Genomic DNA, 121,896 nt, shown 5'->3' on the forward strand with positions numbered 1-121,896 from the left:
TAAGTGTTTGCATTGGAAAGGGTATAAGATAGGGATGTAGACTTAAGCTCTTGCTGTTCAATCTGTACATAGGCCAGTCGCTGTGGCCAGGCGGTTCTAGGTGCTTCAGTCTGGAACCGCACTGCTGCTATGGTCGCAGGTTCGAATCCTGCCACTGGCGTGGATGTGTGTGATGTCCTTAGGTTAGTTAGGTTTAAGTAGTTCTAGGTCTGGGGGACTGATAGCCTCAGATTTTAAGTCCCATAGTGCTTAGAGGCATTTTTTGCTAATCCTAGTGGATTATGTGAAATTATTAATTATTAAGTTAATCAGTTAATACTATATGTCACTGTGCATGGAAAAATTCAGCTAACAAAAGCAAATAGTCTGGAATCTAACATTGGTTTTGATGAAATCTGTGGTGGAAAATGGTACTGGTCCAGAAATTCAAGTTAAATTATTTTGGAAGGTAATGGAGTTTTAGGTAATTTTCAAATACTACACAAGAAGATGGGAATGCTTAACTTTCAAACGGTGTTGGTCACTTTTCCCAAATATTTAAACTTTGCTCCATATTTAGTGGTATATGAGCAAGGGGATAAGCAGCAGGATAGGGACTAGTACTAGTCTCTGTCATTCACTCCCATATCCCCTTCCCCGCCCTCGCCCCAGTGCTATGCAGCCTTCTATTCCACCAACACACCCACTAGTCTTTTTACCCTCCGCTACTTCTTTCCTTTTTACTCTTCCCCCTTTACTCCTCACCACAGTTCCCCCCCCCCCCCCCTGCCCCCCCCCCCTCACTGTCCTTGCCCTAAATCTGCAAGCTGCATGTGGCAGCCCCACCCTGTAACAGAAGAAATACTTCAGTTGATTGATGAAAGGAGGAAGTACAAACATGTTCCAGGAAAATCAGGAATACAGAAATACAAGTCGCTGAGGAATGAAATAAATAGGAAGTGCAGGGAAGCTAAGACGAAATGGCTGCAGGAAAAATGTGAGGACATCGAAAAACATATGATTGTTGGAAGGACAGACTCAGCATACAGGAAAGCCAAAACAACCTTTGGTAACATTAAAAGCAATGGTGGTAACATTAAGAGTGCAACGGGAATTCCACTGTTAAATGCAGAGGAGAGAGCAGATAGGTGGAAAGAATACATTGAAATCCTCTATGAGGGTAAAGATTTGTCTGATGTGATAGAAGAAGAAACAGGAGTCGATTTAGAAGAGATAGGGGATCCATTATTAGAATCGGAATTTAAAAGAGCTTTGGAGGACTTACGGTCAAATAAGGCAGAAGGGATAGAAAACATTCCATCAGAATTTCTAAAATCATTGGGGGAAGTGGCAACAAAACGACTATTCACGTTGGTGTGTAGAATATATGAGTCTGGCGGTATACCATCTGACTTTCGGAAAAGCATCATCCACACAATTCTGAAGATGGCAAGAGCTGACAAGTGCGAGAATTATCGCACAATCAGCTTAACAGCTCATGCATCGAAGCTGCTTACAAGAATATTATACAGAAGAATGGAAAAGAAAATTGAGAATGCATTAGGTGATGATCAGTTTGGCTTTAAGAAAAGTAAAGGGACGATAGAGGCAATTCTGATGTTTCAGCTAATAATGGAAGCAAGGCTAAAGAAAAATCAAGACACTTTCGTAGGATTTGTCGACCTGGAAAAAGCGTTTGACAATATAAAATGGTGCAAGCTGTTCGAGATTCTGAAAAAGTAGGGGTAAGCTATAGGGAGAGACGGGTCATATACAATATGTACAACGACCAAGAGGGAACAATAAGAGTGGACGACCAAGAACGAAGTGCTCATATTAAGAAGGGTTTAAGACAAGGCTGTAGCCTTTCGCCCCTACTCTTCAATCTGTACATCGAGGAAGCAATGATGGAAATAAAAGAAAGGTTCAGGAGTGGAATTAAAATACAAGGTGAAAGGATATCAATGATACCATTCGCTGATGACATTGCTATCCTGAGTGAAAGTGAAGAAGAATTAAATGATCTACTGAATGGAATGAACAGTCTAATGAGTACACAGTATGGTTTGAGAGTAAATCGGAGAAAGACGAAGGTAATGAGAAGTAGTAGAAATGAGAACAGCGAGAAACTTAACATCAGGATTTATGGTCATGAAGTCAATGAAGTTAAGTTAGGCAGTAAAATAACCAATGACGGACGGAGCAAAGAGGACATCAAAAGCAGACTCGCTATGGCAAAAAAGGCATTTCTGGCCAAGAGAAGTCTACTAGTATCAAATACCGGCCTTAATTCGAGGAAGAAATTTCTGAGGATGTACGCCTGGAGTACAGCATTGTATGGTAGTGAAACATGTACTGTGGGAAAACCGGAACAGAAGAGAATCGAAGCATTTGAGATGTGGTGCTATAGACGAATGTTGAAAATTAGGTGGACTGATAAGGTAAGGAATGAGGAGGTTCTACGCAGAATCGGAGAGTAAAGGAATATGTGGAAAACACTGATAAGGAGAAGAGATAGGATGATAGGACATCTGCTAAGACATGAGGGAATGACTTCCATGGTACTAGAGGGAGCTGTAGAGGGTAAAAACTGTAGAGGAAGACAGAGATTGGAATATGTCAAGCAAATAATTGAGGACGTAGGTTGCAAGTGCTGCTCTGAGATGAGGAGGTTAGCACAGGAAAGGAATTTGTGGTGGGCCGCATCAAACCAGTCAGTAGACTGATGAAAAAAAAGAAAAAAAACTAATGTGAGATTTTTTCAGTGTGTCAGTTCGATGAATCCTCCAAGGTGTCAGTTTTCTCAAATGAAATTAGTGAACCTACTTTTTTCACATGTTCTTTGGGTATTTCCAGCTGTTTGACTGCAATTAGTACTGCCCGATCATCAGCAAATGCAAGATATGGTATGTGGAGGTTGATTTTGGAAATGCCCAGTCAGACTGGATTCCACAGCCAACATTTCTTGAGTTCTTTCTCCCATTCTTCCATAACTTTGTGTAGAACTACATTGAACACAATAGGAGACAGTTCCTCTGATCTCACACCTGTTTGAATGTCGAAAGGTTCTGAGATCTCCCCCACAAATTTTACTTTGGATTGTGTGCTAATTAGTGTTTGTTTTATGATTTCACGTGTTTTGGTATCTAATCCCCTCTCTTCTAAAATTTGGAATAGTGAGGGCCTGTCTATTGAATAGTATGTTATTTTGAAATCTTAAAATGTGCATACTACTGATTTTTGTCTGAGAGCTCTCAGTTTGAGTATGATTTTGGGGTTGAAAATTTTCTCCGGACACAATCTGTTCAGTCTGAATCGTGCTTGATATTCTGATATTCTGGGTTCTAATTGTTTTTGTGTACAGTAATATTTATTATTATTGTTTTCAATGGTTTTGAATTTACATTCTCAGTCAGTTGTTGTCTTTGATTTAATGCTGACATTGACCTCCCAGATGTCGACAGCTTGTAGTCTCAATTTATGGTGTTATCTCTAACCTGAATTTAGGTCTTATACTAATTCTACATCTGTAAATATTTCATTGTCTTTGTCATTACGCCAGCTTTGTTTGTTGTTGACTGCATCACGTGTTTGATTAAGTTTCTGAGCTGAGCCATGAGCTGGCCCATATTGATTTGTTTTGATCTTATCATTAGCTGTGTGTTAAGTTGGCAACAGACACACTTTTGGGTGGCTGTTCGTAATCTCAGTCACTTTTACAGTTTGCTAATCATAGTGATGTCTTGTGTTGTACTCTGTGACTGGACAAGGCAATCTGTAGTCCTACAGAATAACCCGCCCCCTATTGGAAACTTCTTAATTGTGTTTGTGTGAACCTAGGCGGAGCTTCAGGTCCTTTATTCAGAGTGACAGTGTAGTTTGGACACACAGTGATTGGATGCATGTCTCAGCCTGACAAACTGCGCAGTGGGCAGAACATGTTGTGTATTTTGGAAGCATTTATGAGAATGAAAAGATGATGCTTTATCTATCAAGCAACTTGTTTTCTGCATAATCAATATATTCAGATCTTAAATGTAAAAATTCAGGAGCCAGAGGCTTGCAAGTGAACAGTTGTGTACAATCAAACTTTGACTAGTTACTCCGATCTGAGGAGCAACGTGCATCGATAGGCAGGCATCATATTTGTCTTGGGCATAAAATGTTGAGAATTTAAAATGTTGTTGGTTTAAGCTGAGATGAATCCACATGGACATCTACATGCCTACTTTGCAAGCCACTATATAGTGCATGGTAGAGAATACCCAGTACCACTACTAGTTGCTACATTTCCTCTTCCATTTGCAGATGGAAACAGGATAAAAGGCTGTGTATATGCCTCTATATGAGCCCTAATGTCTCTTATCTAGTCTATGTGGTCCTTACACAAAATGTAATTTGGTGGGAGTTGAATCGTTCTGAAGTCATCTGCAAATGCCAGTTATCTAATTTTTCCCGATAGCATTTTGCAGAAAGAACATCGTATTTCCTCCAGGGACCTCCATTTGAGTTCATGGATGACCTCTTTAATACCGGTACCTATTCTGTTGATTGGACCTACCAGTAGCTAACCTAGCAGCAAGCTGCTGAATTGCTTTGATGTCTTCTTTTAATCTGGCTGGTGGGTATCCCAAAAACTCAAGCAGTACTCATGATTGGGTCACACCATTGTACTATAAATGGCCTACTTTATAGATGAGCTAAACTTTCTTGAAATCCTCCCAGTAAATCTAAGTCTACCATTTGCTTCACTACTACCAACCTTACATACATGATCCATTTCATAATGCTTTGTAATTTTATGCCTAGTTATGAAATCTCTGTCTCAGGCTGATACTGATCTTCGGCCGGACATGGCTGCTTGTCCTGTTCCAGAGGTTGCCGCTCAGTCTGCAAGATCCGGGTGGTCGCAGAGGGTTGGCTTACTGATAGTTGGGAGCTCCAACGTCAGGCGCGTAATGGGGACTCCTAGGGATATGGCAGCAAGAGAGAGGAAGAAAACCAATGTGCACTCCGTGTGCATACCGGGGGGAGTCATTCCAGATGTGGAAAGGGTCCTTCCGGGTGCCATGAAGGGTACAGGGTGCACCCATCTGCAGGTGGTCGCTCATGTCGGCACCAATGATGTGTGTCGCTATGGATTGGAGGAAATCCTCTCTGGCTTCCGGCGGCTATCTGATTTGGTGAAGACTGCCAGTCTCGCTAGCGGGATGAAAGCAGAGCTCACCATCAGCAGCATCGTCGACAGGACTGACTGCGGACGTTTGGTACAGAGTCGAGTGGAGGGTCTGAATCAGAGGCTGAGACGGTTCTGCGACTGTGTGGGCTGCAGATTCCTTGACTTGCGCCATAGGGTGGTAGGTTTTCAGGTTCCGCTGGATAGGACGGGAGTCCACTACACGCAGCAAGCTGCTACACGGGTAGCAGGGGTTGTGTGGCGTGGACTGGGCGGTTTTTTAGATTAGATGGCCTCGGGCAAGTACAGAAAGGGCAGCAGCCTCAAAGGGTGTGGAGCAAAGTCAGAACATGCAGGGGCCAAGCAGCAATCGGTATTGTAATTGTAAACTGTCAAAGCTGCATTGGTAAAGTACCGGAACTTCAAGCGCTGATAGAAAGCACTGAAGCTGAAATCGTTATAGGTACAGAAAGCTGGCTGAAGCCAGAGATAAATTCTGCCGAAATTTTTATAAAGGCACAGACGGTGTTTATAAAGGATAGATTGCATGCAACCGGTGGTGGCGTGTTTGTCGCTGTTAGTAGTAGTTTATCCTGTAATGAAGTAGAAGTGGATAGTTCCTGTGAATTATTATGGGTGGAGGTTACACTCAACAACCGAGCTAGGTTAATAGTTGGCTCCTTTTACCGACCTCCCGACTCAGCAGCATTCGTGGCAGAACAACTGAGAGATAATTTGGAATACATTTCACATATATTTTCTCAGCATGTTATAGTCTTAGGTGGAGATTTCAATTTACCAGATATAGACTGGGACACTCAGATGTTTAGGATGGGTGGTAGGGACAGAGCATCGAGTGACATTATACTGAGTGCACTATCCGAAAATTACCTCGAGCAATTAAACAGAGAACCGACTAGTGGAGATAACATCTTGGACCTACTGATAACAAACAGGCCCGAACTTTTCGACTCTGTAAGTGCAGAACAGGGAATCAGTGATCATAAGGACGTTGCAGCATCCCTGAATATGGAAGTTAATAGGAATATAAAAAAAGGGAGGAAGGTTTATCTGTTTAGCAAGAGTAATAGAAGGCAGATTTCAGACTACCTAACAGATCAAAACTAAAATTTCTGTTCCGACACTGACAATGTTGAGTGTTTATGGAAAAAGTTCAGTGCAATCGTAAAATGCGTTTTAGACAGGTACATGCATAGTACAACTGTGAAGGATGGGAAAAACCCACGGTGGTTCAACAACAAAGTTAGGAAACTACTGCGAAAGCAAAGAGAGCTTCACTCCAAGTGTAAACGCAGCCAAAATCTCTCAGACAAACAGAAGCTAAACAATGTCAAAGTTAGCGCAAGGAGGGCTATGCGCGAAGCGTTCAGTGAATTCGAAACTAAAATTCTATGTACAGACTTGACAGAAAATCCTAGGAAGTTCTGGTCTTACATTAAATCAGTAAGTGGCTCGAAACAGCATATCCAGACACTCCGGGATGATGAAGGCATTGAAACAGAGGATGACACGCGTAAAGCTGAAATACTAAACACCTTTTTCCAAAGCTGTTTCACAGAGGAAGACCGCACTGCAGTTCCTTATCTAAATCCTCGCACAAACGAAAAAATGGCTGACATCGAAATAAGTGTCCAAGGAATAGAAAAGCAACTGGAATCACCCAGCAGAGGAAAGTCCACTGGACCTGAAGGGACACCAATTCGATTCTACACAGAGTACGCGAAAGAACTTGCCCCCCTTCTAACAGCCGTGTACCGCAAGTCTCTAGAGGAACGGAAGGTTCAAAATGATTGGAAAAGAGCACAGGTAGTCCCAGTCTTCAAGAAGGGTCGTCGAGCAGATGCGCAAAACTATAGACCTATATCTCTGACGTCGATCTGTTGTAGAATTTTAGAACATGTTTTTTGCTCGAGTATCATGTCGTTTTTGGAAACCCAGAATCTACTATGTAGGAATTAACATGGATTCCGGAAACAGCGATCGTGTGAGACCCAACTCGCTTTATTTGTTCATGAGACCCAGAAAATATTAGATACAGGCTCCCAGGTAGATGCTATTTTCCTTGACTTCCGGAAGGCGTTCGATACAGTTCCGCACTGTCGCCTGATAAACAAAGTAAGAGCCTACGGAATATCCAGCTGTGTGGCTGAATTGAAGAGTTTTTAGCAAACAGAACACAGCATGTTGTTATCAAGGGAGAGACGTCTACAGACGTTAAAGTAACCTCTGGCGTGCCACAGGGGAGTGTTATGGGACCATTGCTTTTCACAATATATATAAATGACCTAGTAGATAGTGTCGGAAGTTCCATGCGGCTTTTCGCAGATGATGCTGTAGTATACAGAAACGTTGCAGCATTAGAAAATTGTAGCGAAATGCAGGAAGATCTGCAGCGGATAGGCACTTGGTGCAGGGAGTGGCAACTGACCATTAACATAGACAAATGTAATGTATTGCGAATACATAGAAAGAAGGATCCTTTATTGTAAGATTATATGATAGCGGAACAAACAGTGGTAGCAGTTACTCCTGTAAAATATGTGGGAGTATGCGTGCGGAACGATTTAAAGTGGAATGATCATATAAAATTAATTGTTGGTAAGGCAGGTACCAGGTTGAGATTCATGGGAGAGTCCTTAGAAAATGTAGTCCATCAACAAAGGAGGTGGCTTACAAAACACACGTTCGACCTATACTTGAGTATTGCTCATCAGTGTGGGATCCGTACCAGATCGGGTAGACGGAGGAGATAGAGAAGATCCAAAGAAGAGCGGCGCGTTTCGTCACAGGGTTATTTGGTAACCGTGATAGCGTTACGGAGATGTTTAGCAAACTCAAGTGGCAGACTCTGCAAGAGAGGCGCTCTGCATCGCGGTGTAGTTTGCTTGCCAGGTTTCGAGAGGGTGCGTTTCTGGCTGAGGTATCGAATATATTGCTTCCCCCTACTTATACCTCCCGAGATCACGAATGTAAAATTAGAGAGATTCGAGAGCGCACGGAGGCGACTGGAACAGAAAATGGAGGTAATGACAGTGGCACATAAAGTGCACTCCGCCACACACCGTTGGGTGGGTTGCGGAGTATAGATGTGGACGCAGATGTAGAAATCGATGTGACTGTGTCAAGCAGCAGTCCACCAATACTGTTTTTAAACACTGAAAGTTTTTCTCTACTACTCTGCATTAACTTATGTGTTTTTTATTTAAAATTGGTAATTTTTAATACAGAAAGTTGTGGATTGCTGTGTTATAGAGGTTAAATTACGTGTTTATATTGGTAGCACTGTCAAAAACAGTATTGTACCTTTTCATAGTACAAACACGCGTTGTATGTCGAAGTGATAACGTTTCTCCGAGGAAAAGTGACGAATAGATTGGTAAATGTCTCAAAAAGTAAAGTATGACGCCAAAACGAAGTGTTTTTAAGAAACGTGGGTTTCATGGTAGGCTAATAGATTTTCGAATAAAGGGAAACATTGCGTTCAACATGTGGCGTGTGAAGTTACAGACAATGAAATACTAGCAAACTCGTCAGTATGTAGGGAAGTATCCATTAGTGCTTTGAAGATTAAAACATTATGATACACAGTTTTCTCAAAACGAAAGTGATGCAAATAGTAGGTCAGGTTATACTCTGATAGATTTACACATCCTAACAAGGGTGCTATGCGAATGTGTGTGTGTGTGTGTGTGTGTGTGTGTGTGTGTGTGTGTGTGTGTTGTAAAATATGTGGAGGGCCAGTTAGTTTACATGATGACAGTGAGGTGTTTAAAGATAATTATTTTGAAGTAAATTTTAGGTAATTTTATGGATTGAGAGCTATTGGCAAAGGACACAATGCAGCAGAAACAATGTGTCTGACACCCACCTTTTAAAAATGAGAAGTATGCAGGAATTATTGGAGCTTCTGTGGAATCTGTTGCATGTGAGCGAATGAAGGCCAGCGAATGGCATCGCAGCCTTACAGCACAGAATTACTGATGTCAGAACATCCATCCTTCATGAAATACTGACCAATATTTTGATAGAATTGGACTATCACTTGGGTATCCTTTGGCCAATGAAAGGAAACATTTCTGAATTTATTAATTCTGTGTCTTTACACAAAAACTTGAATATCTGATCTTTCCTTCAAGATAAAAGATATGTGTCATATTTTCTGTATTATGCATGTTCATAATCAGGGAAAAAATTCTGGGATAAAGGTAAAGAAGTGCTTGCATAAGGGTAAGAACACATAGAAGGATGGGACAAGTGCATAGAGATGATGGGGGTTACCTGGAGAATAGACAAAAAATTGCACATATCTAGTAAACCATTTTTGCTGTACAGCTCCTTTTCTGTTTAGTTTTTGAATGATCCTTGTGAAAGTGTGATATCCGCTGAATAAATGTTTCATGTCACAATTTGCTTCAATCATGACATATAAATATTTGGGGACAGCAGTGTACAGAGATATGCAGGGAAACGATCACACAGGCTCAGTTATAGATAAGGCATATGCCAGGCAAACGTAGATTGGTGTACTGTAGAGTGTTATAGCAAATCAGTGTTTTTTATTGTCAACGATCAGATCATTTTGAGTTTATAGCAGAACTTATACCTTTGACATAAAATAACATCTGCTTATAAAAGTTTGCTTATCTTATAATTTGAAAAGAAATGAGATACGATAAGACTACTTCCTGTCATCTTTTGCCTCAGACTGTCATTATGTACAGACAGGTTATTTTGTTGTATATAAATTGATTACAAATAATAGTATCATTTCAACTTACTATTGTTTTATTTATTGTGGGAGTGCTGCAAACGTTGCTGTTGAAATAAATGATGGTATGACTGACATACCAGTAGCTTTTGATGGCACTTGGCAGAAGTGAGGCTACAGTTCTACAAATCCTGTTGCTACAGTGACCAGTGTGGATACTGGAAATGTAACAGATTTTCAGATTTTAACCAAACATTCTTATAAGTGTAAATCAGGGAATGAAGAAGGTCATATCTGTGATAGAAATTATGAAGGAATAAGTGATGGTATGGAGGCCTCTTCACCCACTGAAATTTTTATTTGATCCATGAACGAAAGGGGAGTGTGTTACACTAAGTTCTTAGGTGATGGAGACTCAGAAGCATATAACAGTGTAGTAACCAATCAACCTTATTGTGAGAAGATTATCACAAAACTGGAATGTGTTGGCTATGTCCAAAAGAGGATGGGCACCAGGTTGAGGAAGTTGAAACAAAGTTTGAGAGACAAGACACTTTATGATGGTAAAACTATAAGAGGCAGCCTGACAGACAAAATGATTGATGAACTACAGCAGTATTATGGGATAGCCATTAGAAATAATACTTAGGATTTGTTGAAAATGAAGCAGGCAGTATGGGCTACCTTCTTCCACGGACTGTCAACTAATGAAAAACCAGTACACCACCTTTGCCCTCCTGGAACTGATTCATGGTGCAATTAACGCAATGCGCAGTACTCAAACAGTTCACACCTCCATAAACATTCCATCCCAGCACCAGTCATGGAAAATACTGAATCACTGAAGATTGCATGTGCAATCCAAGGAACCCTGTGTGAACTGAAGGTACCCCACGATAATGGCCAATCCCATTCTGCGTCTGCACTCAGCTAGATTGACAACAAACACTATACAGGAGCTGGGTTGAGAAGTCATTCTGAGCCCAAATTATTCACCTGATCTCATGCTCTCAGATTTTCACCTCACCACCCTCTGTTCTACTACCTTCAAGGAACTTCCTCCCTTTGATGGTAAAAATGCACATCGAACGTGGCTCGATGAGTTCATCTCAAGATCACGTGATTTCTACAGCCGCAGAATCGCAGAATCGAGAAGTTAACCCAGCATTAGCAGGTTGCTGTAAATAGTGAAGCAGAATATATTATTGATGACTAAAATTTCTTCTGTGTATCAGAACTTACGCACCAACCTGGTACATCGAGAACAGCATTCCTTGGGGATGCATCTAGAAACTTCTGTTAATGAAATTGATAAATCGTGTAAATTCTGCTCTTAATAATAGAGACAAATTTAAATTAATTATTTATTTGTGGATGCAAAATTCTAAAAATGTAATAGAAACAGGTGATATTTGCATAGTTAAGAAAATAAATTAACTAATTATGACTATATACCAAGCCACAAGGTTTGTTAACATTTAACTCTTACATTAACGTAAGTTATTTCTGAAGAAGTTAACTATAACACTGGAATATAAGAATAATTCTTTGTTTAGTGAGAAATAAGGTTTTGTTTTACATCATATAAATTAAATGTGGAAAATAATCACACACAAGTGGCATTTTTTATGAATGATATTAAGAAAAAATTAAAACCAAAATGTGTTTCATGTATGTACACACTTTATTTTAAATCTAGCTCACTATAAAGGGAAATAAAATTAGTAGAATAGCTAATATCATAACACAACATTATCACACAGAAACATGCTAAATGTTGCTACATAATAGACAATTTTTGACAGATATAGAATTTCGTAAATGAGTCAGTGTATTGTGAAATTATGAGAGAAAAATGACTCTCATACCTTGCAGCCGAAAATCGGAATAAACATTCCTGAAAATAATGTGGTATCGCAAATTCTGGTTGCCTCGAGAAGTTACCATAAATCTTGGATTCTTACAAGTACAATGCACACAATATTCATACAACCATGCGAAACTGTCAGAAAAGTCTATCTTTGGGATGATGTTCAACTGACACATCACACTGGTCTGAATATCGGTTGTACTGTCGAAGTGTTGACCCTTCATCTGAATTTATGCACTTCAGTTTTGTGGCAAATTGATGTTGATGACACCTAGTCTTGTCAACCGAGATGATATTCTCCAGGAAAGAGTTGTCTGCATTTTGCATTTCAGTCAAGTCATAGCAAGTGCCCACGAGTCATCTTTTTTGTTTATGAGTCAAAGTCTGCGAAACAAACTTTGCACTCACTGTTCTTTTCTTGAAACCATTCTGGAGAATGTGTTGAACATTTGATTTAGGTAGGCCTATGTTGCTCCACTGCTATTTGTGACCACAAAGGTAAAAAGAAGAAAGGAGATGGCACCATCGAGGAAAAAAAAGGGCAGGCGGCAATATATACCACAGTCTAACATTAGACTGTGGTTGTACCACAGTCTAATATATACAGTCGCGACACTCACTGCTGTGAAAGTTGTTACCATTTGACAGTTCTGGTGACACTAGCGCCCCTAGCGGCCAGAAAGCTCGCCTTCCTCTGACGATAGATGCGACGTAAAAATAATGTTTGTTTTTAATTCGTTTTGTACGTAATTTACAAAATAGTTAGTATATTTTTGCGTCACAAGTGTTAGGAGAACAGCGACAGACATAAATTATCGTGAAATATAAGTAAACAGAGCACGAACTATTGAATGAAGTGACGTAAGCTGCAACATATTCTTGAAGAAATACTTAAGAAGTAGCATACAATCGCACTTATTCCACTGTAAGTAAGAGAATACACACTGTATACCCCACATATGAAGTATATAGATGCCCTTCCCTGTTTAAAAATGAAGCAACACATCACTTTTTATTACGTTCTGCTTTGCAGGAAGCCTGCTTCCAAAAATATAATTTCCATCTTACTCTTTGTGCTATTAGGTTATCTCAATAAAAAGCATGACTGTTTTAAAACTTTATTATATCCCATTGATATATTTACCGAAAATAAAATCAAACGAATATCAGTCCAAACCAATCTCTGTGAGGTTTTTGACAACTTCAAAAAATATGCGCGTCAGATGGGTGGCTCCTAATGGTCCTTTGAAGAATTAATATACTAATGGCTGTTTAAAATTTGAGAAGATGCTGTTAAACATTATAACTAATGCAGTATTGGCAACTACAGACGTACGTATGAAACCCTTGTCTTCAAATCCAATAACACAATCCCTAGAGCTGTCATATATCAAATTTTCCATTAGTGACATCTCATCCATAGACAAATTAACAATTACATCAGCTTCTGGTAACTGCTGCACTTTCTGCTTTAAAAGATGAAATATATTATTATTTAGCCCATAGTTTAATTGTATATCTTCGACATACCTTTGTAAGGTACGTACTGATGGAAGGCTAAAGCAGTGTGATAAAATACTGTATGCCTGAGTACTACAATAAAACAAATTAAGTGCAAATAATTTAGTTTCATCTTTCCATCTCGCACCACGTTTTCCATTCAATGGTAGGTGAAGGTGGGGGAATTAGACGCATGTGGGTAATCCCACGCAGGCTGATTTATGCAATTTGAATATCACAAGCTGTTCCCAGTTGGTGCTACACCCTGCCGGCAGGAGTAACAACTACTATGCAGCTTGCGCCAGCCATTTTCCAGTGCCATTGTTGGAGCAGTGAAGTATTGTTTATTTTCGGCATGTTTGATGTAATTTTGGTCAGCTGTATTTTGCAAGGTAAGTGCTACTATAAGTTGCTTTAATGTAATTCTTGCGTATCAACTACTAACCCTAGATGAAACCTTTAATTATATCTTAGATTTGTCCCGCTATTTGAATTAGGTGCCGAGTTATGCTTAGGTTAGTCATCGAACTTACGGTGGGGTAATGCCACGCAGCTGTTGAAGTGCGTGGTATTCCCCCTTCCAGGTTATATTTTCAATACTAACAAGGTTTTTTTTTAATTTCAGATGGGTAGATATTATAAAAGAAAAACCCAGAAAGCAAAATGGACGCAAGAGGAACTTTGTAAGGCTCTTGACGCCATCAAATCTGGAAGAAAAATAAGAGAAGTATCAAGAGCTTTCGGGATTCATGAAGCTACACTGCAAACGAGAATGAAGGTTAAAAATACCGACGGTCCAAAACTTGGAAGAAACCCAACATTTTCGACAGAACAGGAAATTGAGATTAGGGATCATATTATTACAATGGCCAAGCTGTTCTATGGCATTACATGCATCCAGCTGCGAAAGATTGCATGTGAGTATGCAGAGGCTAACAACATTGCAAACAATTTTGATAAGTCATCTAGGCTAGCTGGAAAGGATTGGCTAGCTCTATTTTTAAAAAGAAACCCAAGTATTAGCATGAGAAAACCTGAAGCAACTAGCATTAACAGAATACAGGCATTTAATGAAGAAGAGGTTAATGCATATTTTAAAAATTTAGAACGTGTCTTTGAAAAATGTAAATTCAAAGAGGGGCGAGTGTTCAACGTCGATGAAACGGGCATAAATACTGTACAAAACCCTGACAGAATTTTAGCTCCTAAAGGTGTTAAACAAATAGGTGGGGCCGCGTCTTGGGAAAGGGGGAAAAACGTGACTGTGATATGTTGTTTCAGTGCTGCTGGTACCTACATCCCCCCTATGTTTATCTTCCCCAGGAAGAGGATGTCAAATCTCTTAAGTAAAGGTGGACCAGTTGGAGCAATACATGGTTGTTCCGTCAATGGCTGGTCCAATGAGTCATTGTTTTTCAAATGGATCCAACATTTTCAGAACAATGTAAAATCAACTATTGATGACCCTGTGCTGCTGATTTTAGATAATCACAGCAGCCACATTCCACTTGATATTTTTGAATTTTGTAAAAAAACATTCTATTGTCATGGTAACCATACCTCCACACACTACTCACAAGCTTCAACCACTAGATGTAACATTCTTTTCCTCTTTGAAATCAGCCTTCAATCGTGAATGTGACATGTATATGAAGTCACAGGTGTATCAAAAAATTACACCATATGAGTTAGCAGAACTTTTTAATAAGGCATATATTAAGGTCGCTACCATGGACAAAGGGCAGTCAGGGTTTAAGGCATGTGGGATTTGCCCTTACAATCCAAACAAATTTCAGCATGACGACTTACAACAATGTGAGATCTTCAGAGATGTTGTCCTTGAAGATGAAGATGTTCCGAATGCAACAAATGGAAATGAAGTGATTGCATCTACAAACGAGCCGCATATCCCCAAAAGGAGTCAAGAACAGATTCCTGGATCTTCAGCAGAAGATGTTCCACTTCTAGTAGGCCTAGAAGAGGTCACAACAACATCAACTAAAAGTGCATGTGTCAAGCACGTTAGTGTATTTGACATATCTCCTGTTCCAAAACAAAAACAAGTTCTTCCTAAGACGAAACAAGCCAAGGGAAAGCCGAAGGGAAAGTCAGTTATCCTTACAGCAACTCCAGAGAAGAATAAACTGCTAACAGAGTTATCAATAAAGAACCGAAAAGAAGCCATGAAAAAGTAAGCTGAAGGAAACAAAAAAAGAAATCTTAAGGATAAAGCAGATAAGTGCAGAAATCTGCAACTTAAAAAAGTCTCAAAGAAGAAACAGACATTGTATAAGAAGAAACACCACCAAGAAAGTGAAAGTAGCAGCAAGGATGACCTAAATCTGGACTTGCAGAACGTTTGTGATGACGATGAAATGGATGATATTGATCCATTGGCGGTTTCAGAAGATGTCTGTTTAGTTTTCGGAGAGTTTGGGAAAGATGGAGAACTATGGTACCGATGTATTTATTGTAGCAGATGGAGTCATGAAGAATGTAGTGGCTGGAACACTCCAAAAGGTTACAAGTGCGATCTTTGCTGTATGAGAAAATGAACTCTTTTCACATCAATAAAAATGTAAAAAACGAAAATTATAAGAGATGTTTGTAGAATTACATTATTTCGTTCTTAAATATACTGTTTACTATTTGTAGTAACTAATAAGCAAATAAAAATAGCAATTATTGTACATTTTTATGGTCAGTTTGTTTTACGTGTTATTAGCAGTACTTTGCCTGTCATTACCCTCAGGTGTGGGGAATACCACGGATTTGCACTTTTTTTATTTTAATGTTCAAAATTAAGGTACTGTATATAACAATTTACAGACGATTGGAATATGTGGAGAAATGTCCAGTGTATGGTACGTACTTATTTTCGTAGGTTTTAATGACGTAACGAATGGTTCACATCGATTTTTCCTTGGGTGCGTGTGTTTCTCCCACTCACCCCTATACTGATTTGGCTTAGGCCTATCAATAAATCGAGAGCATCTTTTTTCAAGTACTTGGAACCAATACGTTTTAAAATGACCTTGTCCTTTTGTACTTGTGTCCTGTGACGTTGTGGTTGCAGTTTCCTTGTACGATGGATACTTTCCTCGTCACATAGCAATTTTGTACGAAGTCTAATGATTTGCACGTTATTACATTTCACACGATTTTCCAACACGCGAATAATTTCATGTAATCTAAGCATTTCATCTTCATAAGATGTCTGTGTTGCAGATTCCTTTGGTAGGGATTTTATATATGTCTCTCGTGTAGGAACACTTGTGGTAGCTGTTTCTTCTGTGTCAGGAGACAGTTTTATTGTTTTTTGCAGTAACAGTTTCACGTTTGTATGGCAATTTTCTCTTCATCGTCACTAGTTGTGGCTTATTTGGAACGTCAAATAACGTAGGAACTGCATTCCATACCAATCTCTTCTTTTCCGCGCTCATGAACTGGTTTGGCACGAAATATAACGCACAAAACTTCACGTTATTGTGCAAATAAAGGGCATCTTTTTGCAGCAGGTCCTGTCTTCTACTATTTATTAACCATTTTTCCTCCTAAAACAGAAAAACAAATTCAGTAATTCAATACAGTTTATAAAAAAATCGTAAATAAATAGCGCTCTAATGTGATGTTTCGTACCTCTCAGGGTCCTTAGGAAACCTGAAGAATGACAAATGTGGTGTCTTCTTCCTATTATTACTGCAACTGATTGCGCTACACACGCTGCCTTTCGTAATAACCATGTTAAAAATGAATATAAACGATACTGCTTACATTTACTGAATACCGTATTCAGCAGCATAGCTGTTGTCGCGGTGTATAACAAAAATCATCGAGAGTGTCGCGACTGTATATATTAGATTGTTGTTGTACGTTGTTTTGAAGCCAGTGTGTGTGTGTGTGGCCTGTCACCATCTTAAATAGCCCCAAACACTAGCAGACTACCTTTTACGATTGCTTCCTGTTCATTATTTCTTTCGTTTGCAGGCAACAGATGTCTTAACTACAAAAAATTACAGTGCTTAAATGAATAACACAGCGTCAGTAAAGCAATTTCGTATGTTTTTCTCTTCTTAAAAGCGTATTTGCTCTATCAATACGACACATTTCGGCTCGTTAACGTAACTATTTTTGTGTTGACATATTTCGAATAACTAAAAAGAGAAGGATGTGATGTGAAAAGGTTCGTAGTACATTCGATTCCACATATATTGTATTTGTACCGATAGCAAATGAAGCTGGAAGTCCGAAAGCAATGTGGTACCATTTTCAGCCGTCTATTCCGATTTACAACTTTCTTAATGTTGACTTTTGCAAAAAACTTACCTAAATGTTTTTCATGAACCCATAAAAGTGAGCAGTGAGTAATGAAGTAAGGCATGCTATCGTATCTTGTGCATGTCGACAAAGCGAACGATTATTAAAACGGAACTGCGTAGAGGGATGGCTCCATGCAAAACACAGTTCTTGTTTTATTAGATTCTCAGTACATTAACCTCACCGTAGTTTACGTACCTTCTCAGTTTGAAATCTTACCTTGGTGCTTCAGTCAGTGTGTGATCAAAAATAGCGATTTACAGGGTTAAAAACCAAAATAATTTTTTAAAGATGTTCCAGCATTGTGAAATTCTATAATTGTGATAAGACCCCTGTAAAACGGATGTTTTACTTTAACATGTATGTAAGTCATTCTTTTTAGTTACTGAATTTGGAGGCTTACCTTCCCAGCAATAACGTATTTGTTTCTTTTCCCGGAATATTTCTTACCAGTAACTCTGTTTTTCAGAAATGACCAAGTATGTTACAATGTACATCTACTTTGATAATCTGCTTGATTTCATTTTTAAATTCCATTTTGAGGTTTTAATAGTAGGCCTGTATAAGCCTATACCATGGTATGTGATGTACCAACATTTAGTTAGTTAATTACGTAGTTTAATATTCTATATCATTTGCATAATAAATCGTGATGATGTGTAATGAGCAATTTTATTTGAAGAATTTGTTTGGTAAATATGCCTCCATGCAGTTTTTTTCGTTTTTTAGTTAAAGGTAGACAGATGTTAGTAATTTCTACCATCATCATTTACACATCACAATAATCGTCTTCTGTAGAACAGGAGGAGTTGCCAAAGAGAAACGATTTCACATTAGTTTCAAATTTTATTTTGTTGTCTGTCAGGCATTTTATATCAATGGGTAAGTGATCGAAACTTTTGACTGCAGCATTGTGAACCCCTGTTTGTGCCACAAGCAAACTCAACGTAGCGTAATGAAAGTAATTTTTTTCTTCTGTTGTTGTAATTATGTACAACATTGTTCCTGTTGAAATGCAGTGGATTATTTACAACAAACTTCGTGAAGGAATAACAATATTGAGAAGCTGTAGATTACTGCCCACATACCGAGCAACAGGCACGTCCAATGAAAACAATGTTCACACCAGTTTTCGGCCAAAGCCTTCTTCAAAAAAAAACCACACACACACACACACACACACACACACACACACACACACACACACACGACTGCTGTCTCCAGTTGTTCTAGCTTAGGGTGACCAAACGTCCCGGAAAACCGGGATTGTCCCGGTTTTCATCCTTGTGTTCCAGTGCCCCGAAAATTTGTTTCGGGACGCTCAAAAGTCCTGGAATTCAGTTTTTAAGTACATTTCGTGAAACTTTCTCAAATTTTTGGGATTTCGCTATATTAAAGGAAATACAACACAAGAAATTAATATATTTTAGCTTATTTGTCTAAAACCTCCATTGTCCCATACCAGTAATCACAGTATCAGTATTGATACACTCAGGCAATAATTAAATTTGAGCGGTACTTTGGCCAACAAGTAGTAAGTTGTATTATTGTAACAGAGCTATGAAACCGTCCGATTGTAGCGCCACTTACACACTGATTGTCAGAACAGTGTAGTAGTTGATGTTTTGTCAGACAAACTGCAATAGTTTTTTCTCATATTAGTGGTATTAATGCTGCAGTACTGTGAAACGTAATGCCGAAACTTGCCTGCAAGTTCAGTGACTGATATTCCAAGGAATGGAATTTCATTAAGAAAGGTCGTTTTGATTACGAAGCAGAGTATTTCGTATGTAACTGTTTTATTAGTATAAGCCATGGTGGACGTTCCGACATAGTTGATCTCATCAGGTCAAAGAAACACATTAACAGATACAGTGCACCGAGCTGCAGTAAAACTCTACGAAATTATTTTGTGAAACATCAGTCAAGCGAAGAGACGCAATTTCGAGCAACCGAGCTTACACTAGCCTACCACACGGTAAAACATCACCAAACTTATAGATCTAGTGATTGTACTAATAAGCTTAACAGCATTATGTTTGATGATTCTTCCATTGCAAAAAAGTTTAGTTCAGTAAGAACTAAGTGCCAGCCTTAGTGAAAGGAGTTATTGCTCCCCAGAGTGTAAAGGAAAGCCTTGAATACATCAAAAGTTTCTTTCTAAGGGACATCCACTGATGCCAGCACTCATAAGGCCACTAAAATATTTCCGTTTGTTGTTCAGTTTTTCGATATTAATCAGGGAATTCAGACTAAACTTTTGAAGATGAGTTCCCTACCTAATGAAACATCTGACCAAATTTAAAGATTTTGTATGAATACTATCGAAATGTTTGATCTTGAGAAAAATAAATGTGTGGTATTTTGTGGAGACAACACAAACTTTGGTGTTTTAAAAAGACAAGGCAAATGCAACGTATTTACCAAATTAAAGGCAACATTGCATGAAAACATTGAAGGCATAGGGTGCCCTTCACATGTTTTACACAATAGCGTGCAGACATCTGCTGACAGTTTAAGCTGTGATGTTGAAACTATCGTCATGAAGGTATACTCACACTTTTACATATATACTGTTAGAACAGAGAGGCTTAAGGAGTTATTTGATTATGTGGGAACTGAATATATGAATGTAATGTGTCACTCGAAAACTCGCTGGTTATCACTGTTTCCAGCAGTTGAAAGAGTAATCCGCCTGTTTGAACCGTTAAAAGATTTTGTCCTAAATGAAGACAAAGCCCCCAAAATATTGGTTCAGTTTTTCAGTAACCCTTTAAGTGAAGCCTACTTATGGTTCATTCACAGTCAGCTTAGCACTTTGCAGCATGGGATAAAGGAAATTGAGGGAAGCACGAAAAGTGTAATAGAGGTAAATGATGTTTTGAAGAATACTATGGAAACTGTTACTAAGAGGAGAGAACAGCAGTTCATTTCTTTTAATGTTAAATCTGTCCTTAAAAGAGCATAAGTATCCGATGCAGCGGAAAGGAGTTTTAGAGAAGAAGTTAACAAGTTTTATGACACTTGTGTAGAATATCTCAGCAATTGGAGCGCCTCATATTTACCCTCATCGCCGGTGTTTGATTGGATCTCACTGAAGAGAGTGCCAAAATGGGAAAGTGTTGAAGAGACAGTTTCTTATTTGAAGAGTAAAGAGGTTGAAATCGATGATTCCATTCTCTTTGATCAGTTCGGTATACTGACAAATTTTGTTGAAGAAACTCTTCACAAGTGGAATGATGGAAAAAAAAACACCATTGGAATGTCATGAGAAGTGGGTGAGTTTTTTTAAAAGCTGTGCCAGTCTTCAGCATTACTCTGAGTTGGTAATAATTGGAAGGTATTTATTTGCAATCCCAGCCAATAATGCCAATGTGGAAAGAATATTTTCGTTCATGAATATCCAGTGGACTGATGAAAGAAACAGAATGGAGGTGGACTCTCTTGAAGCAATCCTGCAGATCCTGTACAACTACAAAAGTGATTGTGCCGAGTTTTATCACTGTGCCTCAAAGAACAAAGACATGATCAAGAAGGCTGGAGGCAGTGAAAAATACACTTTTCTCCAAGGACAGTCAATTCCATCTACAAGAGCTCAGTAATATTTAAGCTCATGTTAGTATTAATTGATTAAAAGTTGAATGGCTGTAAAATTTTGTAAAATCGTAATACATTTCTTTATTACTGTATACGTTTATCAAATATCATTAATTATGCAGATAATCTAGATTATATCAATCTTTTGTATCCTCTTATTAGTTATAATAATCAGGTTAACAAAATGTGTCAACAAGACATTAATATTAAAAATTAATAAACCTGGGTACATGTGGAATGATGTTTCCATTGGGACCCGGGTGAATGTGTCCCGGTTTTCACTGAAAATAATTTGGTCACCCTATCTAGCTAGAGCCTTTTTCAAAGAAGGAGCGAGTATGAACAATGAATAATTGTTGGCAGGAGGAATTTAGGGCATGATATGCTGCCCCAACAATCAGTGTGGTTAACCATTTAAGTGGGTATGACGGATATATCCGCCCACGCTCTGTTAATTCATAGTGGGTTCGATGGATATATCCACTACGTTCATGGGCTAATAGTTAGTGGAATGACGTGTTATCGGCCTGCCGTTGACACTGTGATATAAGTTGAGCTTCGTCCACTAGATGGTAGCTCTAGTCAGGCAACACAGCTTGTTCTAGGCTAGTTATAACATTGTTCACTCGAGTGGACGTCGATAGTATGCGTCCAGTGAAGCAACCGCAAAAGAGCGCCTTTTTCGTCGTGTTTACCGCCGCGTCAGTGAGTGATCTTTTGCAATGGTGAAAGAAGTCTTTTACCAGATTCGGAGATAGAGTAGCTGCTTTTGGAAAGTGATGAAAATTTCAGTGACAGTTCTGAAAGTTTTCAAGATACGGGTGTTGAGCCTAGTGAAAGTAACTTCGATTCAGAAACATCTGACGATGAGACACTACTGCAGCAGACAGTACCTAGTGCATTTGTGCGTGCTACTTCATTTCGTAATCAATATTTGTTCAGTGGTAGTAGTGGCACAGTTGTGCATCTAAAACAATATGATGTGATGAGTTCTTTCATATGTTTTGCGGATGATGCTTTGTGCACAATAATAGCTGAACAGATGAACTTATATGCAGAACAGTTCCTAGCTTCTCATCCCAATTTAGCTTCCTTGAATCCCGTGTGCAAGATCTCTCAATTATTTGTAATACATACCAGCAGTGATGGTTACACCTTGCCGAATCAATTCGCAGCACACCATACTGTCGTTGCTCCACCAGGTGCATAACATTATGTTTTGTGGTTGCATGCAGGTCTTTGTACAGGGAACTGCTGCTATGGGTGCCCTCAGGCACTTCTTTCTTTCCCCTACGTTAGCATAAAGACACTTTTTCTTGTCATCAGTAACAATACACAATAAGAATCGCTGGTGTTGTTCACGAGTCAGTTGATCACGAGCAAGCAGAGGTGCACATAAGATTACCTGCTGATTTTTGTGATTTTGGCTCAGAGCGTGCACCACCCAAACACCCGATTTATGAACCTCCTAACATTGCACACAAATGCCACACGATGGCAGAATGATCACAGTTCATCAAATCGACTTCCCTGACTTGAATAAGTGTGAAATGAAGCGTTTAAACGATCCTCATCAAACCAAAGAGGTCTTCCTGAATGTGGCGAGAAATGGTAAAACTATTCTGCTAAAACGAGGAAACCATTCTCTTGGCATCACAGGAGCCGACTCCATGGGGCCTGAGGGGGTCTGAGCCTACTCAAGAATTAGTTTTTTTATGGGGAGGGGGTGGAGCACTCTAATAATTTGAGAACATTATTAGTTATATAATGCATTGTAAAATCACAAACTTATGTTGGAATGTTAGTGCTAGTTTACTACTGCATTACTTTAGTATTGTATTAGTTATTTTAAAATACTTAAATATTTTTTGGGTGTAAGACCCAATTAAAACCTGCTATTTACATACTTTTTGACTGAAAGTATCAGGCACACTGTATTAACTTTATTAACTTTATTGAAGTATTAACTTTGAGTTACTGATTTTCTTTAATGAACCCTGAACCTTATTCAAAGTAAACTTAAATTAGCTGTTTCACTTATTAATCTAAGTGCTATTACTGTGTAACAGAAATATTTTATGTTTTATTCTTTTAATGATAGTTTAGGATTTGTTCTTGTTGTTGTAGTCTTCAGTCCTGAGACTGGTTTGATGCAGCTCTCCATGCTACCCTATCCTGTGCAAACTTCCTCATCTCCCAGTACCTACTGCAACTTACATCCTTCTGAATCTGCTTAGTGTATTCATCTCTTGGTCTCCCTCTACAATTTTTACCCTCCACGCTGCCCTCCAATACTAAATTGGTGATCCCTTGATGCCTCAGAACATGTCCTACCAACCGATCCCTTCTTCTGGTCGAGTTGTGCCACAAACTTCTCTTCTTCCCAATCCTATTCAATACTTCCTCATTAGTTATGTGATCTACCCATGTAATCTTCAGCAGTCTTCTGTAGCACCACAGTTCGAAAGCTTCTGTTCTCTTCTTGTCCAAACTAGTTATCGTCCACGTTTCACTTCCATACATGGCTACACTCCATACAAATACTTTCAGAAACGACTTCCTGACACTTAAATCTATACTCGATGTTAACAAATTTCTCTTCTTCAGAAACGCTTTCCTTGCCATTGCCAGTCTACATTTTATATCCTCTCTACTTCGACCATCATCAGTTATTTTGCTCCCCAAATAGCAAAACTCCTTTACTACTTTAGGTGTCTCCTTTCCTAATCTAATTCCCTCAGCATTACCTGACTTAATTCGACTACATTCCATTATCCTCGTTTTGCTTTTGTTGATGTTCATCTTATATCCTCCTTTCAAGACACTATCCATTCCGTTCAACTGTTCTTCCAAGTCCTTTGCTGTCTCTGACAGAATTACAATGTCATCGGCGAACCTCAAAGTTTTTACTTCTTCTCCATGGATTTTAATACCTACTCCGAATTTTTCTTTTGTTTCCTTCACTGCTTGCTCAATATACAGATTGAACAACATCGGGGAGAGGCTACAACCCTGTCTCACTCCCTTCCCAACCACTGCTTCCCTTTCATGCCCCTCGACTCTTATAACTGCCATTTAGGATTTATTTAAATGTAATTTCAGTCTTTTCAGAGTTATATATTCACTGCTCTGTAAGAGTCTTTAAGCATGATTATTGCTGTAAATTAAATTATCTTTTTACGAAAATACCATGCATGTTTATGTTTTTCTTTCTCTCTTTTTTTTTTTCTTCAAAGCCAGGAAATGTGTCAGGCTTATCGAGTTCTATGGAGTGTTGAGTGAGTTATCCAAGGCCTAGTGTTCAGGGTTGTAATGTTGATCATATGACTCTAAAATATTTAAAAAAAACTTTAGAACTACCTGGGGCAAGACCCCCAGTATGGGCCCCCTCTCAATATTTTTTATAAGTTGGCGCCCCTGCTTGGAATGTTCTGTCAAATATCATTGTCCCCAAACATGGTGGAAATGTTTCTGGCTGAGTCTCCTGTGTTAAATTCAAACAGCAGAATATGTCGGAAATTGGCACTCCATTTTCTAGCGTCTGCAGCCCTACTCACTGTCTCCAGATAACAAAATGTAAACCTAAATAGCAGCAGTGAACTACAAACACAAAATGACAATAGCTAAATAAACCCACAGTGACCGGAATACCAATACGCAAAACAAAAACGCTACGAACTTATGCATCAAAGTATTACCCCGAAATTTGCGCCGAAGGAGGCACTTCAGTTCCTCAAAACAGTGCAGACACTTCTTGTGAGTTCTTAGACTGTTTAAATACTGCACATATACTATCTGTTCGATTACTGTGAGAAAGAGCGCATGTAAATGATAAAAGTGTTTACACTGTAATGCCATATACGATGTTTGTGAAAATCTTGAGATAAGTGAAGATAAAAATAAAAAGGGTCAAAACTAAATGTCAACATTATGCTTCAGTCTTAATATACTAAAAATCTGGACAACTCATAATTTAATCAACATATTTAATGGACACCAACCACTTTAAGCTGATGCCATTTACAAGATAAGTAATAGTATAACATATGTTGCAAAAGTAGTATTGTTCATTAAAAATGCATAAATGAAATATTAATAGTATATATAAGGGGAGATTATATACTCATGTGGGAAGAGTATATGTAGAATACCTGAACTATAAAAAAACCACCATTTTAGTGTTAATCTATTTTTTACTAATTCAGCCTCAAAACTTCTTGGACTGATGGGATAAGTTGCTAAATAAAACAATTAGCCAATTATCAGCACTTTTATTTTTTATTAGCGTCTGAACTACAACAGTAGATGGAAATTATCAACATCATACTTCTTCACTCTGTCCTGATCTAGATGTCCATCTTGTCAACGATTTTTCCAAGCCAGCCATATATTGTCTGAAAGAACACAAACAAATTTATTCGTAACGTATCCTGTTCGCCTTTATAAGCTTGGGCCTACTCACTTCCAATATTATTAACATACTAATGAAAAACATATTAAATATTTGTCTGCAGTAGTCACCAAGTAACAAGACTACATGTCTTGAGGAGACACTGCAACATCATTTCTGAAAGAAACAGAGGCTTAGAAAAATTGGTGATCTGATGAGGCTTTTCATGGTTGTAGCATGAATAGAAACAGAAAATAGAAACATACTGTAACTATAGTGAAGAAAAATAAAGCTGCTTATTTCACAATTAAATAGAACATTGCAGATAGGAGTCTGCGAGAGGTGCAGTGAAATCAGTGATGATTTTTATTTTAGTACAACACGATTAAATAGCTTAACATTGTGAGCTGTTATTGGACTACAGTGCTAATAATAATTAAAAAAGAAAATATTAAGTTGAGAATGAGGGGGAATTATCACTGGAATAGATGAAGTTGTCAAATAGAACTGTCTGTAATTCAGTCTTACCCTTCATCACATTATCCACAAGACATTTAATGCCTTCGAGTCAGTTGTTGAACGCATGTGGGCCCTTGTAAACAATGCCTTTGTGTAATAATATTAAACCCTTGAAGTCTTTGTAGCTGTAATTTTTGGTGCTACTGTACTGTTCGTGGTTTACACTAGTTGTTTGTGAAATAGGAATATGTTTACCAAGAACTGGCGCAAATACTTCCACGTCCGCAAGCCACTTTATGGTGTGTGGTGGAGGGTACTTTGTGTATCACTATCACATTCCATTTTCCTGTTGGCAAGAATGATTGTTGATACACCACCGTATGAACTCGGTATCTCTGTGATTTTACCTTCATGGGCTTTCCCTTAAAATATTCACTGGTGTCCAAAATTAAAGCAACGAATTGCTTTTTCCCCGTCTTGTATCTAATTCACCATATAATCATACAAATTGTCAACGGATGTCTGTGCAATCGTGTTCTGCACGAAAAATGGCATTTCAGTCAACGGACTAGCACATGTGTGATGGCGTCATGGCACCTATCAAAAGGGGTAGAGTTTGGCGGGTAGTCTCACATCCACAGTCTCTGCATGCACAGTCACTGGCAGTGTACTGTGGTAAAAAGATGATGCCCACCGGACTCAGTGCAGTGGTGGGCCATAAGAAGAATGGAAGCAGGACAGCCACAAACTGATCTAGCCCGATGGCTTAATGTGAATTGTTCTGTTATTTCTCGGATGTGGCAACAATTTACAGAGACCGAAACGGCACCTAAGAGACCAGGGCAGGGCTGATCGCGAGTGATATCAGAAAGAGAGGAAAGTTATTTGGATGTAAGGACACAATAGTGCTGCATGGCACCTGGAATCTCACGTTGCAGCATCCACTGGACGTATTGTATCGAAACAAAAGGTGTACAGAAGGCTACAGCAGAGTGGCTTCTATTGTTGGAGGTCTACATGTACCTCTGATGCGTCTTCGCAGAAGGGATCGTCTAGATTGTAGTCGTCAACATGCCATTGGAAGGTCGAACAATTGGCTAATGTTCTTTTCACAGATGAGCCCGATGTTGTCTGGAGAGTGATTCTCGACACATTCGCACCTGGATGGAACATGGGACAGTTTTCCGGAACCCAAACGTTGTGGAAAGAGACCGATATCGAGGAGGATCCCAAATGTCGTGGGTACTGACTTCGTTGATCACGTGAACACCTCCTCACAAAATTGTATGGGTCAATTGGCAAGGTATAACTGCTGTCAGGTGTCGTGACGAGATCTTTGGGCCCCTTGTGGGGTTGTTGTGATGTGGTGCGGGCCCAGACTTCGTATTGATGGACGATAACGATCGACCTCACAAAGCAAGAGCGGTTGATGTTTCCTTGGAAACGGAATATATTGCACACATGGCATGGCCTGCTCGCTCCCCCGATTTACATCCCATAGAGCATGTCTGGGGAGCACTAGGGAGACACGTTGCATCACATCAGCATCCACCGACCACTCTCCAAGAGTTGCGAGCAGCTCTGCAGGAGTAATGGGCGTTATGGCCTCAATATGAGACTGGCGACATCATTCACAGCATGTCCCGTCGTTGTCAGACCTGTACTCGTATTGCTGCCAGAGGTGGTCACACACCATACTGAGCACATTAACCAGTTGTAGGAATGTGTGCGCAGTCCATTAAGTAGTAAAAAACGAAAAACATTTTTGTCTACCGTTACGCATATTACAGTTGTTTACTTTCTGTATTGTTTACATTGTTTCTACTTTACTATCACCTGTTTATAATGTTTTGTGGCGTAATAAACACAGCCTTGCAAAATTTACGTTTGTTGCTTTGATTTTGAACATCATTGTACATGGGAGTAAGCGATAAGTTGGGTGACTCTCGTCTACTTTCAGGCCACGTTCTCAGAATTGTGACAGTCAACTACACCGTGACACTCGACGTCACAGATCCAGCGCATTCCATCAGTGTTGGTTGGGCATGTCCGTGACGCTTTCGAGCTTACTAAATGAACCTGTGACGAAAGACGCTTCTTCTGTATTTCCTCTAACTGTCGTACAGGGAACAGATCCTAGACTGATGAGAAACAGAGACTGCTTAATCTCTAGTGTTTCTATTGTGCTCGCAATGCTATATCTACAGGGAATCGATGCTAGAAAAACATGAGAATTTTGTAACGACTAGATAATCTATACCCTCACACTGAAGGAATGGGGAATCTTGTCCCTTATTCCCCCCTCTCTCTTGATTTCGGAAGCCTGTGGCGTATGATGTAATTATGTTAGCACTCTGGAATTTCAGTATAACTATACATAAAGTGAAATCATTTCATTACAATTCATTTCCAGAAAATTTGCATTCTTGACCTCCTTCCATGTTTCAGAGATCTCACGTCCACAGGATTCATGTAATTTATAGTGCTCCAAGACAGCAGGGGGAGGGGGGGAAGCTCGTAATATAGTTTTATTGAGTTCTCTGTTCCTTTCGTAAAAAAAAAGATGATTTCGTTTAACATTTCCCCTTGCAGTCATACAAGTTGCTTCTGATGTAACATATTAGTTACTTTTTTGCACTACACAAAACTGACTGGATTATCGATCCCTGTCCATATCAATCTTCTTCACTGTATTTATCAGCTTTCTCAGTATCCCTTAACTCACGAGGTGTAGTGTCTCAGACCTCGTGAAAATTTTCGTACTCACTCTCTGGGGTCAGTCCCGGTGGAATGCTTATACAGGATGATTCACGAAGATTCGCAAATATTTTAATATGTTATTATATAAATAAAACTAAAGAAAAAAGTCCATATAAACACAGGTCCCAAAATGCTTAGTTATGGAGTTACGGCTAATAAAACATTTTGCCTGGAATTTAGCAACTTCACTAATATGAAGCCATCGCAAAACTGTACAAGCTTAAAGCACTATTTCCATTTATTTTGTTGTTGTTGGTCTGGCGAATCTAATAAAACATGTCGCAGAAGTGTACCTTCAGTAGTTTCCCAGAACATCCAGAGAAGCAAAGATGTAATTTCGTAAAATTTTGAATTTATTAACTACTTGACCCAATTTGCTTTTTAAATTCAAGACAATTGAACGAAGTTTTCAACAGAAGTTGTAGAGAAATTAATTTTATAAAAATGATGGTAATAACGTTAACTGAAACTGTATGGATGTGTCAGATAATCTACTTTTAATAATACTATAGCATACGTGAATTCATGTTAGACCGGAAAAAACAAAGCTCAGTGTTAAGGAAGTTATAGAGTGAAGACACGATTTCACAATACACTCACAATAAATCTTAAAAAATGTCTCCACCGAGTTCAATGCATTTAGCTGCACTTGTATGAACAGATTTTGTTGCTTGTTTCAGTTTCAGGGTTGTTCTTAATTTCGTCTATCGCATTCATAATGCGTGCAAGTAATGCTTCAACTTTATTGACTTTGTCCTTATAAAATATACCTTCCATCCATCCCCATACAAAAAAATCCATTGGTGTTAAATCGGGTGATCTGGGTGGCCACAGACGTGTAGCACCACGACCAAACCACTTCTGGGGAAAATGTTCATTTAAATGTGTACGATAGAAACGGCGTTGGTGAAATGCAGATGCACGCCATCATGTTGAGAATACATTTGCAATCGCGTAGCAAGTGGAACATCTCCGAGCAAATGGGCATTTATTCTTGAAGGAATTGTAAGTACGTCTCGCCAGTTAGACGTCCTGGGAAAATGAATGGTCCAATAAAGAGTGTGTTGATTATAACACACGACACATTTATGCTAAATCACTGCTGGAAGTTGCGCATCACTGATTCACGAGACCAATAACAACAAAATAAACGGAAATTGTGCTTTACTTTAACCTCGTACAGTTTTGTGATGGCTGCATACTAGCGAACTTGCTAAAATTGCAGACAAAATCTTACTAGCCCTAACTCCGCAACTAAACATTTTTGGATCTACGTTCATATGAATTTTTTTCTTCAGTTTTACTTGCAGAATAACATACTAAGATATTTGCATATCTTCGTGAATCACCGTGTATACCCTCCCTATCCTCTTTTAATCACCTACCCTACATTGTTTTGTTGTAAGTTGCATTATTACCTTCTTTGTTTATTGTTGGCACGTGTTACTGACACGTGTTGGGGTCTCCAAAAGCGCTCATCGTGAACTACGAAGCTGTTTCTTCTTCTTCTTTTTCCAGTGTAGTACAAAAAGTGTGTGCAGGAACGTGTGAGGTTTAACGAGCCTAACTCTGATGAAAAAGTCTGATGAAATCAGACTTAGGATTGATGAAATCGTTAGTTGGTGGATGGGGTAAGATGTCAGTGATAGTAGGTCAAGTAATAGACGAAATCGACGGCGATTTAACAACAGGTCGTGATCACAGTTATGATAGCGGAGGATTATTGAGAGTAAGAACTTCACAGCAGTGGTTACGGGGATCTTCCCGTTTCTCCAATAAAATAGTTGAAGCGTTACACTACTGGCCATTAAAATTGCTATACCAAGAAGAAATGCAGATGATAAACGGGTATTTATTGGACAAATATATTATACTAGAACTGACATGTGATTACATTTTCACACAATTTGGGTGCACAGATCCTGAGTAATCAGTACCCAGAACAACCTCCTCTGGCCGTAATAACGGCCTTGATACGCCTGGTCAATGAGTCAAACAGAGCTTGGATGGCGTGTACAGGTACAGCTGCCCATGCAGCTTCAACACGATACCACAGGTTATCAAGAGTAGTGACTGGCGTATTGTGACGAGCCAGTTGCTCGGCCACCATTGACCAGACGGTTTCAATTGGTGAGAGATCTGGAGAATGTGCTGGCCAGGGCAGCAGTCGAACATTTTCTGTATCCAGAAAGGCCCGTACAGGACCTGCAACATGCGGTCGTTCATCATCCTGCTCAAATGTAGGGTTTCGCAGGAATCGAATGAAGGGTAGAGCCACGGGTCGTAACACATCTGAAATGTAGCGTCAATTGCCGTCAGTGCGAAGAAGAGGTGACCGAGACGTGTAACCAATGGCACCCCATACCATCACGCCGGGTGATACGGCAGTATGGCGATGACTAATACACCCTTCCAATGTGTATTCACCGCGATGTCACCAAACACGGATACGACCATCATGATGCTGTAAACAGAACCTGGATTCATCCGAAAAAATGACGTTTTGTCATTCGTGCATCCAGGTTCGTTGTTGAGTACACCATCGCAGGTGCTCCTGTCTGTGATGCAGCGTCAACGATAACTGCAGCCATGGCCTCCGAGATGATAGTTCATGCTGTTGCAAACGTCGTCGAACTATTCGTGCAGATGGTTGTCGTCTTGCAAACGTCCCCATCTGTTCACTCAGGGATGACGTGGCTGCACGATCCGTTACAGCCATGCGGATAAGATGCCTGTCATCTCGACTGCTAGTGATACGAGGCCGTTGGGATCCAGCACGGCGTTCCTTATTGCCCTCCTGAACCCACCGTTTCCATATTCTGCTAACAGCCATTGGATCTGGACCAACGCGTGCAGCAATGTCGCTATACGATAAACCGCAATCGGGATAGGCTACAATCCGGCCTTTATCAAAGTCGGAAACGTGATGGTACGCATTTCTCCTCTTTACATGAGGCATCACAACAACATTTCACCAGGCAACGCCGGTCAAGTGCTGTTTGTGTATGAGAAATCGGTTGGAAACTTTCCTCATGTCAGGACGTGTGAATGCTCTGAAAAGCTAATCATTTGCATATCACAGCATCTTCTTCCTGTCGGTTAAATTTCGCGTCTGTAGCACGTCATCTTCGTGGTGTAGCTATTTTAATGGCGAATACTGTATAAACAAGGGAATTGAGGATACGTGAATTTGCTGATGGTGAAGCGCCTTTTATGAACACAACTACGGAATACAGGTGGATGAGCTCAGCTTATTATGAGATGCGATCCAACGGAATCTGTCTTCTCGAAATGGATCTCAAAGAGGTTGGAAATCGACAGGTGCTGAGGCCGCGGAACGTGTTCTGCCTGCAGCCTTCTGGAGAATCTTACGTGGTGGGCGGCGAGTCCCTCTCCTGTGCCAATCCCTTCATCTCTGAGCAGCGTCTGCACCCAATATCCTGAATTATTTTTTGTATGTATTCCAATCTCTGCTTTCCTGTACAAATTTTTACATTCTGCAGTTTCCTGTAGTGCCATGGAAGTCATTCCCTGATGCCTTAACACATGTCCTGTCATACTGTCCCTTCTTCCACTTGTATCTATTGTGGGAAATTCTGCTGAGCACTTCATTTCTTATGTTACCAGTCCACCTGACTTACAGCATGCATCTATAGCACCATATCTCTAACGCTTCAATTCTCCTTTTTTCGATTTTCTCACTTCTTCTTCTTCTCCTTCTTCTTCTTCTTCTTCTTCTTCTTCCACGTGATCAGGCCCAGTGGACTGCACACTGCTACAAGTTTCTATTGTATTCAGTCCATTGCTGCTACCCCCCCATCCGTCCAGTTCTATTGATGCTTGGTTTACATCTTCATGGAGGCCGTCCCTCCAATGCTTCTTGGGTTTCCCTGGGGGTCTCTCCCTGGGCGTCTCTTTCCTGTAGGTATGAAATCCAGGAGCTTTCGATGCCGTCTGTGATCTTCCATCCGGGCCACATGGCCGACCGACTGCATTCTTTTGGCTTTCACAATTTCTGATATGTTGGGCTGCTGGTATATGTCTTCAAGCTCTTGGTTGTGTCTGATCCTCTATTCCCCTGTGTCTGCATCCAGAACCGGACCGAGTATTTTCCGAAGCACTTCTCTCTCAAAAACGAGGAGCTTATGGAAGTACTGTTTCCGGATACTCCATGTCTCACAGCCATACAGAACAACGGTCTGCATCAGGGTTTTGTACAGTCAAATCTTGAACTGTCTGGAGAGGTATCTGTGCCGAAGCAGTTGTGCTAGGCTGTGGTAAGATCGGTTTCCTGCTTTTATTCTGGCATTGTTCTCTGCTTCACATGACGAGTTCTCAGTGAAAAGTGGCCCTAGGTATTTGAATTCATGCACTCTCTTGTAGGACTGGTCTCCAACCTGCAGTGATTGTAGATGACCAGCAGTCTGACTTTGACCACGCGTCATAACGCTGTATTCTGTCTTGGCTTCGTTTACGTTTAGCCCAAATTTTGCTGGCAGCCTCCTTTACTGCTCTGGCCATTTGCTCCAACTTCTCTTCAGACCTAGAGAGTAAACAGATGTCGCCTGCATAGGCTAAATAGGCCAGTCTCTTTCCTTCGATTTAAATCCCTCCATTCTCTTGAAAGGTTTCGAGTACGATCTTCTCGAGAGCAAAGTTGAACAGGATGGGGGACAACCCATCTCCTTGCCTGAGTCCTGTCGTAATTTCAAATTCCTAAGTTACACGATTTCCCATCTTCACCTTTCACGTGTTTCGCTAAGACAGATCTTTATCAGATTGATGAGTTTCTCTGCCATGCCAAACTCCCTTAAACAGAACAGCTGAGCAGGCTCTTGCGATGTATACAATCATAGGCCTTCTTAAAATCAACTAATGAAATATGTAAATCTTTACCATATTCACGCAGTTTCTCAATGAGCTGCCGGAGACTGAAGATGTGATCTACTGTTGACCGTCCTGGTCGGAACCTTAACACATTCTCCGAAATTTATCGCTCAGTTTAACACCGATATTTGATAACGCTAAATTTTTTTGGCCACGAGTACCCCCTTTGCCTACGCTAGTCTGCTTTCTGTGTCCTCCTCGATTCACCCGTGACATGTTATGTTGCTTCGAAGGTTGCAAGATTCCTGTACTTCGTCTGCTTCGTGGCCCTGGCGTTAAGACTATCACTAGCGACATTTCTGCTACTTCGCATTGCTTTCGTCTGTTTACTCTCAATCCATCTACTGTGCTGATTAGAACTTTCATTCCATTCAACAGCTCCTGCGATGCTTCCTCACTTCCACTGGGGATAGTTATACTACCGGTGATCCTAAAATATGATATATTTTCACCTTGAATTGAAACCCCACTCCCGAACTCTTATAATTGCTACTTCTATGTACAGATTGAACAGTAATTTCCAATGCGAGCACTTAGTTCTTCGTGAGCCATTCTTGTTGTGACTCTCTTGGTTTTTGTAAATATTGTTTACTATCCTTCTTTCCCTACGGGTTGTACCTACATAATAATTATTCGCCTCAGACCGCCATATTAAGCTTACCTCATGGCCCCTGGTCTCCATTCCCTGGGATAGGCAGTTTCCAGCGACTATACCGCATTCACAGTAGCCGCTGCACGCAGTAACTGTGACAAAGAAAAGCACAATGTCAGCGACTCTAGCATATCTGTGACGAAACAAACTCGCCATTTAACTGCCGTCTAGCTCTCAACACACACATCCCTCAAATTGTTCAAATGGCTTTAAGCACTATGGGACTTAACATCTGAGGTCATAAGTCCCCTAGAACTTAGAACTACTTAAACCTAACTAACCTAAGGACATCACACACATCCACGCCTGAGGCAGGATTCGAACCTGCGACCGTAGCGCTAGCGCCGGTGCGGATTGAAGCACCTAGAACCGCTCGGCCACAGAGTCCGACAACACATCCTTAAATAACGCTACGAACGAATATATATATATATATATATATATATATATATATATATATATATATATCAGTTTAACAGAACTCATATAAACATCTATGTCTATACTTCACAAACCATCCCACAGTGTCTGGAGAACGGTATCTGTCGTCCACCATTCATCCCTTTCTGCCTTCCCGTTCCATTTGTGAATGGCGCTTGTAACGAGTAATTGTGCGCCTTAAGGGGGGGGGGGGGGGGGGGTAGGACGTCAAACGGGACGACTTCGAGCAGGAGAGGCACCACACGACATTTTAATTTCCACTGTCTATACTTTTTACAAATAAATTCATAAAATTTCGTCAGCATGACCAGGAAGGATTTAGGATTCACACTCAAAGCAGTGGAAATTCAAAAACATAACAAAACATTTTTTTTAAATGCGAAATCTCATCATTTTATCACTTACTACTGGCTGCATTTGTTGCTGTAAGTACTCTTTCCTTCATAAATAAGAGAGATTCTTCGATGAATTCTGCACAGCATACAAACTCTACAATTTTCCAAATCTATTAAAAGCTGTCGTAAAAATTTAAATTATTAACTGTAAAATTCGAGTTTTTTCTAAACATGAAATTTCAAATGTAACAAACACCTGTAAGTATTGTTTGTATGCTGTGCAAAATTCATCGAAGAATCTCTCTTACTTATGAACAAAAGGGTACCTATAGCAACAAATGCAGCCAATGATAAAATTATGAAATTTCACATGTAAAAAAATTTCTTTTGTTATGTTTCTTAATTTCCACTGATATGAGTGTGAATCCTCAATCCTTCCTAGTCGTGCTGACAAAGTTTAATGAATTTATTTGTAAAAGCATAGAAAGTGGAGATTAAAATGTCCTGCGGTGCCTCTCCTGCTCCAAGATGGCCCCATTTGACGTCCTACTTCCCCCATGAACCATGGACCTTGCCGTTGGTGGGGAGGCTTGCGTGCCTCAGCGATACAGATGGCCGTACCGTAGGTGCAACCACAACGGAGGGGTATCTGTTGAGAGGCCAGACAAACATGTGGTTCCTGAAGAGGGGCAGCAGCCTTTTCAGTAGTTGCAGGGGCAACAGTCTGGATGATTGACTGATCTGGCCTTGTAACATTAACCAAAACGGCCTTGCTGTGCTGGTACTGCGAACGGCTGAAAGCAAGGGGAAACTACAGCCATAATTTTTCCCGAGGACATGCAGCTTTACTGTATGATTAAATGATGATGGCGTCCTCTTGGGTAAAATATTCCGGAGGTAAAATAGTCCCCCATTCGGATCTCCCGGCGGGGACTACTCAAGAGGACGTCGTTATCAGGAGAAAGAAAACTGGCGTTCTACGGATCGGAGCGTGGAATGCCAGATTACTTAATCGAGCAGGTAGGTTAGAAAATTTAAAAAGGGAAATGGATAGGTTAAAGTTAGATATAGTGGGAATTAGTGAAGTTCGGTGGCAGGAGGAACAATACTTTTGGTCAGGTGAATACAGGGTTATAAATACAAAATCAAATAGGGGTAATGCAGGAGTAGGTTTAATAATGAATAAAAAAATAGGAGTGCGGGTTAGCTACTACAAACAGCATAGTGAAAGCATTATTGTGGCCAAGATAGACACAAAGCTCATGCCTACTACAGCAGTACAAGTTTATACGCCAACTAGCTCTGCAGATGATGAAGAAATAGATGAAATGTATGACGAGATAAAAGAAATTATTCAGGTAGTGAAGGGAGACGAAAATTTAATAGTCATGGGTGACTGGAATTCGTCAGTAGGAAAAGGGAGAGAAGAAAACATAGTAGGTGAATATGGATTGGGGGGACGAAATGAAAGAGGAAGCCGTCTGGTAGAATTTTGCACAGAGCATAACTTAATCATAGCTAACACTTGGTTCAAGAATCATAAAAGAAGGTTGTATACATGGAAGAATCCTGGAGATACTAAAAGGTATCAGATAGATTATATAATGGTAAGACAGAGATTTAGGAACCAGGTTTTAAATTGTAGGACATTTCCAGGGGCAGATGTGAATTCTGACCACAATCTATTGGTTATGAACTGCAGATTGAAACTGAAGAAGCTGCAAAAAGGTGGGAATTTAAAGAGATGGGACCTGGATAAACTGAAAGAACCAGAGGTTGTAGAGAGTTTCAGGGAGAGCATAAGGGAACAATTGACAGGAATGGGGGATGGAAATACAGTAGAAGAAGAATGGGTAGCTCTGAGGGATGAAGTAGTGAAGGCAGCAAACGATCAAGTAGGTAAAAAGACGAGGGCTAGTAGAAATCCTTGGGTAACAGAAGAAATATTGAATTTAATTGATGAAAGGAGAAAATATAAAAATGCAGTAAATGAAGCAGGCAAAAAGGAATACAAACGTCTCAAAAATGAGATCGACAGGAAGTGCAAAATGGCTAAGCAGGGATGGCTAGAGGACAAATGTAAGGATGTAGAGGCTTGTCTCTTTAGGGGTAAGATAGATACTGCCCACAGGAAAATTAAAGAGACCTTTGGAGAGAAGAGAACCACTTGTATGAATATCAAGAGTTCAGATGACAACCCAGTTCTAAGCAAAGAAGGGAAGGCAGAAAGGTGGAAGGAGTATATAGAGGGTCTATACAAGGGCGATGTACTTGAGGACAATATTATGGAAATGGAAGAGGATGTAGATGAAGATGAAATGGGGGATACGATACTGCGTGAAGAGTTTGACAGAGCACTGAAAGACCTGAGTCGAAACAAGGCCCCGGGAGTAGACAACATTCCATTAGAACTACTGATGGCCTTGGGAGAGCCAGTCATGACAAAACTCTACCATCTGGTGAGCAAGATGTATGAGACAGGCGAAATACCCTCAGACTTCAAGAAGAATATAATAATTCCAATCCCAAGGAAAGCAGGTGTTGACAGATGTGAAAATTACCGAACTATCAGTTTAATAAGTCACAGCTGCAAAATAGTAACGCGAATTCTTTACAGACGAATGGAAAAACTGGTAGAAGCGGACCTCGGGGAGGATCAGTTTGGATTCCGTAGAAATGTTGGAACACGTGAGGCAATACTAACCTTACGACTTATCTTAGAAGAAAGATTAAGAAAAGGCAAACCTACGTTTCTAGCATTTGTAGACTTAGAGAAAGCTTTTGGCAATGTTAACTGGAATACTCTCTTTCAAATTCTGAAGGTGGGAAGGGTAAAATACAGGGAGCGAAAGGCTATTTACAATTTGTACAGAAACCAGATGGCAGTTATAAGAGTCGAGGGGCATGAAAGGGAAGCAGTGGTTGGGAAAGGAGTGAGACAGGGTTGTAGCCTCTCCCCGATGTTATTCAATCTGTATATTGAGCAAGCAGTAAAGGAAAGAAAAGAAAAATTCGGAGTAGGTATTAAAATTCATGGAGAAGAAGTAAAAACTTTGAGGTTCGCCGATGACATTGTAATTCTGTCAGAGACAGCAAAGGACTTGGAAGAGCAGTTGAACGGAATGGACAGTGCCTTGAAAGGATGATATAAGATGAACATCAACAAAAGCAAAACGAGGATAACGGAATGTAGTCAAATTAAATCGGGTGATGCTGAGGGAATTAGATTAGGAAATGAGACACCTAAAGTAGTAAAGGAGTTTTGCTATTTAGGGAGTAAAATAACTGATGATGGTCGAAGTAGAGAGGATATAAAATGTAGACTGGCAATGGCAAGGAAATCGTTTCTGAAGAAGAGAAATTTACTAACATCGAGTATAGATTTAAGTGTCAGGAAGTCGTTTCTGAAAGTATTTGTATGGAGTGTAGCCATATATGGAAGTGAAACGTGGACGATAACTAGTTTGGACAAGAAGAGAATAGAAGCTTTCGAAATGTGGTGCTACAGAAGAATGCTGAAGATAAGGTGGGTAGATCACGTAACTAATGAGGAGGTATTGAATAGGATTGGGGAGAAGATAAGTTTGTGGCACAACTTGACTAGAAGAAGGGATCGGTTGGTAGGACACGTTTTGAGGCATCAAGGGATCACAAATTTAGCATTGGAGGGCAGCGTGGAGGGTAAAAATCGTTGAGGGAGACCAAGAGATGAATACACTAAGCAGATTCAGAAGGATGTAGGTTGCAGTAGGTACTGGGAGATGAAGAAGCTTGCACAAGATAGAGTAGCATGGAGAGCTGCATCAAACCAGTCTCAGGACTGAAGACGACAACAACAACAACAACTCCCTGTAAGAGCCGCTCGCCTGGCACCTCTGCAACTCCTCTTACACCTGTGGTGAGCGTGCGGCCTTCACAAAAGGGGTTACATCAGCAGACACCAGAATTTCAATCAAGTATGTTGGGTCGGCCAGTAGGTGGCAACGCGATCGTGTTCGATGCCATCGGTGCCGCGGACCTGTTTGCTTCCATGGACCACGTGTTCACGAATGGTTGGTATTTATTATTTATTGTTTTACTTAACCTGATACGATTAAGGAGGTCAGATCCTCTCTTACATCGGATCAGGGCTTCACATACAGGGGAACCATACCTAAGAGTGTACGGTTAAGGAATAACCGTAAATAGCTGGGTTATTGTCAATAGGAAAACAAAATCATTTTAGGTTTACGTTTATTAACAAAAAATTTACATGTTCGGGAAACTACAGCAGCAGAGAGGTAATACTATTATTGAATTTTTCAAAAATACAAAAAACGAGAAATGCGTACTCTTCCGTTCATCTGTGCTGAAGAGTACGCAACACGTACCCAAATAGTACGCATTTAGCATATGTTATAAATGAACGCAGTGTCACCCGCAAATAAAGAGCACTGTTCGTGCCACCAGCTCCTACGCTTAATGCACTGCTTCCAGTCCTCTGAAAACGTCAAAATCTTTGTTCTCTACTCACAGCTACCAGTCTTTTCCTTGACGCAGACTCCTTCGTACCAAGAGCAGTGGCAACCATTGTTTGTTTTGTCCATTTTAAATTCGTTGTCTGGCGTCATTCAGCTGTTCTTCAGTTTAGATGAATTTCTTGGCCGATTTTGGTACTTAATGTACAAATTTTGCAGCTCTGATCTAAAGAGAACGCATCCACCCTTTCGGGCGATCATATGGCGCGCTCTTTCGTACAGAATCAATGATTCCAAGCGAAGTCAAGAGGTGGCAGCACACGTCACGTTTTCAAAATATGTGGAGGCAAGCCAGTATCTCAAAATGCACTCAAGAATTACGGACTGTTGCTCGTATATTATGTGTATAACTTACGCAAAGAGTACGAGAACTACATCAAGAAAGCTTAAAAGTGATTCTTACTTGCTTCACAACACAGGATTTCTCCACACGACTCATACGAGGTTTTCTGACACCACACTGAACACAACTACGTCAGTGGCGAGCTGCTGAGTTTAGAAAATTGTCAGGAACACAAGTTGCGCTCTCTTTGGTACTGCGAGCTCTTTGGCACACTTACCCTACAGTATATATTACATCATAGTTACTCAAGAAATAACAAATGTAATATGGCAACTAGTACTAAAGTGATTTAAGTGCTTAGATGTATTGCTATGCGTAAATTGTACGGGCTATGAACTGTGAAAGTTAATAGTGGAATTACATGCACTAGTGCAGCTGCAGCCAGTAATAGTACTAATAATAATAATGGCAGTAATAGTGGCATTAATAACAATAGCTATGGAGGCAGATATGAGAAGAATTTATAAGTCTACAAAACAGATGTTTTCTGATATAGTGAGTTCTGGGAAAAGGAAATTGAAGGAGATTACACCAGCTAAGAATACTGCTACTGAGGAAGATCTAGTTGGAAAGAGAGATTTACAACGGTAACCAGTGCGACAGGGACAACAGTAATAATTATTGTTACTTTAGTAGAAATGCCATTACCTGTCTTTTGAAGCAAGAGGTGTTATTTACTTGTCTGATATTATGCGGGTGTCATTCCAGAGTCGGTTTTCTGCTACTGAGAAGGACTTCAAGAAGGTAGCTGAACAAAGGAGCGTATCAGAAAGGATTTTGCTCTGACGGGAACTGGTGTTTCTGCCGTATTGTTCAAACAAGAGCGTTAAGGTCGAGGAGGAATATGGGGCACAGCGTTCGTTGATAAGACAGTAGAGAAGATAGAGGTCATGGAAAGCTCTGCGCTTGTCTGTACACAGCGACGATACTTGTGCATATGATATTGATACGTGACTAAAGAGTCGAACATCACAGACATAACGAACAAAGACATTCATAACCAGTTCCAGCCACAGTGCTGAGAAAGATCTTGCAGGATAACATCGCTGTAATCAATAATTGGTTCAAATGGTTCAAATGGCTCTGAGCACTAAGGGATTTAACTTCTGAGGTCATCAGTCCCCTAGAACTTAGAACTACTTAATCCTAACTAACCTAAGGACATCACACACATCCATGCCCGACCGTAGCGGTCGCGCGGTTCTAGACTGTAGCGCCTAGAACAGCTCGGCCACTACGGCCGGCCAATAACTGGGAGTATAAGCGTTTGTACAAGTTTCTTTTTCAGATCAAGTAGGAAGAGCGTTTTGTATTTGTAGGGCACCGAGAGATGCTCTTCTAGCACAATACAGTTACGTGCTCAGTCCAACTTAGACTTTCATCTATTATTACTTGTACTAAGTGGAGCCTCTCCACCTCCACACTTGGATGATGAGCATACAAAGTTATCTGCTTTGGTTTGTAGCTGAAAAAAGTTCCGTTGAAAATGCAACAAACCATTTGTAACTTTCAGAAAAGTTTCATGAGTGGCGAATTTTGCTCACTAATATGTTGTGTAGACGCGACTGCGAGATAATTCTGAGACAGTGGTTTATTAAGTGAGGGACTGAGGACATGTAGGGTTAGTACCTTATAAAGAAAACCATCCTTTGTACAAAAATAAGCGTGTAATGTCTTCAGTTATGTCGTTCCAAAATATATAACATTTCGTGTTTCACCAGATATCGATTGCCCTAAAAAAATTACATCATTTCATGGAAAAAGTACATATTTAGTGGACTAGCACGCTAGATAATGAAGTTTCACATAATAACCATACGGAAAACCGCTCTCCTCTTTGCGTGCTATCATTTGCCACAATCTCGTTTCGATTTCTCATATCATTTATGAATGGATAGTTCATTCTAGATTTATAGCTGGAAATTGTGATCGCAAATTAGTGCACTACATTCGATCAGTTTTCTTGGGGGTGGTGACAGGCAGAGACCTCCACTGAAATTTAAAGAAAAATTCTGCATGTCAGCTAAATTTCCTAAGCAGCAACATGTTATGCAGTATGCGCCAAATACAGCATCATAGTGACTCCTGTTTTCCACTGTAAACGTTTTCGAATTTCGCGCAGTGTCTTACTTAAATGCAAATATCACAATAACTATGACCATTATCAAAATTACGGGCACGTCATCATGGAGCTGACATATAAGACTATTAGCAACGCAAAAATGAAATTTTTTACCGAATAGTTTTTGTAAAATCTTTTGAGAAATATTGCAGAACGTGAGCCTCGGTTCTGTCATTGTATTATACATACACTACTAGATTTGTTTTCCTATTTATGTCAATACGTTACATTTTTTTACATTCTGGATCTAATGCAGTCCCTGCACCAATCATCAATGCTCTGCCGGTCTTCCTGCAATTTGCTGCAGCCTTCTTGTGTTGTTACCTCTTCATAAACTCTGTCATTGGCGAGGGAGCCTCAGAAGACGCTTCCTACTAGATCATTTCTACATATTATAAACATGAAGGTCCTATAACATATATTACGTAATGAGTTCCTGACGACTTTTACTAGATCATTTATACACAGTGTAAACAATGGAGATCCTATAACATATACGAAGGTCATTCAATAATTAAAGGAACAAATTGGTCTGGGGAAAAAAAGTTAGTACGGCAAGTTTGGTACTTTTATGGCTTTAAGTTGGCATCAGTGGGATTAGTCCTAATCAGCTGATGTATCAACATTCTTTTGTTTATAGCCTAAAAATACATTTCAAGATGGCGAGTCCGCTTGGAACGTCCACATTAGCTGAACAACCTTCTGTTATTCGTTTTTTACATCCTGAAGGCGAGAAACCAGTGAATATATGCTGTTGAATGTCTACAAAGTTTATGGTGAAGGTTGTATAAATCGTGCAAATTTTTACAAGTGGGTAGAGCAGCTCAAAAATGGTCGTGACTGACGAACACCGTTCTGGCCGACCTGTTTCAGTTTCAACTCCCTCACTAGGAAGTCGAATTGATGACATTATTCCTGCCGACCGCCGTGTGACTGTGGAAATGATAGTTGATAAGCTTCAAGTTAGTACTGCTACAGTTTATAACACTATTTGTAACAAGCTGAAGTACCGCAAAACACGTGCAAGATGGGTCCCAAAGGAATTGACGCGGCTACACAGGGAAAGAAGGTTGAGAGAGGGCACAGAGCTAAAGAAACGTCATGGAAGAGAAGGTGAGCACTTACTCAATAAAGTCTTAACTTGTGATGAAACTTGGGTTCACTATTATGAACCAGAATCAAAAAGACAAAGTATGGAGTGGAAGCATACCTACTGACCTGTGAAGAAAAAAATCGGAACCTAAGCATCAGCAGGAACACTCACGCTGACGGTGTTTTGGGATGCAGAAGGGTCTGTTTTTGTGATTATCTCGAAGAGCAGCGTACAATGAACAGCTAACACCACTCAGATTTGCTTTTAAACAAAGTGAGAGAGAGACTTCGTGGATCTGAGAGGAGAGGTATAATTCTCCAGCAAGACAACGCACGTCCTCATATTGGCCAACTAACCCGCGAAACCATCGACAAAATGGGCTGGGAAGTACTGCCTCATCTCCCTTACAGATTTAAGTCTAGTGATTTCCATTTCTTTGGTACACTGAAGGGGGCATTACGTTTGAAGAGGTTCCAGGACAACGAGGACGTGCAAAACTTTGTGGGAAATTGGTTCAACCATCAATATAAACAGTTCTTTGCAGACGGAATAAAAAAGCTTGAAACCCGTTGTAACAAATGCATAAATGTTCAACGGGATTATGTTGAAAAGTAGGAGAAGTATTGTTTTGTAAAAATAAACGCATTTTTCTCCAGACCAATTTGTCTCTTAAATTATTGAATTACCCTCGTATTATATACACCAAATTTCGTCGGGAATCAGTGCACCTACCAGTAAAAACAGAATTAATAACCCTACAGCAGTTCAAGAGATTGGCATTCATATACAGGGTGGTCACAAACAGTTCGAAAAACTTGTGAGGGTGTCGCAGGGTAGGACGTGCGAGAAATAATTGCTGAGAAAAAATTCGATACACTGCGTCATTTCCGAGTTAAATAGTATTGCAGTCAGCCAGTCAAGCCGTTGAGTGTGTCAGTTCAAGCAGCATGTCAGAGAGGATGTCGCCAAAAATGTTCTTCATTTTCTTTCCTAAACATGATCAAGAGAGCAACACATAAATTGGCCACGGGATGGCAGCGAGGCTCGAACCAGAACAAAGTGCTGAGCAGTCTCTTTAGGTATCATCATCTATGCTGTGAGGACAATTGACGCTAATTGTATCTGGTGGGCCTCTTGAATCTGCGTGCACGACGGCCTGACTGTCTAACTTCAATGTTGATTAACCCGGAAATGGTGCAAGTTACCGAATTTTTTGTTAACAGTTATGTCTCAACACAACATGCTCAGCACCACTGCTACAAAATACTGAGACTATATTTGTACATGTGAAATATTTATGACACGTGAATGTGCAGGCAAAACCACGGGCAAAACGCTCCTTCTAAGCTCCTGGTTAGATTTCAACCAACACCAGTATAGACATAACTTACTATCTGGAAAGCCATACTGCAGCGGTAACAAACAGCAACTTCTTATTGTGGTTTGGGCGGTAATGAGGAGAGAGAAGTTGGGGAGGAAGTGATAAACAGAGAAGCGGAAAGGAGGATATGAAAACAGATATGGGGGAGGGTGAGATGGACAGAGAGAGGGGGAAAGGATATGGACAGAGAGAAGGGGGTAGGAGGAGATGGACAGAAATAGGGGGGAAGGCTATAGATGGGGGAGGAGATGGATGGGAGAGGAGGATATAGACCTGGATGGGGAGGAGGGGATGGACGGAGGGGGAAGGAGCAAGGGGACAGGGGGAGGGGGAGAACCAGATGGAAAGAGAGAGAGGAGGGGTTGAGTTTCAGCCGGACAGAAAGAGACAGGCTGAGATGGATAGAGAATGGCGTGGGTTGAAGCAGGTGGGCAGTGAGAGCGGGAGAAGGACACAGAGGAGGGAAAAGGATGTTGGCAGAGAGAGGGGAAAGGAGGAGCTGGACGCCTTTTTTTGTGACTCATCAGTCTTTTGAATGCCTTGATATGGCTCGCCATGAATTCCTCATCTGTGCCAACCCCTTCATCTCAGAATAGCACTTGCAACCTAAGTCCTCAATTATTTGCTGGATGTATTCCTAGCTCTATTTTCCTCTACAGGTTCTTCCATCTACAGCTCCATCTAGTATGATGGGAGTAACTTCCTGAGGTCTTAACTAATGCCATACTCTCCTGTCCATCCTTCTTGTCAGTGTTTCCCGTACTCTCCTTTCCTCACCGATTCTGTGTACAACCTTCTCATTCCTTACCTTATCAGTCCACCTAATTTTCATTATTAGTCTGCAGCACCAATTTCAAGTGCTTCAATTCTCTTCTGGTTTTCCCACAGTTCACGTTTCACTACCATACTATGCTGTGCTCTAAACGTGCATTGTCGGAAATTGATGGTGTTGGCAGAAGAGCCAACACCGTGTTACTAGAGGAGACCGAATTGCACGCGTTTTAGCTCACGCATGCTGGCGTGAGGAGGGAAGAACTATACTGACGTGAGGTCTGCAACATGACAAGGAATTAGAATTCAGAAAGCGGACGTAATTAGTTTGATACTTAACTTTAATCCATTAATGATGAACGTCGCTCTTGACGGAACATGATTCACAATATTATCTGTTCAGGATACGTAGTAACTGAATATGGCGCCTTGCTAGGTCGTAGCAAATGACGTAGCTGAAGGCTATACTAAACTATCGTCTCGGCAAATGAGAACGTAATTTGTCAGTGAACCCTCGCTAGCAAAGTCGGCTGTACAACTGGGGCGAATGCTAGGGAGCTTCTCTCGACTAGATCTGCCGTGTGGTGGCGCTCGGTCTGCAATCACTGACAGTGGCGACGCGTGGGTCCGACATATACTAACGGATCGCGGCCGATTTAAAGGCTACCACCTAGCAAGTGTGGTGTCTGGCGGTGACACCACAAAATTTCTTCTTCAGAGTAAGATCTTTGTTTGATACTAGTAGACTTCTATGGGCCAGGAATGCCCTTTTTGCTTGTGGTAACAGAATTCGAATAAATGGACATCTTGGCAACTCCGGCTGCTTCTGGTATTTCTTTAATAAGTCCTTGAGTTCAAGTGCATCTCGTGTGTCTGTCACGTCATGAACTGGAAATATAGTTACTTTTCAAAAGGAACTGCCTGCTGCCTGTGCCTCGATATTGGCCGGATGTTAAAACCTAATTTTGTACCCGTAGATGAGCGCTCACGCCGGAGGAAATGGAAGAGAAGGTGGGAGAATGAGCACGGCGTGCCAACGCTACGCGATCTGCGGTCTTGATTTTTAGCTCTAACAGTGTTCACGGAGGTTTCACGCGACGTATCATGTGTCACTGCTTGTAGCCACGATAGAAAACTTGTGATATTCAGATTATTTAGCGTTGCGAGAACACATTTTACGTTTACCAAGAATATTATTGTAAAATACCTTGCGCAGACGGCAGAGATTTGTGAAACAGCTCACCGGTGGGAACGGTGCGTGACATATTTTGATGAAGAATGAAACGTGGTGCTCACCTTTACCAGTGCAGCTGTCGGCGACTTCAATGGCAGCCGCCTTCTTCTGCGGTTGTTTGTCCAGTTCAGGACAGTGGTTGATGTGGTCCTTGAAAAGCTCCGCGTCGTACTGACCGTCAGAGTTGAGCTGAAAAGCGACACAATTTAAAGAATGTTGCAACTGTGGCAACGTAGCGTGTAGGAAAATCATAGAGACACTTGGAGAAAAGAGAACTGTATGTATGAATATTAAGAGCTCGGACGGCGAGCCTGTACTGAAGACAGAAGAGAAGGCTGGAAGGTGAAAAGGAAGACAGTATTATGAAAAGAGAAGAGGAAGAATTGAAGATGACGTGAGAGATACGATATTTCGAGAGACGAAGCAAGACCACTGGGGTAGACGACGTTTCCACAGAGTTACTAAGACCCATAGGTGAGTCAACCATGACAAAACTATTCCATTTTGTATGCAAAATATTTCAGAATGACGAAATACCCTCAGCCTTCCAGAACGAAGGTAGGCGCAGGAAGGAGTGAATATTACCGAACCATTAGTTTCATAGGTCACGGTTGGAAAATAGTAACACGAATTATTTACAGAAAATGAGAGAACTGGTAGAAGCCGACCTCGGGTAAGACCAGTTTGGGTTCCAGAGAAATATACACTACTGGCCATTAAAACTGCTACGCCAACAAGAAATGCAGATGATAAACGGGTATTCATTGGACAAACATACTATACTAAAACTGACATGTGATCACATTTTCACGCAATTTGGGTGCACAGATCCTGAGAAATCAGTACCCACAACAACCACCTCTGGCCGTAATAACGGCCTTGATACGCCTCGGCATTGAGTCAAGCAGAGCTTGGATGGCGTGTACAGGTACAGCTGCCCATGCAGCTTCAACACGATACTACTGTTCATCAACAGTAGTGACTGGCGTATTGTGACGAGCCAGTTGCTCGGCCACCATTGACGAGACGTTTTCAATTGGTGAGAGGTCTGGAGAATGTGCCGGCCAGGGCAGCAGTCGAATATTTTCCGTGTCCAGAAAAGCCCGTACAGGACCTGCAACATGCGGTCGTGTATTATTCTGCTGAAATGTAGGGTTTCGCAGGGATCGAATGAAGTGTAGAACCGCGGGTCGTAATACATCTGATATGTAACGTCCAGTGTTCAAAGTGCCGTCAATGCGAACAAGAGGTGACCGAGACGTGTAACCAATGGCACCCCAATACCATCACGCGGGTGATACGCCAGTATAGCGATGACGAATACATGCTTCCAATGTGCGTTCACCGCGATGTCGCCAAACACGAATGCGACCATCATGATGCTGTAAACAGAACCTGGATTCATCCGAAAAAATGACGTTTTGCCATTCGTGCACCCAGGTTCGTCGTTGAGTACACCAGATATTCACTGCTCAGAAGAAAGTAGTTAGAATAATGTGTGGGGTTCATAGTCGCACATCTTGTAGGCATCTGTTTAAAAGGTTAGGAATTCTTACAACTGCTTCAGAGCACATTTACACAGTAATGAAATTTTTTCTCAACAACAACGTGGACCAGTTTAAAATCAACAGCGACATTAATGATTACAATACCAGAAAAAATAAATACCTACACTATCCTTTACTTAACCTATCTTTGGCAGAAAGGGGTAAAATATGCTGCTATAAAACTTTTTGATAAATTACCAGATGAAATAAAATATCTGACAGACAGCAGTAATAGTTTCAAAAACAAATTGAAATCATACCTGCTTGACAACTCCTTCTATAGCATAGATGAGTTCTTGAATATGAGTAAATACATCTGGAGATATAATATATGCATTTTGTGCCATTTAAGGGTATGGGATAGATAATAGGAATATTTAGACATAACACTATAATGTAAATAAAAAAAGAAAAAAAGAAAAAAGTTGTTTCCTGTGCGCATTTCTTGTGCATTGGACACGTTCCACATCATAATGGCTGTCCGTGCTTTTGATCAATGGAACACGTAACTAACTAACTCGCATAACACTGGCGCTATGAGGATGCAAATCATGTTTGCTTTAAATATGCACTGTAATGATCGTGAGCGTTATTAACCCTTGAGATTGGGCATGGTGAGTTGTCGAAGCCTTTGAGGCGACAAAGATGCAATAGTCAACAGGTCACTGAGTTTGAACGAGGCCGTGTAGTAAGACTACAAGAAGCTGGGTGTTCATCCTGCGACACCGCAGAAAGATTTGGCGGAAGTGTATCCACTGTGCACGAGCCAGTGTGCGCCCGCAGGAAGACCGGGCACTGCCGGTGCCGGCGGCAGAGACCGCGGCGTGCAGCGTGCGGCTCTGGCGCGCCGTGCCGCCCGCGCACGAGCAGTCGGCGCCACACCAACACGATCGCTCTCACTCCTTTTTAAGATGAATTGGAAGGAGAATCAGCATCGGTCGTATTTTTTTTTGTTTTTGTTTTATTATCCGCAAAATCGATTTTCGGTCACTTAGTGACCATCCTAAGTGCTGTAATATACAATTTAAATTGGTAGGCACTGGTGTCAACAAGCTTAGATCGATCACATAAACTGAGCTCTAAGCTTGTTGACACCAGTGCCTACCAATTTAAATTGTATATTACAGCACTTAGGATGGTCACTAAGTGACCGAAAATCGATTTTGCGGATAATAAAACAAAAACAAAAAAAATACGACCAATGCTGATTCTCCTTCCAATTCTATCCACTATTTGATCGTGGTGCACAGAACACTCCACGGAGTCGCCAGTCAATCCTTTTTAAGAGACAGTCTTCGCTCCTTCCGTTCTGATCATGTAAGTGTAGAAAAGATTTGGAATGACTTCAAAGAGGTAGTATCGACAGCAACTGAGAGATGTACACCACGTAAATTAAAAAGTGATGGTACTGATCCCCCATGGTACACAAAACGAGTCAGATCCCTATTGCAGAAGCAACGAAAAAAGCAAGCAAAATTTAAAAGAACGCAAAATTCCCAAGACTGGCAAAGTTTTGCAGAAGTTCGAAATATAGTGCGCACTTCAATGCGAAATGCTTTTAATAATTTCCACAACAAAACTCTGTCTCGGAATCTGGCAGGAAACCCAAAGAGATTCTGGTCATACGAGGCCTGTTCAGAAAGTAAGCTCCGATTGATTGCCAAATTGAAACCACAGTGAACATCAGAAATGTTTTACTTCTAACAATTAACTACACCTTTCAGCTACTTCTCTACGTAGTCGCCGTTCTGACTTAGACTTTTGTCATAGCGTTGTACCAACTTTTCAATAGCCTCATCATAGAAGGCAGCCGCCAGTGCTTTCCCCCAATTCTCCACGCTGGCCTACACCTCGTTGTCTGTGTCAAAATGTTGTCTTCAAAGACAGCGGTTCATGTGACCACAGATGAAACTCAGGGGGAGACAATTGCGGACTGTATTGTGGGTAATCTAACATTTCCATTTGAAAACGATGCAGGAGCATCTCCATTGCCCCTGCAGAATGCGGCTGAGAATTGTCGTGAAGACGAAACAGCACGACAGGTATGTAATGTTAGCTGCATAGCTTCAGGCGAAATTTCTCACCAGGCCCTCGTACTTGGCGGGAGACACTATTTTCTAGACATCTTTACGCACTCACTGCGAGCTCAGAAATGAGAAGAGCGACGTGATGCTAACTGGGGTTATACTAGAGACACTACCCAAGACATCTGTGCAAAGCTTTATCGGATTTTCATAGTCGTTTCCATTTCGCGACCGATCGGAGCTTACTTTCTGAACGCCCCTCGTACATAAAGCACACCAGTGACAAGAAGCAATCAATACCTTGACTGTGCTATAGCAACGGTGAAGTCACTGATGACAGTGTCACTCAAGCACAGTTACTAAACACGGTCTTCCGAAACTCCTTCACCAAAGAAGAATAAGTAAATATTGCTGAATTCCAGTCAAGAACAACTGTCAAGACGAGAAACATAGAAATAGATATCCTCGGTGTAGCAAAGCTGCTTAAATCACTTAATAAAAGCAAGGCCTCCGATTCAGATTATATACCAGTCAGGTTCCTTTCCGAGTATGCTGATACAATAGCTCCATATTTATCAATTATATACAACCGCTCGCTCACAGAAAGATCAGTACCTAAAGACTGGAAAATTGCTTAAGTCGAACCAATATCCAAAAAGGGAAATAGGAGTAATCTGCTGAATTACGGGCCAATATCACCAACGTCGATTTGCTGTAGAGTTTTGGAATGTATACTGTATTCGAACATTATGAATTACCTCGAAGAAAACGATTTATTGACACATAGTCAGCATGAATTCAGAAAATACCGTTCTTGTGAAACACAACTAGCTCTTTATACTCATAAAGTAATGAGTGCTATTGACAGGGGATGTCAGATTGATTCCGTATTTTTAGTTTTCCGGAAGGCTTTCGACACCGTTCCACACAAGCGTGTTCTAACCAAACTGCGACTGTATTCGTGATTTCCTGCCAGAAAGGTCACAGTTCGTAGTAACAGACGGAAAATCATCGAGTAAAACAGAAGTACTCATAATACCCGGCGTTTCCCAAGGAAGTGTTATAGGCCCTCTATTGTTCCTGACCCATACTAATGATATAGGAGACAATCTGAGTAACCGTCATAGATTGTTTGCAGATGATGTTCTCAATTGCTGTCTTCTAAAGTCATGAGATGACCAAAAGAAATTGCAAAATGATTTAGATGAGATAGCTGTATGGTGCGAAAAGTGGCAGTTGGCCCTGAATAAAGAAAAGTGTTAAGTTATTCACATGAGTGCCAAAAGAAATCCGCTAAATTTCTATTACGCGATAGGTCACACAAATTTGAAGGCTGTAAATGCAACTAAATACTTAGGGATACAATTATAAATAACTTAAATTGGAAGGATCACATAGATAACGTTGTGGGCAGAGTAAACCAAAGACTACGATTCATTGGCAGAACACTTAGAAGTTGCAATATGTCTACCAAAGAGACTGCTTACACCACGCTTGTCCACCCTACTGTGGAGTATTGCTGTACGGTGTGGGATCCGCATCAGGTGGGACTGATGGATGACATCGAAAAAGTACAAAGAAGAGCAGCTCGTTTTGTATTATCGTGAAATAGGGGAGATAGTGCCACGACATGATACGTGAATTGGAGTGGCAAAAATTAAAACAAAGGCGTATTTCGTTGCGACGGGATCTTCTCATGAAATTTCAACCACAAGTTTCCTCCTCCGATTGCGAACCCGTTCTGTTGGCACCCACCTACATAGGGAGAAATGATGTTCAAGATAAAATAAGAGAAATCAGGGCTCGCACAGGAAAATTTAAGTGCTCACTTTTCCTGCGCGCCGTTCGAGAGTGGAACGGTACAGAAACAGTTTGAAGGTGGTACATTGAATCCTCTGCCAGGCACTTTACTGTGAGTGGCAGAGTAATCACGTGGATGTTCAAATGTGTGTGAAACCTTATGGGACTTAACTGATAAGGTCACCAGTCCCTGAGCTTACACACTACTTAACCTAAATTATCCTAAGGACAAACACTCACACCCATGCCCGAGGGAGGACTCGAACCTCCGCCGGGACCAGCCGCACAGTTCAGGACTGCAGCGCCCAAGATCGCTCGGTCACGTGGATGTACGAGGGTTATTCGGAAAGTAAGGAACGATCGGCGGCAAAATGGAAAATACAGTGAAAATCTAATGAAGCTTTGCACAGGTGCGTTGGGCACTGTGTTTAGTACGCTCGTCGATCGCATCATGTCGCTCTTTTCAGTTCTGAGCTCTCAGTGAGAACGTAAAGACGGCTGGAAATTAGCGTCTCCCACCAGGCATGAGGGCCTGGCGAAAGATTTCGCCTGAAGCTATGCAATCCACATAATGCGGTTCATTCTAAACGACAATTCTCGGCTTGGCCGCACTCTGCAGGGGCAATGAAGATGCTCTCGCCGCGTTTTCGACGGTAAGTGTTCGATCACCCACAATACAGCCCGTATTGGCTACCCCTGAGGATCATCTCTGCTCAAGTGAACCGCTGGCTTTGAAGATAATATACTGACACAGACAACGAGCTGCAGTCCAGAGCAGAAAATTGTGAAAAGCACTGGCGGCTGTCTTATATAACGATGGAATTGAAAAGTTGTTACAACGCTACCACAGATGTCTAAGTCTGAGCGGCGACTGTGTACAGAAGTAGCTGGAAGGTGTAGCTAGCCGTTGCGAATAAAACAGTTTTGATTTTCACTGTGGTTTCCATTTCACGGCCTATCGTTCCTTACTTTCCGAATAGCCCTCGTAGATGTAGATATAGATGAGCTGTCACAGATCGGTTATTTGAAGGACAGCTTTGACCCAGACGCCCTGTAGTCTGCACTCCTGACGCCAAACCACCACCGATAGCAACTTCAGTGGTGTCAGGTGGGAGCTCGTTGGAGGGCAGGGTGGAGGTGTGTTGTGTTCCCTATAAAAGCTAATTCTGCCTCTGCGTCAGTAATGGCCGTGTGTTGGTCAGAATGGCGCCAGTTGGGGGCCTGCAGCCAATATGTCTATGAACTGGACACACAGGACCTACAACTGTAGTTATGGTCTGGGGTGCAATTTCGTATGACAGCAGGAGCACTCTCATGGCTATCCTACGCACCCTGACTACAAAATTATACATCTCGTTCACATACTACTGTTGCAACATCTACATCATAGTGAGATTTTCACTCTGCAGCGGAGTGTGCGCTGATATGAAACTTCCTGGCAGATTAAAACTGTGTGCCCGACCGAGACTCGAACTCGGGACCTTTGCCTTTCGCGGGCAAGTGCTCTACCATCTGAGATACCGTCTCCGCAATATCCTTTCTTTCAGGAGTGCTAGTTTTGCAAGGTTCGCAGGAGAGCTTCGGCAAAGTTTGGAAGGTAGGAGACGAGGTACTGGCAGAAGTGAAGCTGTGAGTACCGGGCGTGAGTCGTGCTTCGGTAGCTCAGATGGTAGAGCACTTGCCCGGGAAAGGCAAAGGCCCCGAGTTCGAGTCTCGGTCCGGCACACAGTTTTAATCTGCCAGGAAGTTTCATCTACATCATACTCCGCAACCTACTTAATGGTGTGTGACGGAGGGTACTTCTTGTGCCAATAACCCAGCCCTCGAACCCTAATCCACTCGCGAATAGTGAGTGGGAAGAATGATTGTTGGTAAGCTTCTGTGTTGGCTCCACTTTTTCGTATTTTCTCCTCGTGATCATTACGCGAGAAGTATGTAGGGGAAGTAGTACGTTTTCCGACTCTTCCCTTAAAGTGCTCTCTTGAAATCTCTCTCTCTTTCCAAGAATTTATACCGACTTGCGGGGTCTGCTGGTTAATCAGACGTGGCATGTTAATTTTTAAGGGGTGGCCAGATGCCCTTTTGTTGCCACCCCATACCCCCCGGGAAGGAATTAGTGTACCCCATCTGTCGGCGTCTAGTGTAATCAATGTTCAGATGTCTGCGAGCCGTGTAACTGAGGCAGACGTGGGGCCCAGCACAGTATTCACCTATCGGGGTGCAGAAAACCGCCTAAAAACCACATTCAGGCTGATCGGCACACTGGCCCTCGTCGTTAATCCGCCAGGCAGATTCGAAGCGGGGCCGGCGTGTCTACCCGAGTCCAGGAAGCAGCGCGTTAGTGCTCTCAGCTACCCTGGCGGCTAAAGTGCTCTCTTGAAATGTCGATACTAAATCTCTCTGTGATGCACAACGCCGCTCTTGTAACGTCTGCCATTGAAATTTATTGAGCATCTTCGTAATGATCACGTGAGGAAAAGTGCCGCGCTTCGTTGGATCTTCTCTATCTCTTCTATCAGTCCCGTCTGGTAGGTATCATAGATATATGAACAAAAGAGTCAGTCGAACAATCGCCTTATAAGCCATTAACTTCGTGGATGAGTTACATTTCCTTAAGATTCTTCCTATGAATCTGAGTCTGGCATCTGCTTTCCCACTATTTGTTTTATATGGTCATTCCACTGAAGGTCGCTCCAAATAGTTACTCCTAGATGTTTTACGATTAACTCTTTCCGAAGGGAGTGAGACAGGGTTGTACCCCTTCCCCGATATTATTCAATCTGTATATTGAGCAAGCAGTGAAGGAAACAAAAGAAAAATTCGGAGTAGGTATTAAAATCCATGGAGAAGAAATAAAAACTTTGAGGTTTGACGATGACATTGTAATTCTGTCAGAGACAGCATAGGACTTGGAAGAGCAGTTGAACGGAATGGATAGTGTCTCGGAAGGAGGATATAAGATGAACATCAACATAAGCAAAACGAGGATAATGGAATGTAGTCGAATTAAGTCCGATGATGCTGAGGGAATCAGATTAGAAAATGAGACACTTAAGGTAGTGAAGGAGCTTTGCTATTTGGGGAGCAAAATAACTGATGATGGTCGAAGTAGAGAGGATATAAAATGTAGACTGGCAATGGCAAGGAAAGCGTTTCTGAAGAAGAGAAATTTGTTAACATCGAGTATAGATTTAAGTGTCAGGAAGTCATTTCTGAAAGTATTTCTATGGAGTGTATCCATGTATGAAAGTGAAACATGGACGATTAATAGTTTGGACAAGAAAAGAATAGAAGCTTTCGAAATGTGGTGCTACAGAAGAATGCTGAAGATTAGATGGGAAGATCACGTAACTAATGAGAAGGTATTGAATAGGATTGGGGAGAACAGAAGTTTGTGGCACAACTTGACTAGAAGAAGGGATTGGTTGGTAGGACATGTTCTGAGGCATCAAGGAATCACCAATTTAGTATTGGAGGGCAGCGTGAAGGGTAAAAATCGTAGAGGGAGACAAAGAGATGAATACACTAAGCAGATTCAGAATGATGTAGGTTGCAGTAGGTACTGGGAGATGAAGAAGCTTGCACAGGATAGAGTAGCATGGAGAGCTGCATCAAACCAGTCTCAGGACTGAAGACCACAACAACAACAACAACAACAACTCTTTCCAAGGGTTTGTGGCCCGCTCGATCGCCAGATCTGTCCAATCGAGCACGTATGGGACATTGTCGGACTACAACTCCAGCGTCATCGACAGCCAGCATTAACCGTCTCTGTACTGGCCGACCAAACGCAACAGGCATGGGACTCCAACCCTCAGACTGACATCTGGCACCTGTATAGTACAATGTATGCACGTTGGCATGCTTACATTCAACATTCTGGATGCTAGACCGGTCATTAATGTACCAACATTTCACAAGTGCAATAGCTTACCTCGTACTAACACTAACCTGTGATCTTGCAATATGTTACCTGGACAAATGTATTCCCCAAATTTCATTACTCTAATTTTTTTCCGTCAGCGTATGAAAATATAATTTATCTTCTGATTACAGACTCAGTAATACTCTGAGAGATAAAGCAGACGCAACGTATAGCGGCGTACAAAGTGCGGAAGTCGCTTCACTGTCTTCCGTTAAATGAGCGTTTTTTTCCGTTTACTCATCGCATATTCTGGAGATATTCGGACGGAGTGCATTAGTCGGAAACACCAACTTACTCGTCAGTTAGCTGCGTCCGCTTGCGAGGTCTGTATGCTGCTGCTGTTGTTGTTGTCGGACTCAGTCTGAAACGTCGTTTGATGCAGCTCTCCATACTAGCCTGTCTCGTGTAAGTATCTTCGTCTCCACATATCTACAGATGTTTGCTGTATTCAAGCTTCGATTTACCTCTTCGAATCCCTTCCCCCCTTCCCTCCGCCCCCTCCCCCCACACACCCCCGGCCTCATACCTCCCCCATTCACAAATTTATTATTGTTGGTGCCTCAGGAAGCGTTCTACAAACCAGACCTCAATTTCAGTCAAGTTGTCCCATAAATTTCTTTCCTCCCCATTTAGATTCAATAACGCAACCCATCTACTGATCATATCTTAAGCATTCTTCTGTCGCATCACATTTTGAAAAGTTGCTATTCTATTCTTACCTGTTCATCGATGACATACGACCTTGATATAAAGGTTCACTCCAACCAAATACTTTCAGAAAAGACTTCGCACCACTTAAATTTATCTTCTGTGTTAAAAAATTTCTCTTTCCTTGAAATACTTCCCTTGCTATCGACAATGTCATATGTTGTGTCCTTTCTACTTCGGCCGGCCTCAGTTATCTTGCTGCCTAAGTAGCAAAATTCATAAACTACTTTTGGTCTTTGATTTCCTAATCTAATTCAACCAGCATTGCTGGATTCAACTCGTCTACCCCCGTTTTACATTTATTGATGTTCCTCTTAGAACCACTATGCCAGACACCTGCTGGAGTCAGCTAATCTTCCAAGTCCTTTTTCGTCTCAGACAGAACTGCAGTGTCATCGTCAGCCTCGAAGTTTTTATACCTTCTTCCAGAAATTTTATTCCTTTTTACGAATTTCCTGTTAGTTTCCCTTATTGCTTGCTCAGTGTACAGATATGCTGCAGCTACACCTCATTCCCATCTCAACTACCGATTCCTCCTGATCTCTTTCGGCGCTTATAACAGCCGTTTGATATCTGTGGAACGTGTAGACAACTTTTCTATCCCTTTATTTTATTATCTCTGCTACGGTGAGAATATCAAAGAATGTATTCCAGTCAATGCAGTCAAATTCTTTGTCTAACAAAGGACTGGGAGCCCTATGTGTACCGTAGGTCACGTGGGGACCGAGGCTCTGCCTGTCTCACATTTGCTCGGTCTGCCGACCCGTCCGCTGAGCTGGTCTGTCCGTGAGTGGGCGATGAGCGCGTTGAGGGATCCAGGGTCCAGGTCTGTCGTTTCAACTGGAGGTGCAGATCTAGTGGCTTTCTGCACAAAAAGAGGCACTGTAGCGGTCTATCGTGAGAAGCCCTCAAAAATTAATAGGAATGACAGAAGAGAGGGCTAAACATTCTCAATATCAATTATGCAATTGCATAATCGACAGTACCTCTAATCTGCTATGAAACGACATTTCAACTTCATGCAGAACGTGTTTAAAGATTTAGTTGATAATGAAAGAGTACAAAATTACAACGATCGACAGATGGGGCTCGTCGAGAAGCACTTTGCACTAAATGTGCAGGCATGGAGAATGTGCAGGAATTGATAGTACGAATAATAACGTGAAACTTCCTGGCAGATCAAAACTGTGTGCCCGACCGAGAGAGAGCTTCTGTAAAGTTTGGAAGGTAGGAGACGAGATGCTGCCAGAAGTAGAGCTGTGAGGACCGGCCGTGAGTCGTGCTTCGGTAGCTCAGATGGTAGAGCACTTGCCCGCGAAAGGCAAAGGTCCCGAGTTCGAGTCTCGGTCGGGCACACAGTTTTAATCTGCCAGGAAGTTTTATATCAGCGCACACTCCTCTGCAGAGTGAAAATCTCATTCTGGAATAACGTGGATTCGCAAGCATTATCCTACTGCCACTTGTAACGGAACCAAACTTTTGAGTTTGAAATTTTGACTATGTATACGAGGCCTGCCTAAAAAGTATCCGACCTTTGATATTCCCGCGCAAAATAAAGACGATAGCGCTGCGCCACTGTACACAGTAAAGGAAGAGAGACCTTTGTGCGCATGCATGAATTTTGTCGTCGCCTTCCAGCGCGTCCGTCACTGCCTGTCGGTCGCTGCGTGGGGTGCTACACAACGCGTTCGTCGGATTACCGATTCCTTCAAGATGACTGAACGTGTTGAGCAAAGGTACTGAATCACATTTTGCCAGAAGTTTGGTGATTCTCAAAGCGAAACAATTCGTAAGATTCAGCAGGTGTTTGGAGAAGATGCGATGGGTGTAACAGAAATTAATGTGTGGTTCAACTGTTTCGAAAATGGCCCCATATCAGCGGAAAGTAACCAGCGTTATGGGGGGCCCAAACTGCTCAGAGTGCAGCTGTTGTTGAGAGGGTGCAAAATTTGGTACTGGCAGATCGTCGTTTGACCATATGGGAGATTGCCCGAGAGGTTGGAGTGAGTAAAGATTCTGCACATGCAATTTTGCGTGATGATTTGAACATGCACCGAGTGGCTGAAAAATTCGTGCCCAGGTTGTTATCGCCGAAACAAAAAGACCTCCGTTTTGACGTTGCACATGACCTTCTGGACACCACGAACACTGATCCTGGGTTTCTGAACACCGTAGTAACTGGAGATGAGTCACGGGTGTACGGGTACGACTCAGAAACAAAGAGACAGTCGTCGCAATGGAAACAGCCCAAGTCTCCAAGGCCGAAGAAAGTGTAGCAGGTGCGAAGCAAACTCAAGGTGATGCTGACTGTCTTCTTTGACGTCTGTGGAATTGTGCATCACGAATACTCACCGTAAGGACGAACAGTGACAAAGGACTACTAACAAGATGTTCTCCGGCGACTCCGTGACGCAGTTCGGCGCAAAAGACGAGGCACGTGGACGGCGAAAAACTGGCAACTGCAGCAGGACAACGCCCCCGCACATTCATAGCACTTGATCCAAAATTTATTGGCCAAACATGGAATTACAGCCGTTCACCAACCTCCCTACTCTCCAGACATGGCTTCTTGCAACTTATGGTTGTTTCCAAAATTGAAGACGCTACTGAAAGGATCCCGTTTTGAAAGCACAGAAGAGAGAATGCGAAACATGATGACGGAGCTGAACACCACTCCAAAAGAAGACTTTGTAATATTATTGGGATTTCCGTCGTATGAAAGTTGTGAGTACCCTTGGAAAGGCATTCATCTATCTGTATATTAAATGATCAACTAATGAGATGAGGCCTATTCTTTGAAAGACATTTGTTTTTTATAAAAAAAATGGTTAAAATGGCTCTGAGCACTATGGGACTTAACATCTGTGGTCATCAGTCCCCTAGAACTTAGAACTACTTAAACCTAACTAACCTAAGGACATCACACACATCCATGCCCGAGGCAGGATTCGAACCTGCGACCGTAGCAGTCGCGCGGTTCCGGACTGTCAGTTTAGTGTTGATCAGAATAGGTAAAGAGCAAAATGTCTGAGTACGTTCAGTTCTGCTCAGCTGTTTGCAAATCAAATAATGTAAGAGATTTATCAGCACAGTAATTCAATAATTTTTCTAAGGGGACGTTTCAAGATTTTATGGTACTTCTGCTTGTAATGTGAAAGCGTAAAGAAGGTCGTCTTTAAGCCATAAAAGTGAGCGGTCTTGCCAGCGTGCAGACAACATTATTAATTAATAAAATTCGAGTAATTTATGTTCGAAACTGTAAACCGGCGAGTTATTGTTGTGAAGGTGTTGAACGGTGCAAGAATTGTCTTGAAGCAAGGAGAAAAGTAATGACTGTAATTTGTGACAAAAACGTGAACCAAGGAGCTAGCACAGGACAGGCTGAAATCTGATCGCACCATACAGTTAGAGAAGTATTTATTTAAGTTATGCTGTTTATAAATAAGCCCTAATTGCTTGTGAGAATTGTTTGAATATATTTAGTGTTTACCAGATTTCTTATTCTATTCTTTTCCTTTATTTTTTTTACCTCCCTGTCATATTATTTTTATAAATGTCAAACAGCCTTTACTACAGCAGGGAATACTGCAGCTTCCTGGTCGGAGACAGAAGGCCGCTCCTTGTCTTCTATACAACTCATTCATTAATGATGTCATGTGCAAATGCAATTTTTATTGTTCATTGTTAAAGATCCCTTAGGTAATTATAAAATTCACACTGAATACGTAAAGAAATCCGGGTTGTTCTTTTCCGAATAATAGAAGCCTTTGCGTAGTCAAAAAACAAGCCTCCTTCTGACAACGATCAGGAGCCGACCAGAAGACGGACGTCTTCGACCGCTTTCGTGTTTCTGTGGCAAAGCTGTGCTAAACTTTCATACTAGAACTTCCAGAGGTGTTTCCCGCAGTGGAAGGATCGGTGACCTAATTGTGTGTGCAAGCAAAAGGGGCCTACTTTGAAGGGGATTAAGGGTCCCAGCCCCGCCAGGTATTCGAAATATTTTTTCTGGCCAAAGGTTGGACACTTTTTAGACAGGACTCGTATTACTGCAAAGTACGTTGCTTAATGTCTGGAACGATTTTTTTATTTAATATCCGCTATTGTCGATTTTATGAAGGAAAATCGAGTCATCATCATCAGTTATCTGCTATATTAACAGGTCCTTTGCCTCTCCATTTTCTGCGATCCATTGCTTCCTTCTTAAGGCTGCTGTATGTTGTACCGTCCATCATGTCATTCAGTATCTGGAATCTCTTCCTTCCTCACTTCCTTTTCCCTTCTACATAACCTTCTAAAACTGTTTTTATCAGTCCGTCATTCTTTCTTAATATATGCCCAATCCAATTTCTTTTTCTTCTCTTTATTACATCTAGTAACTGTCTTTTCTCTCCCACTCTTCTCAGTACCTCTTCATTTTTTACTCTGTCTATCCAGTTTATTCTTTCCATCTTCCGCCATGTCCAGATCTCAAAAGCCTCCAGCCTTTCTCTGTCTTTTTTCCTCATAGTCCGTGTTTCAGCGCCATATAGAAGAACACTCCATACAAAACATTTTATGAGTCTCTTTCTGAGTTCTCTGTCCAGACCGCTGCAGAAGATTCTCCTTTTCTTATAAAACGCCTCTTTTGCCATTGCTATCCTTGTTTTAATTTCTGTGGTGCACTTCCAGTCGGTGTCTATCCTGCTTCCAAGATACTTAAAATCGAATACAGAATCGAGTACAGGAACGAAAATTAGAAAATCCGTAATGCGTTGCACCCCTTGCATCTTGAGTGGACCAGACTGTCTACTGTCCACAGTAAGACACTGCAAGACGAGAACCACTGATCTGATGGGGATTTATTTAAAAAGAAAATCACATTATAGAAAGCCGCGCGGGGTGGCCGTGTGATTTGAGGCGCCATGTCACGGATTGCGCGATCCCTCCCACCGTAGGTTGGAATCCTCCCTCGGGCATGGGAGTGTGTGTTGTTCTTAGCACAGGTTAGTTTAACTTACTTTACGTAGTGTGTAAGTGTAGGGACCGATGACCTCAGCAGTTTGGTCCCTCAGGAATTCACACACATTTGAACGTAGTAGAAGGGACAAATTGTGAGGAAGAACACAGTCTAGTTGCCCAAGCTCACTATTGTTAAAGAAAACGGGAAGTCCTAAGAATTCATTGTGGCCTTGAAAGAATCACAAGGATAGTTTTCTAAACGTTTTGTAGAAGCTGCTAATTTCAAATCTGTTTTCAGGCTGTTTTCAAGACTATTTGCTGATTCAGTTCAAAGTGCCACTGTGCGTATTCAGATGGAACTGACTGATCTGCTTTGTACTTCCCATCTTACAGACAAATTCTTTCACGTTAAAACTGTAGTTCTCCTCAGGTAGTGTTTCCACGTCTCCATAATGTGCTTGCAAAAGTGCTGAAATATTTCGATGAACATATATGTGTGAAAGGCCTTTATACAGTTTTCAAATGCCAGCGCACAGCAATCGGTCGTCCTTTTCTTTCAGATTCTGTTAGGCAAATCTAGATTTCGGCTAGTGCCTAGCCATTATAAAAGGACTATTTCATAGTATCAAGGCATGTCCTACTACGTCAGTCTCCTGTTGTTCGGGCTCCTGTCACAGTTCGTTCAAGACTACAAATCTAGATTTGCATAATAAAACCTGAAAGAAAAGGACAACTGATTGCTGTGTTATAACATTTGAAAGTCATATCACAGCCGTTGTTTGCACCCACATTCCTAATGGAAGGTAACCTTTTTACGATTATAAAACTAAACAATTTACGATTACGTAACAACGTGGATACGAAAATCTGTGAAATTTCCCGCATCCGTCGGTAAATTTACATGAGATAAAAATTACAATGTCTTAAGTGCGCCAAAAATAATTAAATGATACTGAAAATTTGTTTCGTTTGTGATCTATGTTGTTGGGAAATATGAAAGCGAGTTGTCTGCAGCGTGACTGCATTGCCACCTAAGTACGTCGCATTGGCAGTTCACCCCTCCTCCCACTCAAACAGTATGGCGTGGCAGTGAAGTGTGCAGCCAGATTGAGTGCTACTGCATGAGAGTTAGGGCACAGTCCGTGAACCGAATTCTTGGTCGCCCCCTGTCTAATAGAGGCTACAAACTTAAGTTTATCTTTCCTTCAATCTATCGTCTGAGATATGATGTAGGATTAGTGTTCTCTCTCATGTTCCCACATTTCACTGAGACCTAACCTGATCTTGCTCGAGGTAATTTTTTATCATTTCTTCCAATTTTATGTAAATAATTTGTGCTAATAGTTTTAAGACATGACTGAATAAACTGATGGTTCGAACTAATGGTTTGGTAATATTCAAATCCGTTAGCATCTACCTGCTTCGGGAATGGATTCATTACATTCTTCTTGAAGTCTGATGGTATTTCGCCAGTCTCACACCTCTTGCATATCAGGTGGAACAGTTTTGTCTTGGTATGCCCTCACAAGGATCTCAATAATGGTGTGGAACCTTGTCGTCTGCTCCAGAGGCCATGTATTACGTCTTTACTGTTCTGACTAACTCTTGCTGCAATGCCATGTAGCCTATCCCATCTTCATCTACTTTATCTTTCTCTTCCATAATGATATTTACGTTTTGGTCAATCAACTCCGTGTGCAGACACTCGCAATCTCGCTGACACACACACACACACACACACACACACACACACACACACACACACACACACACGCAATCAAAATAATTCAGTCTTTGTCTGGGACAGAAATAAAGTAAAATTTTCCCAGTCTCCGAGTCTAACCTAGATTTTCAGCATGTTTTCCTTGGTTAACAGGTAAATGCTGGACCTGGAAATTCTCTCCCATTAATTTAGAACTGGGATTCCCCCTGCGCCATTCCCATCCTTTTGGGACAATTGACTGGAAAGAAAAGCCACACTTAATTCGGCTGTATCTAAAAAAGTCCGCTCTGCTCTTTGGAGAAGAGAAGTGCAAAAAACAGTAGTATTGTTACGATTTCTCGTATAGCTCCTCTGTGTATTTCTTCCACCTTTTAACTCCCGTTAGACCTGATCAAATTGCATTCTGCATCTGACCTGTTACAGGACACCAGTCGCATCTCCCTACAAACAGGGTGCAGATGAATTTGTCACCGAGGATACACAGTCTGAGCTCAGGGAAACGCAAACACGACCAGGCCATTGTGGATTACCTCTGCATCTCTGGTATTTGGGGCTCAGTTCCAAGCGTCACTGAAGACAATTCTACTCCAGTCAGTGAGAGTCCAGGACAAAGACGCGTCTGGAGACGCTCATGACATCCTGTGTGTCGCCCTCCACATGGCCTGACAACCAGGAGTTATGGTCTAGGGTGCCATTTCGTATCATAGCAGGATTCCTTTGGTTGTTACCCGCATCACCCTTCCAGGACAGCGGTATTTCGACGCTGTTCCTCGCTCCGTTATGTTGCTCATCATGGCAAGCCATCGTGGACTTACATTTCAACAAGATAATGCCCGCCTGCACACGGGAGAGTTTCTGCCGCTTGTCTTCGTATTCGACAAACACTACCTTCACCAGCAAGGCCTCCTGATCTCACCGCAATTGACAACGTTTGGAGAGTTAGAGACAAGGCCCGCCAACCAGCTCGGGATTTGATAGTCTAATGCGCCAACTGAGCAGAATTTGGCGCGGTTCCCCTCAGTAGCACATCCAACAACTCTCTCAATCAATACCAGGTTGAATAACAACTTACATAAGGACCAGACGCGGACCAACAAGTCATTGACCTGCTCAGTTCGTGAAGTTCTTTCTTTTGAATAAATCACCCAGTTTTCCTGATATTGTAATCGTTTGTCACACATATGGCATAGGAACTCCTCAGAACCACATCCCAGGGATATCACCAGTCTTAAACAACGCGTGGCTTTGCTGGGAAAGTTGTTCCTCATGACGTGATCTGTCACCTCTAGGTGTTTCTCGCAAATAATTTTAAACACTCTGTGTAATTTCCTTTTTTTGTTTGTTTTTCTAACCACTGTTATGAAATTTCATTTTGTAGAGTTGCTGGCTACTTTAACACACATTCAGTGCAATACTATTTCTTTTCACACCTGAAACATTTTGTCGGCATTATTAAACCAAAAGAAGAAACGTACATACATTACAAACTATACAAATAAATACGAGTAACCTTATAGGTTGGGAAGACACAGCGAAAAGACTTTTACATAATGTGAAGGACAATCAAACAATTTGAAATAAGAGATAGTAAAATAGTACAGATTAAAATTGGAAGTCCAAATCCGCAACAGCTGTTTGTTGTGCTTTTACTGTACGACGACCGCTTTCATATCTCGGAGGTGTATCTATATTTACATGTACATGGATACTCTGCAAATCACATTTAAGTGCCTGGCAGAGGGTTCATCGAGCCACCTTCAGAATTCTCTGTCATTACAATGTCGTACAGCGCGCGGAAAGAACGAACACCTATATCTCTCCGTACGAGCTCTGATTTCCATTATTGTATCGTGGTGGTCGTTTCTCCCTGTGTAGGTCGGCGTCAACAAAATATTTTCGCATTCGGAGCACAAAGTTCCGTCGCAGTGAAAAACGCCTTCCTTTTAATGATTTCCAGCCCAAATCCTGTATCATTTCTGTGACACTCTCTCTCATATTTCGCGACAATACAAAACGTGCTGCCCTTCTTTGAACTTTTTCGATGTACTCCGTCAGTCCTATCTGGTAAAGATCCCATACCGCGCAGCAGTGTTCTAAAAGACGATGGACAATAATAGTGTAGGGAGTCTCCTTAGTAGATCTGTTACATTTCCAAAGTGTCCTGACAATAAAACGCAGTCTTTGGTTAGCCTTCCCCACAACATTTTCTATGTGTTCCTTGCAATTTAAGTTGTTCGTAGTTGTAATACCTAGGTATTTAGTGGAATTTACGGTTTTTAGATTAGACTGATTTATCCTGTAACGGAAGTTTAACGAATTCCTTTTACCACTCATGTGGATGACCTCACACTTTTCGTTATTTAGGGTCAATTGCCAATATTGGCACCATTCAGATATCCTTTCTAAACCGTTTTGCAATTTGTTTTTATCTTCTGATGACTTCATTGGTCGATAAACGACAGCGTCATCTGCAAACAACCTAAGGCGGTTGCTGAGATTGTCTCCCAAATCGTTTAGAGAGATAATGAACAGCAAAGAGCCCATAACACTACCTTGGGGAACACCTGAAATCACTTCTGTTTTACTCGATGACTTTACGTCAATTACTACGAACTGTGACCTCTCTGACAGGAAATCACAAATCCAGTCACATAACTGAGACGATATTTCACAAGCACGCAATTTCGCTACAGGCTGCTTGTGTGGTACAGTGTCAAAAGCCTTCCGGAAATGCAGAAATACAGAATCGATTTGAAATATCTTGTCAATAGCACTGAACACTTTGTGTGAATAAAGAGCTAGTTGTGTTTCACAGGAACGATGTTTTCTAAACCCATGTTGACAGTGTGTCAATAGAGAGTTTTCTTCGAGGTAATTCATAATGTTTGAACACAATGTATATGCAAAACTCCTGCTGCAAATCGACGTTAACGATAGGCGCCTGTAATTTAGTGGATTACTCGTACTACCTTTCTTAAATATTGGTGTGACCTGTGTAACTTTCCAGTCTTTGGGTACGGATCTTTCGTCGAGCTAACGGTTGTATGTGATTGTTAAGTATGGAGTTAATACATCAGCTTACTCCGAAAGGAACCTAATTGGTATACAGTGTGGACCAGAAGACTTGCTTTTATTAAGTGATTTAAGTTGCTTCACTACTCCGAGGATATTTATTTCTACGTTACTCATGTCGGCATCTGTTCTCGATTCGAATTCTGGAATATTTGCTTCGTCTTCTTTTGTTAAGGCATTTCGGAAGGGTGTGTTTAGTAACTCTGCTTTGGCAGCAGTGTCTTCGATAGTATCTCCATTGCTATCTTCAGGTCACATGAAACTAATACTTAATGTGCCAAGAATTCCAAGATACAATTGGGCGTAGAATATGTCACTGCTCGGTAAAACCTTGGATGAAACGGCAGATGGGCATCCGATCCAAATAATGCATGATCACCAATACATCACCAAAGCACAGTCACAAGACTAGCCTGGGCATCACATGACAATCCAGGTATGACAGGATAAAACCATCGTCAAAATCAGCGGGAGAAACAAAGAATTAAAAGACAAACTATGCTTGCGTGTTGTCAACGTACTAAAATAATTGGCATGCGTCAAACAGAACTACACGTCACACCGCACTGTGTGACTAACGCTGCAACGAAGCAGTTTCAAAGTGCCAGCGAGCTAAACTAACCAGTTAACTGACTAAACCCAGCGTGCGGCACTTAATCGTTACCGTCCCTGCCGCGGGCACTGCAGCATGACTTACCACATGGAGGTTCTTCATCATGCAGCCGACGAAACACTGAAATCAAAAACATCGATAAGAGTTAACACTGACTGCGCAAGAGAGTTACAAGCTTACGAACTACAAAAATGCTATATCATTGTTACAGAATTTCTACGACTAATAGTGATACTATTAATGTTTTGCAAAAAATGTAGATCGTAGATATTACGCAAAATATTTAGTACAGAAGAAATAAATAATGCAATAATGCACAAGGATAATTTTCAACGGATGGAGCCTTCAGACTTGGGGAGGCAAAATACGATTCATGGACATATTTTCCGGAATGCTTGTCTTTCGAGTTACCTATGTTCCCTGCTGACATTGTGATTGTGTCAGGGAAGCCAAATGATCTTGAAGACCAGTTGAACTGGACGGATAGTGTCTTTAAGAACGACTATAAGAGGCTCATCTACAGAATTAAAACAAAAGTAATGGAATGTAGTCGAATCATAATAGCGAAAACTGACGTGGAGGAAAGCATTCCGTAATACATCGAAACTTCCCCGTGAAGTTAATGCGCATGTGGAGTTACGAAATGCCAATGACTGCAGTGTGACATACTGCAGTAGTTGGGATAAATATACGGTGCAGTCACATTGGTGTGATCACTGGCTTTGTTCGACGTCGACGTGTAATAACCAGTCACAGATGGCAGATGGCAGCACTGACAGTGGAGGGGTATATAAAGTGTCGGGGGCACTAGGGAAACAGTGCGAGCGCTGTTGCGGTGCGGAGGGGGAGCCATTTATCTGACATCCAGAACAAGCATGATCATTGACTTTTGGACTAAGGGTGGAAACACTTCCGAAACGGCTAAGTGTGTAAACTGTTCGCATGCTACTGTGATTAACGTATACCGTGCGTGGCTAAACGGCGCTCTCCAAAACAGGTGCTGAGGCAACCGTGGTGCAGCACTGGGGTGAATGACGGCTGCAGAGATGTGTGCAGGCGAATTGACGTGTAACTGTTGAGCAACTTGTAACACCGAAAATGCAGGATGCATGGCACCTGCCACCGATATATAAAATTGTTTGCTGAATTGTATGTAAATATTTGTAATTTAAATGCTTTCTTTTAATAAGTAAGAACATTGCTTTAATGTATGTGTACATTTAGGTAGAAGTCTGTTGACATTTCATTGTATTTATCTGTGTCTAAGCTCTGGGGAAAAGCCAAAAGAATTGTTATTCGCATCGACTAGCAACGATAATGGCAGTGCTTGTGCGTTGTAAAATCTTTGGGTAGGCAGCTGTTGCGTGGAGCGCGGGGGGGGGGGGGGGGGGGGGCGGGGAGGGGTAGACGGGTTCCGGCGCTTGTAGTGTGCGGAAGTGTGGTGTTAACGCTCTCGCAGTAGAGAGTACCAATTTCAGCGGCATAATATACGCGCGCCGGCTAGATGTCTAGAGCAGGAGTACGGACAGTGGACGGGCGGAAGAGGCTTAGTTAATTACGACTGCCCGTTCCTATAATTAGCCGTGCTCCACAATATCCTACCGTCTTCAACAACAGCAGCATTTACAGCAACACAGTTTCGTCGTCGGCTCCGAGTTTCGTCGTATGCACAGCACTGAAGTACGACTGTTCATTGGTAGAAAGTACACTCCTGGAAACTGAAATAAGAACACCGTGAATTCATTGTCCCAGAAAGGGGAAACTTTATTGACACATTCCTGGGGTCAGATACATCACATGATCACACTGACAGAACCACAGGCACATAGACACAGGCAACAGAGCATGCACAATGTCGGCACTAGTACATTGTATATCCACCTTTCGCAGCAATGCAGGCTGCTATTCTCCCATGGAGACGATCGTAGAGATGCTGGATGTAGTCCTGTGGAACGGCTTGCCATGCCATTTCCACCTGGCGCCTCAGTTGGACCAGCGTTCGTGCTGGACGTGCAGACCGCGTGAGACGACGCTTCATCCAGTCCCAAACATGCTCAATGGGGGACAGATCCGGAGATCTTGCTGGCCAGGGTAGTTGACTTACACCTTCTAGAGCACGTTGGGTGGCAAGGGATACATGCGGACGTGCATTGTCCTGTTGGAACGGCAAGTTCCCTTGCCGGTCTAGGAATGGTAGAACGATGGGTTCGATGACGGTTTGGATGTACCGTGCACTATTCAGTGTCCCCTTGACGATCACCAGTGGTGTATGGCCAGTGTAGGAGATCGCTCCCCACACCATGATGCTGGGTGTTGGCCCTGTGTGCCTCGGTCGTATGCAGTCCTGATTGTGGCGCTCACCTGCACGGCGCCAAACACGCATACGACCATCATTGGCACCAAGGCAGAAGCGACTCTCATCGCTGAAGACGACACGTCTCCATTCGTCCCTCCATTCACGCCTGTCGCGTCACCACTGGAGGCGGGCTGCACGATGTTGGGGCGTGAGCGGAAGACGGCCTAACGGTGTGCGGGACCGTAGCCCAGCTTCATGGAGACGGTTGCGAATGGTCCTCGCCGATACCCCAGGAGCAACAGTGTCCCTAATTTGCTGGGAAGTGGCGGTGCGGTCCCCTACAGCACTGCGCAGGATCTTACGGTCTTGGCGTGCATCCGTGCGTCGCTGCGGTCCGGTCCCAGGTCGACGGGCACGTGCACCTTCCGCCGTCCACTGGCGACAACATCGATGTACTGTGGAGACCTCACGCCCCACGTGTTGAGCAATTCGGTGGTACGTCCACCCGGCCTCCCGCATGCCCACTATGCGCCCTCGCTCAAAGTCCGTCAACTGCACATACGGTTCACGTCCACGCTGTCGCGGCATGCTACCAGTGTTAAAGACTGCGATGGAGCTCCGTATGCCACGGCAAACTGGTTGACACTGACGGCGGCGGTGCACAAATGCTGCGCAGCTAGCGCCATTCGACGGCCAACACCGCGGTTCCTGGTGTGTCCTCTGTGCCGTGCGTGTGATCATTGCTTGTACAGCCCTCTCGCAGTGTCCGGAGCAAGTATGGTGGGTCTGACACACCGGTGTCAATGTGTTCTTTTTTCCATTTCCAGGAGTGTATTAACGGCTAACCCAGCATCACAACTGATTGTGATTTGATTGATAAAATTTATTTAAATAATAATCAGTTAAACTCAGGACGATTGTGTCCTCATTGTCCTGAGACATTGTTACCAAGCAGGGTCTTCGTTCCTTTTTTTCTTATAAGCTAATCGAATGTCATAAGACACTAATTGAATAGTCACAGCCAGTTTATTAATGAATAATTTCACTTTTAAGAATTTTAGCCTCAGTCCACTTTCAATTAACTGTTGTACAACAGAGGCTTCAGTATATGTGTAAACTAATGCAATTTCATTTCTCAAGTTTGAGAATGAATCACTGGAAAGAATCCAAATCTAAAGAAATGCACAAATTAAGAGTGCGGAAGTTTTATTTGTTGTACATATGGTTTGGAGCACATCGCTGTTTGGTTTGGTACGTATTCTATTATTTATTTTTGTTCAAGTCAGTTGTTCAGACAATAACTTGAAATCCAATTTGCAAAATAAATAACTGCAAAGTAAAAGTGCTTGCTTTTTATTTTAAAAAAAAAGTCTTTCATGTAGTTACGTTGAGGTCACTGAAAGTCATTGTTCACGTAACAAAGTTCAGTACCAACATACAGTTTAATTTGCATATTTTCAAATCATTTCTCGTTTTTTTTTTTTTCAAAATTTAGTGACAAATATAACATAAGAGTGACTTCTCAGTTTTTTATCGTTACATACTCACTTAAAATTAGTGTCAAAAAACGAGATAATCTTCAGTTGCCACATCAGTGTTTAATATTACATGTTTTTCTTCCCCATCACCTTGTACAGGATTTAGGATGTAAATTGCCCTAGTGGGCTGGTGACCGTTAATTATTTCCTTTTCGTTCATTAGTGTAACTTTTGGATTCATGATCAGTGATACCCCTTTTCTGTCCAGTGCTGTTCGTGAGTGAATACGCAAAATAACTTCCATTTTTCCAAATTATAGCACTGTTCGGTTTAATTACTTTTTTATTTTTAGTAGACTTTACCATCTGAAGGGTCTGTTGTATACTTTCCTCCTAGTTATCGGTATTATTTCTTCGGCAAAGATAGCCTTATCCAATTAGTAAAAATCCGTTAAGCATACACGCGATCCACGGTCATATTTTATATCGTAAGCAGCTAGGCCGATTGGCAAGGGGGAGGTTACAAACTGACGCCCAGAAGAACCAAGGGGCTGCCGACACCAACGGTTTCTCCTCGACGACCATTCAGCGAGCGTTGCTGCGCATGGGCCTCCGCACCAGACTACGGTTCACCTTCCATTCTGACTGCTGCTCACAGGCGACGAAGGCTGGAATTTGCATAGCGGAGGTCCGCTGAGTGGCGAGAGGTATCCTTCTCACATCCATCACGTTTCACGCTTCAATGGACAGAAGACCATTGGCGAGTACGGCGTGAAACGACTGAAGGTAAACAGGGGGGGAGGGTTACGGTCTGGAGAATGTTTTCGTTGCGTTCCCTGCAGAGTGTACTTCTGCCTCCTTTAGTCTATTATATTCATCTCCAAGACCGTTCAGATTTAGCAAGTACTCAAAGACAGTGTTGATAAAGCAAACAGAGAAGAGCCAAAGAAGAATAGTAAATTTCGTTGTAGGTTAGTAAGTGCCAAATCCTCACGGATATGCTCATCCAACTCCGGTGGCAGATGCTAAAAAAAAGAAAGGTGTTGTGCATCAAGATGAGGTTCTTTGTTCCCGAGGATGTACTTATATAGATGAGTCAACCAATACATTGCTTTCTCCTATTTCTCGAAAAGACCGTGAAGGTAGAGAGATTCGAGCTTACATGGACGCTTACCAGCAATTGTTCTCCTGCGAACCATTCGAAACTGGAACAGGAAAGGGTGTACCGATACTTGTTGATGACATTAAATAAAGCGAACATTTTTATGTACTGAAATATGTTTGATCATACGCAAAGATTTTTATGGAGGCGTGCTAAAGATAAAAGGAACTAAAATTAATTTGAGAATAATGTCTATAAATTTGGCGGAGCAATTGTGTAATAATAAAGAAACTCTTTGTTCTTTGTAAATAGAATGAAAAGATTTTATTTGTTAATTATTGCACAATGACAAGGAATTCACTGTTACGGTTCTCTTTTTCCGGAATGCGCGCAACGGTGGGCCATTGAATATAGTACGTCTGTAATAACTTAACAATTGTTAAAATATGTTATAGAGAGTTATTACTGTTTCATTTAAGTAGACAGCCCTATCCCATGCAAGTTGTAGTGACTTTTATAATTTTCAGTGACTGTAGCAACGCAGGAAGTTAGCGCTAATGACAGTCATTGTTGGCCGCCATTACCGGCCGTAACATTTGTTTTGCATATTTTCACAGCTGTATAAATAATTTCTCTTTGACAGGGCCTGCATGAACATATTAGTAACTTAAACCATTTGCAGTATTTATCGTAATTTGTGGATTATTAGTTCAGAGATTGAAACACGTATGTAACGCAGCAGCGATGGCGAGGCATTGCAGCGTCTCTGACCAGAGGGTCTGCGCTTGACCGCGCGAGTGTTGCGAGCGGTTCTCAGTCTGTAGCTCGATTTAGTTACGAGCAGTCGGTCAGTAGTAGTTGTGCAGTGCAGTTCGCTACTAGTCGTCATGTAGTGCAGCACGCTAATAGTCGTCATGCAGAGCGGTCGGTCAGTAGTAGCAGCCCAGTGCGGTTGTGTGATGTAGGCGGTCGGCAACACTGGTCAAGATGCTGAATGAGGTATACTGTTAATTAATATAATCATTAGATAATGTAAAAATTTATTTATTGTAATTATTCTCCAACAAGTGCCCCAATAATAATTTTTATTTCAAAAGCATTTTTTCAAAAATTTTATTTTTTATTGAACTAAAGATTTCGTTGCACTTCCCATTTCACTCCACTTTTTTTAAAGAAAAATTTCAGTAAAATCACAAAAAAAGGAATATTATTATTTGCAATGCAGTTCCTCCAAGCCGTGCGCACGAAAAAGAGCAGAAATTTGACATCCAGTTATTCTGAGGTAAGACTTTAATTCTGATTGTTTTACACAGGGCCAAAGACCGATATTTCGGTTTAATTGAATTTTCTTATCACTGAATTGACCTTAATTTTTTTGAAGAACTTATATTTGAGTCAGATTGCGAATTTCACATTTTTGTTGCCATTGTCAGTACATTTCATTGTGGGCAGGTTACGCTTAGCGCAATGTCCATTAGCATCCCTAAATAATATTGTCCATTCTTTTAAATCATTGCAGGGAGGTTATTCTTGGCTCCTATTCATTTATTATTTCTTTCTTTTAAATTACGGTGGGGAGGTTACAAGATTCAAATTGGCCGCTTGACGACGATCGATTATCACTTCGAAGACAATATTTTGAGGTAAAAAGTAATAAATAGTTTACGTTTCCTTTCGAAGAGAAAACAATATTCCACCACGCGACACACAAGAATATTTTCTCAGGTTTAAGTTTATCACGGATACCCTGTGATGTTTAGCTTTTCGAAACATCACGTAAACATTTTACGTGTACTATTTCAAGACGCCTCACGCCACGCATACGTAGTGAGGCTGTGTGCCGTTATTTAAAACAATAGTATTTTATCTAAAGAATCATAGCAGATTTCCAGATTTCAATATATTGACCCACGTTTTAACTTGAATTATATCCTTTTCTCTGGCACATATTTTACTACAGTACTTTTCTGTATAATTTTTCCCTCTTTAAGATAGGTGCCCCAAAAACCAGTACATTAAGGCACCAGTACAAGGGGGCGGGGGAGTGATAGTGGAACACAAAGTATCTCCTGCCACAGATCACAAGCTTGCTTATGGAGTGTGGAAGTAGATATACAAGGTGTCCCGGGGAGGAATTTTTAATATTCAGGGATACGAGAAGGACGATCATTCAGAGCAAAGACATCTAGGAAACATGGAGTCTAAAATGCGTAACTTCAGAACCTTCAGCACTTGTCTATCTTCGATACTGTATGCTCTCTGCTTTAAATATTTTGGTAGCTGGTAGTCTGGACAAAAACAAATACAAATTCTAGTAAACACGGGCCCCAAAATGAATACCTTCAGAGCTACGATGTCTTGTGCTGTACAAGATACCTGTTTTGCACTAGCGAAGATGAACAAGTGCTCATTGCTCTTACTCTATGTATTCTAGAGCCCATGTTTATACGACTTTTTTTGTTTTGCTTCACATTACCGCATCCCACGACAGGGAAAGCCAACAGATTACGGTAGAGGGAGGATGTGTTTCACAGTATCGAAGATGAAGTAATGCTGATAGCTCTACAGGTATGCATTTTAGGCCCCTTATTTACTAGACTTTTTTGTTTCGAACGATGGTTCCTTTCATATAACTGAATACTGACCATTCCTTCTGGGACACACTATATAGACACAGGCAGCGGTATCATCAGCCAGTTCCCAGTAGTTTAGCCCCTTTAAACGCACAATCATCATCAGTCAGTTATACCGATAGCCTGAACTTGATAGTTGAAGCTGACTCACCTTCTCCTCTGCAGTCCTGGCCTCCTTGTTGGTTCTGAGCGCAGCCAGACTATCTGCGAACAGGAAAGGCGCCAATCAGAGACATCAGATATCTCCCAATAATCATCACCGCACAGCTCCCAGTTGCTTCAGGAGCAACAAGTGCGCGAGGCGTTCGCTTTGTAATGCAACACTTTCTTTTCTGAAAACAGGTTGGTTTTATTCAGAATTGCAGTACACCACAAAACACCCCATTCCCTAGGCTACAAAACCCTGTTGTTGTTGTGGTCTTCAGTCCAGAGACTGGTTTGATGCACCTCTCCATGCTACTCTATCCTATGCAAGCTTCTTCATCTCCCAGTACATACTGCACCCTACATCCTTCTGAATCTGTTTAGTGTATTCATCTCTTGGTCTCCCCCTACGATTTTTACCCTCCACGCTGGCCTACAATGCTAAATTTGTGATCCCCTGATGCCTACCAACCGGTCCCTTCTTCTTGTCAAGTTGTGCCACAAGCTCCTCTTCTCCCCAATTCAATACCTCTTCATTAGTTATGTGATCTATCCATCTAATCTTCAGCATTCTTCTGTAGCACCACATTTCGAAAGCTTCTATTCTCTTCTTGTCCAAACTATTTATTGTCCATGTTTCACTTCCATAGGTGGCTACACTCCATACAAATACTTTCAGAAACGACTTCCTGACACTTAAATCTATACTCTATGTTAACAAATTTCTCTTCTTCAGAAACGCTTTCCTTGCCATTGCCAGTCTACATTTTATATCCTCTCTGCTTCGACCATAATCAGTTATTTTGCTCCCCAAATAGCAAAACTGATTTAGAACTTCAAGCGTCTCATTTCCTAATCTAATTCCCGAAGCATCACCCGACTTAATTCGACTACATTCCATTATCCTCATCTTGCTTTTGTTGATGTTCATCTTATATCCTCCTTTCAAGACACTGCCTATTCCGTTCAGCTGCTCTTCCAGATCCTTTGCTGTCTGACAGAGTTACAATGTCATCGGCGAAGCTCAAAGTTTTTACTTCTTCTCCGTCGATTTCAATACCTACTCCGAACTTTTCTTTTGTTTCCTTTACTGCTGCTCAATATACAGATTGAATATCATCGGGGATAGGCTACAACCCTGTCTCATTCCCTCCCCAACCAATGCTTCCCTTTCATGCCCCTCGACTCCTATAACTGCCATCTGGTTTCTGTACAAATTGCAAATAGCCTTTCGTTCCCTGTATTTTACCCCTGCGACCTTCAGAATTTGAAAGAGAGTATTCCAGTCAACATTGTCAAAAGCTTTCTCTAAGTCTACAAGTGCTAGAAATGTAGGTTTACCTTTCCTTAATCTTTCTTCTAAAATAAGTCGTAGGGTCAGTATTGCCTCACGTGTTCCAACATTTCTACGGAATCCAAACTGATCTTCCCCAAGGTCGGCTTCTACCAGTTTTTCCATTCGTCTGTACATAGTTAGTGTTAGTATTTTGCAGCTATGGCTTATTAAACTGATAGTTCGGTGATTTTCACATCTGTCAACACCTGCTTTCTTTGCGATTGGAGTTATTACATTCTTCTTGAAGTCTGAGGGTATTTCGCCTGTCTCATATATCTTGCTCACCAGATGGTAGAGTTTTGTTAGGCCTGGCTCTCCCAAGGCTGTCAGTAGTTCTAATGGAATGGTGTCTATTCCCGGGGCCTTGTTTCGACTTGGGACTTTCAATGCTCTGTCAGACTCTTCACGCAGTATCCTATCTTTAACCATACAGTAGAGCTGCATGCCCTCGGGAAAAATTATGGCTGTAGTTTGCCCTTGCTTTCAGCCGTTCGCAGTAGCAGCACAGCAAGGCTGTTAGTGTTACAAGGCCAGATCAGTCAATCATCCAGACTGTTGCCCCTGCAACTACTGAAAAGGCTGCTGCCCCTCTTCAGGAACCACACATTTGTATGGCCTCTCAACAGATACCCCTCCTGTGTGGTTGTACCTACGGTACGGCTATCTGTATGGCTGAGGCATGCAAGTCCCCCTACACAACGGCAAGGTCCATGATTCATTGGGGGGTATTTTTCAAAATAATCTCCGTTCAGTACGACGGCCTTACGCCACCTTAACGGGAGGGCCTGCTGACCGCGTTATACCACTCCACTGGTTGACACCGGAGTCAACGTCTTGCTGCGTAATAACGCAGGCCAATGATGGAAACACTTTTTTTGCTGTAAATACCTTATTCTTACGTTTTTTATGGTGGTAAATTCAAATACGATACTTAAAAAACTGTATACCCACCATTTATTCGCATTTTACAGTTAAATTTATTAATTTAAGCGACGTTTTAAAGAATTTAACGGCTTTTATATAGTTAAAATAATTTAAAAATGACGTGTAATGAATGTAGATGATGTTGGTAGCACTGCTGAAAAACATTTGCTGGCAAAAAAGGTCGATTCTATTTTTGTGTTAACCGATTGTGTTTTGTTTACTGTCAACCTAACCTCAATTTTCCGTTTCCTGTACGTGTGATCAGTACAATGTCTAATCATGGATGTAAAAATTCTGCTGAGAGATTTTGTTATACATTCCTGGAAATTGAAATAAGAACACCGTGAATTCATTGTCCCAGGAAGGGGAAACTTTATTGACACATTCCTGGGGTCAGATACATCACATGATCACACTGACAGCACCACAGGCACATAGACACAGGCAACAGAGCATGCACAATGTCGGCACTAGTACAGTGTATATCCACCTTTCGCAGCAATGCAGGCTGCTATTCTCCCATGGAGACGATCGTAGAGATGCTGGATGTAGTCCTGTGGAACGGCATGCCATGCCATTTCCACCTGGCGCCTCAGTTGGACCAGCGTTCGTGCTGGACGTGCAGACCGCGTGAGATGACGCTTCATCCAGTCCCAAACATGCTTAATGGGGGACAGATCCGGAGATCTTGCTGGCCAGGGTAGTTGACTTACACCTTCTAGAGCACGTTGGGTGGCACGGGATACATGCGGACGTGCATTGTCCTGTTGGAACAGCAAGTTCCCTTGCCGGTCTTGGAATGGTAGAACGATGGGTTTGATGACGGTTTGGATGTACCGTGCACTATTCAGTGTCCCCTCGACGATCACCAGTGGTGTACGGCCAGTGTAGGAGATCGCTCCCCACACCATGATGCCGGGTGTTGGCCCTGTGTGCCTCGGTCGTATGCAGTCCTGATTGTGGCGCTCACCTGCACGGCGCCAAACACGCATACGACCATCATTGGCACCAAGGCAGAAGCGACTCTCATCGCTGAAGACGACACGTCTCCATTCGTCCCTCCATTCATACCTGTCGCGACACCACTGGGGGCGGGCTGCACGATGTTGGGGCGTGAGCGGAAGACGGCCTAACGGTGTGTGGGACCGTAGCCCAGCTTCATGGAGACGGTTGCGAATGGTCCTCGCCGATACCCCAGGAGCAACAGTGTCCCTAATTTGCTGGGAAGTGGCGGTGCGGTCCCCTACGGCACTGCGTAGGATCCTACGGTCTTGGCGTGCATCCGTGCGTCGCTGCGGTCCGGTCCCAGGTCGGCGGGCACGTGCACCTTCCGCCGACCACTGGCGACAACATCGATGTACTGTGGAGACCTCACGCCCCACGTGTTGAGCAATTCGGCGGTGCGTCCACCCGGCCTCCCTCATGCCCACTATACGCCCTCGCTCAAAGTCCGTCAACTGCTCATACGGTTCACGTCCACGCTGTCGCGGCATGCTACCAGTGTTAAAGACTGCGATGGAGCTCCGTATGCCACGGCAAACTGGCTGACACTGACGGCGGCGGTGCACAAATGCTGCGCAGCTAGCGCCATTCGACGACCAACACCGCGGTTCCTGGTGTGCCCGCTGTGCCGTGCGTGTGATCATTGCTTGTACAGCCCTCTCGCAGTGTCCGGAGCAAGTATGGTGGGTCTGACACACCGGTGTCAATGTGTTCTTTTTTCCATTTCCAGGAGTGTATTTGTAGTGAATTTGTGATTAAAAAACACCAAGGAAACATTACAGACTTTGTGAAATGGGTTTATCTATCATACTTTGAATCTAAACTTGGAGATCAAGATAAATCTTGGGCGACGCATAAGGTATGTTATGTGTATGTGTTGAACATCTGAGAAAATGGTCCTAAAAGGAGAAAATAGCCTATGATATGGAGGGAGCGAAGAAATGTTTCCGATGATTGGTACTTTTGCAGTGTTGATATTACTGGTCATAATTCCAAAAAAAGAAGGTAATAAGCTACCCTAGCCTTCCATCCACCATCTGACCAGTATGGCATGGTGTAGATTTGCCGGTTTCTGAACTACCAGATGATTTAAATTCTATTCCAACAGAAGTATTTTCTGATTTACAGTGTGATTTAGATGAAGCAGATGATGATGAATTCCAACAGAAATCCTAGAGGCCAAATCGTTTACTCAAACCGAGCTTAACGATTTGGTTAGGCATCTGGTTTAACGAATGAAAAAGCTGAATACTTGGCTCTATATTAAAAGAAAAGAACTTTTTGGCAGTTGGAACCAGCATATGCAAGTATAGAAAGACAGAGTAGCAATTTTCCAAGGTTTTTCAACAAGAAGATGATTTAGTGTACTGCTCAGACATTCCTAGTCTGATGAATGAGTTTGGTATTGAAGACAAAAAGGAAGACTGGAGGCTGTTTATTGTTTCATCCATAATTAGTTTAAAGGTTGTTTTATTACACAACGGTAACATGTATGCATCTATACCTCTTGGATGTGCTGTACATATGAAAGAAAGCTAGGAAAACCTAGGAATATTGCTAAATAAAATATGCTGTTCTGCTCATGGTTGGATGATATGTGGCAATCTAAAAGTAACATGCATGTTCCTTGGTCGGCAAGTGGCTTTACCAAATTTGCACGTTTCTTGTGTGAATGGGACAGTAGGACTAGGGATCAATACTGGTGCAGAAAGAACTGGCCTGTGAGGGTGTCTCTAAAACTTGGTGAGAAGAACATTCTACGCAAAAACATTGTAAATCCAAAAAACGTACTCCTACCACCTCTACATGTAAAGTTAGGCCTAGTGAAACAGTTTGTAAAGGCTTTGTCGAAAGATGGACCATGTTTTAAGTATCTCTGCCAAAAGTTTCCACACCTTTCAGAAGCTAAACTAAAAGAAGGCGGCTTTGTCGGACCTGACGTTAGAAAATTGATGTTTGATGTTAACTTTGAATTCACAATGACCTTAAATCAAAAAGAAGAATGGGTGTCATTCACGTACGTCGTCACAAAGCTCTTAGGACATGAAAAAGACCCAGAATATGTTTCTGTTACGGCTACAATGTTAAAGAAGTTTTCACCAGGACATGAGGGAAAAATGCTACCAAAACCGCTGTAACACCAGCATGATGGGGGACTACTGTTGGTCACTTCACCGAGAAGTTCAGCAAGCGACTCACCGTAGAGTAAGCTACACAAGAAGGTTCAAAGAAAAAAGAGAAAGAAAATACAAACCAATTCCAGCTGACAACTGAAACCTCTATTAACACTTATCATTGTTTTAAGTAGCTTACTGTAAATACAAACCATGGTTATGTTGTAACGAAGTGTTTCTTTAATTTCCCCATTTACCGTATAGCATAGGATTTTTATACTATATAATAAAAAGCATATTACTCAAATACTATGGGTGGTACAAAACAACTTAGGCTAAATTTGGATTCAGCTCTTAAAAATCTATAAAGATCAGCTATCAAAGTACAGAAGTTTTTCAAAAAAAAATTTTTCGTCGGACTGTGTAATCGCCCCATCATCCAAGCTTCCCGCGCAGTGCATCCTTCTTTGGGCCAAACATGTGGAAGTCGAAAGGTACGAGAACAAGGGTGTAGGGTGGATGAGGAAGAACAGTTCACTGAAGTTTTGCTAGCTGCTCTCGGGTGTGAAAACTTGCGTAAGCTCTAGCGGTGTCCTGCAGAAGGAGAATTTCGTTTGCATTTTGAAGGCTATGTATAGTGCTGCCACCCATGGGAACTTTATGAAACTGTACGGGCTGAAGAGAGAGTATTCCACGATGTGCCACAAAAATGACGTCTTTTCAGCCAAAATTCTACGAGAAAAAAAAGTGCTGCATTAATTATTGAACTCCGCTCATATAACATTCTTTTGCGACCACTGTCAAACCGTTGTCAGTGATTTTTAGTATTGATTCTATATTGGTTCCCCAAATGTGTGTTTTTCACTGTCACAGTGAATCAGACATTGTCAGTGATTTTCAGAATTGAGCCTGTGCTATTTTCTTATGTGTTGACCTGTGATTCACCCAGCTGCAGTAAGATTCGTTATGTATTGCCTTATACGAAAGAATTGTCATGCATGTAACTGGATAACTATTTATTTAGACGCTAGCGTGGGTAACTTGCTGGTATGGATGGTAGACGGTATCCAATTTGTTGGTGTTTGAAGAACAAGGTGTAGTTAGAGGTTATAAAAAAATGGTTCAAATGGCTCTGAGCCCTATGGGACTTAACATCTGAAGTCATCAGTCCCTTAAAACTTAGAACTACTTACACCTAACTAATCTAAGGACATCACACACATCCATGCCCGAGGCAGGATTCGAACCTGGGACCGTAGTGGTCGCGCGGTTCCAGACTGTAGCGCCTAGAACCGCTGGGCCACTCTGGCCGGCCGAGGTTATAGTTATTATCATAAATATTAGAGACCTATGACCACGCTGTCTGGTGTCCTTCCCCAAACAACCAACCAACCAACCATAAATATTATGTGGCTTCGTAGGTTTTCAGTTGTCTTGTGTAATGAGGACAATGTAATGTTTTGAGTTGTTATGCTGTTGCCTAGATACCCCCCGTTCCGTCATATTTAATATGTTATAATAATGTATGTACACTGATGAACCAAAACATTATGACCACGTGCTTAATAGCGTCTTTGTCCGCCTTTAGTACGAAATACATCACAGGTTTTGCGAATACGGGATCCAAATTTGTTGGCAAGTTTGTGGAGGTAAGTGGCATTAGGTGTCTACACGTAGTTCATGTAATTCGCGTAAATATCCGGTCGGTGATTTGCGTAGCCGTGATGATGCCAGATAGGGACCCAGATGGGTTCCATAGGATATACATCAGGCGAATTTGATAGCCGAGTCATCAACACGAGTTCACTACAATGCTTCTCAAATCACTGTAGCGTGGTTCTGGCTCCGAGACACGGATAATTATCCTGCTGAAAGATGACATCGTCGTCCGGGAAGACATCAAGCGTGAAGGGATTTAGGTCGTTCGCAGCTGTCAGCGTGTCTTCAATTACTACTACTACAGATCCCATGCAAGTGCAGCAGAATGTCTCTCATAGCATTACTACTACAGATCCCATGCAAGTGCAGCAGAATGTCGCCCATAGCATTATACTGTTCCCACCACCCTGCGTCCGTGATACGCTGCTTGTTTCGAGACGCCATTCCCCTCGATGACGGCATTTGTGGAGACCTAGTGTAGCGGAAACGTGATTCACCCGCAAAAGCCGACACGTTTCCACTGATCAACGCTCGGATCCAGATGGACCCGTGATCACTGCAATCGTAACTGATGATGTGGTTGGGTCAACACGTGAACATGTAGGCGTTGTCTGCTGCAGATCGCCATGTTGAACAATGTACGACGAACGTGTGCTCCGAACCACTTGTGCGTGCACCAGCATAGTACTCTCTCGGCAGAGATGCGACGGATCACAATCCATCCTACTTCACATAACAGACAAGTCCTCTAACCCCACGTTCTATGTAGAGTCGTGGACGTTCAACGATTTTGCGTCTAGTAGTAGTTTCACTGCTCTTACACCTCTTTCTGTAGATGCTCACGACAGTAGCACGTGAACATCCGACCACATCCACCGTTTTCAAGATACTCGTTCACAAGCTCTGCGTAATAATAATCTACCCCTCGTCAAAGTCGTGTATCTCAATGGATTTCGCCATTTTCAGCCCACATCTTCGCGAGGGCGATGTCCCGTCCGTGTCTCCTCCACTTGCCTACTTTTGTTGCCGCGCCTCCCGGCGGTATCCAGCGTTGCGGTAGGCAGTGGTCATAATGTTCTGTCTTATCAGTGTATGTATATATGTATGTTTATATGTGTACGTTCCACATCTCCTCCCAAATTACTGGACCAATTTCAACCTAACTTGGTACACATTTTCCTTTTGAGCAACAATCACTGCGGGGGGAAGAACCACGTGTCCGTCTCGGTTCGGACGATAAGACGTCATAAACAATGAGATGCGTGAAAAACTGCCTCATCATGGGCGACATTTTGAATTATTACTTCCGTGCAACGAACTCTATTCTCAATCAATTTCGCAGATCGTATGCACATATGACGTTAAATGCACGTGCCAAATTATGCCCCATGTGATCAAAAGTATCCGCACAACTGGCTGAAAATGACTTACAAGATCGTGGCACCATCCATCGGTAATGCTGGAATTCAGTTTGGTGTTGGCCCACCCTTAGTCTTGTGGAGAGCTTCTACTCTCGCAGACATACGTTCAACCAGGTGTTGGAAGGTTTCTTGGGGAATGGCAGCCCATTCTCCACGGAGTGCTGCACTGACGAGAGGTATCGATGTCGGTCGGTGAGGCCTGCCACGAAGTCGACGTTCCAAAACATCCCAAATGTGTTCTATAAAATTCAGGTCAGGACTGTGTGCAGGCCAGTCCATTACAGGGATGTTATTGACGTGTAACCACTCCACCACTGGCCGTGCATTATGAACAGGTGCTCGATCGTGTTGAAACATGCAATCGCCAACCCCCAAATTGCTCAACAGTGGGAAGCAAGATGGTGCTTAAAAAATCAACGTAGGCCGGTGCTGTGATAGTGCCACCCAAAACAACAAGGGCTGCAAGTCCCCCTCCACGAAAAACACGACCATACCGTAACACCACCGCCTCAGAATTTTGTCGTTGACACTACATACGCTAGCAGATGACTTTCATCGGGCACTCGCCATACGCACAGCCTGCCATCGGATCGCAACATCATGTACCGTGATTCGTCACTCCACACAACGTTTATCCACTGCTCAATCGTCCAATGTTTCCTTACAACAAGCGAGGCGTCATTTAGCATTTATATGTGGCTTAAGAGCAGCCGCTCGACCATGTAATCCAAGTTTTCTCACCTCCCGCCTAACTGTCACAATACTTGCAGTGGATCCTGATGCAGTGTGGAATTCCTGTGTGATGGTCTGGATAGATGTCTGCCTGTTACACATTACGACCCTCTTCAACCGTCTGCAGTCTCTGTCATTCAACAGACGAGTTCGGCTTATGCGCTTTTGTGCTGTACGTGTCCCTCCACGTTTCCGCTTCACTATCACATCGGAAACAGTGGACCTAGGGATGTTTAGGAGTGTGGAAATCTCGCTTACAGACGTATGACACAAGTGACGCTCAATCACCTGACCACGTTCGAAGTCCGTCAGTTCCACAGAGCGCCCCGTTCCTACTGAGGTCGCTGATATGGAGTACCTGGAAGTAGGTGGCAGCACAATGCACCTAATATGAAAAACGTAGGTTTTTGGGTGTGTCCGGATACTTTTGATCACATAGTGTAGTTGCATTCCTGGCCAGTTGCATTTTTCACATTTTGTTTCGTTTCAGAAATATGTGAGGTGGCAGAGTTAGATAGGAGAGCCTATATCTTAATGATATGGCAGACAATCTTGACATCAACCTTAAACTTTTCACAGACTAGACAGTTTCATGTAACGAAATTCCGTCTGAATGAAGCTGCAGAAACATTTGACTAGATGTTGATAAGATTTCAATGTGCATCAAATTTAGACAAATAAACATTACGCGCTTCGGAAAACGACAACACAAAACGTGCCATGACTACAGTATCAGTGACTTGCTGTAGCGTGCGATTTACGTGTAGTGGAGTCGGGCTGGGTTGCGCAGACAAAAACTTTTAAGTAACAAGTGCCAAATCAATAAGAGTACAACAATATAATTCTCTGTAGCCCAAATAGTTATGTAGGGCTTGAATATTCTAATAGAAATTATTCTTAACAGATACAGAATAAGGCACAATATAGAACAATTAGCTGACAAATCCGGCTTTGCCCGGGCATTCAGTATGTCAATTTTCTAACAGAAAACTAAAGTTTCTCCTATGCTAGGGGCGATGCTTCGAGTCTCTACAGCACGATTTTGTAAACCTCTCTGTGACAGCCGCTTTTCGTAATTCTATACACGGCAGTTGTTTTCGCCTGTAGCCGTTTGCGCTTCGCAGATGAAAGCTACCAAATGCAGTGCCAGGTGTCAGGGATTTCTGTAAATGGACTGGGCTGCAGGAGTGTCTTATTAGCAAAGAACAAATGTATTAAAACTTCGTTCATGATGCGATATTTTCTCTCGCATCACAGTGTCGTACAACGAAATGTTTGTGTAGATCCATTCAGCGGCATATGTAGATACTGACTTCAGAATGTGTTGTGAACAGAATTGGTAGCAAAGAAGTAACAAATTTAAACATCAGTGACAATGTGGCAGTTTTTGACTCATCTCAGCGTTTATCTCGTCATATGTCCTGAATTACATGTGGTACCATGATACGCTATATGATGGAAAGTATCCGGACACACACAAAAACATACGTTTTTCATACTACGTGCACTGTGCTGCCACCTACTGCCAGGTACTCCATATCAGCGACCTCAGTAGTCATTAGACATCGTGAGAGAGCATAATGGGGCGCTCCGCGGAATTCACGGACTTCGGACTTGGTCAGGTGATTGGGTGTCACTTGTGTCATACGTCTGTACGCGAGATTTCCACACTCCTGAACATCCCTAGGTTTACTGTTACCGGTGTGACAGTGAAGTGTAAACGTGAAGGGACACGTACAGCACAAAAGCGTACAGGCCGACCTCGTCTGTTGACTGTCAGAGACCGCCGACAGTTGAAGATGGTCATAATATGTGATAGGCAGACATCTATCCAGACCATCACACAGGAATTCCACACTGCATCAGGATCCACTGCAAGTACTATGACAGATAGGCGGGAGGTCAGAAAACTTGGATTTCATGGTTGAGCGGCTGCTCATAAGCCACACATCACGCCGGTAAATGCCAAACGACGTCTCGCTTGGTGTAAGAGGGTAAACATTGGACGACTGAACAGTAGAAAAACGTTGTGTGGAGTGACGAATCACGGTACAAAATGTGGCGATCCGATGGCAGGGTGTGGGTATGTCGAATGCCCGGTGAACGTCGTCTCCCAGCGAGTGTAGTGCCAACAGTAAAATTTGTAGGCGGTGGTGTTATGTTGTGGTAGTGTTTTTCATGGAAGGGGCTTGCACGTAAGTCGTTTTCAGCCAGGTGTTCGGATACTTTTGATCTCATAGTGTATGTCAGGGGCTCACACGGTGGGCAGGAATATGCAATCAATATATGTTTAACAAACATCACTTTCAACAAAAAGTCACGTTTTTCTTAAATGGCACATCTACTTATTTTCTGCAGAAATGTAAAATTACGGTACAGTTATTAACGGCACACTTGTTTTCACGGCTTTAAACACCATGCCTCCCGAAGTACGTAGACCTGAGTGGATAGAAAAGGCGCCACAGCTTCTGCCGTAATGCGTGGAGTAAGATTTTCCTATATCAGGCTTCAGGATAGTGCAGCAAACCGCCATTTTGACATAGCAGTATTATGTCACAAAATGTGGCACTGATTCCGTTGTTTAAATTCTAAGGATTCCAGAATGTATAAGGCTCAGAGCAGTGGAACCAAATCTCCCAATACTAATGCTGCCTCTAGTTTTCATTTCGGTATATTTTCTACATGTGCCATTAAAAACTAATGTAACTTTGTCTAGAAAGTGAACTTTATTTACATTTGTGGACTGTACATTCCTGCCCATTGTCCGAGCCCCTGACGGAGACGCATTTGTGGCTAATTGAATTTTTCACATTTTGTTTCATTATGGAACACCCCGTACAACATGAACAACAATAGTCCCAAGTGTTTTCCTGGGGAAGGCCCTTCAACTTTTGTCGGTAGCTCTGCATTCAACATAACGTGATGCATCCTGTCTACCGAGAAATCCTCAACTCAGTCGCAAATTTTGCTTGATGGGCCGTATAATTTAGCTTTGTTAATAAATGTAGGTGTGGTACCGAGTCGAATGCTGTTTGGAAGTCAAGAAACATTGCAGTTACCTGACTGCCTGTTCCATGGCTTTCACGAAATGTGAGAATAGCGCAGGCTTGGTCAGCTTGGGTTCTTCTACACTCAGAGTTCGACATATAATGTATTTTGTCTTGTTTCCTATTTGTTTACGCATTTGCAAAATGCTTGCACACTCTTGCACCTCAAGAATGCAGAGACTTTTCTGGCCATCGTAATATACGAACAGTGCGATGGGATGAGATTTAGACTTACCTAGATTCTCGGAGGCCATGCAAGCTTTTATTTCGCTCATTATTTTTGCGTCGTTGCCATCTGCCTAGAAAAGAAAAGAAACACAGCGTTAGTATGAGAGCTGCCATGGGTTGCATGTAAAGCAGTGGTATCCCGTTTTACCAGAAAGAAACAGGGGAGGCGAGTGTAAGTTATCAAGGAAAAGGCTCGCTGGAACCTTTAACAGCCTTATACTATTTACCCTGAAGAACTAAGAAACTGGTACACCTGCCTAACATCGTGTAGGGCCGCCGCAAGCATGCAGAAATGCTGCGACACCACGTGGCTTGGACCGACTAATGCCTGAAGTAGTGCTAGAGGGAACTGACACCTTGAATCCTGCAGGGCTGTCCGTAAATCCATGAGTAAGAGGGGGAGGAGATCGCTTCTGAGCTGCACGTTGCAAGGTATGATGGCCAGCGAAAGTGCTTCATCTCAGAAGAGTGTTCCTACTTGCTGGAGCCACTCTGTAGCAATTCTGGACGTGTGAGGTGTCGCATTGTCCTGCTGAAATTGGCCAAGTCCGGCACAATGGATGCAAGTGATCGACAGGAAGTTTACGTACGTGTCACTTATCGGAGTCGTAACCGGACGTATAAGGGGTCCCATATTATTCCAGCTGCACATGGCTCCGCCGGCCTGTGTGGTTGAGCGGTTCTAGGCGCTACAGTCTGGAACCGCGAGACCGCTACGGTTGCAGGTTCGAATCCTGCTTCGGGCATGGCTGTGTGATATCCTTAGGTTAGCTAGGTTTAAGTAGTTCTAGGGGACTGATGACCTCAGAAGTTAAATCTCATAGTTCTCAGAGCCATTTGAACCATTTTCACATGGCCCATACCATTACAGAGCCTCCACCAACTCGAACAGTTCCCTGCCGAAATGCAGGGTTCGTGATGAGGTTGTCTCCATACTCGTACACGTCCATCCACTAGATATAATTTTAAATGAGACTCGTGCCACCAGGCAACATGTTTCCAGTCATCAACAGTTCAATGTCAGTGTTGACGGGTCCAGGCTAGGCGTAAAGCTTAGTGCACGAGTGCACGAGTGGTCCTTCAGCTCCTAAAGCCCATATCGATAATGTTTGGTTCAATGGTTAACATGCTGACACTTGTTGATGACCCAGCATTGAAATCTACAGTTATTTGCAGAAGGGTTGCACTTCTGTCGCATTGAACGATTCTCTTCAGTCGTCGTTGGTCCCGTTCTTGCAGGATCTTTATCCGGCCTCAGAGATATCGGAGATTTGATATTTTACCGGATTTATGATATTCACGGTACACTGGTGAAATACTCGTGTGGAATAATCCCCATTTCATGGCTACCTCGAAGATGCTGTGTCCCATCGCTCTTGCGCCAACTATAACGCCACGTTCAAACTGACTTAAATCTTGATAACCTGGCATTGTAGCAGCAGTAACCGATCTAATAACTGAAGCAGACACTTGTTGTCTTGTATAAGCATTGCCGACCGCAGTGCCATATTCCGCCTGTTTACGTACGAGGGTTTACCACAAAGTAAGTTTCGATCGGTCGCTAAATGGAAACCACAGTGAAAATAAGGAACATTTTATTTGAAATAGTTAGCTACATTTTCCAGATACTTCTTTACATAGTCGCCGCTCCACGGAGCGTTATACCAAATTTCCAACACCATCGTCATAGAAGACAACCACGTGTGCTTCCCGATAAGTCTGTACGCTGGTCTATAGCGCGTAGCCTGCACCCAAGTGTTGTCTTCGTATCCAGCGTTTCGTGTGAACAGAGATGATACTCAGGAAGAGCCAGTTCGGGCTGGGTTGTGGGTGATCGAACACTTCCCATCAAAAAGGCTGTAGGAGCGTCTTCACTGCCCCTGCAGAGTGCGGCTGAGAATTGCCACGAAGAAGGAAGTGCGTGGCAGTTGTGTTAAGGCCGGTTCCCACTAGAGCGTGGCAGCGCGTCGTGCGGCAACGGCAGCGGCAAGCGTTTTCCGCTTTGACGCGGCGGCTCGCGGAATTGGCGTTCCCATCTGGAAGCGGCAGATGCTAGCGGTAGCCAATGACGGGCAGCCACTGAGGTACAGGGCGAGACCCACCGAAACGCCCGGTGCGTTTGATTAACTATATCTTACACCTACATGAAGGAAAGACGAAGTTGGGTGAAGACATACCATGTTTTCACTTTCTGTACAAATGTACTCTTTCACATATTTCATTATTCATGTTTTCTCATTTCACCATAAACAGATTTGATAACTACCGTTCATGATTGTTCACTATCCCCCAAACACATTGAAACAATGTACGACAAAAGAGATTATTCAGATAGTTAAGCGAGACAAAAATTTGCCCGCATCTCGTGGTCGTGCGGTAGCGTTCTCGCTTCCCACGCCCGGGTTCCCGGGTTCGATTCCCGGCGGGGTCGGGGATTTTCTCTGCCTCGTGATGGCTGGGTGTTGTGTGCTGTCCTTAGGTTAGTTAGGTTTAATTAGTTCTAAGTTCTAGGGGACTGATGACCATAGATGTTAAGTCCCATAGTGCTCAGAGACAAAAATTTAAAATGTGATACGGTAGCAGGTACAGGGAAACAGTAAGAACACAAAGGCTTGGGGGGAAGGGATGAAAGTGGAAGCCACCAGATAGAATTTCGCACAGAGCATAATGTAATCATCGCCAGCACCTTGCTTAAGAATCATGAAAGAATAATACATATTTGCAACAAAGTTTTAAAAACCAGATTTTAAATTATAAGACATTTCCTGGTGCAGACGCAAACCTACAATTATTTATTGGTTACGAGCTGTGGTTTACAACTAAAGAGACAGTAAACGGTGGCAAATTAAGGAAACGGAACTTGAATAAGTCAAGACCCACAGTTATTCGATAATCTTAAAGTTACCGTAATGCAACGACTGACTGAAACAGAGGAAGGAATCCGCTAGAATACGAATGGATATCTTTGAGAAAAGAAGTGGTCAGTGCAGCAGAGTATGTGAATGGGAAGAAGGTACAGTAGAAATCGTTAGATAAAACGTGATATATTAAATTTGATACAAGGGAAAAATATAAAAATGCAGCAAATAAAGTAGGCCATAGGAAATAGAAATGCCTAAACATGACGTTGACAGAAAGTCCAAAATTGCAACGCGATTTTGCACTTGGAAAACATAAGGGAGTGAAACTGAGAAAGAACAAAGAAAACTTTGCTCAAAGGAGAAGCAACTGTTAAGAACTCATTTGGCAAGTCAGAACTAAGCAAATAAGAGAAGGCTAGAAAGTGGAAGGAATATGCAGAGAGGAGAGGGGGAGGGGTTGTACAAACTAACATAAGCACAATGTTAGATTCCTGTGAGATGTCTGAACACGCAAGGCAATACTGATCCTACCACTTAGCTAAGTAGACACACTGAAGAACTGCGAAACTGTGTTTATAGCGTTTGCATGTTAAGAGAGAGATTTTGACAATCTTCATTAAAACATTCTTTGAAGCTCTGGAGATGTCATCGATAAAACACAGGGCCACAAGATTATCTACAACTTGTACTGAAACCAAACTGCATTTCTAAGACTTCAATGACTTGAAAGGGAAGCAGTAATTGAGAAGGCAGAAGTAGAGAGGATATAAAATGAAGTCAGTGAATAGCAAGAAAAGCGTTCTAAAAAAGAAAATTTGTTCACATCGAATATAAATTCTAATGATTGGGTACTATTTTACAAAGGTATTTGTGTGGTGTGCAGCCTTGTATGTAAGTGAAATGTGGGCGATGAACAGTTCTGTCAAGTAGACAATGGACACTTTCAAAACGTGATGATCAATAAGAATGCTGAAGATTAGATATGAGGATCGTGTAACTAAAGAAGAGGAACGGAATTAAATAGAGGAGGAAGAGGAAATTACGGCACAAGTTTGACTACAAGAGGGGTAAGTTGACAGGACATATTATGAGGCGTCAACGAATGGGGACAAAGGGGTTGGGTGATAGTATTCTGCTAATAATCATCTGTTGAAATGCTATTCTACTATTTTATCTATTAATGTAAGCAGTGAGTTTACTCTTCCTTGCACTCCTCCACAAAACATTTAAACCAAAACTGAAATCAGCTGAACACCAAATCTTTCAACCACTGTCTGACAACTACTGCATTCACTTTCAACTTTCTATAACTATCACTGGCTAGCCACACACACATACAGATATAAGGAGAACAGAAATAAACAAACATTAGTTTTCAGCATATAATTCTTTAGGCTGGCAACATGTACATAAACAAACCAAACAGGAACGGACATAAGGTGAACACACTAGTTACGACTTCAATTCAGTGTTTTCGGTAAAATGTCTACAGCTAGTGACAGAAGAAAAAAGAGAGAACATGAAAATGTGCTTATGTTCCACAAACTAAGTTTTAGTTCAACCCCCAGCATGTGACCAGGTGAGGAGAAATGTAGATGTCCGCCAAAAACTCGATTCACTGTAAGTAATCAGTTATTCATGTAAAAAAAAAGTGAACTGTTTTATAATCTGCAAGCATCACATATCAAAACAAAACAATCATTCTAGATTCCACAGAAGATGCCTTAAAGTAAAAGGCAAAACGCGTCTTGAAGCAATAAAGTACACTGGATATAGAAAAAAACGTTTGCTACTTCCAAAGGAAATAATCAATAGCTGTGGATACTTAGTAAATTACATCTTATGACATACCAGCAAATTAGTCGCGGTTTAACTTCTCATTCCACATGCTATTAAATGCCGTTTAAAAAATTCATCTATCCCTTCTGAAAAACTGTGGTTACTTTCATATCTTGGTAGATAAACAGATTTTGGATGTTTGTCATGCGACGAAATACATGACTTTTTACAAGTTATCGTTTGCAAAAAAACGCGTTTCGATTTCTTGAACCGTTTACGAAATTTGCGGTTGATACAACCACATGGTTTACGACGAGCAGACGAAGTATCGGTCGCGTCGCGAGCGACCCGCGCGCGGTCACCGCATAGCCCGTCCGCCGATATGTCATTCAATATCTCGAGAACGGTAATAGCTATCGTTCTGCTCTCAGCTTTAAAAACAATTTCGATATGTTGACTAAATTTCATACGCAATAATGTATTACCTAAAATGAACTGTACGCAAAGTCCACGCAATGCGTTTTTACCTCTGCACACTCATTAAAATTTCGTGTAAAGGTTTACGTAAATGCGATACAGCAAGTAACCACGACGAATAACGAAAAGAAATTCGGTCCTTTATCGAGAGAAGATATCAGGCTGTAACGTGCCCAAGAATCAAATTTTTCTACCGAATAGTTTCCTTGGAATCGGATGATAAGTATTTCATAGCTGCCGCCGCGTCCGCGCCAGCGCTTCGGCGGAAGTTCGTGTGGCCCGGGGTGCCGTACCTGACGTCACGCTCAGCGCGTTCTGTGATTGGCGGCGCGCACCTGGAGCGCGGCACGCGGCAGCGGAAGCGGTTCGACATGGTCAAACCGCGACGCAGAGTCCGCCGCGCCTTGCCGCTGACGCGCGGTTTTGACGCGCGGCAGTCCTAGTGGGAACCGGCCTTTAGGCGGGCTGCATTCATTAAGGCGAAGCCTCTCAGCGGGCCCCCCTACTCGGCGGGAGACACCGTTGTTCCAGGCACCTTTACTCTCTCACAGTGCACTCACAACTGAAAACAGCCTCTTGATGCGATCGATGGTCATGCTAGAGACGCTACCCAACACATCTGTGCAAACCTTCATCGAGTTTTCACTGTAGTGTCCATTTCGCGACCGATTGGAACTTACTTTCTGGACAACCCTCGTATATCTGTATCTGAAAACGCATGTCTGTACCAGTTTCTTTGGCGCTTCAGTGTATTATTACTCAGCTAGCTTAAAAGGGCCTGTTTTGGTTGAACCTGTTGTTATTTGATTTCTGAATTGAAAAAACGGTGTAATTAGTTATCTCATTTGCACAACACTGAGCAGTCCTAGTCGTAGTACATGACACAAAAACATAAGCTCGCTCAATCTTGTCTTGGAAGGACCGTGGGCACAAACCCAGAGAAACACGCATAAATTGCATACATTTATTCCACGACAAACTACTGACATATAACAGTCAGAAGAGTTTACAAAATTTTTGATTGACAGTGACATTGGCACACATCGAATACATAGCCTTCCAAACAAACAGCCACTTTGGCTTGCTGACCTCTGGCTTCAAAGAATGACACACCTATGTCAAAAAATTACAAAACATATACTGACGAATATTCATTCTACATAATTAAAAGGAAACCAGCTTGACACTTGTGTAGGCAGTCTTTGGGTGGAAATCAAATTAAATTAGGTGAGTTTAAGAAACAGTAATCAAACTTAATATTCGTTACAAAGATTATGCCCAGTAGTGCAAAAAAATGTTTGCACAAAATACATCTTAAGCTATAATTTCAACGCTTCTAACTTGTGTAAACTCAGTTTCAGTTCAATACAATCAGTACAACTCCCCTCAAGCGTCATAACCATTCCAATTCAAAATGAACTACAGAACGTTTAAAAGCACTAAATTAAGTGAGCAAACATTATAAGAATATTTAAAAGGTATTGTCTCAACAAACACATAATGAATTTTAAACAGTTTAACCTCTATTCTTAAACCAACAACAGCTTTACGGCCAGTCAAATTCAGGGACATCAAAGCCCAGACTTACACCCGAACTTTCAGAAAACAAGTGAAGCTTTTGTCGTAATTACAGCAAGAACACTATTTGAGTCCAGACGTAATGCTCACCATGATCTGAAGTACTGCTTTGTACTCCAACAGCAAACATGTTTCGGGAAGCATCCAAATCAGGCGACTAATATGTGGAGTGGCTGACAACTCTGTCTAGTGTTTCTGGTCACTGATGTGTAGCACATCTATTAATAGGCCGTATCTGGTAACAGTCTCCTATGGCTACCACGGTTACTCCACCGCAAAGTGCAGTAAGTCGCCCAAGGAACGACAATACGCATCCAAATACCAGAAGGCCTTCGCACAAGGGCTCTCAGGCTCATTTCGCAACTCACAGCGTGCCGCCACTGTAGTCTGCACAGAATGCTGTGGACCTCAGAGGAACAGACGGTAAGGCACACTTAGGGAGAGCGGTAGTGGAGGGGTTTATGTGCAGGCGTTGTAGGAGAAATGTCGAGCGCTGGATGGCAAGGGCCGTTCTAAACTGCCCTGTAAATGTTAACTGGGGAACTTCAGTGCCCACACTTGCATGGTGACCATTCGGAAAGACATGTACATGTACCTCCACATCTACATCTACATTATTACTCTGCTACTCACAATAAAGTGCCTGACATAGGGTTCAATGAACCACCTTCATGCTGTCTCTCTACCGTTCCACTCTCGAACGGCACGCGGGAAAAACGAGCACTTAAATTTTTCCGTGCGAGCCCTGATTTCTTTTATTTTACCGTGATGATCATTTCTCCCTATGTAGGTGGGTGCCAACAGAATGTTTTCGCAATCGGAGGAGAAAACTGTTGATTGAAATTTCATGAGAAGACAAGGTCGCAATTGCCACTGCAATTCACGTATCATGACTGTGGCACTCTCTCCCTTACTTCGCGATAATACAAAACGATCTGCCCTTCTTTGTACTTTTTCGATGTCATCCGTCAGTCCCACCTAATGCGGATCCCACACCGCACAGCAGTATTCAAGAATATGGCGGACAAGCGTAGTGCAAGCAGTCTCTTTGGAAGGTCTGTTCCACCTTCTAAGTGTTCTGCCAGTGAATCGCAGTCTTTGGTTTGCTGTACCCACAGTATTATTTATGTGATCGTTCCAATTTAGGTTATTTGTAATTGTAATCCCTAAGTATTTAGTTGAATTTACAGCCCTCAGATTTGTGTGACTTATCGTGGAATCGAAATTTAGCTGATTTCTCTTATTACTCATGTGAATAACTTCGCACTTTTCTTGATTCAGGGTCAATTGGCACTTTTCGCACCATACAGATATTTTATCTAAATCATTTTGCAAGTCATTTTGATCATATGATGACTGTGCAAGACGGTAAATGACAGAATCATTTCCAAACAATCCAAGACGGCTACTCAAATTGTCTCCTAAGTCGTTGATTTAGATCGGGAACAATAGAGGGCCTATAACACTTCCTTGGGGAACACCGGATATTACTTCTGTTTTACTCGATCACTTTCCGTCTATTACTACGAACTGTGACCTTTCTGACAGGAAATCACGAATCCAGTCCCAGAACTGAGGCGAAAGTCAGTAGGCATGCAGTTTGATTAGAAGACGCTTGTGAGGAACGGTGTCGAAAGCCTTCTGGAAATCTAAAAATATGGAATCAATTTGACATCCCCTGTCGATAGCACTTATTACTTCATGAGTATAAAGAGCTAGTTGTGTTTCACAAGAATGATATTTTCTGAATCCTTGCTGACTAGATGTCAATAAATCGTTTTCTTCAAGGTGCTTCATAATATTCGAATACAGTATATGTTCTAAACCCCTAATGCAAATCGACGTTAGTGATATGGGTCTGTAATTCAGTGGATTACTCCTATTCCTCTTTTTGGGTATTGGTGCAACTTGAGCAATTTTCCAGTCTTTAGGTGCGGATCTTTCTGTGAGCGAGTGGTTGTATATAACTGCTAAATATGGAGCTATTTTATCAGCATACTCTGAGAGGAACCTGACTGGTACACAATCTGGACCGGATGGCTTGCCTTTATTAAGTGATTAAGCTGCTTTGTTACACCGAGGATATCTACTGCTATGTTTCTCATCTTGGCAGTTGTTCTTGATTGGAATTCAGGAATATTTACTTCGTCTTCTTTGGTGAAGGAATTTCGGAAAACCGTGTTTAATAACTCTGCTTTAGTGGCATCAGTGACTTCACAGTTGTTATCGCGCAGTGAAGGTATTGATTGTGTCTTGCCATTGGTGTGCTTTATGACCAGAATGTCTTTGGGTTTTCTGCCAGATTTCGAGACAGAATTTCGTTGTGGAAATTATTAAAAGGATCTCGCATTGAAGTACGCACCATATTTCGAACTTCTGTAAAACTTTGGAAATCTTAGTGATTTTGCATTCTTTTAAATTTGGGAAGCTTTTTTCGTTGCTTCTGCAACAACGATCTGACCCGTTTTATGTACCATGGGGTATCAGTACCAACACTTATTAATTTATGTGGTCTATATCTCTCAATTGCTGTTGATACTACCTCTTTGAAAACATTCCACAACTTTTCTGCACTTACGTGATCAGATCGGAAGGAGTATAGATTGTCTCTTAAAAAGGCGTTAAGAGCATTTTTATCAGTTTTTTTTTTAGAACTGTTGTCACCTCTGCTTTGATTAGTATGTAAAAAGAATTCCGCCGAAAATGTAGCAGTTTATTTCCAACTCACATGTTTGTAACTTTCTGAGAAGCATCATGAGTGGCGAATATTGTGTAAAACCTACATATTTTCCTGGTTACCATGTTAAACTTCGTGTCTTTTGCCGAAATATAGAGGAGTTTACACGGTCTCACATCACTAACATTTGTGCAGACACAATTGTGAGAGAATTCTGAAACAGTGGTTTATTGAGCTTATTAAGTGAGGAACTAAAGAAAACTAGAGTCAGCAGCTTATGAAATAACACATCCTTGGTACAAACAAACGCGTAATGTCTTCACTCAAAGCTGTTCCAAAATATATAGCATTTCCCGATTCACCAGCTATCGACGCCCCTAAAAAATTACATTGTTTCATCGAAAAAGTCTTTAATTAGTGGAATAACATAGTACATAATGAAGTTTTACGTAATAACGATACGTCAGAATACTCTCCTGTTTGAGTGCTGTCATTTGCCAAAATCTCATTTTCATATCTGACACCGTTTAAGAATAATCAGGAATGTTGTGGATATTTCACTATAGCTTTATCGCAGCTATCGCAAATGAGTGTGCTACGTAAGATCAAATTTCTCGAGGAAAAAAAATGTGTGAATTCCTAACGGACCATACCGCTGAGGTCATCGGTCGCTAGACTTACACACTACTTAGACTAACTTAAACTAACTTATGCTAAGAACATCACACACACCCACGCGCAAGGGAGGGCTTGAAGCTCCGGTGGGAGGGTCCGCAGAATCCGTGACATGGCGCCACAAACCGCGCAGCAAATTTCTCGAGACAGATACCTCTACCCAGCGCTGTTTTTCTGGGAACGCTGGCGGATGCGTACCCCTAAACGTTTTTACGATGTTGACAACTTGGAAGGGTGCCAAAGATTTATTTCACGGACGTGAATTTTTTATTTCATTTTTTCGTGTTGGTAATTGCAACACGGAACGATACCAGTGCAGTTTTTTGTGTGAAAAACAATGTCATTGACTGTTTCAAGCATTTCGGAGCTGCGGCAACCGTTCTCGATAACTGAATCGCTGGCAGCCAGTTCGACAAGCGTGTAGTGCCCTCGCCCGCTAGTAGTGGGCGATGGTAGTGCTAAACGGATATGCGTACGTTCAAACGCCGAGCTAGCGGTAGATGTCTCTACGGTCCCGCTACCATGATCCTTCACGATTCATTGCCGTCTTTGTTTTGTTGTTCTTTACTCGTTTGCGCTTGCCGTTCCGTTCTTGTCGGTTGTGCGAAGTTTTACAGTGTGTCCTGTCTTTCGTTGTAACTTGTAAATTAAGTTGGACGTGAGACATGAGCAGAAAACTAACAAACCGTGCTTCATTTGAGGTGATGTAAACTGAAGTGTTCGATACCACATTCTCTTTTATGTTTTGGTGTTTCTCGGTATCGGCTGCTTCATTTGAGCTAAGTCAACTGAAGACTCCGATACCTTCCTTTTTTTTTTTTTTTTTGTTTTTTAAAGATCGACATGTTGATGACGTTATGGCTAAAAGCGGACGGATGGTGTCCCATGCTTCAGGTATAAGTAACTTTCGCGGCATTATATCCAATGTCGGAAAACCCTCAAACTTTTTTTTTTAAAAAAAGCACTGCCTCTACCCGTCTAAAGAAGAATTCAAGCCGGCCGAAGTGGCCGTGCGGTTCTAGGCGCTGCAGTCTGGAACCGCGAGACCGCTACGGTCGCAGGTTCGAATCCTGCCTCGGGCATGGATGTGTGTCATGTCCTTAGGTTAGTTAGGTTTAAGTAGTTCTAAGTTCTAGGGGATTAATGACCTCGGAAGTTGAGTCCCATACTGCTCAGAGCCATTTTTTTTAAGAATTCGATATGTTAGATAAATTTCACACGCAAAAACATTATGTACACTACTGGCCATTAAAATTGCTACAGCAAGAAGAAATGCGGATGATAAACGGGTATTAATTGGACAAATATATTATACTAGAATCGATACGTGATTACATTTTCACGCAATTTGGGTGCGTGGATCCTGGAAAATCAGTACCCAGAACAACCACCCCTGGCCGTAATAACGGTGTTGGTACGCCTGGGCATTGAGTAAAACAGAGCTTGGATGGCGTGTACAGGTACATCTGCCCACGCAGCATCAACATGATACCACACTTCATCAAGAGTAGCGACTGGAGTATTGTTACGAGCCAGTTGCTCGGTCACCATTGGCCAGACGTGTTCAATTGGTCAGAGATCTGAAGAATTTGCTGGCCAGGGCAGCAGCCGAACATTTTCTATAGCCAGAAAGGCCCGTAGAGGACCTGCAACATGCGGTCGTGCATTATCCTGCTGAAATGTAGGGTTTCGCAGGGATCGAATGAAGGGTAGAGCCACGGGTCGTAACACATCTGAAATGTAACGCCCACTGTTCAAAGTGCCGTCAATGCGAACAATAGGTGACCGAGGCGTGTAACCAGTGGCACCCCATTCCATCACGCCGGGTTATACCCCAGTATGGCGATGACGAATATACGCTTCCAATCTGCGTTCACCGCGATGTCGCCAAACACGGATGCGACCATCATGATGCTGTAAACAGAACCTGGATTCATCCGAAAAATGACGTTTGGCCATTCGTGCACCCAGGTTCATCGTCGAGTACACCATCGCAGGCACTCCTGCCTGTGATGAAGCGTCAAGGGTAACCGCAGCCACGGCCTCCGAGCTGATAGTCCATGCTGCTGCAAACGTCGTCGAACTGTTCGTGCAGATGGTTGATGTCTTGCAAACGTCCCCAGGGTTCGAGACGTAGCTGCACGATCCGTTACCACAGCCATGCTGATAAGATGCCTGTCATCTCGACTGCTAGTGATACGAGGCCCTTGGGATCCAGCACGGAGTCCCGTATTACCCTCCTGAACGCACCGATTCCATATTCTGCTAACAGTCATTGGATCTCGACCAACGAGTGCAGCAATGTCGCGATACGAATAACCGCAATCGCGATAGGCTACAATCCGACGTTGATCAAAGTCGGAAACGTGATGGTACGCATTTCTCCTTATTACACGAGGCATCACAACAACGTTTCACCAGTAAACGTCGGACAACTGCTGTTTGTGTATGAGAAATCGGTTGGAAACTTTCCTCATGTCAGCGTGTTGTAGGTGTTGTCACCGGGCCAACCTTGTGTGAATGCTCTCGAAAGCTAATCATTTGCATATCACAGCATCTTATTCCTGTGGGATAAATTTCGCGTCTGTAGCACGTCATCTTCGTGGTGTAGCAATTTTAATGGCCAGTAGTGTAATATACGTCAAACACAACATCACAGCGACCTCTATTTTTCATTGCAGACTTTTCCGAATTTCGCGCAGTGTCTTACTTCCACGTAAATTCACATTAACTATGACCATTGACGTGATGATGGGGACGCCATCTTGAACCTGAGATATAAAGCTTTTACTAAAGCAAAAATGACATTTCTTTTACTTAATAATTTCTGTAAAATCGTTTGAGGAAGATTGTAGGGCGTGCGCCTCGATTCTATCATCACTGACCGGCCGAAAGGTGGAAAACTCTTGACGGCCTCCCCTTCCGAACAAACGAAAGAACTCACCGCGCGCTTTGGACGAAAACTGGTCGCTGCAGGTCTGCCAACTTATCCGGCGCCACGTAGAGCACTGCTTGCAGACGGGAACCACAGACCCTAAGCTGGGCTGTGCGTGCTCCTTCATATCTGCCGAGTCTCCACTCTGGTAGCGTGGCTCCAGATCTTTGACAATCGATCACGGACCAGCACAAACACCTAACTTATTCTCAGTTTATTGTTATAACCTACATTTGGTTTTTTGCTTTTGGGTGCAAAGACGAACAAGCTCTGTGATTGTAAGACACGTGAACGCGCTTTGTACGTCGTGTGATTGGAAAATTTTAAGAATGGATCCGCTATTGCTTAGTTGTTTTGCGGGCAGGTACACTGAGGGTGGGGAGAGAGTCATTGCCTTGTCCTTAAACGCCCTCTGACAGGAAACTGTGTTTCATTTATTCAATTTGTTGCGGCAACTGGATCAGTGCGGGTCTTTTAGGGCTTGTTGCCGGATTCTGTCTGCGTGAAAATGGGCGTAAAAATGGAGCAACGAGTTTGTGTGAAATTTTGTTTTAAAACCAGGAGAACAGCTTCTGAAACTTGTCAAGTGACCAGAGACAATACCGACTTGAAGTGTGCCAAGAACTGATGAATCCGACTACAAATGACCCAGATTTGATAAATAGGGTAATTGCAGGTGAAGAATCGTGGGCATTTGGATATGATCCTGAAACCAAAGTGCACTATTCGCAGTGGAAGACTCCAGGTTCACCACGACCGAAAAAAGCACGGCAAAGTCGGTCGAAGCTGAAGACAATGTTGGTGATTTTTTTACGTTCTACTGGTATTCTTCATCATGAATTTACCCCTGGAGAACTGGCAATTAACCAGGAATACTACAAATGTGTCCTTGGGCGTTTGCGCGAAAAGGTGCGGAAGAGAAGGCCTGCACTGTGGGAAGACAGGAGTCGGGTGCTACACCATGGCAATGCTCCGGCTCATCGTGCCTTCTCCATCGTTTAATTTTTGACCAAAATCAAAATTCCTGTCCTTCCACAACCACCATATTTCCCTGATTTGACCCCTGCGGACTTCTACCTGTTTCCTAAACTGAAATTTTCACCGAAAGGGAAGCGATTTGACACGATTGGAGACATCCAGGCAAATACCGGGAGCACTTCGGGAAAAAAATTTGCAGGAATGTTTCCAAAAATGGAAACACCGTTGGAGTCGGTGTGTTCAATCAGAAGGTGACAACACTACTGGCCATTAAAATAGCAGCACCACAAAGATGACGTGCTACAGACGTGAAATTTAACCCACAGGAAGAAGATGCTGTGGTATGCAAATGATTAGCTTTTCAGAGCATTCACACAAGGTTGGCGCCGGTGGCGACACCTACAACGTCCTGACATGACGAAAGTTTCCAACCGATTTCTCAACACAAACAGCAGTTGACCGGCGTTGCCTGGTGAAATGTTGTTGTGATGCCTCATGTAAAGAGGAGAAATGCGTACCATCACGTTTCCGACTTTGATAAAGGTCGGATTGTAGCCTATAGCGATTGCGGTTTATCGTATCGCGACATTGCTGCTCGCGTTGGTCCAGATCCAATGACTGTTAGCAGAATATGGAAACGGTGGGTTCAGGAGGGCAATAAGGAACGCCGTGCTGCGTCCCAACGGCCTCGTACCACTAGCAGTCGAGATGACAGGCATCTTATCCGCATGGCTGTAACGGATCGTGCAGCCACGTCTCGATCCCTGAGTCAACAGATGGGGACGTTTGCAAGACAACAACCATCTGCACGAACAGTTCGACGACGTTTGCAGCAGCATGGACTATCAGCTCGGAGACCATGGCTGCGGTTACCCTTGACGCTGCATCACAGGCAGACAGCGCCTGCGACGGTGTACTCAACAACGAACCTGGGTGCAAAGCGTCATTTTTTCGGATGAATCCAGGTTCTGTTTACAGCATCATGATGGTCGCATCCGTATTTGGCGACATCGCGGTAACGCACATTGGAAGCGTGTATTCGTTATCGCCATACTGGCGTATCACCCGGCGTGATGGTATGGGGTTCCATTGGTTACACGTCTCGGCCACCTCTTGTTCCCATTGACGGCATTTTTGAACAATGGACGTTACATTTCAGATGTGGCTCTACCCTTCATTCGATCCCTGCGAAACCCCACATTTCAGCAGGATAATGCACGACCGCATGTTGCAGGTCCTGTAGGGGCCTTTCTGGATACAGAAAATGTTCGACTGCTGCCCTGGCCAGCACATTCTCCAGATCTCTCACCAATTGAAAACATCTGGTCAATGGTGACCGAGCAACTGGCTCGTCACAATACGCCAGTCACTACTCTTGATGAACTGTGGCATCGTGCTGAAGCTGCATGGGCAGCTGTACCTGTACACGTCATCCAAGCTCTGTTTGACTGAATGCCCAGGCGTATCAAGGCCGTTATTGCGGCCAGAGGTGATTGGTCTGGCTACTGGTTTCTCAGGATCTATGCACCCAAACTGCGTGAAAATGTAATCAAATGTCAGTTCTCTTATAATATAATTGTCCAATGAACACCCGTTTATCATCTGCATTTCTTCTTGGTGTAGGAGTTTTAATGGCCAGTAGAGTATTTTGAAGGAGATGCATCACAGTACCATTTAAGTGCCACCATTGTACAATTATAAGCCCATTCTTAAAACTTTCCAATCGCATCTCGTATAACTGTCCGTCCGAGAAACACGATTATTTTAAATTCACTCGGCTACATTGGATTCTCTCCCTTTGTACCTTATTGTTAGCTATACTATATGGTAACCTTACCGGAAATTGGAGCCTTAAAGGCTGAATGTTAAGTTAATTGACTTGATTGGAATTTGTGGCATGATTATTGACTTTCTTTTTTCTTCCGCATCTACGGCGTTGTTCAGACGCTTTATTGCTATGGCATACCAAGGCCATTCAACGAATTTATGAATTCTTTTGGGAAGTTTACGCATTCTCCTTGCTTCACCATTGTACCAATGGATTTAAATATTTTTTCACCTCGCACCTTATGCTACATGGTATTAGGTGTATACATTGGGGTGACAAAAGTCATGGGACACAGATTTGAACGTACGCAGATACCTGCAGTATCGCATCCACGAGGTGTAAAAGGGCAGTGCAGGGGCAGAGCTATTACTTCTACTCGGGTGCTTCGTATGAAAAGGTTTCCACACGACGGAAATTAACAGAATTTGAAAGTGGAGTGGTGGTTGTAATTTGACACGTAGGACGTCACATTTCGGAAATCGTTAGGGAATTCACTACTCCCAGTACCACCCCAGTGTCAAGCGTGTGCCGAGAATACCAAATTTCAGGCATTATACAGGGTTATCAAAAAGTCAGTATAAATTTGAAAACTGAATAAATCACGGAATAATGTAGATAGAGAGGTACAAACTGACACACATGCTTGGAATGACATGGGGTTTCATTAGAACCAAAAAAATACAAAAGTTCAAAAAATGCCCCACAGATGGTGCTTCATCTGATCAGAATAGCTATAATTAGCATAACAAAGTAAGACAAAGTAAGACAGGAAATGCTCAATATGTCCACCATCATAGCTGTAGTCGAGGAATAATGTTGTGAACAGCACTGTAAAGCATGTCCGGAGTTATGGTGAGGCATTGGCGTCGGATGCTGTCTTTCAGCATCCCTAGAGATGTCGGTCGATCACGATACACTTGCAACTTCAGATAACCCCAAAGCCAATAATCGCACGGACTGATGTCTGGGGACCTGGGAGACCAAACATGACGAAAGTAGCGGCTGAACATACGATCATCACCAAACGACGCGCGCAAGAGATCTTTCACGCGTCTAGCAATACTTTGTTGTTTTTTTTTTTTTTTTTTTTTTGGTTTCTAATAAGACCCCATGTCATTCCAAGCATGTGTGTCAATTTTTACCTCTCTGTCTACATTATTCCATGGTTTATTAAGTTTTCAAATTTATACTGACTTTTTGATCACCCGGTATATCACCACCGGCAAAGCAGTGGCCGACGGCCTGTACTTAACGCAGCGGCGTTTGCATAGAGTTGTCAGTGCTAATAGTCAAGCAGCAATGCGCGAAACAACTGCAGACATCGGTGTGGGATGTATGACGAACGTATCCGTTAGGACAGCGGACCGAAACATGACGTTAATAGGCTGTGGCAGCAGACGACCGACGCGAGTGCCTTTCTTAACAGCTCGATATCGCCTGCAGCGCGAGTCCTTGGTTCGTGACCATTTTGATTGGACTCTAGGCCAGGGGTCTCTAAACTACGGCCCGCGGGAGCCGGCAAACCGGCCCGCGTTAGCTGGCCGGACACCCCCGGTATCCGGCCCGCCAAATATTTGAGGTGGTGCCTGTACTGCCGACAACTGAGTTTCGAGGCCTATCGCGACCAATACACCGCGACATTGGCTCCGCTATTCGCTACAAGACTACATAACTACACTTATTGTTGCGCCGCTTGAAATAACAATGCGTTGACATACTCTACCTCCGTTATTACGTCTTGCTGTAATTGTGTTGCTAACAATGATTTTGGGATTTCGTTAACTTTGCAGGGCGCTTTCGTGAAGAATGTGCAGTGACATACTTTTTCGTCGGTGAAATTCGCCAGAATAAAATACGCCAGAATTGCGGTCAGGTACGTCCACCAATCAAAATTATGTAATTAAATAAAAATCGTAGTTCGTTTCAGTGCTAGCTATTCCCACAACCTTTGATTTTTGCGATTTCATCTTTCCTTTAGCCTTACATTACGGTGATCGTGGAGTTCTAGGGTGCTTCAATCCCACTAGGTAGATCTTGGCCCTTATGACTTCGTGGAGGAGTCAATGTGGCCCGCGGACGAAAAGGTTTGGAGACCCCTGCTCTATAAAACTGGAAAACCTTGGTCTGGGCAAGTGAGTCCCGATTGATAGGATTCCAGTGCAGCGCAGACCTCACGAAACAATGTACCCAAGTTGTCAACAAGGCACTGTGCAAGTGGTGGTGGCTCCATAATGGTGGGGACTGTGTTCACGAGGAATGTACTGGGTCCTCTGGTCCAAGTGAACCGATCACTGGCCGGAAATGGTTACGTTCGGTTAGTTAGAGATCATCTGCATACATTCATGGAAATAATGTTCCCAAACAATGATACAATTTTTGTGGATGGCAACGCGCCATGTCATCGGGCCCCAACTTTTTGGACTGGTTTGGAGAACATTCTGGACAAGTCGACAGAATGATCTAGCCACCCAGATCGCCCATCATGAATCCCATGGAACACTTATGGGACATAATCGATATGTCAGTTCGTGCACAAATTCTTGTACTGGGAACACATTCGTAATTATGGACGGCTATAGGGGCAGCATGGCTCATTATTTCTGCATGGGACTTCCAGCGACTTGTTGAGTCCATGCAACGTCGAACTGCTGCATTACACCGGGCAAAAGCAGGTCCGACACCATATTAGGAAGTACCCTATGATTTTAGAGACTTCAGTGTAGGTACTGATTTTGTGATCACTGGTGCCTTAAGGAAAGGTTTACTACCTTTTGCTTCAAAACTCGATTTTTTAAAATTACATTTTTGAACCCCTGAAACGGTTTTTCCGTAAACGGAACGGAAATGTTTGTTATTCGCGGTTGAAAAAAAAGTGCACCTCCCTGAAATCGGCATTTTTCACGCACCAGTTTTTTTTATTTTTTTTATTTCGGAGGACGACTTATTGTACCAGTGCTTGGGAGGAGACACACAAAATTCAAATGAAAGTTTGAACGCGTGTGTTTGGAAGTTAGCCCCGAAGCATTTGCACTCTGGTGCAAAGATTGTGGAGATTACTACTTTCCTGGCAGTGAGCAGCTTCAACCAAGGGTATTCAGCAATTCTGAAGACAATGACAACGATGGACGTCACCCTGGGACCCTATTCGACGCAGTTCGCCAAGCATTCGGACGACCACCGGATTCAAGCGGCCGAAAACGGCTCGTCACCGGCAGTGCGAGCGGCTCTGGAGCAGCGCAGGATGGCCCAGATCGAGCAGAACGCCCTCTAGGAGAAAGCGGAAGAACTAGTTTATGGACCCCGAAGAGCAGATTGAACGTACGCTGCGTAATATTGCATTTATATGTAGTCAAAACTTCAAACGCGTTTTTCTCGAAAGGACTTTTTTTGATCGCGCGGTATGGTAACTTCAAATTTACTGAACCGATTGACATGACTCTTTGTTTCCGACGAAGCTAACTAAATTGTCTAGGAGTTGATCCACTTTTATTCCGATCCATCAACTATAAATATTTTTACTTGGCCGACGAAGTCGAAAAATCGATGAAAAAAACCCTATTTTCTCAAATGACCGCCATTTTGTTTCCTATGGTCCAAATAACTTAAGCGAAGTACAACTCCTAAAGAATCTTATATACTTCGCTAACGTCAACTCAATTTTGATTTGAGACCAGCCGGCTGACCTTTGACATACTGTGCGTGCAGGTCTACATCGAAATTTTGTTTCGTTCCGACGGCATTTTCGCCTTTGCTCTTCGACATTTCCGGTCGAAAAAATTCCAGTTTGTAGAGGAAATATCAATAAACATTTTGACCAAATTGAAATTGATAGCCATAACACATCTCGAGGAAAAAACTCTCAAAGAACGTCTTTTTTCGGGCCCTTAATATGCTGTTTTTTCTCTGCGTCTAACAGTTTTTCCACAAGCATGTCAAATAATTTAGTATATGATGTTTTCTATATGTTCTTAACTGCGCCACTAAGTAGACTACCCCTCTCTGTATAGGCTAACCGTTTTGTATCCACCTGACTTGCTACCCAGAGGAAAATTAAAATTAATAGCTTCCTCTTGCTGCACATTCTTGGAGGTAGTAACCAACCTAAAACATAGCTACAATTATTAGTCTGCAGATGAAGTAAATACTGATGTAATGTTGTTCAGTACACTGTCCTCAGTCACTAAGAAAAACGTCTGCATTTACACCCCTAACACCCCGAACATTCGCTAATTGGTTCATTGAACTACATTTTTGCTGCTAAAATTTTTCCCTCACACAACCATTCGTTTTTACGTTGTTACTATATACAGGGTTCTACTTTCTCGATGATTTGTTCCTGTGTCTTCAGTATCTTACACAGTTGATCGGTTAAGATGATTTTTCCAGAGTCCAAGACGTATTTAAGAAAATTATATAACACGTGAAAACAATCTGAAAATGCCGAGAACATTACATTTTCCCCTTCAAAAATACATTGATACGAAAGAGACAGATGTCCTGGTGACCACCACTATGTGATGTCGACAACCTCAAACACTCATGAGCTGGCCGCTGTGGCCGAGCGGTTCTAGGCGCTTCACGCCTCGGGCATGGCTTTGTGTGCTGTTCTTAGGTTAGTTAGGTTTAAGTAGTTCTAAGTTCTAGGGGATTGATGGCCTCAGATGTTAAGTCCCATAGTGCTGAGGACCATTTGAACCATTTTTGATCTTGTGGACTCCGCGCCCATTAATGATGGTTGGTGAACGACACAACCAGCCTCAACTACTTTTCAAGTGTTTCATTTTAGCGCCATAACCGATTTTGGGCTACCATGTCCAGTTTCAGACGGCTAATAGTTTTCATTACGGAGATGTTTTGATCAATAGCATGTAGTCTGCCCACAATACGTTCCAGGAGATGGCGATCTGTATCGGTGTGGCCCACGTGGTTTTGTAGCTCGATATATATGTTCCTGAATTCCGCCATAGCACACGTATTGTAAATAAATCACTGTGGCTCACTTCGTAATATTCTTAAAATGCATGTCGAGCCTCGCACGTGCATTATACACTTGATTTTTTTCCTTTAAATTGAAAAGACTGTATGATTATGACATGTTCGATATGTCTGCCATCATTGGCGATGATGTGGCGCAGACGAACAGCGAACTTCTGCATCACCCGCTGAAGTGTCGGAACATCGATGAAGTCGATGACCTCTTGAAAGGCTCAGCGATTGTTTTGGGGTTATTGTTGTACACCTTGTCTGTATGACAGCCCCACAGAAAGAACTCGCATGTGTTCAGAGGATATGACACCAAATTCAGATCCGGAGAATATGGCGGCCAATCGAGGCCTCTGGGTACCCCAGAGCCAGAATGCGGCCCCCAAAGCGCTCCTCCAGGACATCAAACACTATCCTGCTTCAATGGAGTTGAGCTCCGTCCTGCATGGACCACCTATTGTGGAAATCAGGGTCGCTTTGGACAATGGCGATTAAATTATTTTCCAAAATCTTCACGCACCGTTCGGTAGTCACCGTGCCATCAAGGAATATCGCACCGATTGTTCCGTGATTGGACACTGCACACCACACAGTCACCTGTTGAGGGCGAAACGACTTCTCGATAGCGAAATGCAGATTCTCAGTCTCCCAAATACACCAATTTTGTTTACTGACGAACTCATACAAATGAAAGTGGCTTCGTCGTCAAAGCAAATTACGCCCACGCGCATACAAATTCCAGCCATGCCCCGTGGCCAACCGTGTAGTTTGAATGTCCCAATGGAAATCATTCAGAGGTTATGGTAATTTTATTTCATATAGTTCAATATATATATATATATATATATATATATATATATATATAATCAAAAGTATCCGGACAGCTGGCTGAAAATGACGTACACGTTCGTGGCGCCTTACATCGGTAATGCTGGAATTCAGTTCAGTATGGTGTTTGCCCACCGTTAGCCTTGGTGACAGCTTCCACTCTCGGAGGCATACGTTCAATCAGGTGCTGGAAGGGGAATGGCAGTCCATTCTTTCCGGAGTGCTGCACTGAGGATAGATATCGAAATCGGTCGCTAAAGCAGGGAACCAACTTGGCGTTCCAAAACATCCCAAAAGTGTTCTACAGGATTCACGTCAGGACTCTGTGCCGGCCAGTCCATTACAGGAATGCCATTGTCGTACAACCACTCCGCCACAGGCCGTGCATTATGAACAGGAGCTCGATCGTGTTGGAAGATACAATCGTCATCCCCGAATTGTCCTCAACAGTGGGAAGCAAGAGGGTGATTAACCACGTTCGAAGTCCGTGAATTCCGCGGAGTGCCACATTCTGTCCTCTCACGATGTCTAATGACTACTGAGGACGCTGATATGGAATAGCTGGCAGTAGCTGGCAGCACAATGCACCTAATATGAAAATCATATGTTTTTGGGGGCGTCCCGATGTTTTTGATCACATAGTGTATATACACTATTGGCCATTAAATTTGCTACACCACGAAGAAGATGCTGTGATATGTAAATGAGTAGCTTTTCAGAGAATTCACACAAGGTTTGCGCCGGTGGCGACACTTACAACGTGGTAACGTGAGGAAAGTTTCCAACCGATTTGTCATACACAAACAGCAGTTGACCGGCGTTGCCTGGTGAAACGTTGTTGTGATACCTCGTGTAAGGAGGAGAAATGCGTACCATCACGTTTCCGACTTTGATAAAGGTCGGATTGTAGCCTATCGCGGTTGGGGTTTATCGTATCGCGACATTGCTGCTCGCGTAGGTCGAGATCCAATGACTGTTAGCAGAATATGGAATCGGTCGGTTCAGAGGGTAATACGGAACGCCGTGCTGGATCCCAATGACCTCGTATCACTAGCAGTCGAGATGACAGGCATCTTATCCGCATGGCTGTAACGGATCGTGCAGACACGCCTCGAACCGTGAGTCAACAGATGGAGACGTTTGCAAGAGAACAACCATATGCACGAACAGTTCGACGACGTTTGGAGCAGCATGGACTATCAGCTCGGAGACCACGGCTGCGGTTACCCTTGACAGGAGCGCCTGCGATGGTGCACTCAACGACGAACCTGCCAAACGTCATTTTTCGGATGACCCTAGGTTCTGTTTACAGCATCATGATGGTCGCATCCGTGTTTGGCGACATCGCGGTGGACGCTCACTGGAAGCGTGTATTCGTCATCGCCATACGGGCGTATCACCCGGCGTGATGGTATGGGGTGCCATTGGTTACATGTGTAGGTCACCGCATTGACAGCACTTTGAGCAGTGGACGCTACATTTCTGATGTATTACGACCCGTGGCTCTACCCTTCGTTCGATCCCTGCGAAACCCTACATGTCAGCAGGATAATGCACGACCGCACGTTGCAGGTCCTGTACGGGCCTTTCTGGATACAGAAAATGTTCGACCGCTGCCCTGGCCACCACATTCTCCAGATCTCTCACCAATTGAAAACGTCTGGTCAATGGTGGCCGAGCAACTGCCTCGTCACAATACGCCAGCCACTACACTTGTTGAACTGTGATATCGTGTTGAAGCTGCACGGGCAGCTGTACCTGTACATACCATCCAAGCTCTGTTTGACTCAATGCCCAGGCGTATCGAGGCCGTTATTTCGGCCAGAGGTGGTTGTTCTGGGTACTGATTTCTCAGGATGTATGCATCCAAGTTGCGTGAAAATGTAATCAAATGTCAGTTCTAGTATAATATGTTTGTCCAATGAATACCAGTTTATCATCTGCATTTTAATGGCCAGTAGTGTATATTCTTGTACAGTGTGGAGCAGACGACATGCTGTTAGCCGAAACATCTGTGCAACGAAAAATATTATCCACCTGAAGATGAGCATAGTAGCCTGACCCCGGTTATGGCACTAAAATAAAACATTCTGAAAGTATCTGAGGCTGGTTGCGTCATTCACTAACTAGAAACTGTGTGTTTGTCTTTAGGCACCTTGGGGAAGATCAGTTTGGATTCCGTAGAAATATTGGAACACATGAGGCAATACTGATCCTACGGCTTATCTTAGAAGCTAGATTAAGGAAAGGCAAACCTACGTTTCTAGCATTTGTAGACTTAGAGAAAGCTTTTGGCAATGTTAACTGGAATACTCTCTTTCAAATTCTGAAGGTTGGAAGGGTAAAATACAGGGAGCGAAAGGCTATTTACAATTTGTATAGAAAGGAAATGGCAGTTATAAGAGTTGAGGGGCATGAAAGGGAAGCAGTGGTTGGGAAAGGAGTGAGACCGGGTTGTAGCCTATCCCCGATGTTATTCAATCTGTATATTGAGCAAGCAGTGAAGGAAACAAAAGAAAAATTCGGAGTAGGTATTAAAATCCATGGAGAAGAAATAAAAACTTTGAGGTTCGCCGATGACATTGTAATTCTGTCAGAGACAGAGTTTTGCTATTTGGGGAGCAAAATAACTGATGATGGTCGTAGTAGAGAGGATATAAAATGTAGACTGGCAATGGCAAGGAAAGCGTTTCTGAAGAAGAGAAATTTGTTAACATTGAGTATAGATTAAAGTGTCAGGAAGTCGTTTCTGAAAGTATTTGTATGGAGTGTAGCCATGTATGGAAGTGAAACATGGACAATAAATAGTTTAGACAAGAAGGCAATAGAAGCTTTCGAAATGTTGTGCTACAAAAGAATGCTGAAGATTAGATGGGTAAATCACATAACTAATGAGGAGGTGTTGAATAGGATTGGGGAGAAGAGAAGTTTGTGGCACAACTAGAAGAAGGGATCGGTTGGTAGGACAAGTTCTGAGGCATCAAGGGATCACCAAGTTAGTATTGGAGGGCAGCGTGGAGGGTAAAAATCGTAGAGGGAGACCAAGAGATGAATACACCAAGCAGATTCAGAAGGATGTAGTTTGCAGTAGGTATTGGGAGATGAAGAAGCTTGCACAGGATAGAGTAGCATGGAGAGCTGCATCAAACCATAGGACTGAAGACCACAACAACAACAACAACAACAACTGACGGCACACGAATACGCGGACTTTACTCGTAAAGTATTTGCGAAAGGCTCCAGGCAGTAAGGAAACGGTGCTTAGAGCCTCCAGCAGTTGTAGCTGGAGGAGCAGCTCGCTGGCTTACCTTCGAGGCGCCGGAGCAGAGCAGCGCGCTTACTGCGGCGATCAGGAGCGTCCTCATGGCGGCTGGCGGAGGGAGGCTGTGACGCCGGGCTGCGTGGACGCAGCCTCACTTATACCCCGTCCCCGCGCCGTCTCATTCCGCGTGACGTGGCGGCAAAACAGAAATTACTGTCAGCTGGCACGAGCGGAGCGAGTCGGTTCCCTCACCTGTCGCAAAAGTTTGTTCAGTACACTTCCTGCTGTCGAGCTGACGTGACAGGCTGGACACATATTTTTTTATTACTTTCACCGCCTGTTGTGGGACGGTCGCAGTAAGTTGTTTCCGGAGCTGTCAGCCTGTCAGTGGCTCTGGTCAGCAACGAAAAAGAAAATTACACACTCTGCTTGCTATTGTTGAGATGAAATCACGTGAACGGAACGTGCCTTCCTGAAAAGTGGATAAATTCTAGTGTCCGATACCACCCGTCGGCTTTGACCAATGACGTGATACGTAAGGCAAAGATGCTGCAATGGACAATCTATGAGTCGAACGGATCATATTCTTAAACAAACGAATGCAACATGCCATAAAATAATACATTTAACGCGGCTATTATTTACTCGCGAATTTCATTTAAAAGAGTTGAAGATGACTGAAATAAATAATAACAGGAGAGCAATTACAACTGCATTATTATATTTTCCACACGTACTGCAAAAACGATCTAAATAATGAACCGTCGAATAGTTGGAATCGGTAGCTACAAACAATCTAAGTAGGAGCTCATTTCTAGTTACCGATTCTGGTGTTACTGTTTGTTGCGCAAAAATCTTATAACATATCAGAAACGTGCTTAAAAAAATGATCTTGCTAGTGAACTACAGAATTCGACTAGACTTTCAAAAAATGAAAATCTTTACACACATTACTGCACACGTAAAGAAATAAAACGCAAAAATGACCAAACCTTGCAACCGATAACTATACTACACGAAAGTCACACCAGATACAGTAGCTCCAAATAACGCTCAGTAAAATCCGTACACCAGGAGTCACAGTAAAAATGCCCGCATCTCGTGGTCGTGCGGTAGCGTTCTCGCTTCCCACGCCCGGGTTCCCGGGTTGGATTCCCGGCGGGGTCAGGGATTTTGTCTGCCTCGTGATGGCTGGGTGTTGTGTGCTGTCCTTAGGTTAGTTATGTTTAAGTAGTTTTTAAGTTCTAGGGGACTGATGACCACAGATGTTAAGTCCCATAGTGCTCAGAGACATTTTTCACAGCAAAACTGAGAGAAGTGTAGCAGAAACATCGATAAGGCGTGTTTCCTCACAGGGTTATTTGGCAAGAGTGATAGCGTTATGGAGATGTTTAGCAAACTCAAGTGGCAGACTCTGCAAAAGAGGCGCTCTGCATCGCGGTGTAGCTTGCTGTCCAGGTTTCGAGAGGGTGCGTTTCTGGACGAGGTATCGAATATGTTTCCCCCTACTTATAGCTCCCGAGGAGATCACGAGTGTGAAATTAGAGAGATTCGAGCGCGCACAGAGGCTTTCCGGCAGTCGTTTTTCCCGCGATGTATATGCGACTGGAACAGGAAAGGGAGGTAATGACAGTGGCACGTTAAGTGCCCTCTGCCACACACCGTTGGGTGGCTTGCGGAGTATAAATGTGGATGTAGATAAAACTGGCTACATAAAAAGAAACTTACCGGATATGAACTTCCAAAGGAGTGAACGATCGAGGTTGACAAGAACGAGATAAGGACGTAACAAGAAATAATAATGTTAGAAGGTCAAACTGTAACGAAAGAAGTAAAATCCAGAATAACTAATGAAAAAAATAATAAGAAACGCAAACTGCCAAGCACGAATGAGGTACAACTCAAATCAGTTCTTCCCTAACACCCGCCCTCAATCAGACGCAAAATTTTAAAATAGTAAAAAAATGAAAAGACGAGTCAGTAACATAAACCCTCCGGCAAAGACACAACAATACCCCTCGGCCCACCATTGTAACCAGAAAATATTAAAACTACAGAAAAACCTCCCTGCAGAGAAACCAAAAATGTAGCACTGGCACAATATAGTAACATAAAAAAAAGCAACGTAAAACAACAAAAAAGTATCAGACCCAACAACACCTAACTAACAAAACGAGGCTTGTACATTTTGCTGACTACTTTCACAAATGCAAGAAATAAACAATAACCTTTAGGAATACTCTTCCTTCAACAGTATTCATCTAAATGGCCTTGCAACACAGAAATACTTCTCTTTCCCTGCCCGACAACAGATTTTACAGCCCCCCAATACCCCTCGATAGTATTAGTACATGCCCCCGTCTTGCAATCTTTAAACTGAATATTTTGATTCACGACCAAAATATGATAACCCCTTTCACCCAACCCCTTGTACGAAGCAAACCCATCCGACATGACTACAGAAGCTTCTTCCACATATTCTTCTATTAAAGATGTCAAGACTTCGTTTGTCCGATTTGGTACTAACCTAAATACATCAGCACAATCTCCTCCAGAAACTACTACTCCAAAAACCCAAAGCCCAACAACCTCGTAACCCCTTTCGTACTTTCTCTTTCCAAAATGTGACTCATCTACTTCAACTATAACCCCTGCCACCCCCCCCCCCCCCCCGAACCCCCTCCCATACTTTATAAATTCCCCGCAGACCAGTCGACTACAGTGCCACACGAAACCTCTGCTTCGTGCATGACATATTTGCAAGAATATTCATAGCAAAAATAGTAGGTTAGCATGACAATTACTTCTAAATTCAGCCTCGATCTTTCGAAACACGTCCCCCTGCGTATGGATCTCCATATGTTATTTTTTTGCTCATGAATTCGTCGGAAGTTCGTGATGACGCAACCTTCGTCAAAACCATAAATTTACACAGACACAACACTTGCAAAATTCAGCAATGACGCCCAATGGTTGCAAAAATTTTATAGTTGATTTACGGTCACTCATTTTCTGAAGCAGAGTTTTCGCAGTAAAAACAACTGACTCATCCATAAGGAACAGCGTCAGAAATCAAGACCTTATAAATCACGACAACTTATAAATCACGACCACATTCGTTAACAAAAGATGTCGAAAACAAATTACGAGATGAAAACAAAACAATCTACATCGATTTTTTAATATATGCGTGCAACGAGTAAATCCATAGAAATAATTTAACGTTCAGCGACAGCAATCTGCGGCACAAACAAAATTTACATCACACCTTACGTCATTGGTCAAAGCCGATGTGTGGTATCGTGCACTAGAATTGACCCTGAAAAGTCATGAAACTAACAGAAATATTTTGGAGAAAGTAACGTCTCCTCTACAGGAATCAACATGGAGCAGAGGTCTTGTCAAACTCAGCCCACTTTGAAGTATATTTCCGCCATTTTACTGTGCATATGCCTTTATTTTATATAACTATCACGATTCTACAAATGTTCAGTAGTGAGAAGGGCCGTAGATTATTAAGCCATTCCAGTATCACTGTAAAAATTATCGAAGTAATGCTACTTACATATTGGTTATAATAAGAGTTTGTTAAGAGAAGTAATCGTTAAGATCTATTAAACTGAGCGTCTCAGCGTTGTAACATTATGTGATTGCCTTATCATTTTAAATCATTCACTAATCGAGCAGTCCCTCGGCAACAGCTACAGTTAGCAAATAATGTTGCGAGAATGTAAAAGGCGAACGTCCTGTGACGTAACGTGTTTATTGTCGAAGCGCCGTCAGAAGCGAAAAACAGACAGAAGAAGGAGAGCTTGTATGCAGTTTGGAAGGTAGGAGACGAGATACTGGTAGAAGTAAAGCTGTGAGGACGGGGCGTGAGCCGTGCTTGGGTGGCTCAGCTGGTTTTTGTCAGCTCCCAGGTGACGGTATGGACCCGTTGCCCGACGAGCCTCACTGGCCTCCCCCAGTCGGCATACTCGCCGGTCTCACTGTCAGCCCCAGTGATGATCTCGGATGTTCCGGCCCAGTTCCATTACATACGATACTTCTTTCTTGAACTCAGTTATCTACGCCTCACCTTACCAAGACAGCTTTTACTCAAGACAAAGGCAGTATACAATGTCCTCCAATTAGTCGTCCACCTAATCCGATTGAACAAAAGTTCTCCCAGGTTGACTGGCGTCATGTATGGCGCGCGGTGTTCGCCTGTTACCTTGACACGAAAGTTCAATCTGTCTGGTACCTAACTGTCAATGGTAAGCAAATCAACCAACTTCGCCTTCATCGTATCCACCTCGCCCAATCGCCTCTATGTTCCACGTGTGGAGTGCCAGACAATGACGAACATCGGTTTGTTTGCGGACCGGCGGCGGAGGTTTGGCACTTGATTCGACGTATTGTGGCTTTCCTAAAGCGGGACATTCCGGATCGGATTATTCCCCTTTCATTATTATTTCCGGAACGTGACTATTTTCCTCGGACGAAGACCAATGCTGTGAATTGGATTCGCGGACATGCCATTCACTACCTATTTGGACAAACTGTAGACTCTGTACTCGATTTTTGGACATACCTCAATGACGGTCATTATGTCGTTGTCCGTCACCAAAAATACAGACAATTTTTCTCGAAATTCCTAGGGAGTGCTTTCCACGACCCGCCTCGCAGCTGGAATGTGTTAAGCCAAGAGAGAAGAAGGTTTCCTGTTTGAACCAATGAACATTTCTGAAAAATTGAACGGAACACATCAATTTCGAGAAGACGTGACTCAACATATTACCAGCGGGTCACAGAAAGCCTCTGACCAATTACACAACAAAACTAAAAAAAAATTCAGAAAAAGCAAGATTTAGTTTTGTTTGTAAGGATAGCCCTAACCTTGATTTCCCATATTTGCCCTGGTATACAGGCAGCTCTCTGGGGTAGGTTTAGTCAGGAGCCAACGCCTGAAGTGGACCAGATTTTTTTGTTATAGGATGAAAAGTGGCGGTGCACTTACGGTTTTTTTAGTTCCATTTTCCTAAGGGGCTTTAAAAAAAGGGAAAAAATTTAAAAAAAGAAAAAACAAAAAAGAATGAAAGACAAAAAAATAAAATTAAAAAAAGAAAAGAAAAAAGAAAAAGGTTGGTAGAGCACTTGCCCGAGAAAGGCAAAGGTCCCGAGTTCGAGTCTCGGTCCGACACACAGTTTTAATCTACCAGGAAGTTTCATATCAGCGCACACTCCGCTGCAGAGTGAAAATCTCATTCTGAGAAGAACACTTTTACACATTCTTTTGATGTACGAGATATTCTCGATGAACAGTTACTCAGTTACTCATTTTCTCTTGTCTCTTGTAACTTGTGTCGGACGCGAATGTCTTGCCGACGTATTATTATTGTTAAAAATAATGTTATTTCGGTGTAAAGTTAAAGTGCAGTACTAAAAATGCAATACTGCATATCAGTAGATTTATTGTGCGACGTGTATGTGAAAACGTCAAAGGAATTATTTTCATGACGAGAAGAGAAATGCCAGTCTAAACGGCACCCATGTTAAATCCTTCATTGCAGTGTAAGTTCATCTATTAATTGCCATAAATTCAGAGTTAAATGGAACTGGTGTATGGACTATTTATTTAGTATAGAATCTATGTCTCACTCCTTCATGAAGTTATTTAATTTTCTTTATGTTTCTGCCAAATAGAGAGCTCACAGTCCCGAATTCTTTCGTCGAAATCGGACGGAAGTTGCATGTGGCGAAATATTTTCTCCGCGCCATATTCTACTGGTAAATGCATGATAAACTACGGTCCCTTAGGAAACTCATGTTGTGCTATCCAAAAACAATTATATTTTGAATAGGCATTTACTCTCCTCTCCAATGCAACTTCCGACTAATCAGACGATCCAACAAGAAACAGCCGCACACGGTCCGCGTTCGCAAATATATTTCCACCGCTCATTATAGCTATATGTTACAGCACAAAAGTAAACATATAATTATAATTGCCGGCCGGTGTTTTAGGCGCTACAGTCTGGAACCGCGTGACCGCTACGGTCGCAGGTTCGAATCGTGCCTCGCGCATGGATGTGTGTGATGTCCTTAGGTTAGTTAGGTTTAAGTAGTTCTAAGTTCTAGGGGACTGATAACCACAGATGTTAAGTCCCACAGTGCTCAGAGCCATTTGAACCATTTTTGTTATAATTAGCGACTACGAACGGGGAGATTTATAACTGTATGTTTATGTATACACATTACGTAAACATATCGTTATAGCGTGTACATAAGTACAAAGTCACCGAAATATATCGCAGACACGTAGCAAACGTACACTGATTCACCAAAGAAATGGTACAGGCATGTGTAATCAAATACAGGGATATTTAAACGGGCAGAAAACGCCGCTGCGGTCGGCAACGCCTATATAAGACAACAGTTGTTAGATCGGTTACTGCTGCTACAATAGGAGGCTATCAACACTCAAGTGAGTTTGAACGTGGTGTTATAGTCGGCGCGCGAGCGATGGGGCCCAACAACTCCGAGGTAGCCCTGAAGTGGGGGTTTTCTCGTACGACCAAGTGTACCGGGAAACATCAGGAATCCGGTAAAACATCAAATCTCCCACGTCGCTGCGACCGGAAAAAGAATCTGCAAGAACGGGACCGACGACGACTGAAGAGAGTCGTTTAACGTGACAGAAGTTCAACTCTTCCACAAACTGCTGCAGATTTCAATGCTGGGCCATCAACAAGCGTCTGCATGCGAACCATTCAACGAAACATCATGGATATAGGCTTTCGGAGCCGAAGGCCCACTCGTGTACCCTGACTGCGCGAAACAAAGCATTACGCCTCGCCTGGACCCATCAACAGTGACACAAGACTATTGATAAATGGAAACGTGTTGCCTGGTCGGACGAGTCTCGTTTCAAATTGTATCGAGCGGATGGGCGTGTACGGGTATGGAGACATAAATCCATGGACCCTGCACGTCAGCAGGGGACTGTTCAAGCTGGTGGAGGCTCTGTAAAGGTGTGGGGCGTGTCCAGTTTGAGTGATATAGGACCGCTGACATGTCTAGATACGGCTCTGACAGGTGACACGTACGAAGGCGTCCTGTCTGATCACCTGCATCCATTCATGTTCATTGACTTGGGCAAATCCAGCAGGACAATGCTATACCCCACACGTCCAGAATTGCTACGGTGTGGCTCCAGGACATTTGTCTGAGATTAAACACTTCCGATGGCCACCAAACTCCGCAGACACGACCATTATTGAGCATATCTGCGATACCTTGCAAAGTGTTGTTCAGAAGAGATCTACACCTCCTCGTACTCTTGCGGATGAACAGCCCTGCAGTATTCATGGTGTCATTTCCCTCCAGCAGTTTCTTTCGCTCTTCAGTGTATTTTCCAAATATAGGATAGTTGAGCGACAGAATAAACATCAATACAGTCGTTACGTGTGCAGTGAACATGGCCTGAAAATATATTGTCGAAGTTACTGGTTGACTGATGGTCAAAGACGTAAGGTCGTAAGCATGAAGGTGAAAAAACAAGGGAGGTGTCATTACGTCACAGACTTGAAGCCGATGTCCGCCATCTCAAATAGTCCAAAATATTAGGTTCACACACTCTGAGACGCTCGTGCCCAGTTTCGACTGTGTGCGGTGCTTTAGTTGTGTAGAGACATACTCGTTTCACCAAAAATGTCAGCTTTCGTTGTTTACGGGTGCACTAATCGATCTGATCGTAATCTAAAGTTTAAAGCAATCACATTTAATTCGTAAGTGGAGCCGTCCAAGCAATATTTTCTTTTCTATACATGAATTATTGTTGTATTCTTTACTTTTACTGTAGTGGTTTTATTTCTGTCATTTGACTCGAGGTTTTGTCTCACATTACTCAGTGTCCGTTCTCTCTCTTCTTTGCTGCGTTTTTCATTGCCTTGCTTCTCTTCTCGTTGCTCATGTTCATGGGCCGGCAGAGAGCAAGTATGTAAGTCTTTTGAAAATGTGAACGCTAAAAATGTTGTGCATATGAGTTGAAATATGAAAATGTGACGTACAAGAAGCAATACTGATACCAGTAAACAAACAAGCTTCTGTTTTGGAGTTCCAGTTTCATTTGCTGTCGATATAAGCACAGTAAAAGTGGAATTAAATAGATTACGGAAGCATGCTTTTCACATAGCTTCCTTCTCGTTCCAAAATATAGCAGCAAAAAACGAGTTACGCTAACGAGGCAAAATATGTCGTATCACTAGAGCAAATACGCATTCAGGAGCAGAAAAACGTTCGCAATTCTTTGCTGACACTATATTATTTATGTAAGAACTGTAATTCTTGGTATTTAAAACAGCTCTTGCATACACACGACAGAAATAATTAGCAAGAAGCAATCGTAAACAGTGGTCTCCTAATGTTTCAGGTTACTTAAAATGGCAGCAGGCGCCACCAACTCGGGCTTCAAAACAACGTACAATCGAAGTCTGTAGCGCCATCTCGCTTCTCCTTTTATCTCCACGATTGTAAGTCTGTGTTGCATATTCCATGTTTACGCAAAGACCATAGATAAAATTGATATGCATTCGCACTTATTTGGAGCAACAGTGTTATTTTTGAATTCATATTTGGAACACGAATGTTATCTGTGCATAAAAGGTGTAAACAGTATGCTTATAACACGAAAATATGACATTAATCCGAAAAGAATAGCCCATTTCATATATTGGTTTAAATGAGAAACACCCATACATCAGTGCAGAGTAGCACAATTATAACAGCGACACAACACAACCGTCTGTCGAACCTTGTTATTCTCTTTTTATTTATTATTTAGCGTATGGCATTTAAGTACATTTCAGTATTGGATCATGTTATTCTACATTACATAACATTATATATATTCACAGACAAACATCTATTCCTTGTATATATTCAATGGATTTTTTCGGATGCCATGAGGAATTCTTCGAAGTCCCGGCTGGACGCTCTGGCACTGTGTTCTCCTCTGATGTGTTGGATGGTCTGCTTAGGCGCGCCACAGTCACATGCTGGCGACAACAGCAGTCCCCATTTTAAGAGTGAGTCAGCACATCTTCCATGGCGAGTTCTTAGTGGGTTCAGAGTTGACCAGATCTCGCGGGCCTGATCAAACCCTGGGACTGCCTCAGTAATACAAGGTATTAGTGGCAAGTTGTTGGGGCATTTTGGAGCCATTCTCTTCTCCAAGAGTTGATGTCAGCCCCAGTGAGGCTGTCGAGATCAAGAGAAGGATGTTGAACGAAGCCTCTTGATACACAGATCAGGTATATCGATGTATACCGGTAATTCAGGGTTTGCTTCGATCTTGTTGTATTCCCTGACCAAGGCTGGTTCTCGTCATATTTTTGGGGGTGGTATATAACTGAGGACAGGTAGCCATATGTTAGGTGTAGACCTAACAGTTTCTGAAATAATGCGCATCGTGTTGTTAAGTTCGGCATTGATTTTGTTCACATGGCTACTGTTTAGCCATACTGGTGCACAGTGCTCCACCGCAGAGTATACCAGGCTCAGCGCAGACGTCCCGAGAGATGTTGCCGTTGATCCCCAGGTAGTTCCGCAGAGTTTATGGATGAGGTTGTTTCTTGTTCTCACCTTGGCAGCTGCTTTTGTAAGGTGTGATTTAAGTCACAAGGTTCTGTCTAACGTGACCCCCAGGTACATTGGCTCCTTGTTGTGGTTGAGGTGTGTGTCGTCAAGGTATGCTTCCAGAGCTCTGTCGGCTTCTCTGTTACTGAGGTGGAAGCAAGTTACTTCTGTCTTCGTGGCTTTAGGCATAAGCCTCCATTTACGGAAGTATGCTGCCAGGGCAGACAGATCGGATATCAAGCTTTCTTCCATTGTATCAAAATCGGTGTGCCTTATAATGTTGGCCTATGTGTCATACATAAACATGGTACACAAAATTGCGGAAGCTTGCCATTAATCTCTATAGATAAAAGGCAGTGTCCTGGATGACTGATCATCACCCAGCCCAAACCGCTAAGG

General features: G+C 42.4%; 1 protein-coding gene across 1 annotated transcript; it reads right to left on the reverse strand.

Annotated features, from left to right (window-relative positions):
- Window positions 1-25,424: 25,424 nt before the first annotated feature.
- On the reverse strand, window positions 25,425-111,997 carry LOC124717339. Its single transcript, XM_047244169.1, has 7 exons — window positions 111,926-111,997; window positions 87,026-87,089; window positions 74,563-74,615; window positions 66,988-67,023; window positions 46,616-46,742; window positions 34,326-34,408; window positions 25,425-25,562 (listed from the first exon to the last, which is right to left on the reverse strand). The coding sequence occupies exons 1-7, from the start codon at window positions 111,980-111,982 to the stop codon at window positions 25,515-25,517; spliced, it is 468 nt and encodes a 155-aa protein (XP_047100125.1). The 5' UTR covers window positions 111,983-111,997; the 3' UTR covers window positions 25,425-25,514.
- Between the last annotated feature and the right edge of the window lie 9,899 nt (window positions 111,998-121,896).

Source organism: Schistocerca piceifrons, chromosome 9 (genome assembly GCF_021461385.2).
Source record: "Schistocerca piceifrons isolate TAMUIC-IGC-003096 chromosome 9, iqSchPice1.1, whole genome shotgun sequence".
NCBI lineage: Eukaryota > Metazoa > Arthropoda > Insecta > Orthoptera > Acrididae > Schistocerca > Schistocerca piceifrons.

Coding starts and splice junctions, on each gene's coding strand:
- LOC124717339 (XM_047244169.1), bottom strand. CDS start 111,982: ATGAGGACGCTCCTGATCGCCGCAGTAAGCGCGCTGCTCTGCTCCGGC. Junction 87,090..111,925: donor TCTGCTCCGGCGCCTCGAAG/GTAAGCCAGCGA, acceptor TTTCTTTTCTAG/GCAGATGGCAACGACGCAAA. Junction 46,743..66,987: donor TGATGAAGAACCTCCATGTG/GTAAGTCATGCT, acceptor GTCGCTTTTCAG/CTCAACTCTGACGGTCAGTA.